This window comes from Cervus elaphus, chromosome 5 (genome assembly GCF_910594005.1).
Source record: "Cervus elaphus chromosome 5, mCerEla1.1, whole genome shotgun sequence".
NCBI classification, from domain to species: Eukaryota; Metazoa; Chordata; class Mammalia; order Artiodactyla; family Cervidae; genus Cervus; species Cervus elaphus.
Window position 1 is genome coordinate 95165273 of NC_057819.1, and position 116695 is coordinate 95281967.

General features: G+C 44.0%; 3 protein-coding genes and 2 non-coding genes across 7 annotated transcripts; 3 read left to right on the top strand and 2 right to left on the bottom strand.

Moving 5' to 3' along the window:
* Positions 1 to 925: 925 nt before the first annotated feature.
* On the top strand, positions 926 to 26541 carry DOC2B (double C2 domain beta). The gene is made up of 9 exons (XM_043903318.1): positions 926 to 1448; positions 9745 to 9824; positions 12705 to 12779; positions 14825 to 14934; positions 15076 to 15202; positions 18165 to 18322; positions 22119 to 22200; positions 22872 to 22968; positions 23458 to 26541. Exons 1-9 carry the CDS (start codon positions 1076 to 1078, stop codon positions 23592 to 23594), a joined length of 1239 nt encoding a protein of 412 aa, XP_043759253.1. The 5' UTR covers positions 926 to 1075; the 3' UTR covers positions 23595 to 26541.
* A 13890-nt stretch (positions 26542 to 40431) lies between these two features.
* Positions 40432 to 75857, bottom strand: YWHAE (tyrosine 3-monooxygenase/tryptophan 5-monooxygenase activation protein epsilon). Of its 2 annotated transcripts, XM_043903327.1 has the most exons (7): positions 75675 to 75857; positions 51789 to 51988; positions 48819 to 48925; positions 47965 to 48171; positions 45797 to 45933; positions 42995 to 43041; positions 40432 to 41387 (listed from the first exon to the last, which is right to left on the bottom strand). In XM_043903327.1, the coding sequence occupies exons 1-6, from the start codon at positions 75736 to 75738 to the stop codon at positions 43034 to 43036; spliced, it is 723 nt and encodes a 240-aa protein (XP_043759262.1). In that variant the 5' UTR covers positions 75739 to 75857; the 3' UTR covers positions 40432 to 41387; positions 42995 to 43033. The 2 variants fall into 2 exon arrangements, with proteins under 2 accessions (XP_043759262.1, XP_043759261.1); XM_043903326.1 differs by lacking the exon at positions 42995 to 43041 and having other exon boundaries at positions 75675 to 75856.
* LOC122695774 lies at positions 54022 to 54128 on the top strand. Its single transcript, XR_006341528.1, has one exon. It is a non-coding gene; the product is annotated as a U6 spliceosomal RNA (small nuclear RNA).
* A 17247-nt stretch (positions 75858 to 93104) lies between the features above and the next one.
* CRK (CRK proto-oncogene, adaptor protein) lies at positions 93105 to 112987 on the bottom strand. Of its 2 annotated transcripts, none has more exons than XM_043903329.1 (3): positions 112584 to 112987; positions 104923 to 105288; positions 93105 to 95733 (listed from the first exon to the last, which is right to left on the bottom strand). In XM_043903329.1, exons 1-3 carry the CDS (start codon positions 112822 to 112824, stop codon positions 95726 to 95728), a joined length of 615 nt encoding a protein of 204 aa, XP_043759264.1. In that variant the 5' UTR covers positions 112825 to 112987; the 3' UTR covers positions 93105 to 95725. The 2 variants fall into 2 exon arrangements, with proteins under 2 accessions (XP_043759264.1, XP_043759263.1); XM_043903328.1 differs by having other exon boundaries at positions 104753 to 105288.
* On the top strand, positions 103147 to 103219 carry TRNAE-UUC. Its single transcript has one exon. It is a non-coding gene; the product is annotated as a tRNA-Glu (tRNA).
* Positions 112988 to 116695: the final 3708 nt, after the last annotated feature.

Consider the following 116695-nt stretch of genomic DNA (forward strand, 5'->3'; position numbering starts at 1 on the left):
GTGGGAAGCCTGAGGCCCGGTGGCCAGCCACGTCCTGCCTCTCCACCTCTGCCTCCTTCATCATGCCCTGGGGATGCCCAGGCCCCTGCCTGCCCTCATCCTCTCCTGATCGCCTCCTGTGGTCAAGGTCCTCACACACCCTGTCCTTCAAGCTACTCACTGACCAAGTGAGAGGCTGACTCCTGGTTAGAAGGAGTGTGCTTGTGTGTGACCTGAGAGGAAGGGTGAACAAACTGTGCCATCGGTGACCTTGGACAGCTGTGGATGTCTTGCTAGTGTGAGAGCATCCTGTCTGGCACTCCTAGGAGTGAAGCTATGTGTCCTGCTAGGCTGGGGGCTGGGAGGTGCCCTGGGTCCCCTGATCACTTTGGGGGCGTGTTTGTATACCCTGTTAGGTGTGCTGCGTACAGGGGTGCCCTGAGTCCCCTGACCGCCTCCACGAGTGCTGTTAGGGATGTGTGTGTATTGGGGGGTTGTACAGTGCCACAGTAGCCTCAACCAACTCTCTATGGGTACGTGTGTTCTGCAGATGTGAGCAGTCGGCGCTTCCGCCCAGTTCTGCACACGTTTCTGTGCGCTGGAAGTGTCCTTGCCCACCGGCGTCTGTCCTGTGTGAACGGAGCCCAGGAAGTGCGGGCACGCGCGGGAAAGTGCGGGTGTGCGTCCTGCGGGTCCCTGCTCAGCTCCGCGCCCGTCCTGCGCCGCGTGAGTGGAAGGCGCCGAGTGGCCCTGCCCGCCGAGTGCGCGCGCAGGGTCCCGGGCCGGCGTGCGCGCCGGTGTGAGTGCCAGTGAGTGCGGCGCCGCTCGGCTCGCTCCGCTCCGCGCCGCCCGCACACTCGCACTGATCGGCGGCTGCCGGTGACGCGGGCTGGGCCCGCCCCCTGCCTGCCGGCCCCTGGCACTCACTCGCGCCGGCCGCCGCCGAGCAGGCAGCAGCCGCGTCAGGGCCGTCCGGGGGCGCCGCCAGCTATGCCCGCAGCCCCCGCCGCGCCCCGCCGGACCTGCTGAGCCGCCCCCGGGCCGGGGCCGCGCCGGGTCGGGCCGGGCCGCGCCCGGGCGGAGCCGCGCTGCCTGCATGACCCTCCGGCGGCGCGGGGAGAAGGCGACCATCAGCATCCAGGAGCATATGGCCATCGACGTGTGCCCCGGCCCCATACGGCCCATCAAGCAGATCTCCGACTACTTCCCCCGCTTCCCGCGGGGCCTGCCCCCGGACGCCGGGCCCCGCGCTGCTGCGCCCCCGGACGCCCCCGCGCGCCCCTCCGCGGCCAGCGCCGGCCGCCGCAGCCCCTCCGACGGCGCCCGCGACGACGACGAGGATGTCGATCAGCTCTTTGGAGCCTACGGCGCCAGCCCCGGCCCCGGCCCGGTCCCCAGCCCGGGGCGGCCGCCCGCCAAGCCACCCGAGGAAGAGCCGGACGCCGACGGCTACGAGTCCGACGACTGCAGTAAGTTTCCCACCCGCCAGCTTCTCGCCCCCTCCCCTGCGCGGCTGCTCGCGCGCCCGCCCGCGCCCTCCCTCGGCTCCCCTGCGGTCTCGGTTCCTCCGGCACACCCCCCCGCCTGGTGGCAGTCCCCGGCCGCGCCGTGCGCTCTCCGCGCGCCCAGCACACACAGTCCCTCCCCCGAGCAGGTCCGAGAGGTGGGAAGTTTGGGGGCGCCCCCTGGGGGTGTCCCATTTCCAGCGGCCGGCTCCCCGGAGCCCGCGCCGCGCCCCCTCTCGGCCCGCCCGCCGGGAGCCCCAGCGCGGGCGGCGGCTTTTGTTCCCTGGCAGGGCGGAGCTGCGCCCCGGGGAGACACCAGTTGCTGCCGGCCGCGCGATCGCTCCCAGCCCCGGAGCACGCGGCGGATCGGCCCCGCAGCCGAGGGTCGGGCTGGGCGAGAGGCGGAGAGAGCCAGGGGCCGGAGTCGGGCGGCCTCCCGGGTGGGCCCGGCGGCCGCAGAGCGCGGCGGCTTGACTGGCGCACGGGCCGAGGACCAGGGGACCATGGGGCCCGCTTGTCCTTTGGAAAACCCTTGGTGGTTCCTCCTCCCACGTTCTTTGGTCCCGCTGCGCTCGACCCGGCCGCCGACCTTCGCCCACCTGTTACACCCGCTTCCCGGGCCAGTAAGGGCCCCACCCCCACCCCAGCTTCCTCCTGCGGGCTTGAGCCCCGAGCCCCAGGGAATAGACAAGCTCCCGGGCCCCCGGGGCCGAGGCCCGGCCGGCTGGTGCTCCTGGCGTCTTTCTGGGCTCCGAGGGTGGCCGCCCCGCCCGCCCCGGGACTGGAGGGGAAACCGAGAACGCCGAGGTCGCGGTGCGGTGCCGGTTGGATTTACGCGGGCCGGGGCCGGGGGCAGCGTTGCTCGCCAGGCCCCTGCCTGGCTGTAGCCCCTGCCGCGTCACCCTCAGAGCTAGAAAACCCGAGTCCAACGTCGGTCCTGCGGAAGGTGTGGACTTTTCTCGGGGCAGGGGTCGCTCGCCCGCTTCGCCGAGGCTCGCCCGGTCCCATCCCCCACGCAGCTCAGCGAGGGCGGCTGCGCCTGGCTCGGGTGTCCACATGGGCCTCAGGCTGGGGGTCTGGAGTTTCCCCAACATAAAATGTGCCTCTGCAAGCTGACAGTGGGGGTTACCAGCACCTCGGCGGGACGCGGTGGGTCCAGACCTGTCATCACCCTACCTGGCGAGGCCCAGGAGGAGAGAGGAGCCGGGAGGCCTGCCAGCCCTGGGTCGGGTGGGTCAGAGCCGGGCCTGTGCTGGGAAGCTGCCGGCTCTGCATGCTCTTGGGCCTGGACCACAGCCCTCTGGCCAGAGCCTGGCATGGGGATGGGGAGCAATCCTCTCCCTCCATTTTCCTGCCAGCCTGGGGAAACTGGGTCGGGAGAGTTTATTGCCCTCCGGGCTGTGCCCTGGATCTTCCTCACCCCCAGTTCCTGGCACCCTGGGCCAGGTGCACCCCCTCACTTGCTGTGCCTCTGGGCAGGCGGAGACCCAAGTCACCCCTTTGCATGCCCTGAATCTTCCCTGGGTCCAGAAGAAGGGGTGGGGCACTTGTTCCCATTTCCAGCATCTTTCCTGCTATGCCAGGGGAGCAGGCGAGCAGGGCAGGGCTTCCACCCTAGCTTCAGGCTCTCCTGGTGCCACCCGGGCCCTCCAGAGACATACAGCTAAGAGATGAGAAATCAGGCTGTTTCTTTCGGCTGTCCCTGAACCCACAGGCAAGGAGGGGACCAGAAAGTGCAAGACACGGGCCAGTTGCCCCATCATCAGTCCATCAACTCAGCAGTCCTTCACAGAGCACTGTCTTCGAAGCAGAGAGGGAACAGGGCTGTGGCTCCAGACTCAGAGCTCATTGTCCTAGCAGGAGGCAGACGCACTTGGGGTCAGCAGTGTGGGGCAGTCGGACACAGCCTTGCCAGCCTGAACCCGTGGGCTGGCCACACCCATGTCACCAGGGCACTCTGCTGCAGAGAGCCAGGGAGACGGGTGTGTGACCGAGCCAGGGCCAGCTTGAGCCCCCTCATTCCCTTCAAGGGGCTGCTGCCCCAGGCTTAGACCCCATCAGTGGCCCAACATCCCACCTTGAGAGTGGAGAAATCTGGGTTCCGGGGTGGGGGGGACCAGGTTCTAGGGTGGAACCGTTCTCCACTCAGTAGCCCAGGCCTCACCTCCCTCTCAGCTCTGACAACCAGATCCCTACAATAAGCCTAAATGATTCAAGCCAGATGGTTCATTACGGCTTTAGCCAGGGTTATGCTATCTGCTGCCCTAATTATTGGATTATCTCCGTTCTAACAAAAAGAAATTAGGACGGTTGCTCTGTTGTCCAAGGCCGGGAGTGAAGTGCTGTTTACTTATTCAGCCTTTTTTCCCCTTCTCTTTAAAGCCCATCCTTGATTAAGTCACCGCAGGGCACAAGCACAAAATTGACAGGCTCCCAACTGATCTAATAGAGGAGCGTTAACAGGGTGAAGATGCAGAAATGTTATCATCAGAGGTGTCCCTTGTGCCCACGCCCTCCCAGTGACCCACAGAGTGGCCTGGCTAAGCTGAACTCCGCTGCTTGCTGCCCTTCCAATGGCCCTGTGCCCCCCCTCACCTCCACACATGCTACTCCCCTGCCTACAATGCCCTCCTACCCAGTCTCCACCTGTAGAAACTCAGTCCATCCTTCAAAGCCGTAATGACTAGAATGCTTTGGGGTTTCTAGGTAACAGAAAATTCAGAGTGCCTCAAACAGTGAGGACTGTTGAGGTCGTGTGGGACTGGGGCAGATTCACGCCGCCACTCAGCAGCAGCACCAGTGGCGATGGTTCTGTCTTTCTCCACTTGGCCACGTCCTTTTCCTCTTTTTTTTTTTTTTAAATTTTATTTATTTATTTTTTGGCTGTGCTGAGTCTTCGCTGCTGCATGGGCTCTAGTTGTGGCAAGTGGGGGCTACTCTCTAGTTGCAGTAGATGGATTTCTCATTGCTGTGACTTCTCTTATTGTGGAGCTCAGACTCCAGGGTGCACCGGCTTCAGTAGTTACTGCTCCTGGACTCTAGAGCACAGGCTCAATAGCTGTGGTACAAGGGCTTTGTTACTCTAAGACTTGTGGGATCTTCCCGGATCAGGGATCAAACTCCTGTCTCCTACTCTGGACGGTGGATTCTGAGCCACCAGAGAAGTCCCACCTTTTCCTCTTAGGCTGACCCCCCTCATATAACAGTAAGATCCTAAATTTGATGAGTTTCCACTCCCATGTCTCAGTTTAAAAGTGTGGAAACCTCTCCCCAGGAAATCTGTCCTTTTGTCTCTCGGGCCAGAGTCGCATCTCATGGCCGCGCTTACACTGGCCCCTGCATGATTCATCCGGGGCTGAGTCAGGACTGATGCCCACAGAGGCCTGGAGCAAGGATGGAGCAGAGGAACCATCCGGCCCAGAAGGCCCTCAGCTGGAATCATTTCCCTGTCCCCACTTGCTGATTCCCCTTCTTTAGGGCCCTGTCATATTCTCCCTGGGCCGTATTTCCACACACTCAGCCTTTCGGGACCAACTAGGTGTCTGGCACTGTGCCGAGCATGGAGGTTGCAGGGTGCCTGAGACGCAATCTCTGCCACCAGGGAGTTCATGGAAACGGAGACACACAAATAACCCAGCAGTGACGAGTCAGGAACCCAGATGGGAAGCGCCGGCTTGCACGGAGCTCTCCCACAAAGCGGGTGCAGTGGGAGGAGGGAGAACCCAGGCTGGCCAAGTGCAAGGAGGAAGAGTCCAGTGGCTGGAGCAAAGGGAAAGAGGATGATGAAGCCCAAGTGGTCATATCACAGAGGGCCTGAATGCCACACCAGGGAGGTTGACAGAGTCCAGGAGGCAGTGGGAAACCTTTGAACCATGTAAAGTAGGGGAATGAATAGGTTTATATTTGGGGGGGGGTGGCAATTTAAACTATTTATTTATTTTTGGCTGTGCTGGGTCTTTGTTGCCGCAGGCAGGCTTTCTCTAGTTGCGGCGAGTGGGGGTCCCTCTCTAGTTGAGGTGCACAGGCTTCTCATTGCGGAGGCATCTCTTGTTGCGCGGAGCACGGGCTCTTGGTGCACAGGCTTCAGTAGTTGTGGCGCGCGGGCTAAGTTGCCCTACGGCATGTGGGATCTTCCCGGACCAGGGGTTGAACCCGTGTCCCCTGCATTGGCAGGCGGATTCCTAACTACTGGACCACCAGGGAAGCTCATGAGTAGGTTTATAAAAGTCCTCGCCCTCTACCTTGAGCACCTGGTAAGCAGGACCATGAGATGTATGGCTCATTCCTCTTTGTTCCCCCTGCAGCGTCTGGTCAGTGCCTCAGTTTCCCCAACTAGGAAATCCTTTCAACTCAGACTTGATCATTTTCTGTGGTTCTTGCCATGGTGGTTGTTTTTTTTTTTTTTTTTTTAATATTTGAGAGGATGACATTTTTCTTAAAAAGAGAAACAAAATCAGGGCCAATTTCCTATTCCCAAGGGTGATTGGATGAGGAAGGTCCAGGTGCAAACCAAGGTCAAAATGATGCTGACAGTCTCCATCAGCCAAGCAGAGGGATGTTCTGCCTTAGAGGAACTGACAGGAGCTGAGCTTGATTTTCTCTGAATTAGCCCCATTAAAGCTCTATAATTATCAACAAGCGGGTGACAACTCTCAGAGGCCCATTAGTGACCAAGCCTCATAATTTATCCAAGGATGTAAACTTTAGCCAGGACATGTGATTTGAGTGGCTGGAGGGCAGGACCTTGTGGCCCACATGGACAAGAACCTTCACCTGTCCTCAGGGCCCGCTTCACCTGCCACAAGCCCAGGGGGCCTTTCAACTCAGAGGTCCCTCTCGGGTGGCAGACCAGCCCTCCCTGTGCCCCAGGAGCAATTCTGTTTATCCCTCTTTTTTCTGTCCCATCCTCTCAAGAGTTCAGCTTAACAAAGTAGCAGACAGAAAATATTGGAAGCCACTAGGCTTTTAAGGCAGGAAGGAGCAATCAGGATGGAAGCGAAGAGGCCTGGATTCTGCATCCAGCTTTCCTATGCCACCCTGGCCAGATCACCTCCCCTCTCTGAGCCTCAATTCTCCAAATAGGGAATAGGAAATAAAGAGCTCTCTGAGAGCTCCACCACCAGCAAGTCTCTAAAAATGGCGACTGAGCTTCTATTTCTAAACTATTATTTCTTCTAAAACTTGCATTGGCATCTGAAGAAATCTACCAATCCTGTCCTGGGGCAGCACTGGGCTTGCTGTTCCCTCCCGGGCAGTGATAAAAGCTGTCGGTTTTATTGAGCGGTGTTAGGCCCCTCCTTAAACACAGGTGTCTGTAAATCCAGTGGAAGGAACCCCTCTCCCTTCCTGGAGCTGAATTTCCCAGTGGGGGCTCTGCCTGCTGCTTTGTCCTTCTCTGGGATGAGGAACTGGGCAGAGATTGTGAACTGTGTGGATTCTGTGGTTGCTGTTCTTCTCTTTTAACTGGAGGATAATTGCTTTACAATGTTGTGTTGGAACTGTGTGTTTTAATCCACGAGCATCACACCACATCTCTGCTTGAGTGAGCAGCCGGCGAACGAGTTGGTTTGGATAGACCAGCCTTGTGAATTTAACATCTGCTCATTGCTGGTATCAGAGGTGTGGTCCCTGCCCTCCGGAGGCACAAGCCCGCACGTCAGACCTGAACAGAACAGTAGGCTGATTTACTGTCTTGCAAAGCCAAGCGCTTTAAAGGCTGTTACTGCAAAAGCCTGGAGAAGCCTGGGCCTGTGGCTGTTAGTTGTTACAGGTGAGGTGATAGATCCCACCCTTACAGCACCCTCACCTGCCCTGCCAGCACGGAGGCAACCTAGCAAGCAGGCAGCAATAGGCCAGATGCGTGCGTGCTCAGTCACGTCCGACTCTTTGCGGCCCCATGGACTGCAGCCCGCCAGGCTCTTCTGTCCATGGGATTCTCCAGGCAGAAATACTGGAGTGGATTGCCATTTCTTTCTCCAGTAAAATCTGCAGGGATCAAACCTGCTTCTCCTGCATTGGCAGGTAAATTGTTTACCGCTGAGACACCTGGGAAACCCAATAGGCAGGACTAAAGCATGCTTACTCCACTCGGGGAAAAGGACTCTTGGTTCCACTTAAGGCCTTGTTGAATTTGAGTTTAGACACAATTTTAACAACTATTCTCACCTGGTTTCATAGAAGAACCAAGTAACCAGTGACTAGGAGGTAGCACTGCCTATGCGACCAGGGGCAAGTACTTTAACATAACAGGAGTTTCAAGCGGATGTCAAAAGAGGAGGCAGAAAAAAAGTCAAGAAAACCTCAGAAAGAGTGGCCACCCAGGATCGCCTGGTGAAGGACTCGTCTCACACACCCTTCAGTGCCCGGGCTGGGACTCAGACACAGAGCACAGTTAGCCACAGTCATGGCGATGACTCAGGTTGTTCCGAAAAGTCTAAGTGACCGTTTGTGTATTCTGCTCACAAGAGCCGGGAGGGGAGCGATCCAGTTCAGAACGAGTTCATTCCAGGAGGTGTCTCAGAGGGGCGAGTACGCTCATCTAGAAACATCACCTAAATGGATCTGCTGCTTCTATAATTATCTGCTGAGTACTTTCCGCACCCCAGGCATGCCGTGAGGTGGATGCTGTTGTGTTTCCATTTTGCAGATGAGGAAACTGAGGCACAGAGAGACTAGATATGCTAAGGTCACAGAGCAAGGAAGTGCAGGGCCAGGGTTTGAACCCAAGGTCAGACCTCAGAGGTCAGATACCCTACAGGTGCCCCCGCCAGGCAACGACAGAGACACTGAGCAGGGTGCCTGACCCTGTGTTAGGAGCAGAGATGCTAGACAAATAGTGGCCAGACTTGGCCAGCAAGCTGTGGTTTGCTCTAGACCCATGCTGGGCAACTCCTGGCCTCCCCCTAGCATAACTCCAACCACCCAGCCCCCTGCCCTCTAAGTGGTCCTGTGGTTGAAATGCCCATTCTCCCAGCCCCACTCTGCACTGGCCAACTCCTACTCATCTTGCATGGCTCAAGTGAAGGGTCACTTCCTCCAGGAAGCCTTCTCTGATGGCCCCAGTTCACATCAAGCTCAGGAATCCTCCATCAATCCTGGCCCACTGGACTTTGTTGTGGCAAATCCTTGTCTTCTGTTCCTCCTGTTAAGCTGTGCTTTCTTTGGAGCAGGAACCTGCCTTCTGATATCTTCATTCCTCTGTGTGTGTGTGTGAGTGTGAGCTTGCTCAGTCACTCAGTCATGTCTGACTCTGTGACCCCATGGACTGTAGCCCGCCAGGCTCCTCTGTCCATGGAATTTTCCAGGCAAGAACACTGGAGTGGGTTGCCCTTTCCTTCTCCAGGGGATCTTCCCAACCCAGAGATCGAACCCACGTCTCCTGTTGGCAGGCGGATTCTTTACCACTGAGCCACCAGGGAAACCCATCTTCATTCCTAGAGCCTAGCGTGTTGTGAACACTTGGTAATGAGTGAATGAATGGGAAGCCAGTTGACCAGCAAGCAGGGTCTGGGCTTCTAAAGACATCCTGTGAATGTGTGTCTCGCGAGGGAGACTTGCCCCCGAGGTCCGCCCTCACCCACCACCCCCGCCTTTATACCAGGAGCCACGGTGGCATGAAGGGCCACAGCTGCTGTGTGTGACGGTGCCCAAGGGTGGCAGCTGCATCCAGTCATGGCCGCACCCACTGCCCGGCCCTTGGGAATCCCTCTCTGCTTTTTCAGCGGCCAGGGTAGCACCGTGAGGGCCCAGCTCACTCTTGCCCAGGGCCCCCAAGGGCCTGGAGAGACCGGGGGCTGCAGCCCCAAGTGCTGCTAGCGGGGGCAGTGAATGGACCAGCCGGTCAGCCTGGCCCAGGCCTGCAGCCACCCAGAGCCTGACGCCTCTGCCTCCTCGCACAATCCTGGGACAGATCACAGGCCAAGGGGAGCCGAGGTGTGGAGCCCAGGCCAGCAGTCGCACCAGGATGACAGGAACCCCTTTAGCCGAGCGCCCGGCACACATGGCCACACCCTGCACCAGCTGCCGGCCACGAGGCGTGATGCAGGGGTCGGAGGCCACCACTCACGACATCCGGGCGGTGACGAGCCTAACCCCACTGAGCCTTGGCTCCTTCCCAGGGTGTGGGGGGGCTGGACAGGTAGTAGGTGCCCAGTCAGTGGCAGTCAGCATGGGCACCGTGACACCTCGTCCGGCTGCACAGGGCTGGGTGACGCTTTCCCCCGTGTGGCCCCGAGGTGACCTGAGCCCTCCTTGTCCGCAGCCGCCCTGGGCACGCTGGACTTCAGCCTGCTCTACGACCAGGAGAACAACGCGCTGCACTGCACCATCACCAAGGCCAAGGTAGGCCACCGGCGGGCGCAGGGCGAGGAGGCAGTGCTCAGCTCAGTTACTCCTAAGACATTGCTGCCTCCCCTGCAGGGAGGCTTTTCAGGGGAAGATAGGATAGAGAAGCCGGAGAGGATGAGAGGAGGAGGGTGGAAGGGTAGCATTTAGGGGCCTAAGGCCCCCAGAACTGGGGAGCTGTCGGGCAGGGAAGGGCAGGCGGGGTGCTGGCAGGCCTATCTTGAGGGTGGAGAGGAGGGGTTGGACGTGGACGCCTCCAGCCCAAGGTTCCCAGCACCTGGGCCTCCCGCCTCCCTGGGGAGGCTCTGGTCACATGGGCCTGAGTTTGCTTTCTTGGGGGGGCGCCGGGTATCTGAGCCCCATGGTCCCCTGTCCTGGGCTGGCCCCTGTCAGCTCTGGTCTCAGCCACGCTGTTCCCTTCATCCCCACCGCATCGCTCCCGCTGGGAGGAAGGTGCCCAGGCTGATGTTCTCCCGCAAGGTAAGGGCGGACACACCGCCTGGTAGAGCCTCCCGGTAGAGCCGTGGAAGGGCCTGGTCCCGGCTCCGAGCGGGGAGCCTCCGGCATTGCTGCCTGGGCCCAGGCCCCCCCACCAGCCCCCCAGCCTGCCAGCTTCTCTGCCCCTCCTCCAACCCTGCCTGTGGCTCTTGCCCATCCAGGGGGCCAGCCGCCTGCTTCTGCCCTGGCTGTGCCCCTCCTGGCCTGGGCCACCGTGGTGGGGTGAGTAGTGTCCCCGGTGGACCCACACCATCCCCACCCCACCCTCTCCTCCGGGGTCTGCTCTGGTGGTGGCGTGGCACCTGCCTTCCCCGCAGGCCTCCAGACCCGCCTTAGGGGCAGAGTTGGGAATCTGAAGAGATGGAGGGCAAAGATGCACGGCCCGGGCAGACCCTGCCCTTCGCCCACCACCCAGCTGTGTAGATAGAGGTTGTCCAGGCCTGGGTGCTGGGAAGGGGCCCTGGCTGCCAGGCCGCTCTGGCAGAGCCAGCCCTCCTCCGCACCCACGCAGACACTGGGGCCCCCCGTGCTCTGTGCCCCGCTGTCCCTACCAGACTCTCGAGGGGCTGCGTGGGTGTACTGGGGTGTGTATAGGTATGTGTGTCCACTTAGGGTTGCTCTACTCACAGCATTGGAGGTGGGGGAGCCATGGCAGCTCCCCAATCTCCGGCTCACCCTCTGCTGGGCAGGAGGTGGTGCAGGCGTGGGAGGAGCTAGGGTGGGCTGGGGTGTGGGGAGGAGCCCCAGAGGGTAGGAAGGCTGAGGCTGACAGGGGGCGCCCCTTGGGTGTCTCTCAGAGGACACCAGATGCCCCAGCAGTGGACCCTAGCTTGGCCACTCGGTCTGTAAGTGAGTAGAGCTGCCTCAAGTTTGCTCATCTGTAAAATAGGGTTAATCGTCCCCACCTGTGTGTTGTTGTGAGCATTAAATGAGTGAGTGCCTAGTATCTAATGCTGTCCTGGAGCACAGGGCCTGGCGGAACACACCCACCCACAGCAGAACTGGGAAGTTCCAACTTTGTGAGAAAGGGTAAGAGGTGTGTGTTGGGCAGGGTCACCTCTTCCATGGTGCACACAGAGTCACCCAGCCAAGCCTCGTTCTGGAGTCAGCCCTCCTGGGCAGGGCAGAGCTAGAGCCCAGGCAGCTCCAGGCCCAGCTCAGATGCCCCACCCCACCCCAAGCGACTTCTCTGGCATCCTCAAAGGGCCCAGTACAGACTGGAAGCAGGGCAAATGCCCCAGCAGTAGGCCCTGCAATAGCATCACCTCCTCGACTCCCATAACCACCCTGGGACGTGAGGACTATTAACCCCTTTTACAGATGATAAAACTGAGGCTTAGGAGGCAGAGGCCTCCTCACTTACCCAGATGATAGGTGCCAGAGCTGGACCTGAATCCTGGCCATCCTGGTGCTAAAACCTGTGGGCCCCTTCCTGGTAACCAGGCAGTGCTGGTTAGAAGTTGGAAGCCCCAACGTCAGATCTCAGCCCCCACCCACAGGCTCCTCTGAACCAACGTGGGGAGTGGGGAGAAGGGCCTCAGCTCCCCTGGGAGGTGGGGGAGCGGGCTGGTCAGCTTGCGGTTCGTCTTTGGATGAGGTGGTGGGGATGTCACCTCCGCCCCACACACATCACCACTCCCTCCCTGCATCCCTGTGAGCCATCCCAGGAGAGAGTTTCCAGGAACAGGAGCAGGCACGAGGTCAGCTGGGCGCCCTTCTGTGGTTCCGTGGGCTCCCTGGCTGTGCACATTTGATGGTGGTTGAAAATGAGTGAGGGGTGCCCTTTTGCAGAGGGACTCTCCGCGGCCGGCCAGCTTGTGTGGCCTCCGGGGACACAGACGGGCAGGGCCCTGTGGCCAGGCCAGAGAGAAGCAGAGCCTGGTCTCCAGGACATAACAACGTTCCCCCGTGGCAGCAGAGGGAGGTGTGTGCATGGGTGGACAGGGGCTCACGAGGACTTAGGATCAGTAAGGAAAGTCACAGGGCTTGGGGAGCAAGGGAAGAGGGTTCAGGAAGAAGGAAGGATCTGACCACAGCAGGATAACACAGCCCTCAGTCAGAGAAAGGTGAGTCACCTTTCCTCCATGATTAGAAGACAAGAAGAAAGAGGCCGACCTGACCGAAGACACCCCGGGGTCATCTACGCAGACTCAGACATTTGCGGGGGTGGGGGGCAGGAAATTGCACCAGCACTGAGCCATCCTTGCTCCCCCGTCCTGGGGGTATGGGGCAGGGGTGCTTCTGTGAAGAGGTCATGAGTGGACCCAGCTATGAGGTCCAGAGGCCTGCTGGGGCCTGCTGCCCCAGGTGCCCGGAGGCCCTGGCTGCTCTCTGTCCCCAAGCCCCCACTTATACCCTCTGCTGTTCTCCTCTGCCCAGGGCCTGAAGCCGATGGACCACAATGGGCTGGCAGACCCGTACGTCAAGCTGCACCTGCTGCCAGGAGCCAGTAAGGTGAGGGGACCTGCTCTGGGCCTGCTGACCAGCTGTGCCTGCCTGGGACCCAGGCTGGACTTGGGGCACCCAGGGAGCCCCCAGCTCCCACACCCTCTAGGCCTCCCAGGGAACCTCTAGTCAATACCAGCTGCCTGCTGAGTTGGGGAAACTCCCCCAGAGAATTTCCAGGCAAGCATTTTATAAGAAACATCTTCATCTGGATGTTAATACTATGTGCAAACAAAGGGTTCTGTGACCAAGTAACTTCAGGAAACATTATTAAACCGGTTTCCTTACTGCAGGACTTATCAGAGCCTTTAATGCCCTAATGGGCAGCTCTGTGATGCTCCACAAGGGGGATGGAGTGGTCAGCATCTGCCCAGATCATTTGACAACAGAACACTTGTTCCCGCACCAGATGACCTGATGAACAGACCAGGCCAACAGGTGCATCTGTGAAAGAAGAAATTTTTTTCCTTAAATTAGCTATTAACAAAAGCATCAAGGTGGCCCTCAGCACTGGAAGATCAGAACTTGATTAGACTTCTTTCATACAGCTTACAGTTGAGTGCAGTTTTCTTTGTAGTGTCATGGGAAGAAAGGTCACATCGTCTTTTCAGAAGTGGGTCCTTCCTTGGCCTTGGGAACCCACAGACATCGCAAGGCGTGAGGTGGGCAGACCCCATGCCAGGGCACTCAACGGGAGTCCATCAGCTTTGCTTCTGAGTAGAGCGCAGAGCAGAAGTGGAGGGACAGGGTACACAGGACCCGAGTGCTTGAGCCCAGAGCCTGGTGGCTGGTGTTCTTATCCCGGCCTCTTTCTCAGAAGCCAAAGTAGAGGACTTGCTTCCTGGCCCGCGAGTGACCTCATAGGAAGTCTCAGGAATGGGGGCGGCCCCTGGACAGAGGGCCTCCCCGGCCACTACTCCGCACAACTGGGTGGCCCTGCCCCCAGATGGCCACCCAGGCTGAGGTCTGAGTTCCCTTGGGGCCCAACCCCCCTGGATGAATGTATTTATAGGTCTGGGGGTCCCACTCGTCCAGGGGAGTCACCCCGGAAGGGAAGGCAGGGCTGTGGGGAAAAGGACACTGGCCCTCCTCCAATGCCTGGAGGAGCAGGCTCCCCCTGCAGCCTTGCATCCTCATGCTGGGGGTGGGGCGGGGTGATCCCCAGAGCTGTGAGAGCCACGTGGCCCCAGGAGGGGGCTCCATGGCCGAGTATCCCTAGACTCCTAGGGCCTGAAGTCAGCAGTACCTGCTGTGGAGTCCTAGGGGCCTGTCGTAGGACTGACCCCTGACTTAGGGCAACATTCCGTAGAGCACAGTCTCCTTATAGACAGGGGCCTGAAAAGCAGGCTGAGAGAGGTGGTCGTTATGCCCTGAAGCCCTCACAGAGGGTACGGAACCCACTGGTCTCCACAGAGCTTATGCAAGTCGGGGAGCTGGGACTCGAACCCAGGGCTGTCTGGGTTACACCACCGCCCAGCTCTTACCATCCAGTTCCGCAGGGCGTGGCTCCCACTGGGCTAATATGGATTGGCAGCATGCCTGCCTTCCATCCTGGAGGCTCCAGGGAGAAGCTGTTTCCCATTCCTCTCCAGCTTCCAGAGATGCCCCCTTGGCCCAGCTCGTGGCCCCTTCCTCTGTCTTCAAAGCCGGTGGCAGCTCTCTGACCTTCTGTCCTTGTCACACCTCCCTCTGCCTCTCTCTTGCCTTCCTCTTCCACTTTTAAGGGCCTGGTGATGACATGGCCCACCCAAATCATCTGCCTGTTGTATAGATGTTTTTTTCCTTTTGCAGGGCCGGGGAGGGGGGAGGGCCTGCACCATGGCATATGGGATCTTAGTTCCCCGACCAGGGATTGAACCCATGTGCCCTGCAGTGGAAGCTCAGAGTCCTGATCACTGGACCGCCAGGGAAGCCCCTTTGCTGTTGTAAAGTCAGCCAACGAGCAACTTTTGCCCCCTGCTTTGCTAGGTTCTGGGGGATTGGGACGTGTGTGGGGTCGTTACACTGCCCACTGCCCTCCTTGATGCCCAGAGGCTCCTTTTTGCTCTCTCCAGGCGAATAAGCTCAGAACGAAAACTCTCCGAAACACTCTGAACCCCACGTGGAACGAGACCCTCACTTACTACGGGATCACAGACGAAGACATGATCCGAAAGACCCTGCGGTGGGTGAGGCCGCCCGGCCACCGGCTCCCCCACCCCGCCCAGCCTTGTCCATGGGGCTGGCCCTGCCCACACACCCCCACCCGCCGCTCGCAAACCCTCCCTGACTTTGGAAGCAAACTGAGAGGCCCCTTGCCCTCCAGGATATCCGTGTGTGATGAGGACAAATTCCGCCACAACGAGTTCATCGGGGAGACCAGGGTGCCCCTGAAGAAGCTGAAGCCCAACCACACCAAGACGTTCAGCATCTGCCTAGAGAAGCAGCTACCGGTGAGTCAGGCTCTGGAGCCGTCCAGGGCCCACGCTGCCATGAGCGCAAGGCCAGGAGCATTTTTTTTAAATCTATTTATTTTTTGCTGTGCTGGGTCTTCGTTGCTGCGTGAGGGCTTTCTCTAGTTGCAGCGATAGGCGACTACTCGTTATTGCAGCACACGGGCTTCTCATTGCAGTGGCTGCTCTTGTTGCAGAGCTCAATAGTTGTGACGCAGCATGTGGAATATTCACGGACCAGGGATGGAACCTGTGTGCCCTGCATTGGCAGGTGGATTTTTAACCACTAGGCACCCCAGTGCACCAGTCGGGCAAGCCCCCAAGAGCATTCATTGAGCACCTACTCTGTGCCTGGCATGGCTGCAAGTGCTGGGGAGACAGATAAATCTTCCTGCCTTCATGAAGCTTGGACAAGAGCCAGACCAAAAATGAAATAAACCACCCAAATAGATCGAATGTTCAGCAGGGATCGGGGCCGAGAAGGAAAGCATGAGAGGGTCGATGGGTTAGATGGGTGCCCTGGGAGGGCTCACCTGGCAAGCGGGGAATATTCTAGGCAGAGGGAGCCACAGGTGCAAAGCCTTCATGGAAAAGTGTTCGGCCTGCAGGAGGCACAGGCAAGAGGCCAACTGAGGGGGGCAGAGAGAGCAGGGGGCAAGGGGTCCTGGGAGCTGAGGGCAGGAGTTGGGGTTGGGGAGACTGCGAGGACTCCAGCTTTATCCCTGAGTGAGATGGACCACGGGATCGTGCTAGGCGACGGCCAAGCTATCTGAGGATATTTTAACGGCTCCTCAGGATGGGAGGGAGTGGAGGGCGAGGGTGGGGAAACCAAAAGTGCAGAGGGAGGAGCAGGAATAGGACCTGGGCCAGGCAGCAGAGGAGCCAGGGAGAAGGGCGGAAGATCAGCATCCTTAGGTGTGGGGCCTAGGAGGATGAAGGGTCATTCACTAGGATGCAGGGGACCGCGGGAGGAGCAGCTGGGGATGCTCGGATCTCAACTGGAATGTGTTAGGCATGAGGTGCCTGTGAGATACCCAGAGGAGACAGAAAATAATTCTTTCCTAGAAATTGCAATTGTTTGAATGTGTCAGAACCAATTTTGCCCCCTGGCCGCGTGCAGCAGCTGAGCCCTCCCAGTCTCTGAGCAATGTTCCCCTCCCCGCTTCCCTTCCCTTCCCTCTCCCCTCCCCCTTCACTTTTCCTTCCCCTCCCCAGGCCTGCCTTCACCCACTTCAAAAGTACTGGGAGAGATTGGCCAGGAGGTCCCAGACCGGGGGCCCTAAGAAACCTGGGGCTTCGGGGACTGTGTGGTGAAGTCCCACAGAGGACACAGTTCCCTCTGCCCAGGACAGTTCCCCATCAGAAGCCTGGGCAATGGGAAAGCTCTAGAGGACAGAGCCCAAGGGTCATCCCCTGAGTGCCTGTACCCACCTAGGGCCCTGCTCAGCGCAGCCTGGCCTGGTTAAGGCCAGGAACAACTGACCTGAGGGCAGAGCTCCCGCCCAGGATCCCAGCTCTGTATTTCTGCATAACCTGAACAAACTGTACTCCGTGGTCACATTCTCTCCCACTCCTAGGCATGTGTGTGATGGAGATAACCTTTTAGGCGTTATTATTAGTCACTAACCGCAGGTGACCCAGTTTCTCCAAATGATCTATGTCACTTATAAAAGGCAACATCAACTCCTGCTGGAGTTGTGTTCCTGAGTTTTGATTCCTGATATAAACAATCACCTGTGTGGTGGTGTTGAATATGAATTGTATGTGAGCAGTGTGTGAGTGTGCAAGAGTGTGGAATGCATGCGTGAGGACCTGTTTCATGCACAGGGGATGTGTTTGAGAGTGTACATGCTTGTGCCTGGGGCATGATCAAGGCCTTGCTGAGCCTCACTTGAATTTGCCAGGATCTCATTGGTCCAGTTCAGAGACCCACAGTTGACAAGGGTGCAATTTGGGATAATTACTCGGCAGTAAAGATTCATTTTGATGATACCTCATAGATTTTAGAGAGCCTTGTAAACCTTATTCATTGTTCATAAATACTGAGCAATGTCCCAGTTCAAAATGATCTTTATGTGAAACCATCCAAAGTATATCCCACCATAAAAAAAAAAAAAACAGCTGAAAGTATCCCAGCTCATTATACTGTTTAATTTTCACACATCACAACTGGCACAAGAGCCGTGGTTTAGTGAGGCTGTCACACGCGAAGCCCGAGGCCTGAGTGACAGGTGGTTGAATCTCCCCTGCCTCCTCAGACCCATGGGCACCGACCGGCTGAGTACGATGTGGAGAAGTGGCCACGACTGCACTCAGGGAGAATGCGGTGATCACCTGGCCATGTCTGCCCTGGGTGTGGGGCGGAGGGGGGAATGGTCCTTCCTTCACCCCACAGGATTCCCATCTTCAGAGAGGTGCAAGCGTGGCCCCGGCCCACGAGGGGCCACGTGAGGTGCTGCTTCAGTGCCAGGCAGAGGAGAGTCGAGGCCAGAGAGGCTGAGTGTGAGAGGAGCCTGGCAGAGACGCCTAGAAGGGGCCCTCAGAGGTCATAGGGCTCGGGCTGGGTGGACAGAGGGTAGGGGACCGGGGTTCCTGGTGAGCATCAGCTGGAAGGTGGAAATGGGAGGTCTCAGGAGGGCGAGGAGTGGTCTCAGGATGCTGGCTGGGGTAGGGAGGGGCCACTCGGTGAGACCTAGATTTGAGGTCTGACTCCAGGGGCAGCTGCTGGGCCGTGCCCCACCCACCTCCTGGCTGCCCCTGGGGTTGGACTGTCTCCAGGTTCTCCCATTGGGGCCCTCCTCCACCCTGAGGCTCCAGGAAGCACGTTCCAGGGGCCAGGGGCCCAGTGAACCATGCCCCCCCCCCCCCCCAACCAGCACCCACTGGGCTCCACCTGGCCTGGGCCCGTGGCTGCGGGAGGGGCGGGCAAGGACAGCTGAGTGACGGCTCTCCCACTCCACAGGTGGACAAGACGGAAGACAAGTCCCTGGAGGAGCGGGGCCGCATCCTGGTCTCCCTCAAGTACAGCTCGCAGAAGCAGGGCCTGCTGGTCGGCATTGTGCGCTGTGCCCACCTGGCTGCCATGGACGCCAACGGCTACTCAGACCCCTACGTGAAAACGTGAGTGGGCGGCCTCTCCTTCCCCACAGTCTCACTCTAGTTACCGAGAGGTGCAGGCGTTGCAGTGAGTAGTTTGTGCAAGTGATTGTGTGAAGCACAGGGGGCGCTGTGCCCACAAGGTTCTTCTGTGCTCCATGGGTTGAATCTGGCCAAACCCGTTTCCCAGATGAGGAAACTGTTGCCCACAGAAGCTGAGTGGCTGCCCAATCCGTGCAGAAAGAGCAGTTCTCTCCGGATGGCTGGTTCAGGTCTCTCTGTGATTGTGGGGCCCAGGAGGGGCCGTGAGCAGGCTGGAGGAAGGGACGGCAGGCTGGGAGATGCAGTGAAGGGACTCCATCAGGACTTAGGGCTGAGCACACGGGGGCAGTGCTCTGCCACAGGCGCAGGTAAGGGTCCACCCAGCCCTGCCAGGTGGGGCTCGGGGTGGTGCTGGGGGGATGCTGACTCGGGAGCTCCAGAGCCATGAACCTGGATCAGGACAGGCTGTGATCAGAGCCCAGAGAGGAGCTGGTGGCCATTCGGAGAGGGATGAAGCAGGTGGTTGGTGGGCGCCATCTGTGCTTTGGGGCTCTCCACTAGCAAAAGATGGATTTAGTCTGAGTTCACAGTCGTTTGAGGCTGTCTTGAAGGTTAGAACTTGGGGAGGAATTTGGCTCAGCAGAAAGGAGGTGTTTCTGCTCAGGGGGAGGGACAGAGGAGTTACGATATAGTTAAGAAGCAGGGACGGTCCTGGCCTCGGGGGACAGTGAGGAGGCTCAGGTGACAGAGGCCATCACAAGGACTATGGGTTTCCCTTTTAAAAAACAGTGAGCTGGGCCCCAAGCTCAACCATTAGCAAAACTGACTTCCAGTGGATCACAGACCACTGGGAGAGGAAATGCTGTCCTAGCTCAGAAGACAGACTCTTAAAACCAGTGGAGGGAAAGTAAGCGATTCTGGGTAAGCTGGGAAGATGTGTACACTCTGTGGCCACATTGCTTCCCTGCCAGGTCCGTGGGGTCCAGAGACCCAGGCCCCGGTGAAAAGCTGCTTTTGCTGCATTGCTTGAGAGAGCCATAAGCTGGAGACAGCCCAATGTTCATCAGCAGAGGGAGAGATGAATGAAATGTGGCGTCTGCATACAGAGGAGTACTGTGCAGTTGAGGTGAATAAATGAGGACTGGGTGGATTAACGAGGACAGCTATGCCAAGCGTGCCAAGCATGCCAAGCCCAGAGCAGACTGTGGAGGGGAGCACGCAGCCTGACCCTGTAGGGATGGTCTCTGGGGAGGGAGGACGTGCATCTACTTGTATCTGTGATGCTAGCTTTCCTAGGGAAGAAAATAGGATCTGAAGCCAGGGTGGTGTCAAGTTTTTAAAACGGCTCAGTGCCCACCGGCCAAGTTGATAGGAATTCCAGGGTCTCAGGCTGGGCTACCCGGAAAGCAGGGTCTCACCGGCTACAGCGGAAGGGCCAGCCACCCCCTAGGGCCAGAGAGAGGCAGCTCTGGCGGGGCCTGTCCACCACGCGTGGGCCCCACCCCGCTGGCCACAGGCTTGTGAGTCCCCGGGCCACTGCAGCCACGCCCCACCCTCCAGCCATGGGCTGGGTCAGGGTGGCCTTTCAAAGAGGGCAGCTCTGTGGGGGGCCCCATGGAGCAGAGGGAGGCTCCCAGTGGCCTAGAAACACCTCCATCTGATTCAAGTTCCCTGGGTGACATGCAGGGGACGGCCACTCAGGGCTCCCCATCTCTGAGAGGCCCCTTCACCGACCGTGGGCCTCCTCCTTGCTGAGACTAGGGGAGATAACAGGCACAGGTTTGAGATGCTGAGCAGAGCGCCCGGGGCCACAGGGAAGAGCCAGGCAGAGGATGTTGAAGGACAGGGCTAGATAGAACAAGGCCTTCTGTCAACACCCTTATTTTTTATGAACTTCATCCCAGACGACAGCTGCCTCAGTCTCCCCAGGCTAGACGCTGACCCCAAGTCCTGTTTTCCGGGGCTGATGATGGTTAGCAGTCATCACACGTCCTGAGTAATTACTGGGTGCCAGGGCTGGGCTAGGCCTCGTGGACCTTTCTACGCGGCCCTTCTGTTACCTTCTCCAGCCCTCTGGTGTCTACCAGAGGGCTCAGGAGGGCAGCAGTCATGGTGCAGAATAGCCAAGGTGGCACTGGTGGGGGACTCCAGGAGCCCGGCGGCCAGGGCAGGAGGGGTCCTGACAGGGAGGGAGGGTGAGCAGCCACCGATGGGAGTGCTCCTCACCCACACAGGCCGCCCTCCCTCCGGGAGCCAGCACAGACAAAGGCCTGGGGGCAGGACAGGGGACGACCCCTGGGTCGCGTAAGGGTCTCTAGATGGGCACCGGCTGCTGGGGGCGTGGGGAGCCCGGGACAGCTTCCCTTCAGGGGCCTCCGAAGGCGGGGCCTGGAGACGCTCCCACAGCCCGGGACCCCCATCCCTCCTCCTTGCCCCCAAACCAAACAGGCAAAGAAAGATGAGTTAAGAAACACATGGAGGCTTGTAAGGAACTGAAGAAATTCACCATCTCTGGGTCGGGGTTTATGGGAACCCCCACTTGTTTAAAAAGACATCTTTATCGAGGTATAACTTACACCCAGGTTTCTCCCTCTTGCTGTGGGACTGATGTATATAGTCTCGTTACCACCACTTCAGTTAAGACACAGATACCAAGGCCCCAGAAAGGTGCCCCAGGCAACTGTTGATTTTTCTGTCACAATAATTTTGCCTTTTCCAGACTTTCTTCTAACACAACTCAGAGCCCGCCATGTGGTGTGTGCACCCAGAGTGCAGTCTGTAGGTCTGTACTGCCGAACACGCGTCTGTCAGATCACTTCCTCCAGAAGTGCGCCGGGGTGGGGTCATGTCCGATTTTTGATAGCTATATAAAGCTGCTAAAGAACAGGTTTTTGTGAAGACCTATGTCTTCATTTCTCTCCCCACGCCCAACTTTTGTCAGTACATATTTTCCAGTGTCTCTGTAATGAACCAGTATGACTTACGTAATTACTATCCCAACTTTTTTAAAAAAGTACACAGAAAGGCAACAGTGAGATCCCACTTTCTGCACTGGTCCCACCCGGTGCTGGGCACCAGGAAGCTGGTGGTGGGGCAGACAGATTCTAGTGTCGGTGCAGGGACAGGGTGAGCGGCTCTGCAGATGAGAGAGCCTGGCTTCTGAGCACCAGCCTGTGCCGGGCAGCTCTGTGAGCTTGGTGAAGTCCCTGCACCTCTCTGAGCCCCAGATGAAGACCACTGTTCTGCAAGCAGGGATTTCTTTTCTCTGCAGGAAGCACTGTTGGCAATGCCCAAAAGACCTTTTTCCCTTCCAAAGCTTCAGTGAGGCAGCAGTGACACATCCCAGGGACTAGGTTAAAAACCACTGTTACACACTTAGAATTTGCATGCTATAAAAATGCATCTTTCTTATCTCTATAATCTGCTATTAAAAACAGAAAAGCTCTAGCAAGGGACCAACTCTGCTAAAAATGTTTTTCTGGCAGGAAATGTGAGCTTTGTGAAAATTAAAACTTCCAGAAATCAGGGAAATCCCCTTTCCTTGGGGAACAGAGGGGGCTCTGTGATGTCAGGAGCGGGCTGTGAACAGAGGTCCAGGTGATGAATGACCCACTTGCTTCTCTCACTACACTGCCCACTCTGGTCAGCGCGCCACAGCTGGTCATCAGGAATGAACAGAAGTCTCGCTCCCGGGACAAAGCTCTTCCAAGCCCTGGGGGCTCCGTGCGTTCTCACAGCCTCGTCTCACCCTCTGCCAACCTGTTGGTTATAATTCCAGATACCTGAAGCCAGATGTGGACAAGAAATCCAAACACAAGACAGCAGTAAAGAAGAAAACCCTGAACCCAGAGTTCAACGAGGTACAAGGGGCTGGTGAAGCCATGGGAAAGCCACTCCCTCTCCCCTGGGAGTACTGAGTTTTCCAGGGGTCACTGTGGGAGCTGGAGGGTGGGAAGCGGCCCACAGGAGAGCCCCGAGTCGTGAGGTGGGGGAGTCGTGGGAGGAGAAGTGAGGCCAGGCTGAACCAGGCTGAGGTTCAGATGGAAGCGAGGGGAGGCCTGCAAACCTCTTCAGAGGATGGAATTGATAGGACTAGTAGCCATGGGGGATGTGGGGCCTCAGGAGCCCAGGGGGTGGGTGCAGCTGGAGAGGAGCTCAGAGGAGCGAGATGAAGGAGAGGAGCCTGAGTGACTCAGGTCCTCAGGCCGAGGAGGTGCTGCCAGGGGGTCATTGGATGTGGAAGCTGACGGGAGGGAAGGTTCCACGGAGAAGGGAGTGGTCAGCAGAGTCAGACCCAAGAGCGGCCCAGGCCGCCTGGTGATAAGGGGCCTCTTGGGGATCTTGGAAAAAGGCAGCTTCAGTGACCAAGGGGCAGGTGGTTGGAGGGAAGGGGGCCCCTGAGGATCTCAGCCAGGCTCTCAGAAGTGGGTGAGACGGGCGAGAGTCCGTCACAGCAACTACTGCACCCTGGCCAGCGGCCGACTTCCAGGCCCTGTGGCATTGGCCACAACACTCCCCTTCTGTCCACCAGGAATTCTGTTACGAGATTAAGCATGGGGACCTGGCCAAGAAGACCCTGGAGATCACCGTCTGGGATTACGACATTGGAAAATCCAACGATTTCATTGGTGAGAGGCCATGATGGGAATGCTGTTGGGCAACGTGCCGGTCCTAGGGCAGAGTCCTGAATCAGGCCACGGTGCAGCCTGACCCTGCGTGACAGAGGAAGGAACAGGCCTGGCAGGGGTCACAGAGCAATCTGTGGTAGAGCAGGGGAAAGGGTGAATGACGGTCAGCCCTTCTAGGCCGGACTCTGAGTCCTTGTGGCCCCAGATTCCTGGTGGGCTGGGTGGCTGTGCACGGTGGAGCTGCCCGCCGGAACTGCTCTGGTCCTGGGGAAAGGAAAGGCAGGATAGGATCCTTGGGCCCTGATTAGGGGGCTGGGGGACAGTAAGAGGGTCTAAGAATGTGGTGGTCAGAGCACTGTCTACCCTCTGAGCAGGTGGGTAAGGTAGATAGGCTGGCCTTGCAGCACAGGGCCTGGGAGGGTGTTGGGGGCACTGTTCCCAAGGGACCCTGAGAGTCATAGGTCAAGTGTCCCGGGCTCCCCTCTGCAGGCGGCGTGGTTCTGGGCATCAACGCCAAGGGAGAGCGCCTGAAGCACTGGTTTGACTGCCTGAAGAACAAGGACAAGAGGATAGAGCGCTGGCACACACTCACCAACGAGCTCCCGGGAGCCGTGCTCAGCGACTGACCCACCCCGCCTGCCCGCCGCACCCACCCCTGCCTGCTGCCTGGCCCAGTGCAGGCCTGGCCCTGGGCTTCCTCGGCTGTCACTCAGGGCCTCGGCCCCCACGTCGGGGGAGATCCAGGACACCTGCTCGGACGCAGAGCCACTGCAGCCCCTCCGAGGGATAGTGGGGGCGGTGAGCTGGGCCTGCTTTCAGCCCCCTGAGGCCCAAGAGGCCTGGGTGGAAGAAGAGGACCTCAGTACCCACCCGGAGGAAGTAGATGGGGCCATCCAGAGGACAGGGACCCTCCAGAGGTCAGCAGCGAGTTGGAGGGACCCCAGGCTCAGAGGGGCAGTAGGGGAAGGAGATTTGGGGTAGGACAGGACTCTGAAGAAAGTCCATTCCCTGAAGGAGGTTCTGACTTCGGCTCTGGCACAACTCAGTGGGTGGAAAAAGTTCACCTGAGAGCCAGGAGTCTGGTGAAGATCCTGGAGCTCCCTGAGAACATGGGCAAAGGGCGAGTGCTTCTTCACTCAGTGATTCTGCAGGCCCCTGGGGAAGAATGAGACCCAGAGCCTGCCCTCAGGGAGGTCCCTGTCTAGTTATGGAGCTAAAAACAAACCCTTACTACAGGGGTATAAGGAATGCCAAGGCCAGCCTGACCCACCTACCCATGCTGTGGACTCTGCTGGGAGGGCTTCCTGGAGGAAGTGATATTTCAGCAAGACCTGGAAGAGTGAGTGGAGATTCTAGGCAGACAGAGGAGGAAGGGCACTGGAAACGGTGTACAAGGCCTGGAGAGGAAAGATGATGGGCCAGGGAGAAACTGTCTGGATCCAGGGTCTCTCCTGGGAGGATGGGGGAGAGGCAGGGTTTGATAGGAGGGGGGCAGGGGCACCCAGCCCTCCCGCATCCCACCCCTAGCTGCCAGGCCAACTGGGCCTGTAGCCATGGGGGGAGTGGCTTAAACTGATATTGACGGCAGGGTCAAGTTCCTCTCCCACCTTTTATCTTCTTCCTCCTGAGGAAGCTGGAGGATGGATCCTGCTTCTCGTTGTTCCCAGCTTAAGCATCAGGTCAGCTGTGGTCAGGAAGAGAGAGTCACTTCTTCGCATGAAAAAAACCAAAAGGCCTCCTCTCCTCACCCTCCACTCCCTGCCTTCCTCCACCCTCCCCATCCCAGGCCCTTCCTTCTGGGTTCAGGGTTGGAAAGGGGAGAGCCCCCAGCAGTTGCCTCTGCATCCATTCCCTACTGAGATCCCTCTCAGTACTCAGCAGCCTCCAGGGCCTTGTTTCTGGGAATGGCTGGCTTTGTCCTCCAGGAGCTGAGAGCCACCTTGCACCCTGGCTCAGGGTCTCCAGGAAGGGATTGAGGGCATCAAGACTCTGGGGCCCAGGCCTAAAGCCCCCAACTCTTCCTGCTGACCAAGGGGCCTTCAGGAACCCTGGATGAACAAATGCAGAAACCAGGAATTTCTGTGTTCAGCCCGTCACTGCACTGACGGGAAAACAGAGCCCAGAGAGGGAAAGTGATCTGCCTGAGGCCTTCCAGGTCCCCTGCCTCACCCCCGGCCCAGAGCTCTGACACCACACCCACACCGACGCTAGTACAGGGCTCACAGGGGCACTGGGCTGGACCCTCTGCTGCAGACACAAAGCGCATCACCATCTGAGGCCCGGGGGCGGGTGATGATATGAATCCCACCAAGTGCCCATCAGCCTGTTTTCATTTTCCAGGGAAAACAGGACTCCAGCCCCCACACAGTACCTGGCAACCTTGGCTGATCACGGAGTCTTGCTTTCCCCTCTCTGAGAAGGCTTTGTGCATGCTGAGGGTTTTTACAGTCACCATCTTGATGAATCGTCACAGGCCTGGGAGATGGGGTCCATTTGACAGATTCAGAAGCAGATTCAGAGAGGCAGAGTCTGATTTTGAGGAGCCTTGTGTCTGGGTTAACTCTGGCTGTCTTCTTAGCATTGCCTTTTGGGGGACTCTCTCATTCAGAGAGGAGCTTCACAAACTCCCTATAAACACATGTAAATGCTGAATGGCCAAGTTAGAAGCATACTAGAGCCTCACCTAGTACAACTTCCTTATTAGACACATGGGGAAACCAAGGACCCACAAGTAGAAGGGGCCTATTCAGGACACACTTGGGATAAGAGCCCAGGACACCGGGCACCTAGTCCAAGGCCTTCCAACGCCTTAGGCTGTGCAAGTGCAGACTTGGTCCTGAAAAATGGTCCCTGCTGACCACAGGGACAGTCAGGCTGGAGGTGGGGCTTGAGGACAGCTAGCCCAGGCAGAGGATTGGGTTCTTGGGCTGGAGGCCTTCCAGGGAGTGACAGAACCATCCCTAGGACCCTGGATCTGTTCTGGACCCCTTACAGCTTGTATGTCTGTTAGAGAAAAGTGCTTTGAGAAGCTGCGGCATCGGCTCTGCCTTTGACCCCAAACTGACTTTCCTCTGCTCTATCAGCCCCACAAAAACAGGGAATTTGACGCCAAAAAAAAAGTCATTCCGAAGTCAGCTGTCAATAAGCGGGTCACTGGACGGGGCATCCATCTCCACCCCCACCCTCCTACCTAGTCTCCGCCCCGCCCACCACTATTAGCCAATTCCCGACGGGCCCGTCTTCCAACTCTGAAGCGGTAACCTCCTGACCTCTAGTGGCGAGAGCGAGGAACTGCATCTCCCGGCCCGCGCATGTCCTCCCTTTGTTCCTTCTCCAACCGACAGAACCTCCCGATGCATGGACTCTGGCTGTCTTCGACGCAGACTCGTGCACTGCTTACCACCGTTTTGCTATCATGTGGCGACTGCAGAAACGGTCCTGAAACTGCAGCCTCCACACACAATTTTTGTACTTTCGTCCGACTTACCCGAAGGTGTCCTTTTTAAGTCTTATTTGTTAATATTTATAATGACATATAATCCAAAGTAAATGGAAACATTCATTGCGATCATATGAGCTCGGGAGACTCATCTTAATGGATCTGAATAGGTGGGCAGGAAAGGACGAGAGTCTGGCAACAGGGACTTATTCTGCACATTGTCCCATTCACTCTGCACCAAGAACTCACTGGAGGTACATGCCCACATTACAGACGGGGAAAATTTTTGTACGCAATCACAGCTGGTAAGTGACAGAACCAGGAGTCAACTCATGCCTCCCAAAACTACTTCTGCTAACCCTAAAGCATTAGGCCAACCGCTGTCAGGTGTGAACTCTAAGGGCAGCCACTGGTCTAGGCACCCAGGGCAGATTGGCAGCAAGATGGTCGATGAACAGTAAATGTATGTTAAAAGATGATCGTGTGGGCAAGGGAGGTTGGGCTTAAATAGGAAGGTGAGCTGGGCCTCCAGAGAAGGTGACTTTTGAGCTTAGACTTGGAGGAGGTGAAGCGGGGAAAACTCTGGAAGACGTGAAGTGTTCCAAGCATGGGGACCAGCCGGTGCCCCTAGAGGTGGGGGCAGGCTTGGTGTGAATTGTAAGACCAGTGGGAGTGGGGCAGGCTGGGGCAAGGGAAGAGAGGTAGATGGGAGCATATGAGACAGGGGACTGGATCAAGGAGGACTTTATAAAGTCTGTGGCTTGCATTCTCATGAGATGAGAGCTAAAGCCAGCTCACCTATGAGCAACCTGTGGTCTGCGATGATCAGGTCCAGTTTGGAGGTCCCTCTGGTGGTGGCATCCCATCAGATCCAGAGTTCAAGATCAGTATCCAGAGCAGTGGTGGCTGGGTCCTAACAAGAGCCATGTGAAGCATGATTTTGGTCAGTGCCTCTCTTAGCAACCACCTTTGTACCGGCCTAATTTTCCAGACCTCACGTCCGTTCTCTGAAGTACCTGATACCTTCCCAGTGCATTCCTTTTCTGCTTACATTAACCAGAATCAGATCCTATTATTTTCGACAAAGAAACCTGCCTGGTGCCTTGATGCAGTCTGATCATCTAAGCCTCAAGCATCACCCTTTGTGAGGTCTGCCTTGACAACCTCAGTCATTTTTCCCTGCATCACCCTGCTTTCTTTTCTTCATGGCACTTACCACAGAAGTTGCCTTGTGTATTTCCCCATGCCTTTCTCCCCTTACTAACCTTCATGAGAGTAGAGGCCCCCATCTGTCTCACTCACCCCAGTAACCCCAGACCAGGACTGAGCACAGAGCAGGCCTCTAATTAAAGTATTTGTTGAATGAATGGATGAAAGCTGCCATCATGGACATTGTTCAAAAGGAGCCAAATCCATGTGTCTGGAGCAGGTGATTGTGATGATGTTGGGTCCAAGCCCAGGTGAGTATGCATAAGATTCCTGTTAGCTCCACAGAATTCTGGGGTACAGATGACAAAGGACATCAGGTACCAGTGTTCTCTGAGAAAGGGAGAGAACGAGAGAAGCAAAGGAGACAGGAAGAATGGGAGAAGGGTCAAGGTGGCAGAATCAGAGGATATGGAGCTCACCTCCCCCCACATCAAAAGTACACCTACATGTGGAATAAACCTCACCGGAAACTAACAGGAAACTGGCAGGACTCCTGTGCAACCAAGGCTGCAAGAAGAAAGTCCCACGTAATCAGGAAGGCTGGGAAGGAAGCACTGGGTCAGGACCTGTGCCCTTGGAGGGAGTAAGAAGAAAAGTGAGCCGGCACAGGTGGACACTCACCTTGGGGTTGGGCAGGTTGAATCACTGACTGGGAGTCCCAGTCCTCGGGTCCTTTGCAGAGGACGCAAGAGCCTGTGGCTGCACGGAGAATGAGGGGGGCAGACCCCACGGCTGCATGGAGAATGACGGGGACAGACAGTAGGCTGGAGAAGCCTAGACCCCACTGGTGACGTGTGGGCAGTGCTGGCTCACCAGCAGACAGGGCAGGAAGAGGTCTGCCCAAATAACTGCCACCTCGCCACAGCCCCTGACTCGAGCTGAGTGAGCACACTGGCCCCACTCACTCCACACCACAGCCTGGCGCTGAATCTAGGGCAGCCAGATCCTGGGAAGGACACAGAGGTGGCCAGGGGACCTGGGCCACTGTAGGTGCTTACTCAAAACAGCACTGTGGAAGCAGCCCAGGCTTCTGACGACAGTGCAGCCACGTCAGTCCTTGCAGCCAAAACACCATGATTGCCAAGCCGGCCCCACCCACTCCGCGCCACAGCCTTATGCTAGAGCTGAGACCACAGCCAGGGTAAAGACATCGCTGATCTGGTTCTGAGCAGGACTGCAGATGCTTACACACGCAGCCATCGACTCTGCAAGCACACCGACCCTACTTACTTCAGCACTCCCATTCTTTGGGGGAGAGGCTGCAGGGCGGGGAGAAGGAAAAAGACACACTCGAAGGGAACAGAGCCAGCTCCAGCCCAACGCTCAGGGCTTTCACGCCAGCAGCCTGAGAGCAGACAGGAAGTCTCTCCTCACACCCTGCACAGTCTCTGGCTCCTCCAACACCAGCCATACCTGCTATCAAGGTGAGAGTTCTCAGCACATCCTGAGGAAAGACAGGGGTTGGCATTCACATCAAGTTCAACCCTCACACCAAAGAGAGCACACACTGTCCACACAGGGATGCTCCCACATAAAAACACCCCTTCAAGACCACAACAGGTAACTGTTCCACCTAAATACATAGAGATAGAGAAAGTTAAGTAAAACGAAAAGGCAGAGGAACTACTCTCAATCGAAAGAGCAAGAGAAAATCCTTTTTTTTTTTTTAAATTTTAATTGGAGGCTAATTACAATATTGTGGTGGGTTTTGCCGTACATTCACATGAATCAGCCATAGGTGTTTATGTGTTCCCCATCCTGAACCTCCCTCCCACCTCCCTCCCCATCCCATTCCTCAGGGTCATCCCAAGGCACCAGCCCTGAGCACCCTGTCTCATGCATCGAACCTGGACTGGTGATCTATTTCACATATAATATACATGTTTCAATGCTATTCTCTCAAATCATCCCACCCTCGCCTTCTCCCAGAGTCCAACAGTCTGTTCTTTACATCTGTGTCTCTTTCTCTGTCTCGCATATAGGGTCATTGTTACCATCTTTCTAAATTCCATATATACGAAGAGAAAATCCTTGAAGAAATAATGGAACAGAGATAACCAGTCTATAGACAATGAATACAAAAGGTCAGTAATAAAAATGCTAACTGAATTAAGAAAGTAGATCCAAGCAGATTAGTTTAACAAGGGACTAGAAATTATAATAAAGACTCAATCAAAAATTGTTAATGCGATCACTGACATAAAAAACACTCTAGAAGCAATGAATAGCAGACACTGATACTTATGCAATTTATGACACAGAAGAATGCATAAGTGATCTGGAACACAGAATAATAAAAATTACCCAACCAGAACAGAAGAAAGAAAAGTGGGGGGGAGGGAAAGAAAGAAAAAAGAGAGAGAGAAAACAACATACAAGATCTATGGGATAATATAAACTGTGCCAATATGCACATTATAGGGGTTCCAGGAAAAGAGAAAGGGATCAAAACTGTACTTGAAGAAATTACGGCTGAAAACTTCCTAAACCTAAAGGAAACAGATACCCAGGTACAGGCAGCAGAGAGTCCCAGACAAGATGACTGCAGACCAGCCCACACCAAGGCACAAAGGTAGCAAGAGAGAAGTCACAAGCAAAGGAATCCCACGAGGCCATCAGATCATTTCTAAGGCAGAAACTTCACAGGCCAAAGGCAAGTGGCATAATATAGTCCAAGTCTTAAAAGGGAAAATCCTGCAACCTAGGGTACTCTACCCAGCAAGATCTTCATTTAGAATTGAAGGAAAGAATTTCTCTGACAAAAACTAATTCAGTAATACTAAGCCTACCCTAGAAAAATTTGTTGTTGTTTTCTCTAAATGGAAAAGAAGAGTCTATAGGAAAGGGAAAATCCCAATAGGAAAAGCAAACATATAGTAAGGATTAACTATCACTTAAATTAGCCAGTACTTAAATTGTTTTAAAAACTGTAAAAGCAACTACAATAAACAGTAAAAGGATAAGCATGAAGAGGTAAAATGATATCAAAACACAAAATAGAGTAAAAAAACGTAGATCTTTTAGAATATGTTTGAACTTAAATGATTATCAGCTTAAAACAATTAAATATAATTACAGGTTAACATATATTAACTCCATGGTAACCACAAATCAAAAACCTACAATAGATACACAAAATCAAAAATAAAAGAACACAGCATACTACAAAATAAAATCATGAAACCACAACAGGAGAAAAGAAGAATAAAGAGACAAGAGAAGAACTGCAAAGACAACTGGAAGACAAGTAATAAAATGGCAGTAAGGACATACCTATCAAAAATTACTTTATATGTCAGTGTACTGGGAATTCCCTGGTGGTCCAGTGATTAGAACTCAGTGCTTTGACTGCCGTGGCCCAGGTTCAATCCTTGGTTGGGGAACTAAGATCCCACAAGCTGCACCACACACCCAAAAAACAGAAAAAAGTCAAAGGATTAAATGCTGCAATCAAAAAATGTGTGGTGACCAAATGAATAAAATGTGAGATCTTTGAATATACTGTCCACAACAGACTCACTTCAGGGCTAAAGGCACAGACTGAAAGTGGGGGGATGGGAGAAGTTATTTCACACAAATAGAAACACAAAAAGGCTGGGGTAGCAATACTCGTATCAGACCAAATCACTGAAAACAAAGGCTGTAACAAAACACAACATTATATAACAAAAAAGGGATGGATACAAGAGGAGGAGATTATACTCATTTAACATATATGCACCCAATACAGGAACACTTAAATATATAAAGCAAATACTAACAGACATAAAGACAGAAAGTGACAATAATAATAGCAAACTTGAACACACTACTGGAATCAGTGGACAGACCATGCAGGCAAAAAAAATCATCAGTAAGGCAACACAAGTCTTAAATGACACAATGACACAAAACTTAAAGCATTTCATCTCAATTCAGGAAATAGACAAGGATGCCCACTCTCACCATTTCTATTTAACACAGTATTGCAAGTCCTACCCTCAGCGATCAGACAAGGGAAAAAAAGTAAAAGGTATCCAAGTTGGAAGAAGCAAAACTGTCACTATTTGCAGATGACAGGATACTCTTTATAAAAAGAACCCTACAGTCTCCACATAAAAAAGTTATTAGAGGGGAATACGTGTAAATCTATGGCTGATTCATATCAATGTATGACAAAACCCACTGAAATGTTGTGAAGTAATTAGCCTCCAACTAATAAAAAAAATAAATTAAAAAAAAAAAAGTTATTAGAATAAATGAATTCAGCAAGGTTGCCGGATACAAGAGTAATACATAGACATCTGTGTATGTGGAATCTAAAAAATTATACAAATCAATGTATATGCAAAACAAAAACAGAGAAAACCTGTGGGAGAGAAGGGAGAGGGACAAATTAGGAATGGGATTAACAGATACAAACTGCTATATATAAAATAGATAAGCAGTATCTTATATATACTGTATAGCACAGGGAATGAAATGCATTATCGTATGATAACATAATGGAATATAATCTGCAAAAACACCAAGCTACTATGCTGTAATCTGAAACACAATACTGTAAATCGACTAGATTTCAATTAAGAGTGAAAGGAGAAAAGAGAAAGCAGGAGGACTAAGGGAAGTTAAGGAGGGGAAAGGTTGCACAAATAGGCCCGCAAAGGGCCAAGGCGGCAGGCAGGGGTCAGGAAGGCCAGCTCCACTGCACACTCAGAGGCCCAGGGGAGGTGGCAGCCCAGGATGGGCAGAAAATGTGGGTTTCCATATTATCCAGTGGCCGGGAAGAGTGCTCCAGGAAGAGGCTGAAGGGGAATCTAGAAATCAGTCACACCAGGAGGGACACGTCCACATGTCCATGGCCGACAACGATGGACAAAGGGAAGCAGACTCACAGGTTGTGCAGCCAGGCTTGCAGTAAACAACCTGATCACCAAGATCCACTGGGGCATGAACAGGCCACTGTGCTAGGCTCTTTATGGGAAAATTGAAACAGGTCATCTTCTGGCCAGGAAAATGCTACAGAACAAGTCTGGATATGGGAAGGTGGGGCACTAACTGGCAAGACTGACAAAAGGCTCAGAGGCTGTGAAAGGCTCCTGGATTCTGAAGGGCAGGGACAGGTGAAGGGCAGGACGTGGGTAGACGTGGTCTCCTGGAAGTAGGCCCACCCTCCATGGACACTGAAACCGAGTCAGGGCACTGCTTGCTCATAAGGACACTCTGCAACAGTCCCCCTCTAGCACCAGCGGAGGTTACGGTGGACTCTGCTCTCTCCCTAAATATTTCACCACGATAAAGGCAGAAGCCCCACACATCTGCCCCCATAAGTCCTGAGAGGGAAAGAGAACTATTTGGAGGCAGGCAATTCGTTCCTGTGCTATTTGAGTGTGAAGGCTGTCCTTGGGACTTCCTTGGAGATGCAGCAGTTAAGACTGCGCACTTCCACTGCAGGGGGGCACCTGTTCAATCCCTGGTCAGGAAGTAACAACCCACAAACCGTGTGGCACGGCCAAAAAAATGCAGAGGGGGGTCCATAAGGACTCTAAAAAAGTAACGGTGACCAGAGAGAAGGTACCAGAGTTACAGTATCAGCAGCAATAACACACATAGAGATCTCAGTAAGATATGCAGACTGCCCTGCATGTTATACTCATCTAATCCCCATAATTATGTCTTAATCCCCATTTTACAGACAGGAAAACTGAGGAACAGAAGACAATGCTCAAAGACAATTAAGGGGTAGAACGTCAGGTTCACTGATCCTCCTGTTCTTTTCCTTCTTACTCTATTAAGCCCACTCAGTGAATTTTTATTTCAGATAGTTTTTTTTTTTTCTTTTGGCTATGCTGTATTGCAGGATTTTAGTTCCCTGAGAAGCCCACTCAGTGAATTTTTATTTCAGATACTGTTTTTTTTCCTTTTGGCTATGCTGTATTGCAGGATTTTAGTTCCCTGAGAATTTCCTAGCCATTTAAAAAACAAAAAAATACAGAACCCACTGCAATGTTGTGGCGTATTTAGCCTCCAACTAATAAAAATAAATGAAAAAAATAAAAAAACACACACACACAAAATGAATAAAAAACAAAAAAAACAGAAGTTCCCAAATATCAAAATTAGTTCTTACTGAGCTTCCAACCTCTCCTTGAGAAGATTTAGAAGTGCAACTGCTCTTGTCCTCTCCTCTCCTTTGAATTGAATAATTTTTAAATTTCATTTGTTATCTCCAGACTTTTCGCTATACCTCTTTACATTGTTTTTATATGATACTTGCCCTAAGTATTACCATGCTATGCTGTGCTATGCTTAGTCGCTCAGTCATGTCCAACTATTTGAGACCCCATGGACTGTAGCCCACCAGCCTCCTCTGGTCCATGGGAATTCTCCAGGCAAGAATACTGGAGTGGGTTGCCATGCCCCCCTCCAGTGTATCTTCTCAATCCAGGGATATAAACCAGGTCTCCCACATTGCAGGTGGGATTCTTCACCATCTGAGCCACCAGGGAAGCCCAAGAATACTGGAGTGGATAGCCTATCTCTTCTCCAGGGGATCTTCCCAACCCAGGAATCAAACCAGGGGTTTCCTGCATTGCAGGAAGATTCTTTATCAGCTGAGCTACCAGGGAAGTCCAAGTATTACCATATATATTCTCAATTTCTCAAGGTCTTCTCAGAATATAACATCACTTCCAGTAAAATACAAGACATTTACAGTCAAATGTATCAATTACCACCCCTTGAATTCCTCATATGCTATAGTTACCGTATGTATGATATACCTACATATATTATTAATCCCACAATGCACTTAAAATTTTTTGCTTCAGGCACTTGTAAGATTTTTTTTTTAATTGAGAAAAATAAATCTTTTACATTTACCTTCACATTACCATGTTAAGTGTTCTTCCTTTCCTTCTTGAACATCTATTAAGAATGCCAACTGTTCTCTTGTCCTTAGCACCACAGAAGAGAAACTTTTGGCACTATTAACATTTCATCATTCCAAACCTTTCAGGCTCATGAACATAAATGCAAAAAAGAAAACTTAAAATTTTAGCAATTCAAATCCCAAAGTATTTTTAAAGGACACAACAACAGGGGTTTTATCCCAGGAATGCAGGATTGATTTGATATTTAAAAAGCAATCATTATTATTCATTATAGTCATTAAAATTCATCATATTAATACACTAAAAGAAAACCCACATGATCATTTAAATAGAAGAAAAGGTACCTGACAAATAAAAACATTTCTGACAAAAACTCTTGGCAAATGAGGAAAAGAAATTAACTCCTCAAACTGATAAAGAGCATCTAAGAAAAGCTTGCAGCTAAAGTCATATTTAATGGCGTAAGAATGCTTTTCTCCATAAGATCAGAAACAATATAAATGTCTGCTCTTACCATTTCTATTCAACATTGTGCTGGAAGTTCCAGCCAGTGCAATCAGAAAAGATAAATAAAAGCAGAAAAAGTTAAAACTTTCTATTAACAGACAATATCATTGTCTATGATGAAAATCTGATGAGATACACGGAAACAACAAAATACTACTAACTAAATGAGTTTAGCAAGGCTGCAGGATACAAAATCAATTCACAGATATCAATCTTATTTCTATATACTAGCAATGAGCTGTCAAAAATTGGATTTTAAAAAGCATACAAAACAAACTTGTACACTAAACAGTACAAAACACCGCTGGAATTTTAAAAGGCTTAGAGAGCCTTATTCACGGATCAGAAGATTCAATATTGGAACAGACACCTCATTGAAGAAAATATACAAAAAAAAAAGAAAAAAATATACAGATGACAAATAAGCATATAAAAAGATGCTCAACATTAGTCACGAGGAAAATAGAAATCAAGAACACCTATTAGAATAGAAAAATTAAAGAGAGTAAGCCAGCTCTACAGTTCAATGGATAGTTTGTTGGGCTTGTAAAAAGACTGGCAGGAAATTACAAAGCACAAAAAGGAAACTTTCAACCTTTGGAGGTTGAAGGCTATATTGACTGTCTTGATTATGGTTTTACATGTGCATAATATCCCCAAACTTCTCAAACTGTATAGTTTATATACATTACTTAAGTCAAACAGAGCTGCTTTTTTATGGGAAAAAGCTCTATCTTTCAAAAGTTTCCTAAAGACAGTCAAATACACATACAGAATATTTTCCTATTTTTATTTGGGATATTATTTATTAAGATTCTATTCTATTCTCATTAACATTGTATGCAAACAAGTTCCTATATTAGCATAAATTTTTTTTTTAGCATAAATGTTTTAACTTCCTTTTTTTTTTAAACAGCAACATAGTACACACAGTAAGGCCACACAATTCAAGCCACATTGATGGGTGTTTAGGTTATTTCTAATTTGCTATTATAATACCAAAGTGAACATATTTTGCATATATTTGTAAATAAGTATACACACACAAGCAAAGGGTGCATTCATTTAATACTTTTTGTCCAGTCTCAGGATCTACATAAATCTGTTAGAATTAATGTTAGTTTAGCAAGGTAATAAAATACAAGGTCAATAGATAAGTAGCAACATCTGAAAAGCCAAAAAGATTAAATACTACTTAAAATAACATGAAAAGAAATCAATACCTAGAAATAAGACCAATAAAAGGTACCAGACCTCTACACAGAAAACCACAACATGGAAATTCCCTGGTGGTCCAGTGGTTAGAACTTGGAGCTTTCACTGCCAGGGCTCGGGTTCAATTTCTGACTGAGGAATCAAGACCCTGCAAGCCGTGTGGCACAACTAAAACAAAATACAACCCACACAACACAGGAAAAAAAATTAAAGATCCAAATAAATGGAATAGATTGTGTTCATGGACTAAAGAACATAACTGTGTGAATTTTCCCAAATTTATTTACAGATTCAATAAAATCCTCATCAACATACCAGCAGGTTGTTGTTGCTATTCTACTACTGAGGAGGAAAAAACAAGCCGTTTCATTTATATATGTCTACCATTTACATGTAAGTTTCAAAACCAGGAAAAACTGATCAACAGCAATGATCCAGATACTGGTTCCATTTGTGGAGGTAAGGGGGTAAATTAAGGAACGGGGCATGAAGCAGTCCTTTAGGATGTTGGTCCTGTTGTGATTAAATGGTGTTCCCTTTGTAAAAATTAAAATTCTAAGACGTATCCTCACAATGAAGTATTCTACAAATCTGATCTTTGCAAACTATAATCTTAGCCAAGGTGAAACTGGCCTCTCTTGTTTTGGCTTACATTTCCTTAATAATGATCAATGAATGATGTCAAGTGAAAAAAATGTTTTTAAAAGATTACTAGAATTCTGCTAAAAGCAAATTCTGAGGGAATTCAGCAATTACTGTGGTCTGTTATGGCTACAAATATACCACTAATTAATGGAAAAGAAGCCTTAAGTGCTAAAATAAGGCCTACCCCAACTCTATAGCACCAAAATTCTAAATGGAAGAGTGTCTTAGTGCAAGACTTACAAACCATACAGGATGGAAGCACAAGTGCTGAGACTTTCAGCACAACTGAAAAAGTGGTCAATGATAGCTTCAGACAGAACAACACTCCTGGACATGACTCATAATGTATGGTTATACAAGTACACATCCTTAACATCTACTGTGTGAGAAACAAATGCCTGAAACCCAAGAACTTTTTCTTAAAAAAAAAAAAGCAGGTTATCTGGAAAACTCAGTCACAGCACTGCAGCAACTTGACAATCCACAATCACTACTTATTATCTATTTGGATTTTGGCTCTACCTGTCCAAGCTAACCTATTTTAAATTGGAAGAATGGCTCCACTTAAAAAACAAAAAACCTAATTTTTAAATTTCTAAATTAAGCTACTAGAAAAAAATTAATCATCATTAATCTTGACTCTTTCTAGATGGTAGCTACCAAAGAGCCCTAAACATACTTACCATTTATATTCTATTTCCTCAAATCTAATGATTTATACTACAGCTTAATTTCTACTACAGCTTTTCAAAAAGGCATGTATCAGTTGCAAACCATATACTGATCTCAGAAATGTTAAAGTGTATTTCAATAAAACATTAATAGCCTAAAAGAAAAAGAATGCTTAATGGTTTTGAGCATGTGCTCTTCAGTCATACAAACCCAACTCTGAATCCTGTTTGACTACCAACTTTGTAGCTCTGGAGAAGCTTCTCATCTTCTCCCTATCCGTTTTCTTATTGGCAAAATGCAGGTGGAAACTCACCTAATGACTGAGTACTTAGGCGCTAGGCACTACCTAAATGACAGTGCCTTGAACACAGCTGATAGCCAGTCTTAGCTGTTAGTTGTCACTTATCAATCACAAGTTTAGGATCTCAAAGAAATGAGAGCTACAAGGCAGGGTTTAATTTTGCTGATCTGGGTTGGATCCAGTATCACCACTTCCTCTAAAAGCTCACAATTCCTTTCCACTAGTGGCGGGGGTGACGGGGGGAAGGGGCAAGATAGGGGTAGGGAATTTAGAGGTACAACCTATATCAACACTATAAACACTATAATCTTTAAAAACTGACTATGTTGCACACCTGAAATTCATATTATAAATCAACTATACCTCAAAACAAAACCCAAAAACCACTCCAATGGGGAAAAAGAAAACTTTAAATTCAAAGAAAAACAACTACTTTAGTGAAGTTTCCCAGAATTTTACCAGGGAACCCAGTGAACATGTTAAAAATTTCAAAGATTCACCTTTATTGCAAAAATTTTAGCATGCTCACCCCTCTAACTGTCCTAGGATCAATACCATAGCAGCTAATTGGGGACTTTTGTTTTTTAAAACTCACAAACAGCATTCATTTGGAGCAAGAGTGGCAGTGGTTATACTATCCCACCAAGATACCCTTACAACAATCTAACTTAAAGTTCATTCTAGTCTTCATAGAATGCAGCAAAACTATAGATTTTCTTTTCTGGCCACCCATCTCAATACCCAAGCATGGGTATAAACCCATCTATTGTTACTACTAACATTTCAGAAAACCTCTGGGTTTAAAACTTCATTTTTAAACCAAAAAACCAAAATTAAAAATCACTTTCAAGTTTGTAATCGTCAAGTTCCTATTTAAATCAACTGACCCTCACAGATGACTAAACCAAGAGCTGTAAAAAAAAAAAACACTGCACCTTCCCAGACCAGACAGAAAGTGGAAAACCAGTCACACTTCTGCAGTCTTCACACTTGACTGCCTTCTGATAGGATCGTTCTGAAGACCTATAACCAAACAAAACTCTCCTTCTGATGTCTTTCATTGTTTTCTTTGGACGGCAAGCTCTATTTTCTCCATACCTAGACTGTCACATCACTGAAAATGCTCAAAGCATCCTGAATTTGCTGAATACATGTAACGAAGTCTACATAGGCAACCAAGGAACTCTTATACTAAGCAAATTCATGTTGACAACCCAACTGAACAGAGAATCACCTCCACAAACGAGACTATTTTGTAAAAAGATTACCTATGTATGTGAACTCTTCCAAGTCCAGGCATCCACACATTAGTGTGGGAGCAGCCTGCAAAACCCTAATTAGCAGCTTCTTTAAAAACTTGCAGTAAGGGTTTCACTAATTCCTCTAATGTTGGACTGAAACGCAGCATACAGTTAGCAAAAATACTGCTGGAAAAAGAACAAATCATCTGATTAGCTCTTGGAGGTAGCTCCAGAGAGTATAATTTTGTGTGATCATCTCCAACTATCTGATAGAAAAGCAATTCACAAAAATGATTGTTCATTCAACATACTTATTTTAATAGGAACTACTAGTACATCACTTACCTATTAATTTCCCAAGTCTTAACGACAAAGAACTGAAGTCCAAGATACACTTCTGGCACATCTCACGTAGCAGCGAGTCGAGCACAGTGAAGCTGGTACTCTCACATGTTGCTGATGTGGCTGTAACGTGGAATAACTCTTCGAGGGAAAATACTGGGTTGACCAAAAAGCTCATTTGGTAAAAATAAAAGACATATTTTCACCATGAACTTTATTGATCAATGTAGTCACTAACCGAATGAATGTTTTGGCCAACCCAATAGTATTGCAAAGTTGTTTTCTAACACAGGGAATCTAGAAATGTATCACAGATACACAGGCAACTATTTAAGCAGACCATTAACAAAGACATTTTACTGCAGCAGCATTTACAACTGCAAAGCTGGAAATAAGCTCAATGTTCAAGAGTAGTCAAACCCCCCCACCAATCAGGAGTATATCAATGTGAGGCAGTCATTCAAACGAGATAGACCTCAATGCCTGACATAAAATGATCTATATTAACTAAATATCTGTACACACTGTTGTATAAATTCCCTCAAAGATATTACTTACATCAAGTGTTTCTAATAAAGAGGACCACTGTACTACTATTTCACCATGTGTACGTGTACACTGAGAATCTATTTAATTCTTCTCTATTCCTGCCACTCATTCAGGCAGGCAGAGAGTAAACTCAGCCTTCAGTTGTACAACTCCAAAAATTGCATGTTAGATGATCCTTAAGTACATTTTGTATTATAAATAAACACTGGCACTTTAATAATTAAAATAAACATCACACTGTTACCTGATTTAGAGGGGATACTTGCACTATTTATACTTCCTGTTCCTCAGAACCAGGTTACATAAATGTAATTCTCCCCCCAGAAACATACATCATTTTTGGGAAACAAGTGATTTATGAGAGAAAAAAAAAGAAATGAGATCTTCTTCACATTCAGGCAAAAAAATATAATCAATGTGTTTAGACTAGAGATTTTATTATAGAAGGAAAAAGGATAGAGGCACAGTATGTTTGGCATTTTTAATTTAGGTTTGTTTTATTTAAGTTTAATGTTAATCCATGCTGTGTTTCAGTAAGAACAATACAGATTCTGTATCTGTGGCTCCAGTCAGATATCCAGTAGTACAAATTAGCTTCAAGTTACACATACTGAACAAAAGAGGTTGAGCGAGCGAAGGAGGGGAGGGGCGGGCCCAGGGGAGAGGGGAGGAGAAGAAACAAAGAATTGAACACGCATGCAGGCTTTTCCATACCACCTTCAATGCTAACCTGCTTCAGAGGGAGAGTAAAAGTAGGCAAGAATGAGCAGCCACGGATTGTTGAACTGTTACCAGCACCATGCTTTTCAGCAACATTTCAGCAGAGTTTGAAACACTTTTTTACAGCAAAACCATTACAACAAACTCCCCAAAAAACCTTTTACCACCTCAAGCTAACATCCAATTAATTTTAAACATTGGTATAAAATTCAATTTAAACAATTAGAAAAAGGGAAAATGATACCACATACACCTCTATAGTGTGATTAACCTTTCTCTTAGATGCTTGCATCACGTAAAATTCTAATGGCTTTCGAATGTAATTTCCATTTCTAATGGTGATCTTGCCACATCTGGCAGGAGACAATACAGTAATGCTGAAAAAGCCTCTATGCAGTCCTGTTAGTGTTCTTAAAGAACCTAAAAGCTGGGACCAGTAAAATCCACAGAAATTCACTCTTGCCTTTAAGAACTTTTGAAAACTGTTTAAAAAAAAAAAAAAAAAAAAACCAACAGGGCAGGAACCTAAATTCTGAGACCAAATGTAAAAGTCAGATTTGGTGGTTCTCAGTGACAATGGGGGAATTTCCAAGAGGGGTGGGATGGGAAGGTCTAGGGTGGTCAGAGATGGTTTCTCTTGTTGGCTTTTATGTCTCACTGATTTTCATCTTCCACATCCTGCAGCGCTTCTTTATTCTGCTCTTCACCTGCAAAGAAGAATGACAATTAATTTATAACCTACTAAACTAGGTTGCTGTGGGACAGACAAAGGTATCATTCCAAGCATAATACTCCTTATATTTGATACAACTGGTTTAAACACAGACAGGCAAAGGACTTCTACCATCCTTGACACCTTAGATGCCTAAACCAAGAGGTGCTGCTGGATTAAGGTCCTGAATGATCAACAGGATGGGAAAAAAAAATTGATGCATAGTAAAAGTCAATGTTTTTATGCTAAAAAAGCTCTTAAGTGGACAGCCAAGGTAACCATATTATTAAAATGATTTTCAAGCTTTCATGTTTCTCTTGAGTCAAAATACTCTTTCTCAATAACCTCACCTCTTCAAGAACCAAGAGTATTTTATAAATTTTTGCAAAATCTAATTGATCTGAAGGTTCATTAGAAAAATTTCAATATGAGAACTGAGCAGTAAAATGATTCAAAGGAATTGGAGGATTCTGCTTTTGTAAACGAATATTTTACACACTTTGTATCTTGGATAATCGCACCAAACCATAAACCAAATCTCTCACTCCAGAGTGGAACAGCATGCTCAAAGTAAACCAGACCACTGAGGTTATTAAAGAAGGGCATTTGGACCAGTTCTCTCATGCCACTTTTCTCTTCCCTTTGAACATGATTATCAATTAGCCTGAGGAATTTCAACTGCACTATGACATGCAATCGAAAGCCAGCCTATTCACCAGTCATCTACCTATTAATAAGCATAAGACAGCCATAATAAGGAAGCATGCAGGCTTTGGCCAGAAAATAAACAGATAAAAGTTACATTCTTTTGTGCTTTAATAAACCACTAATTCCTAAGTAGTTACTAGTTTGATCAAAATAAATGAAAAATCAATGAACTAATCCAACAATCATGATACTTCAGACAATCCATCCATTCCTACTGCTTGTTAAATTATTCAGAATGGACAAGTGACACGAAGACCAGCTCCCTACAGACAGAAAGCGAAACTGAGGAGCACCTTTAAATGGTCTTGTCTGAAAGACCTTGATAGGATAAATGCTGTCATGGCAGTAAGGGTAAAGATAGTTTTAGTCATTTCAACATTTCTTTTGTGATAAAAATGTTTGCCATTTATTGTTTTAAAAAAGTGTTTAAGGCACATGAAGATTTTTTGACTCACATTTTAGAAAGACATGCAAAGAAAAGACAAAAACAACCATTTACTGAGGGAAGAAAGGATGGACCACCCAATTGTTCTCCCAATGAACAATAATGTATTCAAACTTAAGAAATGATAAGAACATTCACGCTCATTTTCAACAGCAATACACAGCCAAAATACGGTTAACATACATCAATAGAGCACACTCTTAATTTACTTATAAGCAACCAGTAGATTTGCCAAAAGTTCCAAATAACTCTGGTGTAAAAACATTGTCAGAGAAGTCACACCCAACCAGAAGTAGACAGGGGTAGCAGATCATAAATGTCTTAAAAGGTTTTGCATCCTGGGATGTATAACAGGCAGATTTTTAAGCAACAAGATGATGATATGCAGGCATGATTAGTGAAGAACCAAAACTAAAAGCAGAATTCACTGTGCCATGATAATGACTTACAAAGTAGAGTTTTTAGGAAAGGAAGAGTTGGATTTTCCTTTAGGAATCTATATTGTAAGGAGAAAGGGAGGGAGAACAATCATATGAAAGCAACATTACAAGAAAAATAAACCAAGAGCAGGACAAAGGAAAACACCAATGACTTAGAGGAATCAGATTGTGGAATATTTATTACTTTGTATGAACTTCACTCTAAGAAATAATCTGTTCCTTTTTAAGAGGATAAAATATCCTCTTAAAAGGTATACAGAAGAGGGGAAAACATTTCCTCAGATATGTATTTCTTTGCCCAGTTTCTGGATTGGGAAGGGAGAAGGGAACAAGCAGAGAACACATTTCCTCTCGATGAACTTATGTATTAAACAGTCCTCTGATCATAGGATAAAAGAAAAAGGACTGAAATTGTTTGATGAGAAAAAGTGGTGCTCCCTTTAAAGAATTATGTTTGAACACACCCAGACAGACATTAACATTCTGCAGGCAGAAGAATACAAGCATATATAAGTAAAGGTTTGTGAACAACATAAATTTCATAGATCTCTTTCTTTAGAAACCCTCAATTCAAATGGTTTTTTACACCACTTTTCACATTTAAAGTAAAAAAGGAGAAAATAATCCTTAAACTAAGTGCAAGTAACATCCTGACTAACTTCATACCCCAAACTCTTCCACATTCAGCATTGATTCTAAACCACAAAACCAACTTAACATGTAACACCTTACACCTTTTAGCAAAACTGGCAAATAATTTTCTAGTATCAACAATTTGTAATTTCAGACAGCTTGTTTATTTTGCTAAGATTTCAACAAACCACTTGAATTTTTCAAGTTAAACCATGTTTCATAATTTCAAATATTTTGTAACACAGCTCTTAAGAGGAAAATTAATCTCTCAACGAAATTTAATTAACTGGTCGACCTACAAAGTGATAAGGAATTGATGCAACTGAATTTCACTAGTTTAAGTGTTTAAGATTAAAATGTAATGAAACATTTTGTACAAAGGACATTCTCAACTATGAAAACATAGTAAGTTTAAAGATATTTTATTTTTAAATAATCCATTTAATAAAACATGCTTGATAACCAAGAAAACCTTTGATTCTGTATAAATGGAATTACAATCTACCTTAGTCAATTCTTGGTTATAAGTAGTAACAGAAAATCAGACTTTTTTTTTTTTTTTTGAATCTAGCAACTTTATAAAAGGTGACATCTGTACCAAATGTGTATAAAAAAAATCGCTTTGCAAAATCACCTTTTTTGTTGTTATTTTTCACCCTCAAAAAAATATCCCGAGAGATCAAAGTTTAGGTCAATACCGCTTACCAAACTCTCCACATGCTTTCCTTTTATCCCCTCAAACAGGCAGAGAGATATTAGTCTTCTCTGAGCTGGGGGTGACTGTGAAGAGTCCACAGCTATCTGGCCATTCTTCTTAGTAGTTATTGTTAGAATACAATAGAATTTAAAGCTGGAAGGAACCCCAGTAATTAGTTCAGAGATGGTTTAGTTGGTTTTGAGTCCCACAGACTGGTAGTGGTTGCCTGCAGTGTTGTGCTGACAAAAAGTAATCTGTGACTCCATCTGGCTTTATTGGTGAAGTGTGCAAGTAAGTCACATGCACCACAAATCTCAAGCCAAACCTAGTCAAGTTCTAAATAGTTCAGAGAGCTACTGCATTTTAGGAGCAGAGTCCCCTAACTCTCACTTACCATAAGACAAGATAATTCTAAAATCTGACTCTGTCCTTCCACTGCCAACCTACATTCCCTGACATCCATTTTCAGATACATCTTTAAAAAGTTATGTTTCCAAATACAATATATGCTGGTCTGACCAAGAGAAACTACATCTAGCCTCAAGGAATACAAAACATGCTTCAGTTTGGGTAATACACTTTTAAAGGATTTGTACCTAAAAATGACAAATGTTGTTTCCACTCCCTGCATCACCAGAGCCAGTTACACACACTCATAATTATCATGTCACACTAGTTTGCGTCCATCTCCCGGTCCAGTCCCCCCACCCTTTCAATGATCTATCATGGTTAAAAACAATTCTTTAGAAATGAGTAGAATAAAATATTCTTTAAAATCAAGAAACGTGACAAATTTGGTCCTTTACATCTGGAATAATCATTAAGAACCCACCCTACTCCCAACAACAAGATTACATTTTCTAAAATACTCTACTACTATTTACAACGGCAACATCAAAAAACAGAGACTATACCAGATCTCTAAAATAAGGACCTCTATGAACAGGGTGTTTCATCTGTTGTATAGAATATAGAGGGAAATAAGTCCTTTTTTTTAGATAAAAGATTTCCACACAGAAAAGATACCGTAAATATCTACTTATAACCATCTAAGTTTTAACCTGAGGATTGCCACTCAGCCAAAACAGTGACAACAACAATAAAATATAATTAACCTTAGACCCCTAAGATTCAATCTGAGGAATGGTAATATGAACTGCTTCCTCTCCCCTCCATCTTTCAAAACCGATAGAACAGACAACTAAGTTTAGCCAATGTTATGACAGGTAAATCCTTAAATCTTTGATTATTAACAAAAGATCTCCTTTTCCAAACAGGCCTTTTATGTTATTATCTTACAGACCAAAATGTAAGATACTGTACTTTGATACCATTTCCTGTAAAGGCAGTAATTAAAATTTGATAGTTTGGAGGATAGGCTGTGAGTCTAAGTTATAGCTTAATGTAAAGAAATCCCAATTTTCTAAGAGTAAATAGATCCAACAACTGAAAGAGACACAATTTAACTTCAGTCTTCTTACCATCACCCTGCATGTCTGAAGTCCATAGTGTCAGATTATCACGTAACAACTGCATGATAAGTGTAGAGTCCTTATAGCTTTCTTCACTCAGCGTGTCCAGTTCTGCAATTGCATCATCAAAAGCTGCTTTTGCCAACCTACAAGAATTCATATAAATGTATTATAAAAATAAACAAGTCCAAAATAAACTAAACAAGCCCAGAAACAGATTTTAGAAATGATGTAAGTTAAATTTCAGTCTTTTCTTTAGTTATCACTACTAGACACTATTAGACGCTGAATGCTTGGGTTTAGGCACTGAAACAGGTGTAACTACCGAAACTCCTTTCTTAGTTTTGCAATCCAGCAACTGTGGAACTAGTGAAACTTTTGTTAGAGTTCCACTTATTACTATGTTTTTGACAGTCAGACCTAATCCCATCCAAGCCACCATCAAAATATATGCATATGAAAGGTATTTCCAAATTCTAGTCAGTTTAATTTTATTTAATAAAGTTTTAATGCGAAAGAAAAATTTCTGGGACAGTATCTCACAATTCAATAAAATTTAATGTTAACAGAGCAAGAAAGAAAAAACCCACAAAAATGTGATCATATAAGCCATTTACTACAGTTAAGAAACAAAATTCACCTTTACTTTTTGAGTACTGTGTACTATGTACACCAAGTGATGCTGGGAACAGGTAGGAAAAAGAGCAAAGAGACATAATATGAGTCCACAATGAACTTTTTAAAAACACATAAAAATAGAGGGAGTGACATAAACAGCTACTATAAAATAAAGATGAAGTGCCAACCTAGAGAAAGTACTTCAGGGACCCAAGAGGGTGAGCAAATTAGGAAGTCATATTTGAACTTATCTTAATGGGTAGAAAGAGAGCACAAATGGCACACTTCACATTAAAGCAAAAGCTCGGGAAGGACTGAAGCTGAAGCTGTGTGCAACAGCTGGACTAGAGAACAGCAACGAAGAGTCAACCAATACTATCCCTGAACAGCCACAGCTTCTGCAGTTAAGAGATATTACCTGCTTGGACACACTCAACTAGCCATTTAGAAAGCTTTTAGATGAATTAATATTGATTTTTCATTCAAAAGAATCCACCTGACAGCTGGAAAATCTCTTCTTTCAGGGAATATCTGATTCCTACATACCCAAGAACACTGAGGTTACTTTGTAACACTTACTCCTATTGTATGATGTATCTAAAATAGGCAAATTCATAGACAAGAGTATCAGAAAATCAGGCAGAGGTGTATATAGTGTTCTTGTTTAGTGGTAAGTTTATTTCAGGTGATGAATAAGTTTTAGAAATAGATGCAACAGACAGTATCATGGGTGTACTTAATGTCTACCCACTGCAGTACTCTTGCCTGGAGAATCCCGTGGACAAAGGAGCCTGGTGGGCTTCCCTGGTGGCTTAGCGGTAAACAATCTGCCTGCAGTGCAGGAGACCTGGGTTCAACCCCTGGGTTTCGAAGATCCCCTGGAGTAGGATATGACAACCCATTCCAATATTCTTGCCCGGAAAATTCCATCAACAGAGGAGCTACTGTCCATGGGGTCGCAGAGTCGGACACGATTCAGCACACATGCACACCCACTTAATGTCACTGAACTGCACATTTAAACACAGAATGATAAACTTCATGTCGTGTATACTTAAGAAATAAAAACCCACGTACATATATTCCTTAAATTTATGTATCAAAATTGGGAATAACCTAAAGTATAAATGGGGTAACACTTTTAAATACATCAATAAGATGGCAAACTTTATGACAGAAAATACAAAACAGTATGCATACTAAGAGCATAACTATATTGAACACGGTACAAAAACTGAAAGCTAATATACAAAAATGAAGACAATTCTATTATGAAAATCCCTCATTCCTTACTCCTACTCTGTAACAAGATTCTTTTCAATCAACAATCAAATTTTTCCTCATCGCATAATTATCCTAACTACTATCCTAGTGAACTGAAATAGGTCTGTCTTTGTATCATCCAAAACAGTTGTGTTAAAAGCCAAAATTCTTCATTACAGGGCCAGGCCAAGGAAGGCAGCCCCAGGAAACAAGACAGAAAAACAAGTAGCCATTTTTTTTTTGGTAACCTTTTTCACTTTCACAGTCAAGAGTTTTTTTTCTCTTTAGAGACTTACCTGCAGGCACGGTCGGGGGAATTAAGAATTTCATAGTAGAATACAGAAAAATTGAGAGCAAGACCTAAGCGGATGGGATGTGTTGGTGGAAGTTCTGTCATTGCAATATCACTAGCAGCTTTATAAGCCACTAGGCTGTTCTCCGCAGCCTCCTTCCTGTCATTCCCTGTGGCAAATTCAGCCAGATACCTGTGGTAGTCCCCTTTCCTAAAGCAAAACAAAACAAAGCACAACAAAAACAGAATTAGAATAATGCTTTTTAAAATAAGTTGTTAAAAATTTTTCTCTACTACATAAAATAAAGTTGTGATAAAAACATGAAACAACAGATGTATATACTTCAATAATTCAAAAACTCAGGAATGACTCAGCTTTCACATTGCCAAATATAAGCAAAATCCTAGGGAAATTAACTGAAAATGTTCAAAAATCAACAAATTTTATCACTCAATAGACTGGAATTAAACACAGAAAGTGGTTCCAAAGAACAGCACAACAGTTTGTTAATGAAATAAAAAAACAACTATATAAAATGTTAAGACTGAACTGTGTAATGCATTGCTTGTAGCTAGTGGGTATCCCTTACACAAACAAATGAATATATATACAGGTAACACAAAATCTAGTACATTTTTTACAGCAATCGTCTGTCATCTTAAATGCAGTAACAGTGATTATTCTTAGTAGTGAATCTGCAAATGAGTATTCAAAAACCAAGTCTTGAGAATCACTCCTCTTTTAACCATCCTTCCAACATTAAATAAAATGTTGAAAAATCTATATGAAAAATTGATGATTCTAAGATAGCCAACATTTAATCTGATTTATATCTTCCCTTCTAGTATAGAACCTACATTTTATAATAGAAAACCTTGGACTCGCCAGTGTTAGCTGCTGGAATGAGGTGTTTGTCCAGTACATCCAGAATGTCACAACAGATTAACTTTAGCTCAGTCTCAACCTGAAAAAAAAGAGTCAAAAATTATTTAAGAAATTACACAAATTATCACATTCTATCTCTGGTTTGGAGAAGAGAACCATGTTAAAGAGAACATATATATCCCTCTCCAAACCTCCTTTTCCACTCTTGATACAAAAGCAGAGAAAACCTGTCTTCGGTTTATGTAAAGTACTTCTTCCTACATGCCATCAGTTATGTGATGGGGGTAGGGGGAACAACTCACAGTTCAGCTATAGAATCACAGTTCAGCTATAGAAGTAAGACGGTGATTACTACTTACTGAATGCAACATATTAACTAGCTTTTTTTTTTTTAAACTAGCTTTTGTCTCCATTTACATAGGAAAACAAAGATCACTATATTTGACCAAAGATAACTAACTTAAAGAACTCAGAAGCAGAGTGAAAACTTGAACCCAAGTAGCCTGCATGGCTAGGCTCACAGTTTCTAAGGGATGGAATAAAAACTCAAAGCCAGGCATTTTGCCTCTGGGACTCATATTCCTTAACCACTATTATGCTCAACTGTAAACCACCTTACTGATAGATCCATAACCAGCTACGACATCAAAAGTCTACAGACTGAAGTAAACACTGCCACTTCTTTCAATTTGTTTATCATGGCAAAAACATGTACTAGCTCCACACATACATTCCCCTCTCAATTTTCTGTTACTACAATGTCTTCCCTGGTGGCTCAAATGGTAAAGAATCTGCCTACAATGCAAGAGTCCCAGGTTTGATCCCCGGGTCAGGAAGATCCCCTGGAGAAGGGAACTGAAACCCACTCCAGTATTCCTGCCTGGAGAATTCTGTGGACAGACGAGCCTTAAGGGCCACAGTCCATGCAGTCACAGAGTCAGACACAACTGAGCGAGTAATACTTTCACTCTTTCACAATGACATTGTTTAACCTTTCCAAATGCATTGTGTGCCCTCTGCAACCTTCTTTCCATTGTGAATAATTCTCCTACTCACTCTTCTATAATCTTGTACTGATTCTAAGTAAAACCAGCTCTCTCCTGAACGAACTACCTTCTTTATGGCTTTTCAAGTAGAGATAGATTGCTCTAAGAGGAGGATGATTTCTGAATTCTCTTAAGTCCTCACTGACTCAGGATGACTGTTCTAATACTCCAAACCCTTCCTCCCTTGGAAGCTCACCCATTATGTTTTAAAATATCAATTTCTGTCATCAACAGATCTCTGCAGGCCCTTCACCCACATTCACTGAGTATCTACAGCTTACCTCTCCAATTCCTGGTATCACACACCAAGGCATTATCATGTTCCTTTCAATGTAGTTCTCTTTGATCTCAACTCCATGACCTTTATTTGTGCACTCTTAACTGTGCTATTCTAGCCTGGAATTTTTAAGTTCCAATATTTTGCTACTGGATTACAACTTTTTTTTTCAGTTTCTTTACTCCTGTTATTTCTACTTAGAGACACATCAAGACCTCCACTCTCTTGACCCTTTCATCTTCTCCCAATTTATCACTTCCTCTCTTTGCTTCCTGCTTCCTTTCCTTCTTACCCCAAACCCCATAATCTAGCACACAGATTTCTCTCTTCAGCACTCTCAACCTCCTCATTTCCTCATCTCTCTGGAACACCAACCTGTCTACTGACAATCCATAATCTTTGTCCCAATGTGTTTGAAGGTAATGGTCACACTGGTACCAGCTCACCACCTTCTATGTGATCCCAGGTACATTAATCACTCAGAACACCCGTTTTTATTTAGAAACTAGAACAATATCTACTCTTTACAGAGTCGTTTAAACATTAAATACAGTAACTTGCACATGTATTTTGTAATTTAGAAATATCTCATGGAAGTCAGCAAATGCTGTTTCCCCTTTCCCTCTATCCACCAAATTCACTCCATGCTAACTTTGTGACAGTTTTTTTAATTCTTCTCACTGTACTTTTAAGAGTGTGTTTAGAATCAGTTTCTCAACACTCAACAGTGGGGGGCTACTCTATGCATAATAGGATGCTTAGCAGTAACCTCATCTAAAATGTCTCTACCAAATGTCTTCTGAGGAGCAAAGTCACTTCTGGTTTGAGAACCACTGCTCTAGATTAAACTTTCTTGATCAAAAGCCACAGCAAGAAAAACATTAAATATCAGCATATACCCACATATACTATCTGAGATAATAAATTTACCAATATCTGATGCCCTCTGAAATTTTCTATTATAAAAACAATGACTAGACCGATCTTCCATAAGGATATTAACTGTCTCATTTTTGTACCTGTATTACCTATCAACTGATGTATATAACAGGCACATGAATATTGGTTAAATTGTCAAGAATGGTAATTTCAAGTTACTCAATGAAGTATTTTGTAGTCACCACAATAGAAACAATGATTAAATTAGTTTTCTACTTGCATGGTGCTCTCTGCAGCTTTCAAGGAAAAACAAGTATTCTCCTCTCTCCTAAAATACTGTATAGCCTGTTAATTCTCAACCCATATGAGTAAAAGATGCAAATCCAGCAAAATATAAAATATACATTACACAGGTATACAACAATGTGTGTACCAGGCTATGGTCTAAACAGTCTAACACCTAAGACATCATTCTTTAAAGCTATCTAGGATATGACAAGATGTGTCTAGGATATGCAGGCCACCCTGCTCAGGCAGTGAAGAATCTGCCTGCAATGGAGGAGACCCAGGTTCAATCCCTGGGTTAAGAAGATTGTCTGGAGAAACGAATGGCAACCCACTCCAGTATTCTAGCCTGGAGAAGCCCATTGACAGAGGAGTCTGGTGGGCTACAGTCCGTGGGGTCGCAAAGGAGTGAGACACCACTGAGCAACTCGAACACTAAGATGTAACAATCTCACCATTTGCCGATATTCCCGAATCATCTTTAGCTTGTCCTCGCCTCCCTTGTTCTCCTCTTTCTGCTCAATGCTGCTGATTATTCTCCAGGAAGCTCTTCTAGCGCCAATCACATTTTTATATGCAACAGATAGGAGGTTTCTTTCTTCAACTGTCAACTCCACATCCATCCCTGCTACTTTCTTCATTGACTCCACCATTTCTGTAAGTGAAAAGTAAAATCAGACCTTACAAAACAAAGTTTTGTTAAAACATCCCTATCACAGAAAATCTTTTTTCTGTCAAGCTAATGTAAAACAAAAGACAAATTTTTTAGCAAAATAACTTTCACAATCATCAAACTAGCATGAGCAAAAAAACTAAAAAACATGTAAAAGACAAAGTAAATTAAGAGCCCAGAACAAGAGGATCTAGAATATAAATTGTATGGAACCAAGCTGACTTCATATAGTACCAAGTATAATTTAGTATGGCTTGGAGGCATCTCTCTCATGTAAGTAAGAGAATTAGGCATGCATACCTACCCATTTCCTAGTAAAAGTAATTCAGCTGGCCATTTAGGACAAAAGTTTTAAATTTACAGGCTCTAAAATGCATTTTTCAAAAAAAGTGATAGAAAATGCATTTTTTCTCAAATTATTTCCCAACTAAATAATACTGAATTCCTACCCCCCCCCAAAAAAAAGTCATGAGAGCAAAGGGCATTCATTCATACAGCAAACATATAGTTAGCATTTTTGTTAGTCACAAACTTCTCTCTGGATTTTCCAATCCTTCCTCCTCTAGAAGGGCACTGTACACCTCCTAATTCATTCATTCATTTGGGTGGTTCTTACTTGTTACCACTAGATGGCGAGCAAACAAAGAGGCCCAGATAAACCTTGGGAGATTTTGAGTACAGGAAAAAGAAAAGTAATCAAATGCATGTGAATGCAAAGGAAAAACCAAAATCCCCTCAAGAAACACTAACTGAAAGAAAAAAAAAAACACTAACTGAACAAATTAATTAATGAAGGGACTTCCCTAGTGGTCCACTGGATAAGACTCTGCTCCCAATGCAGGGGGCCCGGGTTTGATCCTTCATCAGGAAACTAAGATCGGCATGGGCAAAGAAATAAATACAAAGAAATGTTGCAAAGAAGTAAACAAATATATTAATGAAAACTATGGTTTTGAAATGACTAAATGTCATTATTACCATGTGACTCTCCAACTTTACGGAGTAAGAACTTTTGGTAATGACATCCAAGGATCTGCATTTTACAAGCATCCTTAGTATGCACTGTATGCATAATACATAATAATTATATGATGAAGATGGTGGCTTTATGAAACACTGCTTAATGATATGCTAAATTATGTGTAATCCCATGAAATGATGTTTCCAAAAATTATATTTCCAGAAAGTATATCAGGAAGTTAATACAGGGAGTTAATATCAGGAAGTTAATACAAATATTAAGATGGTATGATCTCTAGAAAACAGCGCAGTAATTTCTTACAGAAACTACTTACACCGTAAAACTATACACATGTCCAGAGCAACTTTATTCATCATATTCAAAAGGTGAAAACAACCCCAATGTCCATCCATACAATGGAATAGTACTCAAGAATAAAAAACAAACTACTGATACAAGTAACAGCATGGATGAACTTTTTTTTTTTTTGGATGAACTTTAAAAAACACCATGCTAACTGAAAAAAGCCAGATCTAAATGGACTATGATTCCACTTAAATCAAGTTAGAGAAAAAACTGTGAAACTATAAAAATAGAGAGGAAGTGGCTATATCAAGACATGGGGGTGAAGTGAGGGGCTGATGAGCAAAGGAGTGCAAAGGAAATTTGGGGGAAACAATTGTTCTATGGTGGTTACACAATTGATCACATTTACTAAAACAATTTTATGTGTCAAGTAGTATATTATAAAACCTTACATCAATGCAGCTGAATTTTTAAGGCGATTCTGAAGCTTTAAAAAAATATTAGAGCATATATGGTAATAAGACCATTAATTCATTTGTCGGAGCCTGAGAGCATTCATTTGAAACATGCAATTTTTTTTTTTAACCATAGCCATGGAAAAAAATACTGGCAGTGTTTAGGAGTAAAGAGGGTATCATTTCAAGCTCACTGCCACACTAGTTCTCAAAAACTAACAAACATGCCTAAAAAATGAAACAGTAATTCACCTAAGTTGCTACCAACAAAGCAATTTAAAAAGTAACCTAGGGTGCTCGCTTCAGCGGCACATATACTAAAATTGGAACAATACAGAGAAGATTAGCATGGCCCCTGTGCAAGGATGACACCCAAATTCATGAAGCGTTCCATATTTTTTTTTCATTTTTTCATAGTAAAACAGTTAATATCTTTGGAATTCAAAAAAAAAAAAAAGTAACCTAGGGCTAAGGTAAAGGTAAAAGCTAAGGTTACTAGGTAAGGAATCCACCTGCCAACGTAGGAGACACTGGTTAGATCCCGTGTGCCCCAACTATTGAGCGTGTGCTCTAGAGCCGGGGAGCCACAGCTGCCAAGCCCTCTCACTGCAACTACTGAAGGCCGAGCGCCCTAGAGCCCATGCTCTGCAGCAAGGGAAGTCACCAAAATGAGAAGCCCAAGCACCACAAACCAGAGTAGCTCCTTCTCCCTGCAACTAGAGAAAAGCCTATGCAGCAACGAAGACCCAGAACAGCCAAATATATATAAATTTTTAAATAAAATTAAATAAAAAGTAGCCTAGGTACACCAACAAAGGACCATAATTCTTTTAAATTACAGAGCTTTACAACATGATATATGGAAAAACATTACTCAAATATCTAAAAATTGGGATTCCCTGGTTAACTCAGCAGTAAAGAACCCACCTGCAATGCAGGAGATGCAGGTTCAATCCCTGGGCTGGGAAGATTCCCCTGGAGAAGGAAATAGCAACCCACTCCAGTATTCTTGCCTGGAAAATTCCAAGGACAGAGGACCTTGGTGGGCTACAGTCCATGAGTTCGCAGAGAGTTGGACATGACTGAGCAACTAAACAACTACATACATCTATGCCACACTTTATCCGTTCAGTTAATGTATTTTTGTACACTGACTTCCCACTTTTTAGCTATTATGAATAACGTTCCTATAAACATTCATGTAAGAATGCACACAAGTCTTTTGAATATATACTTAAAGACTGAAACTATAGATAGGGTCAGCAAGTGAGGATGATTCTAATTTCTCCATAATCTCACCAACACTTGTTTCCTTTTTTTTTAAGTCGTCCTAGTGGGCATCAAGAGGTATCTCAGATTTTGATCCGCATTTCCTTGATGGCTAATGATGCTGGTATCTTTTCACATGCGAACTGGCGGTGTGTGCATGCTCTGGAAAACATCCATGCGATGCTTTGCCAGTTTTTGAGTTACCTGCCTCTTAATTACTGAGTTTAAAAGCAGGGAATTCCCTGGTGGTCCAGTGGTTAAGACTCCAAGCTCCCAATGCAGGGGGCCAGGGCTCAATCCCTGGTCAGGTAACCAGATCCCACATGCTGCAACAACAAAAAAAAAAAAAAAACACCCCACATGCCACAACTAAGACCCAGGGCAGTTAAATACATTAAAAAAAAAAATTTTTTTTTTTTTTTTTAAAAACAGCCGTTACTTTTTATAAGCCCAACACTACTTTGCCCTCAGCTCTTTGCCCTCAGAAGCGTCTCCATCCCAGGAGGTAAGCCTAAGGGCAGCAGGAGTAAGAGGAAAGAGCTTCACGCCACTGCTAGAAGCCTTACAACCAGTGCTTTGCACCAATTTGTGCAAACTATGACTACAGTGAAATTCTCATGTCACTGGTGTCATCCTTAACACCTTTTAACATCCTCAGCATCCATTTAACACCAGCAATAGAAACATAATCCTAACTACAATACACCCCCACCAAACCATGTGAAAACCCTATTTATCCAAAATTCTAGACTAGTCACACCCTTAAAACTTCCAACAGCAGAGGATTAACACCAGTTGTATTCACATAAACTTCTCAAACACAATTAGTATTTCATGACATCACCTTTGCAGCAACTATTAATGAGATCTCAGCATTTCTTGCATGGAGGGAGGCTGTCAAATCTCTCTGCAGCAGTTATGTTCACAGTTTATGTGCCCGAGAACAGCAATTCATGGTCAAATCATTATTTGTGGAGGCAGAGTTTAGTACATGAGGTTTAGGCAACAATATACAATTCCTGGGACTCTTGATAGTTGGGGGACAATGGATAGCTGACTGAAAATCACCACTGTTATAGAAACTCTGAAATATGTAATCCTCACAACTCAAAGGAGAGCTGAACCAAATACTAAACTTGTTTTGTTCCAGGTCATTTCCCCTTCATTGAGTAACAGCCTAGTCCATTACACTGAAGCAGCTTGCCTCTATTTGTTACTGACTACCCTGCTGTGTATGCTAAATCACTTCAGTTGTGTCCAGTTCTTTGCAACCCCATGGACTGTAGCCCTCCAGGTTCCTCTGTCCATGGGATTATCCCCGCAAGAACACTGGAGTGGGTTGCCATTTCCTCCTCCAGGGGATCTTCCCAACCCAGGGATCGAACCCTGGTCTCTTACGTCTCCTGCATTGCCAAGCGAGTTCTTTACCACTAGTGCCTCCCGGAAAGCAGTAAATGCCTATACTACATTCAAGTAATATTCACAATTAACAAGACTATGGAGATACTCATAATATTATATGATCTGATCTTGAATCCTGTACATGAAATGACTAAAGAAGACCAAAACTTTCATAATACAAAGTCAAGGCATTTGGGGATATTCTGAGAACTTGGTATACCGTATTCTAGAAGCCTTATGGATTCATCTGCTATAGATTATCCAGAAGAGGCACAAAGTATGTGAATATGAAGGCTATAGACTTGTCTTTTATATGGAAAAGTGACAGGTTGGTGGAAAAAAAAGGAGGTAGGAAATAAACCCATCAAAGCAATCTGTAACAGAGAATAGAAAAGTGTCATTTTAAATAATAACCAGATTTGATTTCCAATCAAGAGCCCCTTAGGGTATAAGGTATGTTTACAGAAATACAGTCAACAGGGGAAAAAATCCAGCTCTTCCTTTTACCTATTTAAAAGACTAAGATGACCTACCATTTCACACCACTATTAAGAAACCAGAAAACAGGTGTTGGCAAGAATGTGGAGAAATTGGACCCCGTGTCCTATTAGTGGACATGTAAAATGGTACAGCTGCTGTGTAAACAAGTATGGTGGTTCCTTGAAAATTTCTGAATAGAATTACCATAAGACCCAGCAATTCCCCCTTCTGGGGTAAATACCGAAAAGAACTGAAAGCAGGGTCTTAAAGGGATATATTTGGGTATTTTTATAGCAGCATTATTCACAATAGTTAAAACATGGATGCAACCAAGTGTCCATCAATGAACCCATCAATGAATTAATAGATAAGCAAAACATAGCATACACTTGCAATGGACTATTAAAAAGTAAGGAAATAGTGCAATATGCTACAACAGAAATGAACACTGAGAACAGCATGCTAAGTGAAAGAAACCAGTCACAAGAAGACAAATATTGTACAATTCCACTTATATGAGATACTTAGTAATAAAGTATAATGTTAGTTGCCAGAGGCTGAGGGGAGAAAGTAAAGTTACTGTTTAATGGATAGTTTCCATTTTACAAGATGAAAAGAATTATGGGGGTGGATAGTAACGGCTACACAAAAATATGAATGTATTTATTTACCACCACTGAACTATACATTTAAAAATAATCAACATAGTAAATTTTGTTATTTTGTGTATTTTCTCTCTTTCTCACACATACACTAGCCCACACACACAATGAAGATAAACTAAGTAGCTCTGTCTCAAACTCTGTAGTCCCCCTTTCTCAATGAAAAGTAATCCAAATGACAGACCTGATGATAATAGCAGAATTTCAATTAACTGGGGAGTGGTGAAAAGAAACTCCTCCATAGACCCAACATGAGAATAAACTTTAAGACAATAAATTTATTTCTAGCTTACATGAAGGCAAGCTTCCCAAATTACTATGTCAAATGGAAAGAATGCAAAGTTATCTCAGGGGTGACGCAGAACTATCATTGGAAAAAGAGGGGAAAAAAGTGAAGTACCTCTGCAAATTTTAAAACTCTGTAAAATTCACCTTGTTGTAATGATAAAAATCACCTCAGTAAAAATCTCTCTAGACCAATTTTTAATTATCAGGCATGGCTGTTTGAAATTATTAGTCTAGGATCTATCAGAATGTATTTTGTATGTATACATCTGAACTAACAGAGAAGTGTTTACGCCCCCAAGATACATTAATATTTCTATTAAACGAGAATACTTTTTCAAAAGAGAAAGATCTATTGTTAAATTAGAAGTAGCAGTGTAGGATCTGTACTTTTCAATATAACATCACCATTTCCCCCACTTAGTTTTTTTTTAATTTACCACACGATGACTATTCTCTTACAGACACTTTACAAAATAAAAATTTGAAATAAGGATAATACAATAAATAAAAAAGAATCACCAACACAAAAAGTCATTCTTCACTAAATGAGAACAGCAAGCGGTAGAGAATAAATATCTTAAGTAATTTCCCAGTTGCTGAGAAAAAGTTTTGTTTGGCTGTGCCTCATAGTGTGTGATCTTAGTTCCCTGACCAGGGATCAAACCCACACTCCTGCTATCTTAACCACTGAACCGCAAAGAAGCCCCCAGTGTCAAAGAGTTTAAACAGTTTAGAACATTCTCATCTTATGATTATCAGGGAAAGGTAGGATATATGAAGATAAATGGCTCTTGTACCATACACAGAAAAAATATTTGTGTCATCTGGGCTAAAAGAGGGAAAGAGAACAGCAGCAAAGGAAAACCTGATGTCTGCATTAGGGGGAGGGAGAAGTTCTCAAATGAATAAAAAGCAGAAAACCAAAAAAAAAAAAAAAAAAGCAGAAAACCAGACTTGTCTCAGCAACAATATTTAGAGTAGCTAGGCTGAGGACAAAGAAAGAACTAAAAAGCCTAAGATGAAAGAGCTCCAGTTGGCCAAAGAGCTTAATGTAATGAATGTCTCCCTTAAAATCTCAATACTTAGTTCTGAAGAGATATGGTTTAGAAATTAAGGGATGAGAACAAGGAACTCCACCACAGACTCAGTTTGCACAAAAGGGGGGAGTGTTATACCCTTTAATTATTCATTCACATTGAGGCATGCCACGAATCAAAAATGCCCTTCATATGACAGCATGTACATACTTAACCTAACAGCCGAAGGATGATTTTATTCATTTTTAGAGAGTCTGGCATATAATCTCGAGACAGATCGGCCTCCCCTAAGACTTTGGAAAGCAGAGAGGCCTGGATGTAATCTATTTAACATCTCAAAACTGAAAGTACAAAGAGAAAGTCAACATGTTTTCAACCTTTCTGAACTGCAATCGATAATTCTGTATTCTCAAAGGACAGAACAGGTGTGCTTGGGAACCAAATTATTCTCCAAGTCTCAGAGCCTTGACACAACAAAGGTTTCCTTCTCACTCAAATGTTTGGGAAAGGCCACCATCTTTAAGCTGTACCATTTGGTACTTCAGGCTTCACTTCAGGCTTGGTACTTCAGTTCAAGAAGCAAGGGGAGAAACAAGTAATCAGGAAAGGGTTCGTCCCTCTCTCTATACAGTTAGATAAGACAAAAATTTCTGCTCACATTTCACTGGCCAAAACAACTCACATGACCTCACTGCTCAAGTACAAGAGGTTGGAAGAAGCGGGGAGGGCATCCCACAGAGACTCAATATAGCTCTAAAAAAAGCCAATGAAACCACACTAAGATTTTTAAAAAACTGTCAAATCAGACATTACTTATAAAAGCATATATACGCATCAAAATTACAGGCAATTAATGCAGATAACAAATTTTGCCTACGGTTAATGACAACGAAAGCAACAATTTAAAATGTCCCAAGTTACTGTATTTGATAAAAAGAAGTTCCAAGTGTGTTGGGAAAAAAATTTCCAAGATACTAAATCTAAGAGAAATTTACCATATACTGTAGATCTTTAAGTAAAAAGGAAGAGTCACAGAAAATGACCAATTTACATAAGAAGCAGTCTTCACTCAGATACTTCTGATCTCATGAAACCAATGACAGTATTTCTACAGAAAGTTACGTTTATGAGAGGTTTCCCTGGTTGTCCAGTGGTTAAGAATTCGTCTTGCAATGCAAGGGACACAGGTTCGATCCCTGACCTGGGAAGATCCAACATGCTTGGAGCCAACTAAGCTCGTGTGTCACAACTACTGAGTCCACGTGCTGCAACTACTGAAGCCTGTTTGCCCAGAGCCTGTGCTCCACAAAAGAAACCACCACAACGAAAAGAGTAGCCCCCACTCTCCACAACTAAAGAAAGCCTGCGTGCAGCAACAAAGACCCACCACAGCCAAAAACATAAATCTATTTTTTTTAAAAAGCAAGTTATTTATATGAACGTCCAGGTATTATGCTGCTTTCAGATGATCTGATGGACTCATGACTTCTATGAAGTCTCTGTGATTCATTTCTTAGTAGCAATGACCATTGATATTTAGGAATAGGGACTTCCCTGGTGGCCCAGCGGCTAAGACTCCGAGCTCCCAATGCAGGGGCTCTGGGTTCGATCCCTGCTCAGGGAACCAGATCCCATGTGCCCCAACTAAGACTTCACACTGAAGATCCCTCATGCTGCAGCTAAGACCTGGTACAGCCAAATAAATAAACATTAAAAAAAAAAAAAAAAATTTTAGGAATATACAGATGGAGCCAAATTTTCTCTAAAACTACCCTTTTTCTGCATCACGGTGACAAATACACTACTGGCACCAACAATTATGTACCATAAAGCATAGAAAAGAAATTTGATTTGAGTAATTTTAAGGGCAGGTATTATCGGTTAACCATCAAACAAATTCAGTATGATCCCTAGGGAACATGGTTTTTGACAGAGCTATATTTTCAGAAACCCATCAGATTAAGCTGGTTACAAAATATATTCTGAGAAAGCAAAAGTGACTTATATAGGCAATTGAACATTAAAATCCCTGCCAAATTTGACAATTTAGTTTTACCACTAATAATTCAGCTACATCACAAAGTCTGTGATACATCACTTTAAAAGGTTTTTCACACTTTTATGAGTGTGCTTCCAAACCACTGAAGACTTCTATGCAGTACTGAAACACAACTGAAGATTCTACATTACTCAAAATAATAACTCAGTCTATTGAAAAATTTTTTTCCCGTTTATTTTTATTAGTTGGAGGCTAATTACTTTACAATATTGTAGTGGTTTTTGTCATACACTGACATGAATCAGCCATGGATTTACATGTATTCCCCATCCCGTTCCCCCCTCCCTGAAAATTTCTTAACTGGGAACTCCCAGGCAGTCCAGTGGTTAGAACTCCATGCTTTAAGTGTCAAGTGGCTGAGTCTCATCTCTGGTTGGGAAACTAAGATCACAAACCACAAGATGCAGCCAAAAAACAAAAACAAAAAAAAACCTTTTTAATTCCAATAGTTAATAATGTAGAAAAGATCTAAAAATACAATAAAAAGCTGATGTGTGTAGTTTTAGGAGTCTTCTATCACTGACATGTTTCTAGAGAAATAAAAAGCTACTGTAATCACTAGTTATCTTTCATTAAAACTGACCAAAATAAAAAAAAAAAAAAAAACTGACCAAAATATTGACGTGTATCTTACACGTATTAAGAAAGAATTATTAAAAAAGTAATCTGAGTAAACAGTTTGGTCAAGATTTGGAAGCCATTCCTGGGATTTTTCTTTAAACAAAAGTGTAAATGGCTTAAAGCAGACAGAATTAAAAATGTCACATCTACAAGTACATTTTGTGTTGAGTACCAGGAAACAAGCAGGATGCTGAAAACAAAATAGGGGGTCTGGGAAGCCTCTCAAAGGGGTCTTATTTTATTCCAGTATCATTTTTACTATTCTTGTCATAGCTACATCACTTAACTTGACCTACATCACTTAACCTTTATGAACCTGTTTCCTCACCTACAACTTGGAAGATAGCCACCACTCACTGGGTTATGAGGGTTAAAACAAGATTGCATCATAAACTCCCTGGCACCTAATAGGAACTCAATAACATGTTAAAATCTTTTTGTTTGCCTCTTGTAAGATTTAAAAACAAACAGGAATCCAGGAAGATGTAAGCACTTGGAGTGTTGACAAAGCACTTGACACAGTAATGAGCTAAATAAAGAACACAGAACTTAGTCTTAATGGCATCTAGAATGGAGAATCCTTTCCAAATGATACTCAATTTACTTCACTCAGATCCACCAGAGGAATCACTGTCTTCATAAACAATAAGACTTTAAACTTCAAATGACTCCTTAATCCATGGGCTGCACAATGTATGTTGTGTTAGCAGGCAAGAAAATAGCGTTAATTTCATTGTACATCTCCATCAGAGCTCTTGGGTGACCAGGTGCGTTGTCAGTGAGCAGCAATATGTTCAAAGGAATCTTTTTTCTTAAGCAGCAGGCCTCAACAGTGGGCTTAAAATATTCAATAAAGCATGTTGTAAATAGATGTGCCAAACATCCAGGCTTTTTTGTTCCATTTATAGAGTGCAGGCAGAGTAGATTAAGAGGAATTTTTAGGGGCCCAAGGATATTCAGAAATCAAGAAATGAGCACTGGCTTCAACTTCAAATCAGCAGCTGCATTTGTCCCTAATAAGCCTATCAGCCTGTCCTTTGAAGTCAGACACTGACTTCTCCTCTCTTTTTCCAGCAGAAGGCTATGAGACATATGTTTGACACTGGTCTTCAAAGTTCTTCCATGGTAATTCAGTAACAACTACCCACAGAGGTAGTTAGCCTGATAATACACCTTTATTGGCTATCAGCTGGCCCTCACGTTCCAACTGATGTTTCCTTCACCAACAAAGTAAATCACTGGCTCCTAAATCTTTTGTTTCAGGGTCCACTTCTCGAGAAACTCAAACTAAGAAGCTGCAGTTGAAGAACATCATCTATAATCCTTCATACAGGAAGTGCAGTCTGCAGACAAGTAACATCAGACATCAGCTGGCTTATGAAAAAGCAGAATCCCATCCACCATCACAACCCTCTGGTTATAATCTCTACTTAAAGACGACCTCTGGATGATTTGTGTACCAACTAATTTAAAATTCAATGGTCTATAAGGATTACTCTCAAATTTGCAGACTTACTTTATGATTACATAATGCATTTTTATAAATGTTCTATTTGTGCTTGAAAATAATGTATATCCTCTTACAGTTGGGTATATATTTTATGTCCTTTCATTCAAGCTTGTTAATTGTGTTGTTCAAAGCTTCTACACTTGTTTTTGTCTGCCTGACTTACCATTTACTAAGAGATGTTTACTGAAACCTCCCAATACAGTAATAGGTTTGTCAACTTCTTCCCACAGTTCTGTCAATTTTTACTATATACACTTTGGAGCATTATGTGCTTTGTTTTATACTCTTGCTGAATTAGACTTTTTATCATTACAAAAAATACACACAGAACTTAAATTTAAATCTAATAAATAAAGCCTCTTGTATAATCTGGCTTCATTTTTTTTTTCTGCCCCAGACAATTCCATTCTTAGGCCTCAGATGCTTCACCCCATATCATACCTTTGATGATACATCTAAAGCAATCTCCCTCTCCCACCATCCAAATCTTATCCACCCCAATGAGTATCTCATCTATTAACACTAGGAAAACTAAAAGTGAAAGGGAAGTCGTGTCCATCTCTTTGCGACCCCATGGACTGTAGCCCACCAGGCTCCTCCATCTATGGCATTTTCCAGGCAAAGTTCTGGAGTGGGTTGCCATTTCCTTCTCCAGGAGGAAAACTAAACTCCTTTTACTAGGAGTTTCACTCCTCTGTATTAGGTATCATAATTATTTTATCATTCACAAGGGGGAACATTCCTAAGAAATGTTAAATAAATACCTACTGATTAAAAAGTACAATGAAAGGAAAAAAAGTACAAGAATAGATATATAGGAGAAATCTTTAGGAATGACTGTGAAGAGGAAGAAGTGACTCCTAATCCTATCAACTAATCAAAACACAGTATGAAAATACAGAGGCAGATACCGGGAAAAGTGACAGAAATCAATAAACTATATTAAATTAAGGGGGGAAAAATAGTCAAGAGGTCCATCCATAAGGTATGCAGTGCCACTCAAAAATAAGAATAGACAATTTTTTTTAAAACTAGACAAAAAACTATGCAGTATTGCCACATAATTTCCCATATTCTCAAACTCAGGGTCTCCGATAATTATAATATTTAACTCTGGAAAAATGGCTGAGAAAGCCTCTAAGAAGTGAGTTCTACAAAGTCATCTAGTCAAATCCAACTATATACCCGAAGTTTGTATTACAGTTGAGTACCCATCAAATGCCTTAAATTTTTAACTTTTTTAAATTATGAAAGTATGATAACACATTTACAGGAGACTAGGAAAAAAACAGAACAAGCCTACATATAGTTCCATTATATATCAAATGCCATAAGAAGCACTCTCAGTGACTCTAATTCAGTGACATGTTTGAAAAATGATCTATTCCAGTGATTCTCAACCCTGGCTGTACAGTAAAATCTCTTAGAAAGGTTTCCTTCATTAAAGGTAAACTGACAAAGGTGAACAAATAAGAAATTTTAAAATTTTCATGCTAGACTGGTTGAAATGGTCCAATTTTTATTTTAAAAACTTTTCTTATATTCAAAATGCTTTGTTGAGGGAAAAAGGCACATGGCTGAATAACATATATAATGACTTTTCAATGAAAGAATGTAGCATATTATGTATATATACTACAAATATGTATTTATTTTAGGAAACATTTTTACACAACATCTCTGAAACCCAAACTTTTCTTAATCAATGGTACGTCATGATGTAGTTAGCATCTTTTACAGTTGTAAAAAATGAAGGAAGAAGAACCATATTAACAGTATATATTAACTGTTGGGAAGAGGAAAAACTGACTTGACTTAGCAACTGGTCTAAACCCAAGGTCAAAAGACCCACCTGAAAAGCCATCTACCGAAAAGATACATAAAGAGAAAGGTTGTATCATTAAGTTCCTAGAGCTTCTAAGCTTCAGTCTCATATCAAGAACTTACAAACAGTAGTATTTTTCTCATGCTCAACACTGTTTAATTTCCTGATTCCTTGATTCAATAAAATAACCATGTGATCATATTCAACGGTCATATGAAAAAGCTACAGGATTGAGGAATAAGCTCTAGTTGAGACTTCAAAGCTAGAAAGAAACAAAGACTGTCACAATAGGTAATGGGAAAGGAGACACTTCTTTAAAATATAAAACAGAAAAATTCCAAAATAATAAATGGAATTCTACTGATTATACTTAAGGAATCATATTAAAACTATATAATCTAATAAATCCGAACAGTTTCTTACAACTGAATTTTACTGTGAAGTGTAACACTGAGACCAATTCTTGTCTGGAAAGAACAATGAAGGTAGAGTCTTTCTAAATTCTCTTTATCCTTGACAACTAGCAAAAAAAAAAAAAAGAAATTCCATTCATGTTATTTGGGGGGAAAAGCAGGATTTTATACACCTCTTCTCCAAAATGATCAAAATACCCAGAGTCCCTATGTTGCATAGTTCCAAGAGAACTATGTGACAGTGCTGCATTAAAAGAATTGCAAATGCAGCAAATCTGAATCCATTATCCTGAGGAAAAAACAGACCCAGAAAGTGGAAACAGGTAAAATCGACTCAAGTAAAAAAAAAAAAGCAAAACCAATCTCTGAGGGAAAATATTCACAGACACTCCCTCACTAATCCTGGTGCTTCCTTAAAAGTTGATGTCACTTGGGGTATATTGAGGCCTCCCCTCACCACTCAACATTCACCACTCAACATTACGCTAGATCATAGAAAATGAATATTACATAATTAAGTGAACCAGTAACTCAGCTGAGTGCAGTAAAACTCAAAAGTTACAGACACAATCCCCAGGTGAAATTAATTTGTTTCATAACTACTTTCGTCTCTCTTCACTAGAAAATATACTCAAGCCTACATACTATACTCTTCTGTCTTCTTCCTATATGAAAGGTAACAGAATTAAGCCAAAAGACAGTTCAAAGCAACCTTTGAGTCATAAAATTAAAATGTAAGGAACAAAATAAAGCAACTGCTTTGAACTATTGTTTACATACATATAAATACAAAAGTGAGTGGAATATCAGTGGAAATGAAAAGACTAGCTGAATCCCAGTGATCCCCTACTGTCACTTTTCCTAAGGTTCTTAATCTTTATCTGTAAAATAGGTAGTACCTTCTCTGCAGGGTTGTTTTTGAGGACTGAGATAACAGTAAGCACCTGCAATAGCTGCCAATAAATAACAGATGGTATTGATATAGGATTTTATTATCAGTCTACAAAAATATTTTTTGAGGAAAACTTTTGTTAATACCACTTAACTCTATAGTTAATTAATGAAGAAAAAATGTAGCTTTCTACAAGTCTTTGATATGGGACAGGAGCCAGCACCAGATATAATGCCCTACAATTATACCAAACACCAGTGTTGTTACTAACTCAAATTAACTCTTAATTACACATGCTAACAGAAGAGTACATCATGAGAAACACTGGGCTGGAGGAAGCACAAGCTGGAATCAAGATTGCCGGGAGAAATATCAATAACCTCTGATATGCAGATGACACCACCCTTATGGCAGAAAGTGAAGAACAACTAAAGAGCCTCTCGATGAAAGTGAAAGAGGAGAGTGAAAAAGTTGGCTTAAAGCTCAACATTCAGAAAACTAAGATCATGGCATCTGGTCCCATCACTTCATGACAGATAAGAAGGGTAAACAGCAGAAACAGTGGCTGACTTTATTTTTCTGGGCTCCAAAATCACTGCAAATGGTGACTGCAGCAATGAAATTAAAAGACGCTTACTCCTTGGAAGGAAAGTTATGACCAACCTAGACAGCATATTAAAAAGCAGAGACATTACTTTACCAAAGGTCTGTTTAGTCAAGGCTATGGTTTTTCCAGTGGTCATGTATGGATGTGAGAGTTGGACTATAAAGAAAGCAAGCTGAGCGCTGAAGAATTGATGCTTTTGAACTGTGGTGTTGGAGAAGACTCTTGAGAGTCCCTTGGACTGCAAGGAGATCCAACCAATCCATCCTAAAGGAGATCAGTCCACTGTAACGACTGATACTGAAGCTGAAACTCCAAAACTTTGGCCACCTGATGTGAAGAGCTGACTCATCAGGTAAAGACCCTGATGCTGGGAAAGATTGAGGGCAGGAGAAGGGGACGACAGAGGATGAGATGGCTGGATGGCATCATCGACTCGATGGACATGGGTTTGGGTGGACTCCAGGAGTTGGTGACGGACAGGGAGGCCTGGCTTGCTGCAGTTCATGGGGTCGCAAAGAGTCGGACACGACTGAGCAACTGAACTGAAGAGTAATTCTATAAAGCATTTATACAGGGACTTCCCTGGTTGTCCAGTGGTTAAAAATCTGCCTTGCAATGCAGGGACACAGGTTTGACGCCCGGCTGGGGAACTAAAATTCCACATGCTGCAGAGCAACTATGCCCATGTGCCTCAACAACTGAAGCCACAACTACAGCCCTCTCGCTCTGACACAAGGTCCCACATGACACAAAGATCCCATCCTGAGTGCTGCAACTAAGACCTGTCTCGGCCAAATAAATATTTTAAAAAAATAAAAGCATTTATACATTCACTGCAAAATAAGCCCCTTGAACGGACTTTTTGTCTATTTTATTTACTGATGAATCCCAAGTGCCTGGTACATACTCTGAATACTAAGGCTTTTCAAAACACAATAATCTTGACACCCAAATGTATACCATTTCTCTTATTCACACACGAGCCTAAACAGAGGAGCCTCTCACTCTAAAATGAATTCATATCGTCTCTTAAAAAAAAGAGTAAAAAATTTTTAGCCTTGGGAATTCCCCGTTCACTGGCAAGGGCCTAGGTTTGATCCCTGGTTGGGGAACCAAGATCTGATAAGCCATGCAACCGGTCCAATAAAAAAACACTTACCCTTAAAAAAATTTTAAACATTCCTAATTAGTTTCTGGTAGGTAGAAAAACAAGACATGATTTTACAATTTTGATTGCAGAAAGGTTATCTCTCCTATTAGTCTCAATATTGACGGAGGGGGGGAAATCCCTCTTACTCTACTCAAAACAGATTTCTCCTCTCAGAATTTAAGAAGATATTCCCTCAGGCATGCAAACATGTCTATCTGTAGCAGAACCAAAAAGATAAGGTGAAGAGGAGGTAAAGGCATAAAGAAAAAGACTGGGAAAGTAAATGACCAAAGGTACGCATGGGAGGGGAGGAAAAAAAGAGCTCAAAGTCTAAATCTTTCCATAATTTCTGCAGAATTTCACACAAAACTTTCATAGTGATGTATCTTTACTTTATTTGGTTGCCCTGGGTCTTAGATGTAGCATGTAGGATCTTTAGTTGCAGCATGTGGGATTTAGTCCCCTGGCCAGGAACTGAACCCATGCCGCCAGTATTGGGAGCTCAGGGTCTTAACTACTGGACCACCAGGAAGTTCCCAGAGTAACTTGGCGGGCGGCGGGGGTCCTACTCTGCACACACACACAAAAAATTTGTACTAATACCTTTTGACAAACTTATAGAAGCAAAATCATAACTGTCCCAAGTGATATTTTTATAGTCAAAGGGCATGTTTTGAAATTTTCATGGTAATCCTATCATAAATGTTTACTAATTTATAACTTAGCCCATTATGGGCAAATTAATTAATCACACACACTCTTAAACAGGACACATCTCTACAACACAAGTCACAATAGCCATTCCAAAGTCCTACTGTATCTTCGAATGACTAACCACCAAGGACTTAGTAGTATTAATTCATAGCTTTAATCAGAACCCATTCACTGCCCAAGGCTTACACTAAGCCTTTAGAATCACTTCTCATGAAACTGGTAATAATTTTTCCTAGTCAGTAACCTGAGACTGTTAACATGCAAATATTTTTAACACTGATCTGTTTTTATTTTAAACTGTGGAACCTTTCATTCCAAACCCATACACAACAGGTACTGCATTTGCTAGGGAGATCAGTATATCCTCCTGGATATTAACCTGAAATTAATACCAAAGAACTGCCAGGGAAGTCCCTCTTACTTCCCTGGCAGTCCACTAGTAGGGGGCACAGCTTCCATCTCTGGTCAGGGAACAATCGCACATGCCATGATAGGGCCCAAAAAGAACTACATATCAGCTCATAATGGCCAGAGAATAGCTTCACATTGCTTGAGAATAAATTTGGACAACCTTCATCTTCTGGATATGCAATTTTAAAGAAGAGTTAAGATTAAGAATTTTATTTTGAAAACCTTTATACAAATATAACTTGAACACTAAATCCATGAGAATACACTTGTGAAGTATAACTTAAGAAAGGTTATTCTCTAACATGTAATTCTGCAGCAAAAACATTCACATCATCTCTGACAATGGGTAATACAAAGTCTCCACAATTAATACTACTACCTTGTAATTATACGTTGTAGTATACAAAACCCCACAAGTTCATAACACCCTGTAAATTAGCATGCAAGGTAGACACTATTAATCTCCATTCTACAGATGGGGAATTCAGAATGATTCCAAGGCCTCTGCACAATACCATATCTGCCAAAGCATGAAAAGTCATAATTCTTATTCATAGTAATGTGTCTCCTTGAAATTTTACACAAAGAGTTCAACAAACACATTTCCTACTGCTTTAGCTAGATAAAATCCTGCCCTAATCACAAATCAATAACTGATCTACCCAGCTACTGTAATGAACCACTGGAAGAGGGACAATAAATTCAAGATTAAATTTCAAAAAAGATAAATCAGCGTAATGATCATGCTTTCTAAACTATTCAGGATTTGGTGTTCTAAACATAACAGTCATAACAAGACTCAGGTGAAGACTTTAAAAATGTTATTTGGGCAACTTCCCTGGTGGTCCAGTGGCTAAGGCTCTGTGCTCCCAATGCTGAGGGCCCAGGTTCGATCCCTGGCCAAGGAACCAGATTCCACATGTTGCAGCTAGGAGTTCTCACGCTGCAACTAAAGAGCCCCTCTTCCACAACTAAGACCAAGTACAGACAAATAATTTTTTAAAAATGTTATTTGGAGGAGAAAGTTCTGAACATCAGACAGACGCTGCTGCTAACACCTAAGGCAAGTATTTTTATACAAAGTCTAGCTCAAAGTAGACATATATAAAACCAACACACTTGGCTTTGACACTATCAGTCAAATTGACTAGTTGGTGTGCCAGCAAGCTCTATTTTCAGCAACTACCATATCCATGACTTTTCTAGCTCCTATTTGGGGGAAAGGGGACTGAGAAGGGGAAAGCTTTCACTTTGCCTTTCATTTGTCTTAACATTCTGCCAAATGGTAACTTCACTGGAAAGAAAACCAATATTCTGGGGGTTCAGATCTAAGATCCTGGTGGTAGGGGGATGGACAAAGTTTAGGGAACTTTCTCAGTGAGACAACTAGCAGCGCATCAAGAAATGGTCTTCAGTAGGATGATCATGGGATTCCCAAGTGGCTCAGTGGTAAAGAATGCACTTGCCAAGGCAGGAGACACAAGAGATGTGGAGTTCAATCCCTGGGTAAGGAAGAAACCCTGAAGGAGGAATTAGCAACCCATTCTAGTATTCTGGCCAAGAAAACCCCATAGACAGAGAAGCCTGATGGGTTACAGTCCCTAGTGTACCAAGAGAGCTGGATATAACTGAGCGCGCACATGCATGCATGCATACATATACACACACATATACACAAATACACACAGGATGATCATAGGTCAAGTTTGCAGCTCAAGACAACCCATTTTAGCATGATTTTGAATTCTCATCCCTTCATTTCAAGGTATCTCCATTTGTATTATAAATTATAATGACCCTTTTATTATTATGGCAGTTGTTATCACAATTTGGTAAACTTAAATGAACTTCTGAAACTGTTCCTAGGATTGTGACCTGCATGAATATTTCATAAACTCAAACAGTAAAAGTTATCTGAACAAACCAAGTTGTCAACTTCGATATATCAGTATGTAACTGTATCAAACTGTTAACTGATCATTTCAAAAACAGTAAATATATAATTTTGTTTCCCACTACCCCTTAACAGATTCTGTTTGACAGCTAGCTAAGCTACTATTTGTAACATTTGTGACTCATTTGCCAACCTCCCTGCCCCAAAATTTCTGACTCTGTCATTAATTTAAGGGTTGCATCCATTAAGACTAGGGTGAGGGGCAGACACCTTTTAAAAGTACTTTATAGAAATGCATGGCACTAAGCTATATCCCAGTACAGACATTGTGATAAACCAAAAAAATGTTAATACCAACACTTAAATTACCTACAATCCCTCACTCTAGCTTCATTCACGGTGCCTTGTTTTTGAAAGAAAACAAAAGGTTACAATGGATATTAGTCGTCACAAATACCAAGACATATTATGTGAAGTAACTGCTTAAAAAAAAAAAGAATACTCCTTTCCCCCACAAGGCACCATCTGATTTAGTTTCACATAGGTCTTTTGTGAGTGGCTCAGGAGAAATAAGAGTACTGGCTGGTCTAAAGGTCAGACAGACAAATTCTGGCTTTGCTATATACTTGCCAACTAGTCATGTGATATAGGAAAAAAAAATTTTTTTAAATCACTAAATCTCAAAATTCTCTTTTGTGAACCATAAAATAGAAATAACATTACCTACATTCAGTATCACATGAAATAAAAAATTTTGTGACGGTAGCCTGCGAAATGTGAAGTTCTATATAAACGCAGAATTTTATAAAGTTTAAAATTTTAACCTTTATCCTATGCCTGTCATTACTGTTTAAATACACATACTTTACTGAATATAAGGCTGAAAACTTCTGCAAAATAAGCCTTACAGACCTTCAAAGGAAAAAAAAGATGCTTTCAGATCAACTTCTTAAAGTACTTGAAACTCATTTGTAAAATTAGATACATTAATTTACCATGATAAAATTTCACTTGCTTTACCAGGTTAAAGTCAAGAAATTTTTAAAATATTTCATACTTCCTTGACCAACCTATTAAACAACCATGAAAAGACTGTTTGTATGGGCTTTCAGTAGGTTTGCTTACACTAAATCCAAAATATGCTCAGTTTAATTATTTGTGTTCCTCCCCATACTAGAATTCAAACTGAAACCTTTTCATACAAAGGTGAAGAGTGCCTAGAAATGTCCACAGTAAGAATTTACCCTATTACCATCTCAAACTGCAAAGATTCATGATTTCATTCTATTCCATAGTTTTGTAAACCAACAAAACAGACAGAAATAATGCCCAATATGCACAATACTGTACTATGCATATACAAAACTATAGTGTACATGAACAAAAGTATCACAAAAGAGCAACTACTTTAAATAAAACCAAAGGTAGGAGGAATTTTCTAACTGCATTATCCAACTCTGTTTATGATTAGGTAGGAGGAAAAAACATTCAATAAAGTTAGTTGAAACAGCAACAACAAAAATTACTGGCATAGTCAAAGGATTGATACTTAGCCTGTGCTTTTAAACTCATTACTAAGTTAATTTACCCACCCTTGTTCCTTAACAAGCTGGACATTAAGCAGTTGATTCAAAAAATGCACCCCACCCCTCAGAATAAGTCAGAGATGGGGCTCTGGTGTCTTAAAAGGGGGCGCTCTCAAGCACTCAGAAAAGATGCATTCCTGGTGTTGCAGTCACAGATTGAATCAAACGTAACGCATCAAAATTTTACCCCGACCTCACGTGGAGCTAATCATCACACGGAGAAGAGAAGTGAGGAAAGGACAAAACCAACAACTACCCTACAACCCAAATGTAGTTTATGCGGACCCCTCTAGTCTCAAAAAAACGTAAAAAGTACTCATTTCCCCACCACTATCCCTCATATGGTTCATATACATGATGCGAAGTTTAAGACTTCAGGAATGCTAAAAGATGATCCGCTTAATATGGCTATGAATGATATAAAAACTATCCCTGACACTACTGTTGTTACATAACAGAAGGCTAGATTTAATCTTGAAAGTCGACCGTCCTAGCCCCAAACTTCTGTACTTTTTCTGTCTGCAATCCCAAACTGTCCTTTTCCTGAAGGCAGCTTAGTTCGTCGTCCAGTACCATTAAATAGTCTCTATCAATCGATTCCAATTCTCCAGTACAGAATTAAATGATGCCACCAAAAAGGGTAAGTATTAGGTTCAACATAATGTGCAAAATAAAAACAAAGTACTGCAGAAACAAGAAGAAAAGCCAATATTCATACCCAACTACTCCAAATCAAATCGTCAAATGTATTTTTCATCTTCCCCATACTTGATAAATTGTTTGATAACTAAAACCACGGAATCATTTTTTGTTACCACAAACAAAACTGAATTATTGCACCCAATTAAGGAATGCACGCAGGTACACACTGATTCCTAATGACTGTCTTCCTCTTCTTCCTTTCCAATGAATCCCTTCCAATTTTGTGCCCAACAATCAAAGGAGTTATGCTCCACCTGGTAGATCTTATATCCCAGCCGCCGCCCACCACCACCTTTTGATCCTGAAGGACACCTCTAACATTTTATCAATGTTAAGGATGTGGCTATACAGTCCTGTGTTGAACAACCAATTACACAACGCTCAATTCCAAAATATGACTTCACACTGAACTGTCACTTGGAAGCTACAATCACGAGCTTCCAATCAGTTTTTAAAACAAGTTCTTAAAAAAAAAAAAAACAACTTTCCTTTGTGGTGATCACAGCAGTTTTACTCAAAGACTAAATCCCTACAAAGGAGAAAACATTCCAATATAATTTCGAGTTTTTTCCCAAGGGCAGTGATAGATTAAGAGGGGGACTTACTTGGGGCAAGAGGAGAAGAAAAAAACTTTCATTACAAGTACACCTACGGTTGTTTTGACTTTTAAATACTGAAATAAAGACAAATCTGACCTTGAGCTGTACTTCCCCATCATATTCCTCTCCGCCTCGTTAACAAGAATCTTGTTCAATATAAAGAGCAATTTAAGGATTTATGAAGCGAAATTTAGAAATCTTCACTAAATTTTGAGTTCGAGGTCTTTTCTCCTAATTTTCAAATTCCCGAATCCTAATGAATGACGACACACATGGGCTAGCCCTGAGGCTATTCACGTGACCAAAGGCATTCAAGGAAAGTCCCCACACAGCATTTTGAAGTGGTTTGATTCAAGATCAATGACACCTGAACCCAACCATATCTCATCCCACAACAGCATTAAAAACATGAAGACCATGTATATGATTTTTTGTTTTGATAATGCTAGTTTAACGGATGTGGAGTCAATTCAAGTACCAAGGTCCAAAATGGGGGGAGGGGGACCCAAGTGGGGAGGGGCAATTTTAAAAAGCAGCAGTTTGGGACTGACCGAACAGACACAAGGGCCATTTCAATAAAGTTCTGAAAAATGACTATGGCACCTTTAAAAACAAAGGAGCAACGAAGAGGAAAAATTGTTCAAATCTGTACATAAAACCGTTTATTAAAAATGGAGGGAAGAAAACAGGATCTGCCGAGATCCCTTATGTTCTTAACAGAAAAACCCAAGTCTCTGCTGAGTGCCTTGGGATTGGCAAAGATCCCCAATGAAGGAAGAACACCCATTCTAAGCCAGGGGAGTCAACCAAAAGTCACTAAACGTTATCTGAAAAAACTTCATTTTTCAACAGGTCATTCCATTTGTCATAATGCTGCGTATAAACAGGAGAGTCATCATTTTTAAATACCGGTAGACTGAGGCACAGGCACGGGAAAGGCACTCAGAGAGTCATAAGCTCCTTGTTTCCTGTTCCATGTTCTACAGTTTATGGAGCCCAGAAAATGGTAACAGAAACTTCGAGCTCTGCGGGGTAAGTCTGAGGAGAGGGAGCGTGAGAGACGTTTTTCTAGAGCTCCCTAGAAAAAGGCGAGATTGAACAGGAAACCTAAAAAACGCCACTACAAGGTGTGCCGGCCTAAGGGGAGGAAATCCGATCGTAGCATCTCAGCTGGCCTCCGCCCAAGGATGAACTGCAGTGATTCCCACTCTCTCCCTCCTTCCCCCACCCCCATCTAAGGCTGCTCCCCACCACAAGCCCGGAGAAGCCCTCCGCTCGGAAGGGTTCTCCTTTGTGAGACTCCACAGCCGCCGCCCCACATTGGGCCTCCGGGGAAAAGCCACCGCCCCCACCCGCCATATTTCCCTGAAAGGCGCCCGCGCTCCAGCTACCGGTCGCCACTCTCCCCCATGTGGCGGGTATTTCTTCCTTCATCACGCCACCCAATTGTTCACCACGTCCCAAAATCGGCCCAGAAGCTCCCCTGGGGATTGCTCGCCCAGAGAAAGCACCCGCCATCCCCTCCCCCTCCCCCGCCCCAGGACTCGCCCTCCCCCCAGCCGCCATTTTACAACCAACTCCTCCACCCCATGGCCTTGGCCTCCTAGCTCTCTTGTGTCTGCAGATGAGGACGCCCGAGGAGTCAAATTGCTGGGCCTGGAGCCTCCTACCGCTCTGGGAGCCCACGGGCTAGTTCCTGCTTCCCGAATCCACGTCCCCGGGCCGGGCTCGGCGACGATGCCGCCATTTTGTCTCCCGCTCCCGGCCTCTGTGGGCGGCGGCAGAGGGTCCGAGAATTCCAGCCCCCCGTTGCCCCCCCAACTCACCGTCGTATCGCTCAGCCTGCTCGGCCAGCTTCGCCTGGTACACCAGATCCTCCCGATCATCCATAGCGGCAGCGGCTCCGGCAGGGTCTGCGCGACGGATGGAAGCGGATAGCGTCTCCGACTCTCAGCCTCTCGCTCCGCGTCCGGGCAGGAAAAATGGCGGCGCCTCAATCCGGGACTTCCGCCTGCGCACGCGGACAACTGCTCAGCTCTATGGCAACCGCTCCCTGGCAACTGGCGCGGGGGGCGGGTCCGGGTGCTCCGCGCCCGAGGAGGTTGGAACCAGCTAGACGTCCCTCCTCTGGGAGCTCAGCGGCCGCTTGAGGCGGGAACTGCTTCTGCGGGGAGGGAGAGCGCCCCGAGGGAGCGAGCGAGGCCAGGTGAGGCCGGCCTGGACCGCTCCAGAAGACAGTGAGCGGCAGAGCCTGGACTGCGGGCAGAGAAACCAGAGGCTGTGAAGGTTTTTGTAATGACAAGCCATCCTCTCTGAAACTGACTCCTCTCCTGTTTGCTCAGCCAAGTTCAGTCCTGGGCCTCATTCAGGGCCCTACTGTAGCTGATTGGGGAAGGAGGGGTCCAGTTTTCACACTTCACCTTCGCCCTTTGCAGTCTTTTTCTGTTCCTCTCCCTTGGCCTTCTTTTTTCCCCTTAGGCCCGCCATGGAGTAGGAACAGAAAAGTTCTCAGAAAAGTCTGGTCTGGAGTCCAAGGTGCAGAAGAGTAGGGCCGAGATGAGAATGAGGTCCAGGAGGCAGGAATGGAAAAGAATCCATTGGTCTGTACCCCAGTGGATTCCTAGCACCTTGTACTGAGTACAGTATGCGGTATGTTGCAAGACTAAAGCTCAGGTAATTAGAATGTAAAATGTGTGGTAAAGTCTGCAATAAATGTAGAATAAAGAGACTTCCCTGGTGGTCCAGTGGCTAAGACGCCACACTTCCTGTGCAGGGACCCCGTGTTCCATCCCTGGTCAGGGAACTAGATCCCACATACAACAATTAAGACCCGTTGCAGCCAAATATGTTAAAAAAATTTTTTTTTTCTTGTGGAATGAAAAGGTTGGAACTAAATTATGAAGAACCTTGGATGGCAAGCTGAGATGTTTGCACTCCAGTGGGCACAAGGAAGCTATTTTTTGATGATTTTGCATGGAGGATGACACCATCATAATTATTCTTTAAGAAGGTTATTAAATATTGTATAGCAATGACTAACAAACAGGATAAATTATCAGGCTATTACATTAATGCCACTGAAAGGTAATAGATGATAGCAGTGAAAATAGGAAGGAAAGGACAAATAGAAATAGTACTTCAGAGGGAAACCATAGGAGTTTGTAGCTAATCAGATGTGAAGATATTGGGAAGGGAAAAATATTAAAATTAACCTTCTACCTTCCCACCCTGAGTCATTGGGATAATAAGTGGCAGTACCATTAACAAAAAAATAAGAGACTTAGACTTCTCTGGTGGTACAGTGGATAAGAATCTTCCTACTAATGCAGGGGACAAAGGTTCAATCCCTGGTCTAGGAAGATTCCACATGTTACGGAGCAACTAAGCTCATGAACTGCAACTACTGAGCTTTAGAGCTCATGATATGCAACAAGAGAAGGCACCACAATGTGAAGATGGTATACCAAAACAAAGAGTAGCCCCCTACTCGCCCCAACTAGAGAAAGCCTTCGAACAGCAATGAAGACCCAGCTCAACCAAAAAAAAAAAAAAAAAATAGGAATGCTAGGAAAATTTACTGATGGAATGCAGAGGAAGACGAGTTCCTTCTATCACATGTTGGTTCTACGGTTTTCAAAGATCACTCAACTAGAAATAACAGGCATGGAACTGGAAAAGGGGACTGGCATTTCAAGCTGAAGGAAGGCTATGATGGAAACAGCTAGAGAATGTGTGGAGGAGGAACAGGACAAACAAAACCTTGAAGAATGCTTACTTTTAAGTGACAGGAGAAATCAGAAGCCAGCAAAGTTCAGCTCCTTAAGCCCCTTCACTTTTGTCTTATAAAATGTCAACAATGAATGATTAAGGGTCAAAAGACCTGGTCTCTAGCCCTAATTCTATAACTAAATAAATATGTGACCATCAGAAAGTTATTTCCACCTCTGAGCTTTATGTCAATCTGCGAAGTTAACTGGAGACCGTATGTTAGGCTACTAAACAAGTCTTAACGTTTAAAAGACTGAAACCACACAAAGTCTCATATTGAAACTAGAAATCAATAAGAGAAGGAAAACTAGGAAAATTTCGAAGATGTGCAGAAAATCGATAACATTCTGTTAAATAACTGATGGGCCAAAAAAAAAATCACAAGGAAAATTAGAAAATACCTTGAAATGAATAAAAATGAAAATATACCAAAAAGTATGACATGCAGCAAAAATTGGGCAAAGATGGAAATTTATAGCTGTAAATGTCTAAAAGAAGGATCTAGAAATGAAATGGGAGTACTGCACATGAAATAGAAAAGTGAAACTAGATAAAAGTTAATCATATAGTCCAGTTACTAGTTTATGTTTTCCAATTTTTTTTTATGTCAAGCCTTAATCAAGTAAAGCAGAAAAGCTTTTGTGTATATACATATATAAATATTATGGAAAAAATACATGTTTTAGAAAATTTATGAATTTTTGCCTAGCTAAAAAATTTAGGACATTTTGATTCCACTTGTTTGACTTAGTATGAATAGAATGCTGCTGCTGTTGCTAAGTCACTTCAGTCGTGTCCGACTCTGAGCGACCCCACAGACGGCAGCCCACCAGGCTCCCTTGTCCCTGGGATTCTCCAGGCAAGAACACTGGAGTGGGTTGCCATTTCCTTCTCCAATGTGTGAAAGTGAAGTCACTCAGTCGTGTCCGACTCTTAGCGACCCCAAGGACCGCAGCCTACCTGCGGATGGTAGGTAGGAGACATCTTTGTACATCTGAGTACATCTTTGTGATGCAGCAGGTCTCCCTGAGCCATCCCATCCTTAGGAAACCTGAGGGATTGAGAAGTAAATATCTCAATTAGCAGGTAGGAGCTAGGGATCAGATCTAGGCACGCACCTCTGGTGTTCAATAAATATGTTAAACATGGGGGATAAATAGGAATTTCAATTTGGAATTTATAGCTACACACTACTATATGCAAAATAAACAAGGACCTACAGTATAAGACTGAGAACTATATTTAATATCTCATAATAACCTATAATGGAAAAGAATCTGAATATATATTAAATAAAAGTTATATATATATATATATAACTGATTTAGCTTTGCTGTACAGCTGAAATATTGCACATCAATTATACTTCAGTTAAAAATATATTTGTTGCAACTTCCCTGGTGGTCCAGTGGTTAAGACTGCCTGCTCCCAATGCAGAGGGCATGGGCTCAATTCCTGGTCAGGTGACTAAGATCCCACATACCACAGGGTGCAGCATATGTGCATGAAAGTGACCTAAATGAATGGAAGACACTCTGTGTTCCTGGATCAGAAGATAACATTACTGTACAAAGTGATCTACAGAGTCAGTGCAATTGCTATTAAAATCCCAATGGCATTTTTTGCAGAAGTGAAGTGAAACAGCTGAATTTCCTGACCTCTAGAAATCTCTCCATGGGCTTCTCTGGTGGCTCAGTGTTGAGAGAACTCACCTACCAATTTAGGAAAAGCAAGTTTGATCCCTGGGTCAGGAAGATTACCTAGAGAAAGAAATGTCAACCCACTTCAGTACTCTTGCCTGGGAAATCCCATGGGCAGAAGAGCCCATGGGATCGCAGTTCATGGGGTTGCAGAAGAGTTGGATACAACTTGGGGACTATACAAAAAGAAATTGCTCCCAGACACGTCACAGCAGCTACAGTGATGGGCTCTTCCTCGGGTTCCACAGCTCCTTACCACCTGTGCAGTGGGAATCGATTACTCAACTTCTTTACACCTCGGTTTTGTCCCCTATAAAATGGGAATAGCATTTTCCTCACACAAGAATGAACTAAGTGGGAGATTGGAAGAAAAAAAAAAAGATACTCAATGAATGTTAGCTATATTTATTGATGTTTCTATGGTTCGACCTTGAGTGAGAACCAGAAGTTAGTGTCATAAAATACAAGTGAAAAGAGTTCAAAAATAAGGGGTGGTCAAATTAAATTTTGCAAAGACATCAAGATTAGCACTGAGAAAAAGCCACTGGATATAGCAATTAGGTCATTACTGACCTTCATTCAAGAACAGTTTCAAAAGAGTGTTGGAAGCCAGACTGCATTTGGTTGAAGTACAAAGACAATAAAGCGGAAGCTCTAAGTGTAGGGTTCTCTGGAGAATAACTGTGAAAAGGTACAAGGTGATCATTTAATTGGGGTGATGACCCCAATAGGGGTGGCCAAATAACTGACTGAATAGGTTCCGGGTTCACAAAACTCACCCCACCTTACAAAGCCATCCGTGCTGCCAAACTGACCACAGAACACCCAGAGATTAGGAGTAACATCTTTCTAACCACTGAGTCTTCTCCCCTGAACAGTTTCCCACGACTGACTAAAGTCTATATGAAGGTGATGCTTCAAAAACTGCTGAAAAGGCAGAAATCTAAACCTTAGATTGGTTCTCTGATCATACTGCCTGTTCTCTCAACCAACAGAACTAAAAGGGACAGAAATTGTTGACAGGGCAACAAAAATATGAAGAGAAACATTTTTGATATAGCACCTGGGATTAACAAAAAAAATTCATGGTTCTCTACTGAGGGTGGCTCCCAAAGTATGGTACTGCACTTCTCATGCTGCTGTGTTGATGGATACTCACCAACATCACTGGGTCAATCGATCACACCCCTAAATAGAAGTCTCCCAACTTTATTGAAAAATCTTCTTTAATAGAAACAAGATCCGTGGTAGTGTACTAACCACTACAAGAAGGAAATGAGACGTTAAAAAATATGATTAGTCATTGCCTCCAGGAGCTTGCAGTTTAGGACTTATTTTCTTTTTAAAGGTCATGGTGTTTTTATTTGTAAAGATAAGTTATTTTTATATTTTTTTGAATTTAATTTTTACCATGTATACACACATACATACATATACAGTACCTTTACATTTTGATGTAATAAATAGAATCAACTTTACAGTTTAAATCTGGTGAAAAATTCTCACAATATATGGTTAAGTACAAAAAACAAGAAATACAATCACATATTTAGTATTATTGCATTGGTAAAAATACAGTCATACTTGGAACAAAGATTAGAAAAATACATTAAAAGAATGCTAAAATAAATTTTGTTTAGGGATTACAGATGATTTATTTTTAGCTTTTTTATTTTCAAAACTTCTTGAATTATGTATTACTTTTACAGGCTAAAAAAGGTGAACTAAAAGAAATAAAAGTAATTTACTGCTAAAGTATTGTTAAGCAGACTGCTTTTTCCCCTTAATATATTACAACCATCTTTCCAATAGTATCTATAAAGATACCTTATTCTTTTTAATAGCTTTATGATATTCTCTTAAATCAGTGTTACATCATTTAACCAATCCTATATTCATCAACATTAAAGCTCTTTAAAATATTTTGTTTCTACAAATAATACACAGATCCCTTCTATCTTTACACATATATAAGGGTACAAATTTTTTTTTAAGTGTACAAATTTTAAGTGCACAACTGAATGATATTTCATCAAATTAAAGTAACTCACATAAACTGCATCCCATTCCAGAAGCAGAATATTGCTTAAGGCCCAGAAGTCTCCTGTGTATGCACACTTTTTATAATTTTTACAGTTGTTGTGAAATTGCTTTTCAAAAATGTTAAATGAATCTACACATAACCCAATAGTATTTGAGACTGCCAGGTTCTCACATCCTCTCCAACACAGGATTTATCATACTTTAAATTTTTGATAATTTGGTAGGTAAGATGAGAATTATGTCTCATTAACTTGCCTTTTTGGGGTTTTAATGAGGTGGAGGATATTTATTTGTGTTTTTCTATAAATTGTCTATTACTAACCTTGTTCATTTTTCTACTGAGTTGTCTTTTTCTTATTGTGTACAGGAATTCTTTATTTTATAGATGCTACCCCCTTTGTTATATATGATGCAAATATTTTCTCATTGCCCTTTGTCCTTTATGCTGACTTTTAAACTGAAGAAGTTTCAAATTTCAAATATTTTGTTGTCACATCCTTCCGTCTTTTTCCTTTTGGGCTTCTCAGTTTTGTATCATGCTTTAATAGTCTTCTAGACATTCAACAGAATTAAAATATGCACCTGTTCTTTCTTCCTGTTCTAATTTTGCTTTTTAACATTTATATCTTTAATATATTTAAAATTGTGTGTGTTGGAAAGGTAGACCTTAAAAAAATCAATAAGCCTAATGCTATTATGTTTTGTTCATTATTTCTAAAATTGAGGGGCTTCCCTGGTGGTCCAGTGGTTAAGAATCCGCCTTGCAATGCAGGGGTCACTGGTTCGATCCCTGGTCTGGGAAGGTCCCACATGCTGCAACTACTGAAGCCTGAGCACCACAGAGCCCATGCTTTGCCACAAGAGAAACCACCACAATGAGAAGCCTACTACGACTAGAGAGTAGCCCCCACTCTCCACAACTAGAGAAAAGCCTGCAGAGCAATGAAGACCCAGCAGAGCCAAAAATATTTAAATAAATATTAAAACTGATTTGAAAACACCGTCTTTACTATATGCCAAATTTTCTTATATCTGATTCTAGAATGTATTTAGAGCTGTTGATCTCTTATTTCAATGCTATTACTCATTGCAACAGCTTAAGAGCACGTTTTCATATCTGGTACGATAAATTTTCTCTAGAAAATTTCACCCATTTTGTACTAGATGAACTGAAGAATTAACTTAAAAAGTTCTCCCAGGACTCACTTTGATTTTGATTGAGGTTGCCCTGAGTTTATAGATTAATTGCGGGAGAATTAGAAATCTTTTCAACAATGAGTTTTCCCACTCAAGAATATGTTTCTCCCACTTTTTTTCAAGTCTCTATGATCTTTTTTTTTTTTTTCTTCATCATGCTCTGTCTTATAGGATCTTAGTTCTCTGACCAGGGATCAAACCCTGCAGTGGAAGCTCAGAGTCCTAACCACTGGACCTCCAAGGAATTCCCTCTTTTAAATGATTTTAATTTATTTATATAGATTAATAGAGATTTATAGAGATCTTACAAATTTCTAAACTTATTTCCAAGTATTTAGGAGGCTATTGGTATCATAAATGATATCAATATTATCATTTAATGGGCATTATTGTTGAATTCCTGATTTTAATGGGACTATCTCTAGTATTTCACCATTAAGGGTGATCTGATAAATAGGTTTTTGAAAATCAAGTTAAAGAAATCCTTCTACTTCTTTGATTTGTTGTAGCTGCCTTGGGTCTTTGTTGCTGTCTGCAGGCTTTCCACATCTGCAGTAAGCCAGGACTACACTCTAGTTGCAATGCATGGGCTCCTCATTGCAGTGGCTTCTCTTGCTGCAGAGGACAGGCTCCAGGGCACACGGGCCTCAGAAGCTGTGGCCCTCAGGCTTGGTAGTTGTGGTGCATGGGCTTAGTTGCCTTACAGCATATGGAATCTTCTCGAACTGGGGACTGAACCCATGTCCCCTGTATTTGCAGGTGGATTCTTTTTCCTTTGGCAGGCAGATTTTTAACCACTGGACCACGAGGGAAGTCCAGATCCTTCTACTTCTAATCTGGCAAGAGTTTACTTAAAATCAGGGTTGATTTTCCCTGGATGCTTTTTCAGGCTCCATTTATATACGTATATATTGAACCCATACCCCCTCCAATGGAAGCACACTCTTAACCACAAGACTGCCAGGCAAGTCCCATCAGGCTCCATTTTCATGAACTATGGTTTCTTCATTAATTAGTACATATAGCTAATTGTTTTAATAGATTTCCTAATATGGAACCTTGGTTGCAATGCTGGAATAACTTCTCCTTGGTTATATATATGATAGGCAGCCAGTGCCTGGATTTCATGGGGACACCTGCAAGAGTTCTTTGGCAGGTTCTCCAGGGGTTACAAGCAAGTTTCTTCAGCCCAGCAACTTACTGCTTTGTCCATTTGGTCCTCAGGAAAATACCCACGATCTTACTGAATAGGAGCACATGCCAAAATAGGAAAGTATGGTGGTTCCCCTGGCATCTTCCCTCACTACTGCCGTCTCTCCTCAGTCCTCCAGTCCAGGGCCCAGAGAGGCGTGGGAACATGAGCCATCCATTGCATCTGCATCCTTCTACTTCTGTGGCTGATTCAGATCAAGGTCCTGCTATTCTCCTGATCACCTGTAAAACCCATCACTTCCAAACCTCTCAAGAATCCATAACACAGGAATAAGAAAGGATTATTGTAAAAGTGGCTTGAGGTTAAGTGTATGTTAGAAGTTAGGTCTACACTTTATGCCATTCACCGATTATTTTTTTAATTTAATAAAGTAAGTTTAAAGACCAGCTTATCAAAATGCTAGTATAAAACACAGTCAAATGTCTGTCAGATCTGAGGAAGAATGCTTTTTCAGCACTGAAAGTAAAAATTGACTATTCGAACAAACAGTAAATCCAATAAATAAAATATGCACAGGATATAACCTGATAATTCATATATGAGAAAATTCAAGGGGTAAAAATAAAATGGAAAGATTCATTTTTACTAGTAATAAAGAAAGTGATTGAGGTATACTTTTTAACATTTTTAAATTATTTTAAGTGAAAAATTCAATTGTGGTAAAATACAGGTAACAAAGTTAACATCTTAACCATTTTTAAGTATACAGTTCAGTAGTATTCAGTACCTTCACAATGCTATTGGCGATATACTTAGCAGCATACTAAATTATCTTTAAAATTCAATGGTGAGCCACACTTTCTAGGTTATTCTGTTAGCAGTGTTGACAGTTGGTAAATGTCTTTTAGAAAGCACTATAATTATGGTGATAACAGCCATCATCCAGTAGTCCTACTCCTGGGAATTTGTGCTAAAAATAATTCAATTGAACCAAAAGGCTATATTCACAAATATATCTGTGACTATGGCAAATTATCACAAGCTTTGTCGTTTACAACACAGATTTACTCTTTTATGGTTCTGGTGGATAAGAAGTCCTAAAATCAACAGCAGGACTGTGTTCCTCTTAGAGGCTCAAAAATGGCTTTTGCCATTTCCAACTTCTATAGTTAACCTGCATTCCTTGACTGACTGCCGCTTCCTCCATCTTTGTGGAGTGCTTCATTGCAACCTCTGATTCCATTGTTAAATCTCCTTTTTCTGATTCCTCTCAAGTCCCTTACGATTCCACTGGGCCCAAGATAATCCAGGGTAATTTCCCAGGTCAAGGACTTTAATTTAATCACAACTGCAGAATCCCTTTTGTCATACAGGGTAACAAGTTCCAGGGATTAGGATGTAAACATGACAAAACATGGTCTGCTAGAGAAGGGAATGGCAAACCACTTCAGTATTCTTGCCTTGAGAACCCCATGAACAGTATGAAAAGGTAAAAAGATAGGACACTGAAAGATGACCTCCCCTGGTCGGTAGGTGCCCAATATGCTACTGAAGATCAGTGGAGAAATAACTCCAGAAAAAATGAAGAGACAGAGCAAAAGCAAAAACAATACCCAGGTGTGGATGTGACGGGTAATGGAAGTAAAGTTCGATGCTATAAAGAGCAATATTGCATAGGAACCTGGAATGTTAGGTACATGAATCAAGGTAAATTAGAAGTGGACACTGATTCATGTAAATCCATGGCTGATTCATGTCAATGTATGGCAAAAACCACTACAATATTGTAAAGTAATTAGCCTCCAACCAATAAAATAAATGGAAAAAAAAATTAGAATTGGACAAACAGGAGATGGCAAAAGTGAACACTGACATTCTAGGAATCAGTGAACTAAAATGAACTGGAATAGGTGAATTTAACTCAGATGACCATTATATCTACTACCGTGGGCAAGAATCCCTTAGAAGAAATGGAGTAGCCGTAATAGTCGACAAGAGAGTCCAAAATGCAATACTTGGGTGCAGTCTCAAAAATGACAGAATGATCCCTATTCGTTTCCAAGCAAACCATTCATTATCAGAGTAATCCAAGTCTATGCCCTGACCAGTAACGCTGAAGAAGCTGAAGTTGAATGGTTCTATGAAAATCTACAAGACCTTCTAGAAATAACACCAAAAAACGATGTCCTTTTCATTATAGGGGACTGGAATACAAAAGTAGGAAGTCAAGTGGACTTACTTAACTTGACTTGACGTGGAGTAACAGGCAAATTTGGCCTTGGGAGTACAGAATGAAGGAGGGCAAAGGCTAAGAGTTTTGCGAAGAGAACGCACTCATCATAGTAAGCACCCTCTTCCAACAATACAAGAGAAGACTCTACACATGGACATCACCAGATGGTCAATACTGAAATCAGATTGATTATAATCTTTGCAGCTGAAGATGGAACAGCTCTATACAGTCAGCAAAAACAAGACCGGGAGCTGACTGTGTATCCACTTGACCACCAGGGAAGTCTCTGGACCATTTGTTTTATAGAGTGTCCCACATGCTGGATTTGTTTCTTCAGCTCTTTGTGGTGGTATTTAACTTGTTCCTCTATTTTTCCTATTTCCTGTAAACTAATAGCTGGATGAGAGTCAGGTTCAATTTTGGGGGGTTTGAATACCTCAGTGGTGGTGCTTGTTGTGAGCTTCCTGTTGTAGCACATCAGAGACAATGTCCTGTTTGCTTTTAGTGATGCTCACACTGAAGAGACAATGTTTTTAAAATGACTTTACTGAGATATAATTTACATACCATAGAATCCACCCACTTCAAGGATACTATTCAGTAACTTTTATCTATTTACAGTTGTACAACCACTGCCACAATCTAATTTTAGAATATTTCCATCACATTAAAATGAAACTTTGAACCCATTTTGAGTCCGTCTCCATTTCTACTCTCAGCCCCAGGCAATCATTAATCTATTTTCTGTCTCTATAGATTTGCCTTTTATAGAAACAAATCATATTTTGTGTGCTTCAGTGTTCTGGTCTCTCTGTTAACTCTGTTGGTTTCTGAACTCAATTCAGGCATGTGAACCTAAGTCTTTGTTTTTCCCTTGCTCCTGGTTCTCTCAATCCCTCATTCATTTTGATCCACTTGTAAGAACAGTTTTAACAATGTCTGTGCTTTCTTCATTTTCTTGCTTTGTGCATTTTATGCCATCTCACGTTCCCCAGTAACCATTTCTCTGCTACCTTAGGTTGAGTATCCAGGGCCCTGTTAGCCCAGAGGGAACTTTTGTGAGACATAAAATAAGTGCCCTTTCCACATAGATGCAGCCCTAGGGGCTCACTGCTTAGCAAGCAAAATGTGCCTTTGAATTTAAAATGGTGCCCCCAGCAGGCAGACAAAACCAAGTCAGGGACTGGGACTGTTTCTTAGCTACCACAGTACAGGTTGGATTTCAACTTTACTCCTTGCCTGGCATGTCCTTGGGAAGGGAATCACCTGCACATCTACACGCAGCAGCACTGCTGGTTAAGATAAGACATTCAGCTCTCCTTTACAACAGTAAACAGAGGTTTACTCTTATTCATTCAACATATATCTGCTGAGTGCCTTCCATGTCCTAATCAGGTGACGTGCTACAGATAAAAGTTAATAAAGTGGACACAGTCCCTTTCCATATGAAGCTTCCTGTCACTCTTCATTCTCAGTGACATTTTTCCAAGTGTCTTTCTTCCCCAACAGTCCCCACAGCCCAGTTCCAAACACCTACTTTAGCAGTACTAAAAATGATCATTACACATGCAGTGCTCAAATTATGAAATAAAATGAAGAAAAACTATGGACATTTGGGTATTGACTCACCCGGTGATGATGCTTCCTAGTAATGTGTGCTTCTTCACATATTTTAATCAAATAGTTTCTTTGGGATAGCTGTGCATATTCCAAAAATGGCCGGATTTGGTCACTTTTCCTATATCCACGCCCCTTGGCAGTATGAACTTTAGTTTCTCCCGTCAAGAGGAAGAGTCTATTTTTTCACTCCTTGAATCTGAGCTGGCCTTGGGACTTGCTCTGATCAAGAGAAGGCAGTGCTATAGACATTGTGTCGGTTCTAAGGGTAAGCCTTAAGAGGCCTTGTGTGATTCCATCTGTTCTCTTGGAACCCTGTCAATAGCCATTAGAACCAGTCCAGGCTACCCTGCTGGAGGATACAAGATCACAGGAAGCAGAGATTAAACTCTGCTGGCTGAGGGCCATTCAAGACCAGCCAGCCCCCAGCCAATTAGAAGCTGACCTCAGATATGTCAGTGAGATTAGCCCAGACCAGAACTGTCCAGCAGAACCAAACGCAAACTGCTAAGCTGCAGAATTGTAAGATAAATGATTGTTTTAAGTCACTACGTACCGATGTGGTTTATTGTGCAGCAAAAGCTAACTGACACTGTGACCTTAAATCCCTAGGATTATTACTACCCGCTGCTCCCACTTGACTTTTAATGATATCTAGCCCACCCATCCCGTGGCTCATTCTTTTGTTCAAAATACACACTCTGGATATCTTGCTGTGTGTCAAGCAGGGCTGGGTGTTGGAAATACAATGAGATATCTTGGTCTTGTGACAGATACATGCAGACAATTTCAGTTCAGTGTGACAACTGTAGGCGTATACTGCCAAGACATGGAACAGATAAGCCAAATTAGAGTGTAATTAGTGTAACTGAAGGTGAGACAGATAAAGACTGTACAAAAGCCTGGAGGGCTGAGCAAGTGGATCGGTCAGGTAAATAAAGGACACAAACGCAGCACGGCTAGAGCCCAGAGTAGAGACGGGAAAGTGAGGAGGGGGAGGCTGGAGACAGGAGCAGGGACTAGAGCATACAGAGCTCTGTGTCCTCTGCAGAGGGAACTGAGATATCTGCTGAGGGAGAATATAATCTAGGATAAATTACAGAAAGCTCACCAAGGCTGCAACAAACATAACAAAGGGCTTGGAGGGGCCAAAATTAAAGGCATTCTGGCGACTTTCAAGGTCATCCAGATGAGAAACATTGGCAGTCTGAACTAAGGCAGCAGCAGTGGGGAAGGAGGTAAGCGGACTGATTTTAGATGCTCAGGAGTTAGGACTTAGTAAATGACTACAGATGGGATGAACTCTCCCGAGGAAGAATAAAAGATGGTCTCTGGGTTTTTGGCTTAGCCAAATGGTGCCATTGAGACAGGGGATATGGATGAGGGGCTGATGGGGGAAGGGACAATGAATTCAGTTTGGAATATATTGAAGAGTTTGAGGTTCCTTCAATATATCCAAAAGGTGTCCACTAGGCAGTTGGATATATCTAAGACCTGACAACATTCTATTTGTTCATCATTGGGAAAAAAAAAAGCAGGTGGCTAATAGTTGAGGAGCTTAGGGACTAGAAAGTGCCTTGAAATGGAAGAACCAGGGCTTTGGGAAGACAGTGAGAGAACAGAAAGGCTAGAAGGCAGTGATCAGAGAGTTGAGATGTTTTAAGATTCCAGCGATGTCACAGTGCAAGATAATGGATTTGAGGTTGTCAAAAAAGTGAGAAGCCGAAGTGATGAAAATGGTAATCCCAGATGACAGCAGATCTTGGCAAAATGAAACACTGAGAACCAGATGACCAAAAATAAACGAGAAGAAATTTGATTGGGACAGTAAAGGCAGTAGGGAGCCTAACACGTTGGTAGATCTTCAAAGATGAGAGTCCAAAAATGGGGGATGCGTGGTCAGAGAAGACTCAGTACAGCTTGAGGATTATAGTAATAAAATGAGAGGTCACCAAGAAGCCTTACACTTGGAACAGAAAGATGACAAGAAGGGGAGCTCTGGAAGGAGTTGGTTGGCTCCAGCTGTCCTGGTATGAATTGTTTTTGCTTCAGAATTCAATTTCCCTGGAAGAAAGAGCAGTAGCCCTGCAGTAATGTTTCTCTAAAGGGGAGATCAGGGGTAGAGTTGCCAGGTTTAGCAAATAAAAACACAGGATGCCCAGTTAAATTTCAATTTCAGGTATTACATAGGTCATACTTATACTAAAAAATTCCCAGTCGGGTATCTGAAGCATCTTATTTCTACAAAGCTTTGGCATCACGTGGCCCTAATACTCTGCCAGATGGTCAACATCTCACCTATTCAATTCACCTCCCTTGTATTAGTTGGAGTAGGCTAACTAATTTAACCTTAAAACATATGGTTGAACAAAAGTTTATTTTCTGCTAGCTAAGCGTGTCACCAGGCTCCCCAGGTGACTCAGATGATAAAAAAATCCACCTGCAACATGGGAGACCCAGGTTCGATTCCTGGGTCAGGAAGGTCCCCTGGAGAAGGAAATAGCAACCCACTCCAGTATTCCTGCCTGAATTTCACGGAGCCTGACAGGTGGCAGTTCATGGGGTCACAAAGAGTCGGACACAAGTAAGTGACTAACACTTTCACTTTTTCAAGCTGGTCATCAAGCCAAGGTGCCCCTCTCAGTGTAGTCACTTTGAGCTCATGTGGATGAAGGCTCTACCCTGGGTGTCATCTCAGGAAAGGAAGAGCATGGAGCAGCTCCTAGAGGAGGAACCTAGAGGCCAGGCCTCAAAGTAGTGCAGGCGCTTCTGTGCATAGTCATTGGCTGGACTCAATCACATGGTCATGTGTAACGCAAGGGAGCCTGGGAAACAGTGTGCACAGGAAGAAAAGACTATGGCTTTGAGTGAGCAATCTGCCACACCCCTTATATCAGTCTATCTTTGGACTCCCTAGTGATCAAGATTCTGGATCAATAATCTCTGCTTGAGAAGAACAGGTACCCACACATAAACCATATCCTAACTGCTACTGAAAATGCTGATCAGGGACAGTTAAATATCATTACATGCATTTCTTTTTCCCTAGACATCAGGTATTTTGATAGCTAAAAGCGGTACCTATCAAACAGATCTCACTAGAAAGAAGAAAAAGTCAACCCAGTTGGTCCAAATTCTCGCTGCTAGCCCACCAGGTTGTGTGTTTTATCTTTGCATTTCGATGAAATTTACCACAAACCATCCAAAACAACTCACGTTATCCCCTGGTTCTTCCTTATGTAAATGTTGGTTGCTGTGAAAACAAAAAGGTCTGCCACTGATCAAAGGGCAGAGCTTGCTAAGGAACAAGAAACAACTAGATGGTTCAGGCATAAACCTAACCCCGCACGCATGTTTATTTAACAAGGGAAATAAGAAATTGGGGCAACTTCTTACTGAAAAGAAAAAGTGAAAGTAGAAGAACTTGATTCCAGTAAGAGAAAAGATGTGGCCAAAGAATTTACATAACTGTTTCCTCTGCTTGCATTCTTTTTGGGGGATGGTACCTGGCTTTCTCCATTTTTCTTGTTCTATCACAAGGCTCACAAATGGATTTGGGCCTCAGACTTGGGACACTTTTGTCTTTCTACCTATTCTGACATTAGAGAGGGGCCAATGCCGTTTACCACAATGCGCAGAGAGAATTCAAGAGAGCCCTGCCTCCCTTAGGCGCTTTCTTGAGTTGCCACCTCTGGGGTCTGTTATTCAAAGACCTAAATGACAACAGGATAAGGTATAACTACTCTGAATGTTGTTTAGGCTATTAAGCTACTTCTATTACTGGTATTTCAGAACAAGATAATTCTGACATTTTTGTTAATTCATTCTTTTTTAAAATATCATCAAAACTAGAAATTACAATACAACCAGTGAATGATCTTCATTATATGAATATAGCTTCCCTCTAAGTGATCCATTCGCCTCTCCTTCTATGGGGGGGGAAAAGCAAAACAAAACATGAAAGCACCAGAGCTCTCAAGACTGGGCTTTGTCAAGCATTTCACACTTCAGAAACAGAATGACCTATAGAATCGGGTTTTACTTTAACCAAAATTAAAAATGACCCTACAGCCTTGGACCATACCCAAGACCAGGGGTGCTGGAGAGAGCAGCTGAGAGGTAACCAGTCGGGTCCCTACTCCCCAGACTCAAATACTGCCAAGGAAACGATTGTTCGATCAACAAATATATATTTTCTGCTGTGAGTCAGGCTCTGTGCTGGGCTCTGGAGATGAACAAATTAGACGTGGCTCCTGTCCTGATGGAACTGATTTATAGTCTAAGGGAGGAGGTGGAATAAAATCAGAGAAAGAGTAACAATCTGAGAGGAGTGCTGAGAAGGGACTTAAAGAGATCAGGGAAGACATCTCTTGACAAAGCAGCATTTGAGCCAGAATTGAGTGGAGGCAAGTTAAGCTCGTTTTCAACCTGTATCCCAAAAGAATCCTTAAGTCTTGCTCTTTTTGAACCTCGATTCTTAACAGTAGCTCTTCTTGGCCCCCCTACCTTATCTCCCCATTTCTTTTTCTTCACATATGTAGCAGTCGAGTTCCAAATTCTTAGCTTCCTCCTGCAAAACTTTGGAAGACTATTTTCATATTTTCATCTGTGGACAGGGCCACTTCTCTCTTCACATCTGTAAGAGGAATAGACTTTAATCTGAAGATCAGGGTCACAAAATACAAGACTGTTATGAGCACTCCAGGCTATGTAAAGAAATTCAACTCCACCTATGACAAGATTTTATTTCTAATTGATAAAGTGGAAACATATTTAAATCAGCTTGCTGTTACGTGTGTGTACAGCAAACATGGCTCCCTTGCAGTGGCTGCCTTTATTTACCTCTGGGTTGATACTCTGCCATGTATATAGCAGTAGTTAAGATTGTTCATTTGGGCCCAAGGCAGGAAACTCTATGAATGACTGGCCACGCTTGTCCTTATCATCTTAAAACCTCACTATCCACAGAAACGTAAGACTATGGCACATAAAGTCAACTTTTTAGGTATATATACCCACATATTGTGCATATGCATCTAAATATACATGTGCTTCGAGAAAGGATGGGAAGAACAAAATGTTTAACTTCTAAAATTTCCTAAATTATCTACACTGAAGCAGTGTCACTTACAGAAAAAAGGAGAAATTATACTGAATATCTCCCCTAACAATCTAAAAACCTATTGTGTAACAGCCACATTTCTCACTTGCTTTATGAAAACCCCTACCACAATCATATTTTCTTTAAACCCATGTGTGATTTGGTATTATCTGCTCACATCATTCCAGCTTTCCAATCATTATATAATCATTCTTCTTATATCCCCCTCAAATCATTATTTCTGGACTTCTAGAGACCCTTCGAAGTAACAACAATGATTGATCCCATTTTTATGAGTACCCACAGTGTGTATAATTATTTATCTGATTGTTTGTAGGCTGTTGAATACTACACACAATTCTGACTCCCTAAGCATAAAAGATTTAGCTCTTTTGTGAAAAATATTCAAAGATTACTTTCTTCAAAAGATCACCAAGCCAAACATTTGGCCATATTTTTATTTACTACATATACTATAAACATATACAATACATGCTACAAAAAAAACATTTTTTAAAATTTAACTGTCAAGAAAGTGTATAGTGTTATAATACAATGGCACATGTTTCATATTTTATTTCAAATTGGTTTGCTTATCATCCATTTCAAACCTTTAATAGTGAAATGTTACTTATGGATAATTAAAATTATCTATTTGCATTATTAACAATAAACAATTCCAACAATTAATAAGAATTAACCATGTCAAATATTAGTATCCAAAAAAATGGGTTTTTGCAGAAATTATTATATAAAATATAGCAGCCAATTTCGGTTTATTTTGCTCAGTGACAATGTACATTTGCACTTGAATAGGATTCTTGCATTTGCTTTTGGAAGATACTTATAAGAAGTCCTTTGAGTTCTTAAGGTCCAACAACTGCCAAACCCAGCCAAATCCAACCCAACAACTCATGTAATGGCTTTGGAGAACCGATCACTGAGAAAGTCTTATGATTTGGGTAGAGCTGCATGTTCCACCAAAATTACATATGATGAAAGGAGACATTACAAGCCAATATCAAGGTCAGAGGCAAAAAAAAAAAAAAATACAAACATTCAAATCAATTGTGACAAAGCTTTTCTACAAATATTTTAGATGTCATACTTTCAGGAAAACAAGATTTAACGTGTATTGGGCTTTACAGTATCTATGCTCTAACTGAAAATTTAAGAGTCGTCAGATGGAATTAAATCTAGTATTGCAAACCTGTCCATTCAACATTATTGAGCACCCACTATGTGCATAGCACTGTGCTAACATTTTAAAAGTTGAGTATTAATGTCTTTATCAAGCACTATCTTAGTGTGAGGTAAAAATATATTAAATTAGCGTCAACTCATTAGTTTGCTTGTGGTAATGTATGTAATCCTGTGCCAGCTGGCTTCCCTGTGCCATATAATGAGCTTCTGCACACCTCGCATTCACTCTCACAAATCTGTATGCTGGCTGTGCCAGGCATGGTGCTAGTCACTGGGATATCATGATTTGGCATACGTTCAATGAATGCAAATTAATCTTAACCTAGGCAAAACAACTGAAAAAATACATTACTTTTCTAAAATGAGGCCCAAAGCAAAGAACACGGTGTTTCTATTGGTTGTATCACACCACAGACCAGTAAGTGCCTCTAGGCTGGGAACTAAATTTGAAGAAGTTTCATATGGTAGTCTAAATAGCCTCTATCATTTTTGGTCTCTGAAGTCAATTCTTTGGAGCACCTGACCCTATATAAACCATTCCACACTTAAAAGGGTTTGTAAACTAAACTTGAACACAAAGAAAAAGAGCCCCAAGTGAAGGCAGTTTATAACATAGTATATTTCAAGCACTATTCTGGCCATATGAAACAAATAATACATAAGTAATTCATGATTGGTTCAAACATTTTCCAAAGCACTAAAACCCTATCCCCAAACTCATGTAATTTTAACTTGATTTTTATACAAGTTGTACATAAAGCAAAGGGCAGAATTTGGCCCCCCCAACCATCTGTGGAATATTCTAAGTGATTGGTCCTTCCACTCCAAGTAGAAGCTAAGAATTCCAAAATGTCCCCTGATAGAACAACGGCACTCAGGAGAATGGCCCTGCTGGATCCCATTAGCCAGGAGTCCACTGAACTGTGGTAGCAGTGTGAACCTACTATGACCCCTTGAGGGATGGCAGAGAGCTGGGAGTTTGGCTGTCCACGCAGTGAATCCAATACTGGCTTAAAGCTATGCACTGAATAAAGTGCTCTGCACATCCTGCTTATCATCTGGAATGAAAATAAACACTTAACTTGAGAATTAACCTATCTGCAGGTTTGGGGAAAAGGAATTACAAGGCTTGAAAGAATCCCAAGAAAAAGTATGAAGCACTGACTGGGAAGGAAGACAAATGCCTCTAGTAGTGTTCTCAGAATTCTCAGGATTTGAACTGTCAGAATGAGTCATACAATGGTCATGTTCCATAAATGAAAAAGCAATCCCACTGGGTACTATTCACACGTGCATGATTACTTCATGGGGTGGAAGGGAACAGTCTATTGCCATTTGACAGCATGGTTTCAGAATGAAAATCAAACCATTGAATAAATCAGGGTAAGTGGTGTGCAACACTTCTCTCCCGTCCATCAGTTTTCCACAGGTTGATTTGTGTTGCCTGAGAAAAGGGAGGCAAGATGCCAATCCTTTCAGATACACTCAGGCAATGGTGCTACCACCTAAAATCATCAATTCAAAAGTTAACACACAAGCCCTCCAGTTTCGTACCCTGAATATGGTAAATAAGACCAGGGATGGAGTAGTTCAGTCTAAGAAAGATCACAGGCAACAGAATGCTTATATAAACTAGACTGCTTTGACATCTGTAAGAAAACTGTATAGATGGCAATTGGAAAAAAAAAAGGATTGTTCCCATCTGTCAGCAAAACTGTTTGTTGAGCTATACTCAGCTGAAGTCCTCATCGGGATTCTGTTGATCCAGCAGACGGACATGTGTGAATGGGAAGTGACCTCGTTTGCCATTACACTCCCCTTCCCACTGACCACTCACATTAATCTTCGTAACCTTTACCAGCTCACCGACCTGCAGGAGGAGAATAAGGACAGCACTTTATTTCCAGTTATGAATGCAAGCTGAAAAACTCCATTCTCTGGTTAGCCAGACCCTGCCCATGTGATTGCTCTAGGGCTGATATTACAGAAATGGCTATTTGCTGCCTCCCAAGCCCCAGCCACCAGACCGATTACTTATGGTTAATGCAGGCAAGAGAAAGAGTGATTTTAGCAGTGCAGAGAAAAACGGAGTACAGAAAATAGGAGGGATGCTAGAAAATGACCCCTTTTGGAAAGTTCAAGTGTTTCTGGAGCAGCAACCCTACCTAGGATGATCTACATGCCCTGTCTTTGTAGCCACAACACTCAGCTTCCCGCCTGGTCCTCTCTGGCATATAGCAGTGCAATCCCCCAGCCCACTCTTATACACACATCCTGGCCTGGTGTTGCCTGTAGAGCAAAAGGCAATTGGAGGAAGCATACTTCATTTGGCCCCAGAAAACAGAAGTGTTCCCATTACCTTCCTACCAAGGCAAGGCCTTCCCCACTCGGTACAGGCCAAGACTCCAAATTCCATCAGCTCCCTGAAAGCCTCAACCTTCTTCAGCTAGTTTTACCTGGCAGGCCACTGCCTGCCAGTCCCCCGAACCACCCGCCCTTAGCAGGTACTGGCGGACTTTGCTGCTTCCTCCATGCCACCTGGTACCTGTTCCTTAACAGGAGGAGGACATCGTGTTTCTGCTGTTACAAAAAGTTTTCCTGTTGCAACATCAAATATTTTTGACAATCTAGGATATACCTGTGTCTTACTATGAAACTTAAAAAAGACAAGGTGAAAAAAAAAAAAGACAAGGTGTTTGATGAATGGATTCACCCTGTAGCAAAGTATTTAACAATGGTGAGGTTAAGTTCCCAAAATGTCACTAAAGAACTTTATGACTATCCTTGAATTATTAACATCTGAGTTCTGCACATGCAAGTGGTTTCAAGACATTACTGTTCATTTGGTTTCATTAATAATGATATTTAGCTTCCGTAAAGTACTATAGTGCTTTATATAAAATCATTTTCTAATAATCATATAATCCTATAAAATAGGAATTGTTTTCATTTTACATATGACATTCAGAACAACTAGAAGTTACACCTGAAGTCACAAAGCCAGTGACAGGGCTGAGATTTGAGCCCAGAAGTATTCAGCTCCCAAGCCCATTTATGTTCTTTCCACCATATTAACAACTTTCAAATTATGCTCCCCTAGCCCTGTGGGTTCCTTCCCTAAGAAGGTCTGTAGGCTGACTATCGGCCAAAGTCAACTCAAGTTTAGGCCAGGGCCTTCTCTTAAACGAGCCTGATCTCACTCACAGAGCAAATAGGTTACCTACTGACCTACCTGCAGTTTCCTAAAGAATTATATGAAGAGATTAGAGGCCTAAAGTGGTTGCAGGAATCCTAAGATGCTGAGAAAAGGAAGAGCGAAACCATGGAATATTAGAGAGACAAGGGATAAGATACAAGGGTGAGAAAAGGCAGCAGCTTGATGGGTTGATAATGAAGATGAAGGTTGATGGGGAAAGGTGAGGAGAGAGAAAAATGACACTGCACATCTGTCTTTGCAAACAGATCCAGGTCCTATAGGCTCAAGCACTCAGGGTTCTGATTATTCCCAGCAATCTTCCAATTCAATTCCTGATATCTGAACAGGTCAACTATGACAAGCAAAAATTTTCAGTCTTTGTAGAGGAATATCTGAACATCAAATGAGAATTTCCTTGGTGGTAAAAACAGTCTGGAAGATTTCTTCTTATATCCCCAATTCTCATTTTCAAGACTACCTCACTTGTTCTCATCTTTTAAAAATTCTTACAGTATTACAAGAAGTTAGGCTCTATATAAACTCCATAACATGTGACTATTCCTTAATGAATTTTCCTCCTTTCTGACCTGTCAGCTACCTTTGACTCTCCATCATCCTCTCTCTCACACACACACACGTTACTGGAATTAATGCCCCTGCACTGCTAGCCCCTTGCTATGTTACAGTAAACTTTATTAACTGCAACACTCTTCCCTCTCATTTTTATTATATACTCATGTTATACTCAAGTGCTATTCAGATAGCTGGACTCAGAATAAGTTCCTGACCTTAAGAAAGAAAAAAACAAACACTTAAAGGAGGATGTATGCTTGTGTCAAAAAGTTAAATTGCCATTCATGGGACTTCCTTGGTGGTGGTCCAGCGGTTAAGACTCTGCTTCCGCTGCAGGGGCATGGGTTCGATCCCTGGTTGGGGAACTAAGATTCCACATCTAGGAAAAAAAATAAATAAATAACCTTGCCACACATGTTAGATTCTCCTCCAGATAGGGAGTAAGTGGCCAGTTTCTTTTAAGAAGCTGGTCTGATGCCACCCCAGTTATCTGAATCCATCATTTTACTGATATTAAAAACACAACCAAGGGACATGAGGGAACATTCTGGAATGCTGAAAACATTCTATACTTTCATCTGGGTGGTTGTCACATAGGTATATACACATGTAAATTCACTGATCTACATACTTAGATACTTAGGATTGGTACATTCTACCAAATGATTTCATATCTAAATAAAAAGGTGAAAAGAATGTTATGTTTCTCCAGCTTTTCTTTGTTGCTCAGTTGTGTCTGATTCTTTGCAACCCCATTGACAGCAGCATACCAGGCTTCCCTGTCCTTCACTATCTCCCAGAGCTTTTGTAGGTGTTTCGTAAAAGATGGGTCTTCAGGATACAAACTTAAGTCCACCATTCTACTTGACACCAAAACCCAGGTTTAAACACCTTTCTTTGAAGTTAAGACTATCATTCTAAGAATAAGATTGTTGTTATTCTTAAGCATTCAAAGTGCTGTCTCAAATCATGCCCCAAAGAGCTCTAAGTGACAGGTAGTTAAAATGTGGACCATCCACCCCCTCCAAGTCATCAGTACCACAAAACCACACTAGCGTCTCCCCAAGAGAGCAAAGCCTTCTGCTCTGCCTTCCTGCAGAGTTCTCAGTGAGAATGAGTCAGGGCTCCCGTACAGCAAGATGCTGGGAGGGAGAAGAATGAAGCGCAAGGCCGATCTTTGGACAGTATCAGAGTCATCCTCTAATATACACTCACTTGGTTCTACCCTACAGAGAAAGATTCAGGAAAAGCAACCAACTTCTGGAATCCAGAATTGTTTTTTTTACGGTTGATTAGGTTCTTGGCAGAAAAGTCCAAACATCATGGGGTGAAAGAAAGGTTGTGTCATGACTCTGAAATGATTCTGATTTTTAAATGGGTAAAAGAGGAAAGCTGAAAGCATTTAATAGGCTAATTAACCTGCCCAAAGTGGCCTTGAAGTACAAATACTTCGAGGTAGACCTTAGTAAAATTAAATTCCTATGCATAATACCCTATGGGTTCTTTCTCCTGAAATAGTCAAAGCACATAGCGAGTCCTGCGGTCAAGAACAGACAAGTCCCAAAGGCAAAAACATGACTTATCTTTGAGAAAACATACGGCCCTCGAGCTCCAACTGCTTGGAAGACAGCGTGGCTATGAAGCCTGAGGCAGAGCGCAGAAGGGGATGGGGCAGCTAGGAATATGACACTCCACTAGGTGCAGTTCTTTCTCCAAGTCAGAAATGACACCATAATTTGTGCACCTCTCCCTGTTAGGCAACAACACTCTAAAGGAGAATTCCCTAAGGCAAGACCAGGGAGGGTAAGGGGGATGCACATAGGTTTGAAGCTTGGTGTACTAATTCAAAGACAAAGAAAGCAAAACTGAGTACCTGCCCTAGAAATGCTACAATTTTATTTTTTTTTTAGAAATGCTACAATTTTAAGACACAAAGGAATGTACTTGCAGTAGTAACTGTAGCTCTCACATTACTGATTTCAAAATTCATGTTACAGATGAAAGAAAAAGTCCTCACCTGCACACCAATGAAAACCAAAGAACTTCTAAAGGACCTGAAGCACAAGGCAGTTAACCTTTCTTTTCATGAGGCAGCCTTCACTAACACCTTGTGAAGGAGAGACTGATGATTCTTTTACCACCAAGGTACCATTTCAGTGTTGAGTTAGTTCCTAGTCTCTCAACCCTATACCACACCCTCAGGAGTAAGTCTGCAAGTAAACCATGGTGTCATCTGTAAAGAGGATCTAATGTAGTTACTTTATCTTCCTCACTCCCAGGGAACTTAATGAACACTCACCTTTACCAGTGAGTTCCAGGGATAATTAGAAAAAAAAATGAAGTCCAAATGGCATTAATCTTTGGTGTTCCCTAAATAGGAGACACCAGAAATTGTATGACCACCCCTGCTGGCGCAACCCCAAGGTGACTGCTTTTCTAGTTTCTATCCCTGCTATCTAACAGGAAAGGCATCAATAGTTGCCAATGTTCCTTTGATCCAGGTTTGCTGCATTATTCCTGTGAGCTCAGGGAAGGAAACACATATAACTAACTTTATGTAATAAAGCCAAGGAAACCAAATACAGAGACAGACTACAAGTAGCTTGTTTTCAAATACTTTCAAACACACCAAAAACACATTTCAAGATTTGACTGAAGGAGGGAAAAAGGTAAGAAAACTACAGCAATCTAAGACAGGGGTCAGCAAACTATGTGGCCCGTGAGCCACATCCAGCTTGTTGCCTGTTTTTGTAAACAGTTTTACTGTAACACGGCAAGCTCATTTGCTGTTTTGTCTACGGCTGCTTTCTAGCTACAGTGGCAAAGTGACAGAGGCTGCATGGCCTGGGAAGTCCTTTACAGAAAAAGTCTGCAGATCCCTGATCTAAGGAATAGGAGATATTTAGGGCCCATCTAAAATCTTTAAAATCAGTGAAGACAAGTGAGGCCAGTTCAGTCTTAATGATTCACTTGCCTCAGAGACAGACTGAAACGCACATGGCTCATATTGGTGGATCATTGCAGGCCTTTGAGATTTAACTCGTAGGTATGCTTCCGGATGTAAAGCAAAAGCACCACACGGAAGATAGGTGTTACCCTGATTGTAGTCCAAGTCCAAATAGATTTTTCTGTAGCTCAACAACTGATGATAACTGAAACTAAGTTGCCCATCCTTTTGATGAGAGGTATGTAGAACAGGTAGCTCAACATAAGGAATTTTCTAAGAACTAGTACAGTCAACGACATCTGAGGTTCCCAAACTGAAGAGTCAGAGGCACTGCAGCAAATTCTGAGGGGTCCCACCAAGTATTTTGTATCTTTGAGGGAAACTGCAATACCTGACGTCTATTATGTCATCTGAACTACTAACTCAAGGCAGTTAACAATTTTGACATCAGATTACACTACATCCCTCTCAAAGATGTCATGTCTTTGCAAAGCTGGGCTTTGACAGTTGCTATGATAAAAATCAAGTACCTTATGAAAATATAAGTGTGGAACAAGAAATGAAGGTGGCAATGTTCCATATGATCCCAAGGTTTGAGAAACTTTGCTATTTAATAGGGGGTTAAGTAACTAAAACTTTTTTATTAAAATGAAAATATTATTTTCTTTCAATTATGTTTATTAGTTTTTCAAATGGGTATGAACTTATTATATATACAGCCAAGGCTTGTCATGCAGTTCTTACACCTCCTAAATCTCATTTTTTCTCTCTGGAACAAAGGGGAAATTAAGATCTTCACTCCACTTTTCCATATATTGGTCAAAAGGCCTAAATAACTTAAGGTTTCAGAGCTCTACATGGGGAGATGTAGAGTTAATATAGTCACTGCTGCATATAATCAGGGACCCGTGGAACTTTACATCTTCCCTATCTGTGACCAGAAGAACAGGTTCATACCTAAGTCCACCTCAAAGGCTCCTTGGTTACTCAGAAGTCTTATCTATCAAAGGCAAGAGGCCAGGCTGAATCAGAAAATGGAAGTTACATGAATAGTACATTCCAAGATAATGTGATTGTTCTGGACAGTCTACAGAAGCATGAAATAAACTTTAACACCTGCAATTTACAAGATAAGATTCATCACTATTCCAGCTCCCAAGAAGCCAAGACTCATGAAACCAAAACCAATCAAATCGAAATCTCAGATCAAATCTAAGACCAAAAAATTAAAAGGTGCCTCTGCACTGTTCTAGTGTTACTTCCAGTGTTTCAGTGTTTCTCCTTCAAAATACTCAGCCTATCTACATTTGTTTAAAATCTGTCTTTATTAGAAGCTCCAGGATGGAACAGATGATGTCTTCCTGGTTCAGTTACATTCCCCCAGAGTTACAGTGAGCAGAGGAATACCCCTACTTTGGTTGTTTGCTAGAATTAATCCCTTCTTTCCAACAACCTTCATTCCTACTAGAGAAATCTGATGGGTGGGAAAAGAGGAAGTAGTCATTGTCTTATATTCTATGGAGGACTCTGGTCACAGCAAATGTATCATGCAGGAAACATCTATCTGTAAGGGGAAGACAGGTGGATCCTGAACATATTAAGTAAAGAAACCCTTCCTTCAAAAAAAACAAAAAAAAAACCTTAGAGAGACACTGAAATATAACATAGTTAAAAACAAAGTTGTTTTGATTGAAGTGAGAGAGGTAACTCAGAGCGTTGCATCCTCAGCTACCTTCTGGGAAATACCAGGAGTCTGAACCCTATTATAGCTGGGGTTCTGCCCACTTCTAAATGCAAAGATTTTAACATCAATTTCAAGTTAACTGTAAAACTCCATAAAATGTGCCTAGCTTGTCTACAGGTCTAAATTTATAATGGGCCAACTACAGCAATGAATTTTTTTCTCATCAGAATGCTAAGGTCAGAAAGTCAGAGCTTCCTAATCTTATCTCCTGGCTTCATCTCAACAGGGACTAGGCATCAGCTCCTTTGAAGAAGAAGAGATGGGAAAGGAAAACTGCCTTCTTGCATAGACAGTACAAATGAGGACATGCTGTCAGTTAAACCACACAAAACTGACAGGGAGGGGAGCATCACTATTACAAAACAAAAAGTACCACAGATGGAATCTGGGTATGGCCGAAAAGGCACCACTGTAGATCTGGATTCCTCATATCTCCAACTAGTTTAATCAACCCATTCAGTCCATCTCTACTTTTTTTCAATAAATGAATAAGGTCTTTTCTAGCTTTAGATTTCTGTGATGCTAAACTAACATGATGTTTTCTTAAGTACATAAGGTGTTTTTTTTTTCATAAGCTGTTTTTAAAGCTATTATTTGGGGTATTTGTTCTAACGTGAAAGAGGTTATCTTCATCAGTTAACACATGTGGCTCAAAACTAATACCCAGCCAAAGAAGGAAACTTACTGGCCTCACAACCACTCTTCCACTTTAGTCTTTACTTCACAAGGTTTGGGTTTCACAGTAGGAGAGCAGCTCAACCATTCTGGAGCTCTAAAGACTCTAATTAAGGCAAGCATTGTTGGGGCAAACAATTCTGAGAATTCCCTGATGGTCCAGTGGTTAGGACTCGGCATTTTCACTGCCGTGGGCCCAGGTTCAATCCCTGGTTAGGGAACTAAGATCCTGAGAACTGCTCAGTGAGACCAAAAATAAAACGAAACAAACCAATTCTCTTTGAGAAAGGAATTGCAAATGGAAGCAAAATTAATATGGTGACTACTCTCTCCTGGGTGTTAGCTAGCTATTTCCACAGTAAATGGATGCTATACCCGCGCTCCCGCCCAGCGCTAACTCACAGGGTCTGCAATAGATGTCGAGTCACAGCTGCCATGCGCCCAGCGCCATCTTGGCTGCTGCCATCGACGAACTTAAGTGAAAACACGAGGCTAGAAACTTGTTTTCCTTATCCTCCAAATTCTAAGTGAGAAAAAGCAGTGTGACCTAGACAACATATAATCCCTTTCTCATCAAAACCAGGGCACAATACTTTTCGGTCACAACTTGATCTCAAAATATACACATTTTAAAAGCACACATTTTTTCCAGTCAAACCTGTAGACCTAACCCTCCTTCACATCACTCTTCAGAATGCAAAAGAAAAACTTTAAATCCAGTAATACCAGACTTTCATATAAATTTCAGCTCACTGTACAGCCTAATACTTAGGCAACTCCCACTCCTCAGTGTATAAGCCTGATCCAAAGGATTTTAGAGATTTCCACTTAGAAAAATATATTAATACTTTAGCCCCTTCTCTGCTAACCTGCACCTCCACCTGAGTTAACTTCAGCCTATGCTCATGAAATTTAGCTACTTGCTTAATTAAAGCTGTCATATCTGAAAGGCTCTGAAAGACAGGAAAGCATGCCACTTCTACACTAGCTTTTATGCTGAACCACTAGCTCTGCGTAACTCAGAAAGGGAGGGAGGGAGAGAGGAAGAGAAGAGGTAAGAGACAAAGCTGTGAGTGCTAAAGACAAGAATACAGTGCAACGGTTCGCCAGAGGAGATGGGCTACCAAGAATAACTATTCACCAGCAAAAGGTAAAAATTTACTCCTCAGGAGGAACTGGTTTCTTGAGTATAAAATGCATCAAACAACAAAGACCAAGTAAACCTCCTGCTTCTTGGAATCAATACTTTTGGGTATCTATCTCATTACACCTATACAATTAATCAATGGTAAGAAACCCCAAGCCCCCTAAAGTAAAAACACATTTCTGTAAGAAAATTCATTCAAGTATTTTGATAGAGACCACTTATACTCAAATTTGTGGAGCCCACTTATTTTAGATAATGATAAACAGAAAGAAACAGATTAGAATGTAGATGAAAAAAAATATTTTAGGTTAATTCCTATGAATTCAGGTGGTGTTATTAAAGAAGTCAAAGTATGGTTTAGTAAATCAATCAGAACATTCAGTTATACAGTTTTAAGCTTACTCATTCCAAAATAGGTTTTCTACAAAAAAGAGAAAACCTAACATTAAGTGCCAAAATCAGTACTTAATGGTAAAAGTACCATTCAACATCTATAACAATGTTACAATGCTGCTGCTTGTATTCAGCATTCCTACAAAGCTCTAAGAGGTCTGAAAGGGAGACCCTGTAGCAGATCTCTTCTTTCTACATTTTGCACATTATGTACCTCCAAAGCCAAGGCTGTCTTGTCGTAGGCATTAGGGACTCGCTTCTGGATTACCCTGGCATAAATGGGCCCATTCTGGAGGTTAGGGAGCGGAGTGTTGACGCTGGGTTGGGCATAGGGCCCAGGCTCCGGCCCACCCAGTGGCTGTGGGTGGGAACCCTCCTGGTTACCTCCAATCAGAGCCGATACTGAGGCGGAGGCAGGTCTATACTTCTCCACGTAAGGGACTGGAATCATCCCTCTCTTGCCTTCGCTGTCCTCCGCATTCCACCACTGCTCTTCAGGCTTATCCCGGATTCTCAGGATGTCTCCTTTCTTAAAGGGAAGATCTTCTTCATCATTCCCATTAAAGTCAAAGAGGGCTCGTACATACTCTGCCTCTTCCTGCCTGAGAATCACTCCACTACCCTGCCTGGATCTGGAAACTGGTTCTATCAACGTTGTAGTGTCCAAATAGTGTATTTTGTAGAATTCCAGTAAAGCAGGCAATGAATCAAATTCTTGATCTCCTATTCGGAGTCTGGAGGGACTCACCCCTGGAAAAAAAACAGAGCAGGGTATTATTGAAAGATATACTGGAGACGAAACGCAGATTTTAAGCATCTCCCCGCACATATTTAGTCAATATTTACCCAGAAAGAAAGAGAAGGAAAAAAAAATAATCTAAATAACCCCTTCTCCTAACAGTAAACTAAAATCATAGTTTGTAGCTCAAATGTTCCCTGGGAAGAAAGTGAGCTATCACCACCTGCAGCAGAGAAGACAGAGGCTGTGATAGAGCAACCATGCCTGTCAGGACAAGCTCACATATTGGACCAAAGACAGAGCACCATGGAGACTTCTTGGTCATTCTCCCAAAACATTCTGTGGCTACTCCATTTACAGAGTACAAGGGTTCAAGGTCGTGTTAGTCCTCTTCTTTTCAACCTCAGGAAATGCAGCAAGCTGTTTTCATTGGTGCCGGCAGCTATCCCAACAAGAGGTGGGATATTTTATTCTCCATTTTTCACTACTACAAACAATGCTCTTACGAGTGCTTTCATTAATGAACACTTTTTTATTACCTCCTTAGGATAAACTCCTTAAAATGCAATTGCTGGGTCAAAGGTTTGGAACACTAAGGTTTATGTTGCCTGTCATCCAAAAAGTTTTATGATTTTACACTCGAACCAGTGGATTATGAGTTTCCATCTCCCCCATATCCTTGCCAAAACAGCAAGGATGTCTCTTCTTAAATATCATCTTTGACTGATGTTTTTCACGTTTATTGAATATTTGTACTTCTTTTGTGAAAATTAGTTTTTCGAGTTCTTTGTTAAAGAGAGGGCCTGAACTACCCTCACCACTCCTATTAAAACCAGTCAATCAAAACAAAAACCTAGACAATCCATCTAAAAACCCTTTGCTGTTAATGCTATGAAACAGGAACACTGCGGTAGCCCAGCTGTCTAAATTGCTTCGCCACTCTAAAAAAATGAGACCAAATTATTTTGTTCCAAGTTAGAAAACACTCTGTCCAGACAGACCAGAAAAACTACATTTAAAATTCTCTACTGGGGAGAGGAGAAGTGATAAACTTTGGAGGATAACCAAAAATCCCCAATACAGAATGTATATTGATGAGTGACTTCTCTTTCCACCCAGATGAAAGAAAGGCCGAGACACATTTAGTGGACAGATGCACATTTCTTACATTGCAAAGTCCATCTGTGGAATTCATGGCTATAAACTAAAACAAGTTAATAGCCCACAGTCAGTAATGTTGGCTGTCTCTCTGACTCAAGATGTTGAAATACATGCTTATACCCAGGATTGTCCATCTAAGGCAAATACTCCTCAGACACCAGCAGAATGCACCCCCAATAGTTCCAAGTGCAGAACTGGTGACTGGAGAGATGATTTTGGTTATGACCACACCAGAGCACAGTGGTGCTATATTCTGGAGTTTCTCTTCTCTAAAGCTGATGGGTAGTTATTCCTATTTCAGCCTGGTAAATAAGGAAGACACATGGCTACCTAATCTATCACCTCTAGGCTACAGTGATCCTTCAGGCCTGTGGAACTATGTGAAAGACAGAGTCAGTGTGAGCTCCAAGAAGACCTACTTTGTACTGCCTGGTCAAGAAAGCCTAAAAGGCAGAGTGGTACGGAGAACCTTCGACACCTGCAGAGAACCTGGCTTAGAAAATGGTCCTGGTGACACCTGGGAAGAAAAGTTCCTTTCCTAGAATTTACCCAATGATACGCCAAGGTACAACTGCCAATATGGCTTTCACTAGTCACCCTTTAGTGTTAGGTATTATTCTTTTTTTTTTTTTTTTTTTAGGTATTATTCTTAATGAACATAACTCTCAAGTAAGGAAAAGTTACATGAAAATCTGTCTCCAGGTTTGAGAAACTCACAGCATAGGTGGGCATACAAAGGCAAACACAGTGTGGCTGGTGAGCAAGAAGCATGTTTCAGGAAGACATTCTTTTTCTCCCCTGGCATTCACTTCCAATTGGGGATGTACTCTTACAAAAATCAGTGGCAACACACTATGTTCTAAGATAGAACAAAATTACGAAAAAAGAATAGCTCTTTCCATTCCTGAATGACTCTTTCCTTCTTTCGTTTTGCCACATTGGGAAGCTTGCAAGATCTCAGTTCTCTGACAAGGAAGTGAACCAAGATCCCAGCAGCGAAAGCCTGGAGTCTTAACCACTGCACCACCAGAGAACTCCCTCTTTTCCTATTCTAATGACGTTATAATTATCCCATAGAGGAATACCTATTTTTGTGTACTGCTGCAGCAGTTACATGTTTTATATATATATGGGGCAATCAAGCTTCAGGAGAGGAGAGGGAATAAAACATACATACTTAAGTTCCAGATAAGCCCAAACCTCACCACAGCTATGTGCTCCAGCTCCTTTTCCCTAGTTCATCTCTTTCCAACCACAAACAGCTAAAGGCAGGAAATAGAAGGGCGGGAAAGGAAGGAGACACAGTCAGTCAGTCTAGAGAACAGAACCAACGGCAGAGTTCTCATAGTTGGGACTTGGAAAACCTCACTGACTTGTTCTCCATCAAACCTGTGCTGGTTTCTAAATGTGCAGTTATGAACATAGTCAGAAATCAAAGTCAATGCAGTCAGAGCTATCTTTTAACCAAAAGAGTTGTACATGCTCAACTCATCACTTCCAAGCATGTCAGCCCTCAGGTTACAACAGTTTTTACAATACCATTCCCTGAGGGTTTTATGAAGAACACTCAAGAGCTCTGTGGGCTAAACAGGCCAAGTCACTTCTGGCACGGGCATCCCCACAGAGGCTCCATTATCAGTCTCTCAATCTCTCCTTTCCTCTTTCCTAAATTCCCATTCCCTCTCTTCTTTCTCCACTGCCTATGGTATTTATAGAGGTTCCTTGAATGCTCTTACCATCTATCCACTCCAAAGGACTAAAAAGGCCACTGACTTCCCTTTAAGAAAGTATCCTGAAGAAGGATATCAGCATGTGACTTTGCAGATTCAGACTTACAAAGTTTGAAGAATTCAGGCTCTAGTATTTCTAGCTATTTGAATTGTTATTTAACTTTTCACAGGGATCTATATAATAATTATTTCTAATAATAATAAAAGTTCCTAAAAGTAGCTGGTATATTATAGATGCCCAATAAAAGGCAAATCAGCTTAATATACGCCACCCCCAAACCTCTCAACACCTCTGTAAATTTTCAATTCATCCCTAAACCCAGAGTCTGCTACACTGTTTCCCAAAGAAGATTCCACAGAATCTCAAGATGCTTCTCAAAAAGTTCTGTGGCCAGAATGGTTTGAAAAACCCACTATTCAATCCCTGCCTGTCTAGAGTCATAATTTCACATGAACATAGGAAAGGCTTAGAGAAGTCCGGCGATAAGTAAACGTACTTCCTTTTACTACGGATTTTTTTTTTTTGGGGGGGCGGGGTCTAAAATCTTTAAGTAACTCACTAAAGAACTCCTCATAGAATCACTGAATATCTTTAACTCTGATATTAAAGAGTAAATCATGAGGACCAGGTCTGAGAACTACAAGGATGAGCCAAACAAATGAAATAGATGCTGGATGTTCAAAAAAGCAGCAGTGGATAAGAGGCGGTCCCCTAGGATCTCCAGAAGTGACCTGGCCCAGCACCACCTTGAACAGGCAGCACAATCATCACCCTAGCATCTGTCCCCCACCCCCAAAATGACACAAGTTTTACGTTCCCCTCACCCACTAGAGCCAACAGGTAGGAGGTTCTGGGTTGAGCGGGTAATGGAAGCCATCATCTTATTTCCACACACTGGACCCAAGGCTCCTTCGTACTTCTTGATGCACCCCCACCCAGCACTTACTCCTTCAGACATGCTGTGAGCCTCTCAAAGCTGAGAATTGTTTTCCATCTTGCTTCAATTTTTCCCTCTCCACCACATCTGTTAATATACCTAATGTTAGTTCCATTCCTAAGCATTTAGTATACTAAAACTCATTTAACCCTTGAAATAACCCTGTCAGTACTATTTCCCCTCTTTCACTGATGAGGAAACTGAGGCAAAGAGAAGTTAAAGAACTTGCCTAAAGTTATATAAGCAGTAAGCAGAAGGTAAGGAAGGTTCAAATCCAGACTTCAGAACACAAGCTTTTAACTATTCTCCCAACTCATATTTACTGTTTTATTGACTGTTTATTGGACAAGGTCCAGTAAAACCTCATGTTCAAGAGGTAAAAACTAGTGGATCAATCAGTGATTTGCAGAGTCTTCCCAAGAGGTACACCTGACGGAGTATGACCAGTAGGCTTGACCCAGCCCTGCCCTACGGCCCTGAGGCACAGTCAGGGGACATCCAGGCAACGGCAGCACTGGCAGCCTGTGGGAGCTAAACACAAGTTAAAAACAAGCTGACTGGAAAAGGTTGAGAATATCTGGTCTATTTTGTTCATACACGTCTAAAATGTATATGTAAGCCATTCCGTACAAATTCATCTTATGCATTATGTCCACAAAATACATTATATAATCCTAAACAAAAAGCTCATTTCCCATATTTAATCTACCAAATAAGGTTATTAAAAACCTCTTCATCACTGACTTTAGATAGCAAATGCATACTGCCTGAGCGCTAAAGCCAGTTTCTTTTCATCCTTTCCTTTGGTCTTTATTTAGGCCATGCCACACTGCATGCAGGATCTTAGTTCCCCAATCAGGGATCAAATCCACGCCCCCTACAGTGGAAGCGTGGAGTCTTAACCACTGGACAGCCAGGGAAGTCCCTCCTTTCAGTCTATAAACAGAACCTGGGGCACAGAACAGAGACAAAAGTGTTGAGGCTTCAAAGTGCACTGCTGGGATCTCAAAAGTAAACTGGCTTTGACAGAAAGGAGTGCAATGTAACAGTGTCAGCTCTCAGGTCACAATTCCCAGGTTCAATTCTGGCTCAGTCACTTACAAGCTGTGTGACTTTGGGGCACTTTACTGTATCTCTCTCAGTTTCCTCATCTATAAAATGGAAATAGTTTAATAAGTGGAGATCATAGTACTTTGCTCACTGGATTGTTATAGACAATAAATGAGACAAGGCATATAATGTACTCAGCAAAGTGCCTGGCACAGAATAACCAGTCAATAAATGTCAGCTATTAACATTGTATATGCCTTTCTAAAATTCAAGAAATTCTTCTGTGGTTTCAAAAGAAAAGAGCTTGATGGAGGGAGGGGGAGAACAAAGATTAAGTAATCTTTATAAAGACAGCAACTGAATCAATTGTCCTATGCAGAAAATAGGGTACATGGCAGAAACAAAAACAACCACAATGCCCATGAACTTTCCACACCCCAGCCACAAACTCTGGCAATCCTCAACTTCTCTCTTGGGCCAAAGATCTGAATTCATATCTGTTATGAAAAGGTGGAGCTCAATATTAAGGTAACAACTGAGATTAGTTATTAACACCAAGATGTGGGGAAAGCTCAAACAAAGCTGTGTGTTAGTTGCTCGGTCATGTCCAACTGTTTGTGACCCATGGATTGTAGCCTGCCAGGCTCCTCAGTCCATGGGATTCTCCAGGCAAGAATACAGGACTGGGCTGCCATTTCCTTCTCCCGGGGATCTTCCCCACCCAGGGATTGAACCTGGGTTCTCCTGCATTACAGGCAGATTCTTTACCATCTGAGCCACCAGCGAAGCCCCTGCTGCTATTTCCAAATTTTGCAACCAACAAAACACACAAAAGGTTGAGAACTTGAGTTTCAGTGACTGTTTGCCATCATGTCACTGCACAGTAATGCAAAACCCCAGACATCATGAAGGTGGTAAAAAGTAGAACATATTTGGTTTAGAGTAAACACAGAAATATTCCCACCTCATGTTATAATGCTATTAAACCAAGCAGACTGAGAAAGACCTAGAATAATTTGTAAGCTTTATGATCCCTACGTTTTTCTTTTTAATTGGTATGTGTTAACAAGAGACTATCCCAATTCATTTCTGGTCAGAGAGAATAAACCTAAATTAGGACTCTCCTAAAAGAGCAAGTCTGCTACAATATTGTAAAGTAATTAGCCTCCAACTAATAAAAATAAATGGAAAAAAAAAAAAAGAGCAAGTCTGCAAAGGCTGGTTCAGGAGTCTCCTAATTCAGGTGAGAATGGCCTGAATCTAGTCTCACGTGATCAGGATGAAACTGCTTCCACCTGCAACAGCGAGGCAGCACTAAGACTCTCCGTATTGTTACACAGAGAGCAGTAACCTCAGAATTACTCTGTATACCACAAATCTCAAGTATCAAGTGCACAAATCCCCTTAACAACTCCAGTGGCCTGGGTGAATGTCAAGTCTCAACCTTTAGCAAGGAAGATCCAATGTAGATCATTTAAAGTCTCAAGAGAATCACTTCAGTGGGATCTGTTTCCAACATCTAGGAAGACTCAGGCCACAGCCCTCAACTTACTGAACAAGGAGAGGCCCTGGAGGACAAGACTGATAATGTTCGAGTCCAGGGAAAAATGAAGTTCCATTCACTTTCAGGGAAGGGACTGTTTCCACTGGCTTATTTCTGAATTACTTCCTGAAATAAAAAAAAAAAATCTTTCCTCCACTGATTGCTTTGAAAACTATAACCCCCTCATTGTGGAGAACAGTCTCTGGACGCTAAGATCTCTTGGACACAGTCAGCCGGGCATCAGCTTACTCAGGGCTGGTCACAGAGGCTTTTCTTCTATAACCAAGGCACTTAGCTCACCACCTTCATCCTCCGCGGGGGAAGAGGAAGGTAAAAGTATTTTGGAAAAATGCCCAAGAAAGAAAAAAGCTGACCGGTTTCCTGAGGGTGTCTCCATCCCTCTCGGCCAGTATGTGGTGACTTCCTACCAAAGGCCACCAGGGGAGTATAGCCAAACCCGGCTCTCCAACACTGCAGGAAATGTTTCAAGCCTAAAAAGCCACTTGTAGGATTATCGGATTCATTCCCGGCACCGCTGCCAAGTGATGCCCCCGCAGTGCCAACATCCTTCTCAGCTCTTTGTCCCCACGTTGCCCGGCTCTGCTAGGGCCCTAGCCCCACCCTGGGACCGAGGCAGTTCCCCTTCCCCTGGGCTGTCCTCCCAAGTCACACCCAGAGGCCTGGGTCAGCGGCTCCTCCTCCCCCACACACTAGCGCTGGTCCGTGGGAGCGAGCCCCGGCAGAGGCTGCGCCCCGGCCACGCTCACCCCAGCCTTCTGCCCACGTCCCTCGTGGGGGTCAGCTCTCGAGGAGCAGCCAGCCAGGCTGGGGAGTTCCGCGGCCCTCACCCCCGCCCGGGGCCTCCCGTCCCGTCCGTCCCTCACCGGGCGGAGGCTGGGCGGGCGACGGTGGCACCGGCGGGCGCGGGCCGCTGCTGTTGATGATGTAGTGGGAGACGCGCGAGTTCTCGGAGACGCTGAGCACATAGTCCCCGGGGCTAGTGCTCGAGTCCCGCACCAGGAACACCCCGTGCCGCTGGCCCTGCAACAGCGCCACCGCCTCCTGCCGACTCAGCCGCCCCCAGTACCAGCTACTCCGCTCCTCCGAGTCGAAGTTGCCCGCCATGGCCGCCTCCGCGCCTACACGCTGGGCCGCCGCCGCCGCCGCCGCGCGTGCCCCTCCAGCCCCGGCCCCAGCCGCCCAGCGGACCGGCTCGGGTCTCAGCCTCACAGCAGCGCCCGAAATGGCGGCGGCGGCCGCGGGCCTTCCCCACCGGAAATGACGTGCTCCTGGCCCCCGGGAGGATGCCGGGAAGGGGACCGCCACCCGCCATTGAGAGAAGGGCAAGTGACAGATCGTGCGCGCACTGCGCATGCGGCCTCTTGGGCGTCGCCGCCTGGCTGGGACTGGGACTGCAGAGGGTGAAGGGGAATCCAGAACCGAGGGGCGGGGCTTCAGCTACCAGTCGGCTGTTGGCGACGCGGTTCTTTGCTCCTCCAGGTTTCAAGTTACTGGAAGGCCCAGGCTTCTAGGCAGCGACTAGGGTACAGAATTAGAGCAGAAAAGGTGATGTGGCCCCAGGGCTTGTGTTTCCTGAGACTGTCTTTTTCTGATGGTTCCTCCAGCTTCTCCCCATGCCTGCTGAAGTTCTTGTTTTCATTGATTCATTCAGCAAACAGTTGACACATTTGCCCTGTGGGTGCAAAGGTCATCAAGGGTGAGCCCTTCCCTCACCGAATTCTCAGACCAGTGGGAGAAACCAGGAAACACTCTACGAGGATGGCATGCCAAGTGATACGATGGGGAAGGGGCAAGGGGCTCTAGGAATACATAGCAGAGCCCCCTAATCTTTTCTTTAGAGAAATCCAGGAGGGCTTCCCAGCGGAGGTGACTTGCACTGAATATTGAATGGCAGTCAGGGAAGAGCATTCAAGACAAAGGGAACAGAGCGTGCCAAGCCAGGTGGAAGTATGGAGTTCTCTCTGTTTAGGGTCTTAAGACACCTGCCCAGATTCTCTAAACTCTAATTGTGGCCATGGGTATCCTCTGTTCTCCCTGCTGTCAGGACCATTTCTACTTCTACATCCCGTATCTATTTTTGTATTCCTGTGACAGCCTGCTCACTGGTATTCTATAGTCTTGCTGCCCCTAATTGTATAGCACACATTTGCCAGTTTGCACTTTCTCAGTTATAGCTCTGAGTCAGCTGCTATTCTGTATAAAACTTTTAACAACCTCCAGGTGTTAGAACTCCCCGTTTACCTCGCAGCATAAAACCAAGCCACCATCTCATCTTCACCACTTCTACATGAACCTTGTGTTTCTTCCTCTGGAATGCCCCTCCACTCCTTTTGGGATCTCAGTGTCAAAGTCTCCTCTTTCTTGACTGTCACATCACTCCCTCTCTGTATGTACAGACCTATTTCCTTATTATCTCTATTATGGTCCTTAACCACTGTACTGTAATCTTTCATTTACAAGTCTGTATGCCATGGTAGATCTTCTCAAAGCCAACCATCTATTGTAGGAGGCACTCCATAATAATTTCATAATAACAGCTAACATTTATTCAGGAACTACTACCTGCCAGGCATAGTGCTAACTGCCCTTAGATGGATCATTTCATTTAATCCTCTCAACAACCTTATGGGTTGGTCCCATTTAACCAATGAAGCTCAGAGGGGTTCAGTGACTTATCCAGAGACACATAGCTGCTGTTGGGATCTGGGATTCAAATCCTGGAAGGAGCTATGATCACTCTGCTATGTCCTCAGACTTCTGGGGATAGGAAAGACAGGAGATGGGTTGAGCGGAGTAGAGGAAGGATGGCAGAAATAAACATTTTTTAAAAATCAGTCAGCCCTGGGTTTTATGGTCTTGTATGAATAACACACCTCTTCCAGACCCATTTCACATGCCCCTGGGCCTGCTCTGGGAAGGGGTGGGGAGCAAGGGCATCTTCCCTGCTGTGGGTGACTCATCACAACCCTGGCTTAGTCACAGCATGTCACCACAAGCCAGCAGAAGAAGCCAGGCCAGGATGAAGTCTGGTCCTTTGGGGAAGAGAAGTGCCTGCTTTTCATTTCCCCAGGATGACTGGCCTTTGGGGCAGGACCTTACCACAGACTGCCATGGGGGTCTGAAGCAGTGCCTCTAAGCCCCCTTTCTAGGACACATGGACATGACAGAACAAAATACCTTAAAAGAAGAGAAAAAGAAGGAAAGAAAGAGGAGAAGAAAAGAAATAAAAAGAGTGGGGAGGGAGGAGAGAACAAATCATAACTGAGCTGAAAAACAGGCAAGGAGATTGGTAAGGAGGGGCTGAAAAAGTGAAAGTGTTAGTCGCTCTTTGGGACCACATGGTCCCAAAGATTGTAGCCCGCCAGGCTTCTCTGTCATGGAATTCTCCAGGCAAGAATACCGGAGTGGATAGCCATTCCCTTCTCCAGGGGAACTTCCCGACCCAGGAGACAAACACGGGCCTCCTGCACTGCAGGCAGATTCTTTACCATCTGAGACACCAGGACAGGAGGGGATACCTAGCACCAGGCAGCTGTTAAGTGTATTCTGTCTTAGAGTACAGAGAACCTACAAATTCAGAGGCCAGCAAGGTGGGAATGGGAGCGGCCTTGGGACAAAAATAGGGCAAACGCTACTGCCCCTCCCTCCTTTCTCTTCTCCTTTTCCCCCTCCTCTCCCCTTCATAGAGAAAGATTTACAGCTATGGTGGTGGCTTTTGCCCCCTGATAAGTCTGCGATCTGCCCTACAAAGAATGTAAAGAATGTGACCTTCTTGTGCAAGAAGATGCTCCAGGAGCTGCCTGAAGGAGAAGCAGAGATGAAAGGGGAAAAGAAAGAGAAGACTTCCCTAGTTCAAGAGAAAACCACATCAAAAGTCCTCCACTCCCTCCCCTCTAACCAAAGAGAGGCGTTCCTGGGAATTCCCTGGCTATCCAGTGGTTAGGACTCTATTTTCACTGCGGGGAAAGGCACTATTTTAGCAAAGGACCAGGAGCAGGGGTTCAATGACCTATTTGCCTGCCTGTGTCTGTCTCCTGAAGTCATGAAAGTTGCCTCATACAGCTGTGCAAGTTGTGCCCTGCACAACTCCAGGGTACTATGTAAATGAAACCCTCCAGAGTTAGGTTACTCACACTCACTTTTCCTTCAAAAAAAAAAAAAAAAAAAGAATTCCTGTTAAGATGACAAAAATTGCTATATACAGAGAAAATGACAGTTATCACCTTGAAAAATGTGTATGAGAGAAAGGGAGAGACAAAATTTGGTGTATGTGTAGGCACCATTTGTACTGGTGGGAAAATACATTTCTGCCTAGTTCTCATCCATGGATGGAGACAAAAGAGAGAAAGGAGAAAGAAAAACTCCTAAGTCTAAAAAAAAAAAAAAAAAATCCCAAATCCCTGCTGGAGTTTTTGGATTATAAAGAAGAGAGATTCCCCACCCCCACCCCTCACCCCCCACCAGGGGGTAGTCCTTAGTTTTGCAAAGACAAGGATCTGTCTTAAGCTATGCAAAGGCAGGATCTAGAGGCACCTCTGGGGAGGGAAGTCAAGGGATTGATTGCAAGGCAAGGGGAGGGGAGGAGAGCAAGCTGGGAACCAAGACAGGAGGTGGGACCTTGCTTTTGTTGTTGTTTAGTCACTTAGTCATGTCCGACTCTTTGCAACCCCATGGACTATAGCATGCCAGGCTACCCTATCCTTCACCATCTCCTGGAGTTTGCTCATACTCATGTCCATTGAGTCGGTGATGCCATCCAACCATCTCATCCTCTGTCATCCCCTTGTCCTCCCACCTTCAATCTTTCCCAGCATCAGGGTCTTTTCCAGTGAGTCAGCTCTTCACATCAGGTGGCCAAAGGATTAGAACTTCAGCTTCAGCATCCGTCCTTCCAATGAATATTCAGGACTGATTCGCTTTAGGATTGACTGGTTTGATCTCCTTGCAGACCAAGGAGAGTGCAAGAAGAGTCTTG

Bases quoted from the DNA above. Each gene is read 5' to 3' on its own strand.
- CRK (XM_043903328.1), bottom strand. From the start codon at position 112,824: ATGGCGGGCAACTTCGACTCGGAGGAGCGGAGTAGCTGGTACTGGGGG. The intron at 105,289-112,583 runs GTGAGGGACGGA...TTTTTTTTCCAG, and splicing joins GCCCGCCCAGCCTCCGCCCG to GGGTGAGTCCCTCCAGACTC. The intron at 95,734-104,752 runs GTACATAATGTG...CTCCTCCTGCAG, and splicing joins AGACAGCCTTGGCTTTGGAG to GTCGGTGAGCTGGTAAAGGT.
- YWHAE (XM_043903326.1), bottom strand. From the start codon at position 75,738: ATGGATGATCGGGAGGATCTGGTGTACCAGGCGAAGCTGGCCGAGCAG. The intron at 51,989-75,674 runs GTGAGTTGGGGG...TTTCACTTACAG, and splicing joins GCAGGCTGAGCGATACGACG to AAATGGTGGAGTCAATGAAG. The intron at 41,388-45,796 runs GTAAGAAGACTG...TCTTCTTTGCAG, and splicing joins TTCAGACATGCAGGGTGATG to GTGAAGAGCAGAATAAAGAA.
- DOC2B (XM_043903318.1), top strand. From the start codon at position 1,076: ATGACCCTCCGGCGGCGCGGGGAGAAGGCGACCATCAGCATCCAGGAG. The intron at 9,825-12,704 runs GTAGGCCACCGG...TCCTCTGCCCAG, and splicing joins GCACCATCACCAAGGCCAAG to GGCCTGAAGCCGATGGACCA. The intron at 18,323-22,118 runs GTGAGTGGGCGG...TTATAATTCCAG, and splicing joins TCAGACCCCTACGTGAAAAC to ATACCTGAAGCCAGATGTGG.